Source organism: Ipomoea nil, unplaced genomic scaffold (genome assembly GCF_001879475.1).
Source record: "Ipomoea nil cultivar Tokyo-kokei standard unplaced genomic scaffold, Asagao_1.1 scaffold0302, whole genome shotgun sequence".
Taxonomy (NCBI): domain Eukaryota; kingdom Viridiplantae; phylum Streptophyta; class Magnoliopsida; order Solanales; family Convolvulaceae; genus Ipomoea; species Ipomoea nil.
In genome coordinates, this window is record NW_017616730.1 from 2333855 (window position 1) to 2464309 (window position 130455).

The following is a 130455-nucleotide window of genomic DNA, read 5'->3' on the forward strand; positions in this document are numbered from 1 at the left end:
AAGAACCCTTTTCATCTGCAGGCTCTGATCTTCAGTTTCATTTAGGGCGAACAATTTGAATGTGAATATGAAGTTTAGTTTGTAGTTGGAGACTCTGGCTTTTGTGTTTCACTGGTTCCGACTAATGTGGACTCTTTTTCATCATTGTGTACAGCTTTGGAGAAAGCCGAGGGCAGTTGATGCAGCCATGTAGGAAGTGGCTACTGGCAAGTGCATGTCTCATCATTTTCTGTTAATGTGAGCATTCTCTTATGTTCACAATTGTGAGACGTGTCTATATGCTCGTGATGTACTCGAACAAGTAACAAAATGTATGTATTAATGAATTAAAAGTCTAGTCTACAAGCTTTACTCGCGTAGTTTTGAACTTGTATTTTGCTACTGTTATCCCTGTTTGAAATTCAGGTCGTTTGCAGTCTACATAGTACATATACTATAGTTCTTTTCCATCACCGATAACATTATGTAGCTAGATACCTTGAGCTAAAGTGATTGGACAGTTATAAGGTTTTAAGTTTAATTATTAATTGACCTTTTTAGTTTGAGAGGCAATTTAAGTCAAGTCTTTTTTTAGTTTGAACTAGTTAATTATAGGCAACTTAGGTTGATTATTTCCTTGTGACAAAGCGGGACTCATTCAAAATATAGTTTTGAGTAGTAATTGTGAGCTTTCTCTTAAATTAAAGAGTTATGTACATAGAAAATTAAATTTTGGTGAAATATTGGGACATTATATGATTTTTGAAAATATATGGAGTATTAGATATAGATGCCATGTCATTGTCAAGGCAAAGCTTTAATCACTAAGCAACCGGGTTTTGCTAAGGGTTTTAAGAAGCACAATTAGGCGCATAAATAGCATCTTTTTAAATTTTTTGGGGTTTTAAGAAGCACACTTAGGCTCATAAATAGCATCTTTTTTAATTTTTTATTCTCAGGCTTTTCTTTTTCCCATTTTTTCCTCTCCCCTCCTCTCTCTCCCTTATATGAATATATGACAAAAACCTCATAAAAATCACAACTATTGAACTTGCTTTGAGCTTTAAATAATATTGATTGTGACAATGACATTTGTTGTTTTTAGTGACTGGTTGGTCCTTGGAATCATCAAAACTAAATTCTCTGCCGGCAGAGTATGTGCTATTCCTACCTGTATAAGTTTACATTTTTGAGTCGTATTGAATGCTCAGCCAAAATCTCCGATCCGTCTGTAAAATTTCCGCTTTGCCACTTCCTAAAGAAAAGAAAATGGTGTTGCCAAGATGGTGTACATTGTTAAACCATCTTTTTTTTTAGTGAAAATCAAATCCGCAATAACTATCAGATGGTGTATACTGAGTAGACCATTCTTCTATATAATAGCTTACAAACAAGAGAGGTAAACCACACTAAGGTAGACTACGTATAATTGACTCAATCAAAAGGTTAGGTGTTGCCAAGAATCAAACTCATAATCTTCTAATATAATAATCATGTTCTAATTACTTGGTCACTTCTTTTAGTTAGATATTACTGAGTATATATCTTGACTGAATTGTATTATAGCAATATAAAAGTGATAATAATGATGGAGGGCTTAATGATTCCAAAGCATCATAAGAGTACAGGGACTACTATTGCCAACATCATATTATTTTAAGAAATCATTAAAATAGTATAGTGGTTCATGTTTAAATAATAAATATTGATTGTTACAATGTAACATTCATTGTTTTTAGTGACTGATTGGTACTTAATTGGAATCATTGAAAATATATTCTCGGCGGCAGATGCCGTCTGTATGTGTTATTCCTACCTGTATAAGTTTACATTTTTGAGTCGTATTGAATCCTCAGCCAAAAATCTCCGCCTGTAAAATTTCCGCTTTGCTTCTTCCTTGAAAAAAAATGGTGTTCGGAGCAGTTTCCGACGAGATGGAAGTAAAGGCGCCGGCGGCCGAGGCATGGAAGGTGTATTCTACTCTGCAACTGGCGAAACTTGTGGTCGAGATGCGTCCTGACTTGGTTGAGAAGTTTGAGGTAGTGGAAGGCGACGGTGGCGCCGGAACAATTCTGAAGCTGACTTTTCCGGCGACCACGCCGGTGTTTACATATTCCAAGGAGAAATTCACGGTCATTGACGATGAGAAGCGAGTGAAAGAAACGGAGGTGATTGAAGGCGGATACCTGAATCTAGGGTTCACTCTGTTTCGGGTTCGGTTTGAAATTACAGAGAAAGACGAAAGCACATGCATCACCAAAACTACAATTGAGTATGAAGTGAAGGAGGAATCAGCTGCCAATGCTTCATTTGTGAGTATTCAAACTTTTGTTGGCATCATGAATGCCGTTGCAACCTATCTAACCACTAAGCAAATGTAATGGAATTGGCCTGCTTGAGGCTTTGCAATAAGATTGCCATCTATTTAAACATTATCGCTTGATGATTATTACACAAGAGAGAATTTAGTTAACGCATACTTTTAAATAGTGTTGGCAAATTTCTCTAATCATTTGCTTTTACATACTCAATAAAGTCATTGTATATGTTGATTTTACGATTAATAGGTAATCAACAATAGACCAACACCACTGTTAAAATAATGAAGTATCGAGAGAATAATTGGACAAAATACAAGTACTTTATTATTGATACTGCTAATTCTACGTAAGCAATACAAATAACACAAGACCAATTAAAGCAAGTAAAGTCTTTATTGATCAAGGTAGAGTTCCTAAGTACAATCTACTTGGTTGCTCTGAGTACCGACTAAGTGCGGTCGGGATCCTCTAATAACAACCTATCGATCGTCCAAAAGTCCTCTACACTGCAGCTACTGTGGGCATTTATAGCCGCTGTGCCGGAGACAAGCTTCCGGCCGTTCGGCATGCTCTCCACGTAGCCTCCACGCGTCCTCCTCCCGGGTGCCCTGCCTGTCGTCGTAGAAAGCCGCCACGTGTCTTTAGCCAGCTCTCTCGCCGAAGGACCACCGCTCGGGGTTCATAGCATCGCTCGGGCAACTCCCTGTCGGTCCCCGACCGGGTTCTCCTCAAGGAGCCCGACCTGTTACCTGCAAAGACATAGACAAAAGGACAAAGACCTCTCGGTCGTGGTGAAGCTATGTCGGTCGGGATATTCCCTACCAAGAGCCCCCCAGCCCGGGCCTTTTTGATCAGTCGGGAAAAAACGGGACGGGATGAAGAAGCCCAACCGTCAGGCATTAGACCGACCGGCCAGCTGTCATTCCCCCTACGCCACGTGTCGGCCTCTGCCGGCCTAGGCGATCCCATCCGTCGCCTTGGATTCAGCGCGGGTCGTGTCAGGCAAGTTGGCCCATTTTCCCGCCTAAATGTCCTCCTATAAATAGGCCCTTGAGGCCCTCATTTGAACTTTCCTCACTCTTTCGCATCAGTCGGTACCCTCAGAGAGTCCCGAGCAGAGCAGCTTAGCAAGGCAGTCGAGCAAGCAAACTTCAATCTCTCAAGCTTCAAACTTCAATCTTCCTCCAATCGGTAAGCTCTCAACCCTCCTCTTTACTTTAGGCTCTCATTTATAGGTAGAACTGTTAGGTCAACTAACTGTCCCGGACGTCTCAAGTCCCTACTAACTCCGACCGACCTTTAGGTAGATCGATATGACGGACTCAGACAGTCAAAACGCCTCGATTGCTGATTACGACGAGGTGGTCGAGCACATCAGCGACGAGGAGGTGGACATCATGTCCTACACCCCTGACGCCAGCCCCCGAGCGACGCCAGCCCCCGAGCAAGCCGCCGAGCGAGACAACGCATCAAGCTCCTCTGGATCGTCAAGCTCAAGTTCAAGCGGATCGGGGAGCTCCAGCGAAGAAGAGGAAGAGAGGACCACGTCAAGCGGGCGAGGTTCTCCAACCGAGGGCGTTAGGGAAACGCCCACCCGGGTGGTTGGGGACCACCCGGAAGCTGCTCTTCGAGGGGGTGATCGAGAAAATACCCCCGAACAGACCGAAGAAGACCCGGCCGGGCCGGCCGTACCAGCCGTCGAGCTTGAATTTTTGAACAGCGAAAGCGTCGAGCAAGAGATGAGCTTGCTGTCCAAGGGCGAGGCGGCTCGGATTGCCGAGGTACTCCGGGGTCGGGCAGAATTCGACACGAGCCGGCAGCTGGGAAACGTGATTGATAGGCATCGGGGCAAGTGGATCGGGATGCACTACGACTCCCTGATGGCCCCGATCGCCATTCCCTTCACCCCCCTCCTGAACGCCTTCCTGGCCTACTACCGGGTCGTCCCGGCCCAGATCTGTCCGAACGCACATCGGATCCTGGCCTGCTTCCCACAGATATGCGCTCGGCACGGGGCCGAGTGCACGATGGAGTTGTTTAACTTCATCTATCAGATCAAGGTTCTCCCGGGCCGCTACGGGGGTGGGTTCCTGATGTTGCAATCCCGAACGGACATGTGCTCGATCAGAGGCTTGCCCGGGAACAACAAGGGGTGGAAAAACAGGATTTTCTCCCTCAAGTACGAGCCCTGGATCTTCCCGGTCGATCGCGTCTGGAGCACACATTTCAGAAAGCAAGTGGTGCCGGCCGAGACGCAAGCGCTGAGGGACGCGGTCAGCCGGATCTCGAGCGAGGTGCACGAATATACAATCTACCGGACGGCTGAAAGTCTCGCAGCTGCCATGCTCCCGCCCCCCACGTACGAGCTGCCGGAGAAGTATCTGCCCGTTCCGATGGGCGTGACGGTCGCCAAGCCTTCGAAACGAAAGAAGAAAGGTTTAGCTCGAGCTGTTCTTCCCGACCTAGCTCTATTTTTGAACAAACTAACTCTGCTCTTGTTTTGCAGCTATGGCCGAGTTTGGTGACGAAGACACCGCCCTTCCCCCACCCGTCAAGATCTCGCTCGGCGGGAAGAAGAAGGCCAAGACCAAGGCGGCCGGGGAGAAGGAGATCCCATCTGCCCGACCTCTGAGCGCCTCGACCGTGTCGACGGGCGAGGGCTTCATCGTGGAGCAGCCGGACGTCCTGGTCACTCGGGTGGAGGTCGCCCGGGCAAAGGAAAAGGTCGCCGACCAGGGCGCGACCGAGGCGGGCGGCCTGAAGCGCCGCCGTGAGCAGCACAGCCCGACCCCTTCGGCCGGGCGGGAGAGGGAGCCTACATCCGTGCTGGCACGGATCGGTAATGCCGCGCCAGCCCGAGCGGATTTGGGGAAGATGACCCCGACCCAGGTGGCTGAACGGATTGGCCACGATCTGGCCGAGGTGAGTCCCAACTTTTAATCTTTCTTTGCCCAAATATCGTTGATCGGGCTAACTTTGACTATCTTCTTTGTGTTGCAGATCTCCCGGGCGACCCAACTTCTTCAGGGTCAAGCTTTGCTGGCCGAGGAGGCCGATCACCACAAGAAGACGGCTGCTCGTCGTCTAAAGGAGATCAAGGAACTCCAGGCTGAGCTGGAGAAAACGCAGAAGGCCCTGAAGAAGGGTGACGAGGAGCGGGTGCTGGCCGAGAAGGTCGCCAGCCGGGCGATTGGGGAGGCCCGGGAGCTGAAGGCTCAGCTCGAGAACCCGGGCGAGCTGGCGCGGGCCGCTTTCAAGGACAAGGACCGGGGTTCGGCCTTCCTCACTGAAGCCCGGGGAACGGCGATTGGTGAAGAGCTGATCGTCTCGTTCGGCCGCTGGGGTTTCATGGCCGGGAAGCGGAAGATGCTCGAGCGGGTCCGTACCCGGCTGGAGCAAGCTTTAGAGGGGGAGGACCTTCAGCTGGTCCTCTCGGTCTTGCCCCCCGATCTAGCCGATCCCGGCCCTTCTCCCTTTGACCCAAAAGCCAAGGCTTCCCAGCCCGGGGCATCGTCGGCGGCCCCTTCGAGCGGGAAGGAAGCAGCTGCCGGAGCTCGGGAAGCGAAGAAGTAAGCTAGGCTTGTCTCCCCTTTTTGCAACGCTGACTGATCGGGAGCCCGGTCCCGCATTGTACCGGGCATCTTTTGTTGATTAATAAAATTCATTTTTGCTCCATCTTATGTCGCTCGTTTTTTATTTTCTTGCTTCTCCATTTGCACACATTGATCATAATCACTCGACCACTTGGCCTTTAGGCCCGGTCTCGCGATACTCGATCCACTCAACGCCCAACCTCACGACCTCACGGCCTGGTCGTGCGTTCGATGTTTCGACTTCAAAACTGGCCAAACGATCGGGTTTATTCGATCTCCAGGCCTTCGCCGAAAAAATTTTCAAGCCTCTACGGTCGGAATGTAACCGAGCGACGGGCCTTGTACCATACTTCCTTATCCCAGCCCCCACACTATTGTGCGCTCGAGGCACGAGTGGGTGCGATAGTGGACAGAAGTTGGACGGATCGGGGAACAATGCCGAGAGCTCCTGGCTTCCCCGATCGGTGGCGTGACTTGAGTGTCCGCCTATGTGGAGCGCGTTTTGACCGGTCGACAGACTTCGCCCGATCGATTGAATGTTGAAATGATCTGCTCATGACGAGGGTGAAAGGAAATAACCGATCGTGCCGCCGCATACAAACGGTCGAGCAATCATTGATCGTATATACATTAAACTTTCCCGCTCGCAGGCGGTTGAACTAATTTTACAATCATAAAATTTACATAGAAACGACGACCGGGACTAACTCGCAGGTCCAGCCCCCACTTCGTCTAAAATTACAAAAAATAGGCTAATGCCTAAAAAGAACGAGGTGCTCGGAATTCCAAGTCCCCTTTATTAGCCGACCCGTCGTTGTCTCTAGTCGGTATGTTCCCGGCCGGATGACAGCGTTGATGATGTACGGCCCTTCCCAGTTCTGAGCTAGCTTTCCCCCTTCTAAAGGTTGACTGGCCTCCCTTCGTCGTAAGACATAATCCCCGACTTGAAAATAACGAGGGTTGACCCGAACGTCCTTCGAGCTCTTGACGCGCTTCTGGTACTCGGCCATACGCCGAGCGGCTAGCTCCCTTTTTTCTTCGACCACATCGAGGTCCACAGCCATGGCGTGTTCATTGTCCTCCGCGTTGTAGGTTCTCTCTCGATCGGTCGGGATCCAAGCCTCGATCGGTAGTCGGGCTTCAGCTCCGTAAACCAGGGCGAAAGGGGTCTCCAAAGTAGCTTCCCTCGGGGTCGTCCGATAAGTCCATAAGACATATGGCAACTCATCGGCCCAACTACGACCGGCCGAGTGTAACTTCTTTTTCAGACCTTCCAATATCGTCCGGTTAGCATTTTCCACTTGTCCATTTCCCTGCGGGTAAGCGACAGACGACCGGACATGAGTCGTCCCGATCGTGGCCAGGAAATTCTGAAAATATTGGCTCACAAATTGGCGACCGTTATCGCTGATAAGATGTACGGGCACGCCAAAACGGGAAACGACATTGCGCCAAAGGAACCGAGCACACTGCTGAGATGTGATCGTGGCTAAGGGCTCGGCTTCTATCCACTTAGAGAAGTAATCGACGGCGACGATCACGAACCTTCTCCGACCGGACAGCTGAGGAAAGGGGCCCAAAATATCTACCCCCCACCTAGCGAAAGGAACTGCGGTCGTGACAGGCTGGTAGAACGTTGCCGGTCGTCCAGGCATCCGGGCGTACAGTTGGCACGTCTCACATTCCCGAGCTAACTTCTCACAGTCTAGCTGGAGGGACGGCCAATAGTACCCGATCAGCATGATACGACGGGCCAGGGATCGACCTCCCTGGTGCGAGGAGCAGATTCCCGAGTGAAGCTCCTTCATCACTAAATCCGCCTCAAACGCGGTCAGGCATCGCATGAGAGGGCCTCCATACGATCGTCGATATAGACGATCGTTCACGACTTGGAACCTCGGGGCTCTCAGCTTAGCTTTTCGAGCACGTTGCGGGTCGTCTGGGAGTCGACCGTGCTCGAGATATTCCTTCAGATCGGTGATCCAGCTGTCTTCCACCGGTTGGATTGGATTGACCGGCAGGCGATGGATACTGTGTCTCGGGATCACCAAGATCCGGGCTATCTTTGATATGTGTTCCGGGGCGTCTTGGGCCAATTTGGACAGGATGTCCGCATCGGCATTATCCAATCGGGGTATGTGCCGGACGGTGTACCCCCGGAACTGAGCGAGCTTTTCCATGGCAAGGTCTCGGTACAACTGCAAACGCTCGCCATTGACTTCATAATCTCCGAGAACTTGCCCGACCACGAGCGCAGAATCTGTTTGGGCTCGGATGTATTCAGCCCCCAAGTCCCGAGCGCATTGCAAGCCATTTACGAACGCCTCATACTCGGCTTCATTGTTGGTCGGGTGGAACTGATACATGAGAGCAAAATAGACTTTGAATCCTTCTGGGCTCGTGACCACTACTCCTCCGCCCGCTCCTTTTTTGCTACTTGACCCGTCAGTAGCTAGCGACCACCACTCGGCCTCGGGATCCTCAACGTCGGGGGGTCGGGTATCCCGGGCGGTGCACTCGACCAAGAAATCTGCCAGAGCCTGACCTTTGATTGCTGGTCTCGGTCGGTATTCGATCGCGTACTGGGTCAACATTAACGCCCACTTGACTAGGCGCCCGGACGAAGAAGCGGTGCGGAGAACTGGTCCGATCGGCTGATCGGTCAACACGCGAATTGCTCGACCTTGGAAATAGGGAGCTAACTTTTTCGCGGCTATGTACAGGGCATAGACGACCTTCTCTAACCGGGAGTACCGGAGCTCGGGACCATGTAGCGCGTGGCTTACATAGTACACCGGTCGCTGGACCCCTTCCGGATCGGTTCGGCACAATACTGCGCTTACTGCACGATCGGAGACGGCGAGGTACACGTCTAGCTCTTCCCCGAGCTCGGGCTTTGAGAGCACAATAGGTGACATGAGGTACTCCTTCAACTCGCCAAAAGCTGCTCGGCACTCTTCGTCCCAGACGAACCCATTAACTTTTCGCAATACCTTGAAGAAAGGTAGAGCGCGCTCGGCTAACTTGGAGAGGAACCGGCTAAGGGCTGCCAACCGACCGGTCAATTGCTGGACCTCCCGAACGGTAGAAGGTGGTTGCATGTCCAGAATCGCTTTAACTTTGGCCGGGTTGGGCTCAATTCCTCTCTTGGTCATCATGTAGCCGAGGAACTTGCCGGTCTGAACCGCGAATGTACACTTGGTCGGGTTCAGCCGCAACTGGTACTTCCTCATGATCTGGAAGCACTCCCGGAGGTCCCGAGTATGGTCGGACCGGTCCCGACTCTTGACCAGCATATCATCAATGTAAGCCTCCATTGTTCGGCCCAATAGATCGGCGAAGAGCATATTGACCATTCTCTGATAGGTCGCTCCTGCATTCCGGAGGCCAAACGGCATCACTCGGTAACAATACAGCCCGTCCGGGGTTACGAAGGCTGTCTTGCTCTCGTCTTCATGGTGCATCATTATTTGGTGATATCCCTTGAAGGCATCCATGAAGCTCATCAACTCGGCCCCGGCCGTCTCGTCGACCATTTGATGAATGCTCGGTAGAGGATAAGGGTCGAGCGGACAGGCCTTGTTGAGGTCCGTGAAGTCTATGCACATCCTCCAAGCTGGGGGCTTTGGAACTAGAACAATGTTTGCCACCCACTCGGGGTAAATAACCGGGCGGATGTGCTCGATCGCCGCCATTTTCTTGACCTCCTCTCTAACAAACTCGCGGCGATCGGAGGATAGGTGTCGTGTCTTCTGCACGGCCGGTTTCGCTGCGGGATCGACGGCTAGCTTATGGCAAATGACCGATCGATCGATCCCGGGCATGTCCTCGGGTCCCCACGCAAAAATATCAGCATACTCCCTGAGTATGCTCAGAACCGCTGCTCGGAGCTCGGGGGTGAGGGCCCGGCCAATTTTGATCTTCCTATCCGGGCGGTCCTCGGATAGGGGAACTTCTTCTATCTCTTCGGAAGGTTCGGGTGCTCCTTCCGTTCTTTGGCCTCCTCTTTGGCTATAGTGTTCACCCGGGAAGACGGACCGGAATCGCGTCTGTTGACCGCTCGGGTGTAGCACTTCCGGGCGGACTGGACATCGCCACGGACCACGCCGACCCCATTGGGGGTGGGGAATTTCATGCAGAGATGGGGCATGGAAATTATCCCACCGATCTTCATGATGGCGGGTCGGCCTAGGATGATGTTGTGGACACAATGGAGGTTGACCACAACGAACTCAAGCTCTGTCTTGATCGACTTCGGGGGGGTGCCGATCTCGACCGGGAGAGTGATTTTGCCTTCGGGGTAAATGAGGGCCCCGGTAAATCCCGACAGTGGTACACCGACCGGAGTCAGCTCCTTCCTGTCGAGGCCAAGCTTCTCGAACACGTCCAAGTATAGGACGTTCACACTGCTACCCGTGTCCACCATGACCCTCTGGACGTCCGTTCCCTTGACGTCGATCGTGACCACGAGCGCTTCCATGCCGTGGTCGCCGCTGCTAGGTTGGTCCTCAAGGGTGAAGGTTATGGGCTCCATTTTTTGTCTTTTCCCGGTCTCTCGGGAATCCACGATCGCAACCGGGCAACCGTCCTCGGCTGGGAAGCGTCTTCTAAGCCACCAAATATGACATGGATGGTGGGCTTGCCGACCGGGCGACTGCTGGTCGGGGGATCAGGGTCCCATCGGTCTTCATGACGATCGTCCCTTCGATCGTCTCTTCGGTCCTGACCCGACCGATCGGAGCGGTGATGAACTCGCCTGTGATCCCTCCGATCGGTATTCCTCTTGGTTTCTTCTCTCTTCCCCACGCACTTGTCCAATTTCCCCAAGTTGAGCAAATCTTCCAGCAACTGGCGCAAGTGGGTACACTCCTCGGTGTCATGCCCAGCGCATCGATGGTAAGCACAATGCTTACTCTTATCAGGGCCGTCTCGATCGGGATGGGGGAGTTTGATGAGGTTGCAAGACTGGGCATACTGCATAGCCTCCGCTGCAGATCGGTTTAAGGCCGTAAACTCGCCATGCCTGGTGCGGGATCGGGGATGATCGTCTCCCGATCGATGTTCCGCCCGGCCGGCCGGTTTACGGGACGAAGAGCCGACCTCCTGCAGGCGCTTGACGGCATTCGCCTCACCTGCGTTGGCGTAATCAGTGACCCTTCGGAGGGCCTCCTCATATGTGGTCGGGGGGTGGAGGATAAAATCCTGGTACAGATACCCCGCCCGAAGGGAGATATGGAGCATGTGGGTGGCGGTCGCATCATCCATGGGTTCGACCTCTCCGACCGCCGCTTTCCACTTGATAAGGAAGTCGGTCAAGCTTTCCCCTTCCAACTGCTTGGCCTTCTCGAGGTACATGTAAGACTTCCTCACCACTTTGGAAGTAATGAACTTCCGTACAAACTTGATCGCCAGGGTCTCAAATTTGTCGATCGACCCCGGGGGCAAGGTGCGGAACCACTCTGCTGCCCGACCGGTGAGGGTTGAGTAGAAGGCCCTGCATATCACGGCGTCTGAAACGCCCTTCGGCATCATATTGCTGAAAAAATCATTCACGTGGGCCTCAGGGTCTGTCCGACCGTCGTAACTCTTCTCTCCCGAGACCTTCAAGTCGAGCGGGTAAGGCTGAGCCATTACCGCAGCCGTGAACGGCGTCTGGTGGAGGGTCGACCGGTCGACCGAGGGTGCTATAGGATATGCATTCCTGAGCTGCGCAACTTCGGCCTGGAGATTGTAGAGCAATCCTCGGGTCTCGTTGAGCTCGGCGTTCTGGGCGGCTTGGGCTGTATCCCGAGCGCGTCGACGTCGATGTGATCTCGACCCGCTGTACCCGGATGAAGCCTCGTGGCTAGCTTCCTGCATTTGTACGTCCTCTTGCCTGGGGTTCGGGTCTTGGGGTCCCAGACGCTGGCGCATCTCTGGTCGGAGACGGTCGAAAGCTACCGCTCGGGCAACCTCTTCCGGGTCCTCCGCTTGAACGGCCTGAACTGATGCCTCCATCGCATCAGCACCCCCCGACCCCAACCGCGAATGAGCCGAGCGTCGAGCCCGGGAAGTGGACTGACGCTGCGGCTCTACTTGTGCGGTTGGCTGTACTGGAGGGGCGGCGGCTGGAGCTGTATAGGCAGGCGCATATGGTGGATAGCCAACCGGGGAAGTGTAGCACATCGGTTGGCCTGGCCAAAGCCCGTATGGTGGAGGTGGAACCGGATACGGGTATTGGGGGGGATACATCATCGGCTGCTGCTGGTATGGCAGACCGGGTGGTGGGTATCCCGGTTGTATATAATTCACCGGCTGCTGGGCGGCCGGGTATGTATTTGACGGATGTGGCGGTGAGAGATTGAGGTTGAGGTCCATCGTCTGACCCTGCTGTTGGGTAGCATAGTGGTCGGAGGAGCTCGCCGCATCCGCCTGGTCGTCGGCGAAGTTGTTGTATGCCCACGGATACATGTTGGAAAAGAGACCGGGTGCTCGTCAAGACGTTGGCTTGTTGCACGGGTCCCCACAGACGGCGCCAAAATGATACTGCTAATTCTACGTAAGCAATACAAATAACACAAGACCAATTAAAGCAAGTAAAGTCTTTATTGATCAAGGTAGAGTTCCTAAGTACAATCTACTTGGTTGCTCTGAGTACCGACTGAGTGCGGTCGGGATCCTCTAATAACAACCTATCGATCGTCCAAAAGTCCTCTACACTGCAGCTACTGTGGGCATTTATAGCCGCTGTGCCGGAGACAAGCTTCCGGCCGTTCGGCATGCTCTCCACGTAGCCTCCACGCGTCCTCCTCCCGGGTGCCCTGCCTGTCGTCGTAGAAAGCCGCCACGTGTCTTTAGCCAGCTCTCTCGCCGAAGGACCACCGCTCGGGGTTCATAGCATCGCTCGGGCAACTCCCGGTCGGTCCCCGACCGGGTTCTCCTCAAGGAGCCCGACCTGTTACCTGCAAAGACATAGACAAAAGGACAAAGACCTCTCGGTCGTGGTGAAGCTATGTCGGTCGGGATATTCCCTACCAATTATAAAGAATTATGATTCGTTTTAACTCTCAAGAGGGAACATTTATACAAGAGGACTTGAAGTCTTAAAAAGAAGCTAATTTCTAAGATCCCTCGCATTAGGAGATCTTATTAGAGTGGAATGAATAATTGAAACATATTATGCAACGAATTGGTATAAAGTAATTTACTCTTGCCCAAACATTTTTTTGAAGAGTTAATTCCAGCAATGGTCCCTCGAGTATGGTGATTTTCCATAATTAGTCCTCGACTTTTAATTTGGACAATTTAACCCTCTGACTATTAAAATCTTTCCAATTGTGATCCTTCCGTCAAATCCTAGTTAAGTGAACATTAAATTGAGGGGTAAAAGCGTCATTTCTCCTAATATTTCATCTTCATTCCCATGTCGTTGCTGTATTTCCTCCCCCATTCGTGAGCTTGGCAAGACCATAGTCAAATAGTTTAGGATTAAAGTCTTCATCCAATCTGTCAATAGCATAGCCGATATATGATCGTGATAGCAGTTGTGGGGTGGTCAAATAACTTTGAAGTGTCTGGCAATCAGTATATAGCTTAATATTCTGTTCTCCACGGTCGTGTAACCAAGATAGGGCCTCCTTACATGCATATGCCTCGGCCATTAGTGGGGAAAAACAATGTGGCAAGGGTGCACTGTATGCCGAAATAAACTGACCACCTGGTCCCATTAATACCGCTCCTACAATAGCCGAATTGTCTGCATAATGATAGACCGCGTCGACATAACATTTGGGCGACAATTGTGTTGGAGCATGATGCATCATAGAGTGTTGGGCAGTGTGGCTCGCGTCTAATACTTGGTGCTATCCTTTGGCGCCCTGGGCAGTAGGCAGTAACGGTCCAAGCACATTGGTGCTCACTGGCATGGAACTCGCTACCCTCCTCGACGTGTCTCCATGTACGTGTCGCCATGCACCCAAATTGGCCTAGGCCGTGGCTAACAACTGTTTCGGTCGGGGCAAACACGCTCCTGCCCAAACTTATTTACATAGCTTGCTAGCCTTCTAGAATTTCCTATAACACCCGCAATTATATCATGGATCTGAGTCCAAAATACACAATTACATACTGAATATCCACAATTTGAATTGTGAACAATTAATATGTAAATTGTGTATTTTTAGACCATGTAAATTATGTATTTTTATACCAGGATCTACCTTGTAAGGTGGACTTGAGTCCACAGTATAATTTGTCGGCATAACGCACCCTAGCTGAAGCCCACAGTTCTGACTAATTGCCAACCGATTAGGCCTTAGTAGTTAGTACCTAGAGGCACTGCACATCCACATTACAGCAAATTATTGTGTGGATCATGGTCCACATAGCTTGAATACAATATACATTTTTAATATACTTAAAGTACATTCTTTGTGTACTAAATGTACATTATTTGATAATATATTTAAAATTATATATTTTTCAATAATATACTTTACGTATATAAATAATATACTTTTAATATATTAAAAATATACTTTTTATTTATGGTTCACACAAATGTGTAGACCATGGTCCATAGAATAATGATTGCCACATTTTCATGATTTGTCTAAATTAAAATACATTTATTTAATATAGGGATAAGAACTTGGGTAGTACTTATTCAAACTAATATAGTAATATCTAGAGCCCATAGAAGTTTGGGGGCAGGCGAGGCGTAACCACTAGCTGTAACGGCGTTGCTCGGGGCAGAGTGACTCCGAATCCCTCTTCCATGTCCAGTTCCACATTTCCAGGTGTGCTGAAATTGAAACCTTGAATCAATCGAGCAATGGTGAGATGCGAAATCTGCAACGCATACGCCATTCCTACACAGCTTCGTCTCCCACACCCGAAAGGCACATACTCAAACCGTTTCAGTGGATTATCCGCCCCGCCCGCTTCCCTGTTCAGGAATCTCTTCGGCATGAATTTGTCGGGTTCCGGCCAGAATTTCGGGTCTCGCATGATTTTCCACAGGTTAACGTTGAACTGGGCACCTTTTGGGAGGTCGTAACCTCCGATCTTGCAATCTTTGGATGTCATTCTCGGCATTAAGAGCGGAACTGTGGGATATAGGCGTAGCGATTCTTTCACGACGGCCTGCAGGTATTCTAGCTTTTTAACATCGGAATCTTCCACCCATCTCTCTGTGCCCACTTGCGCTTCTATCTCTTCCCGGCAACGCTTCATTACATCGCCGTACTTCACTAGTAAGGATAGTGCCCATACCATATGAGTCCCGGTTGTATCCGACCCATCTATGATCATACTCTGCAAAATTCAAGCATAGAGTTGAACGGTTACTAAATCAACGGCTTGATTGGGTTGGTCAAAGTTATATTATACTTTTGGTAAATAGTTATTAGTTGATTGAGTTAGTGAGTTTGACTAGTTGATAATTGATTATAAAAATGTTTGGTAAATGTTAATTAATATCTGATTATATATAATGGTATCCAGGTTAGACTTCTATTTGGAAGATTGTGAGTTTGAGCCTCTAAAATAATTTTTTCAAAAAGCTGAACAGTTTTTTGAATTTTAAGGTTTTGGAGCACTGAAATGTTAGGTCCCATTTGGTTCGAGGAAATATTGGAAGAGAAATGAAATTGAAATTCCATGAAAAAGAAATTATCGAGTTCAAATCCTGTCTCCGCAACATCGTTTTTTGCCAAACAATTTGAGGTTTGACTCATTTCACTAGTAATGAAATAACACACCGTTTTGGGGTTGGAAATATTTGAAGGGAAATGAAATTGAAATTCCATGAAAAAGAAATTATCGGGAAGATTAATTACATTGTTTGGTTTGGTGGAAAATAAATTACTTGGAATATTATTCCATTGTTTGATTGAGTTTTGAACTGTAAGGAATAATGAGTATAAAGATAATTATACCCCTACATAACAACAACAACAACAATAATAATAGTAATTAAGAAAAGTTAGTGAGGACATAATTGTCCTACTTGTTTTTCATGAAAAACATTTTTCATGAAAAACAAAATACCAAGAGGGACCATGAAAAATGTTTTCCTCATTTTTGAGGAAAATGTTTTCCAATGAAAAATATTTTCCATGAACCAAACCAAGAAAAATCCATTTTTCTTCAAATTTAAGGAAAATATTTTCCATGAACCAAACATGCTCTTACGGAAAGTTAATTAATCAAACACTTATATTGATTATTTAACAAGTCAACAGTTTGATTTAATAAACAAAAGTTGGTTAATAAGTTAACTATGTTACCAAATAAGGCTTATACATACCTGGGTTGTACCCTTGATAGCCATTTGATGGGTATAGGGAAAACCTTTAACGAATTCCTTGTCGATGGTTGAAAGCATGAGGTGGATCAAGTCCAGATCATTTCCGGCCGCCGGTGCCGGAGCATTCCCCAACTGCCGTCTCTCAATATGTTGGTCAATCCAGGCTTGAAGAATCTTATCAACCTTTTTATTGTTACGCTTCATGGCCCTAACATGACCTTGGAAATCAAACCACTTAAACAGCCGCAATGGAAAAGCATCCTGGAGAACAAACATCCCGCTTAGATATTGGAATTCCCGAAAAACATTAATCATTTCTTGCGCCTCTTTATACTCCGTGCTGTCGTCGTCGCCGATGGCTCCTCCGACCTTAAACTTGTACCTGTAAGAATTTTTCATATGGTATAATATTATTTAAGCGTTTGTGATGCAAGTATGTGACTGAGTCAATAAGTGATTTAATTAACTTGAATATTCAGTTTGGTTTTATGACGCTTAGGCTTCTAAGTAAAAACAATTCTCCCACAACTCTTATAGACAGAATAAACTACACCAGTCCTCACGGGTTTAGCTCATTAGTTCAGTAAGTAGTATTTAAGAGAATAATAAACTACATCATCTAGTATTTAAGAGAAGTGATAGACAAACGGATCTACCATCCCAATGGTGATACCAATTATGGAGAGTGATACTCCGATTATCCTGAAGCTTCCGATACTCCTAGTTAGTTAAGTTTCGCTAAAGTTTATGTTAATATATATTAATGTCAAACACGCCCAGGGGTATAGTTTAGTGGTCGAAAGTCTAAGTGTAAAGGTATAGTGGCCCAAGTTGACTCATGATCGAATCCCTCATTGCGAAACACATTTCACAATTTACCTTTCCTCAGAAAATTTAAGGACATAAATTAAACGTGAGTGGTCCTTAAGTTTGAGATTCGAATTTATATATATTAATATAATATGAGTAAATATCAATTTTGGTCCTATGAGTATTAGCAAAATGACAGTTTTAGTTCACATGTTTAATTCCTACCAATTTTCATTCACGACTATTATTTTAGTATCAATTTTTATCCACGACTATTGTTTTAGTGCTAAAATTCTTCATGCCGGTCACTCTCCGTTTACACGTCGAAATCTAAAAATTTTAAGGGTGTTTTTGTCATTTTCAACTTAAGATCTCAATTTGAGCATGAATAAATAGATTTAAGCCCTAAGATTGATCTCAATTCACAGTTCTTCATCCCATCCTACCTTAATTTGATGAGGAGAACTGTGAATTGAAATTGATCTTAGAACTTAAAATCTCTTTATTCATGCTTCATTTGGAATCTTAATTTGAAAAGGACAAAAATACCATTAATAATTTCATATTTCGACATGTCTTAAATGAAGGGTGATCGGCGTGATGAATTTTGACACTAAAATAATAGCTGTGATGAAAATTGATACTAAAACAATAGTTATGGGTAGGAATTTAACATGTATATCAAAACTGTCATTTTGTTAATACTGTGGTGAGACCAAAATTAGTATTTGTTCTATTAATATCTAACCGTACCTCCTCCCGGCGACGATCCGACAACTGGTGTTCAACGTCAACTGTGCTATCCACTCATCCATGGCGACAACCGCCGCCTTATTCGGTTCAGGAGAAGCAGTGACGAAAAGGTACAACTCTTTGATGCTGGTCTCCAGCTCCGACATGCGGATATGCTTCACCTTGTCGAGTTTAACGTTGGACAGAAGCTCTGACACGACAAACTTGCGCATCACGCGCCAGTACGCATTGTCGGAGCTGAAACTAAACATGGCGTAGTTGTAACCGAGGTGTTCGCCGACGGCGAACTCCGGCTTGGACGCCACGTCTCGCTCGTGTGTGGTGAAGCAATCCTTGGCGGCTTCCAGACCGCAGATCATGGCTATGGGAGTCATCCCTGACCGCACGATGAACAGCGGGCCGTGCTTATCCGCCATCTCTCCCAAAGTCCGGGAGAGAATCTGGTTTTGGCTGTTGAGGATGGGAATGTGGCCGATGATCGGAAGAGCACCGGCGGCCACTGGGGGTAATAACAGGTTTCTGTTCTTATTATTTATTCTGATGTATAGTAAAACGAAGAAGATGAAGCCTGCAAGACATGAGAGGAGATGAAAAAGATCCATGGATGGATGAGTATGTAATTGAGTGTAGCTAATAGCGCTAGGCCGGTAATATAATGGCGCTACAATTCAACTTGCTTTATATAGAGATTATTTATTATTTATATATGGACCGTCATGATCATATATTCCATCAATCGTGTGTAACTCAAGATTAAATTAAAGTTTTAGTACATGTACTTCTAAATCTTATTATAATTTCTTAATTTTACTCTATGATGTGGCGAGTTTTGATAAATTATATTTTTTTATGTGGGTCACAATATAACTGTTTACATCAAGATTTTGTGTGTGAGAGTAAAAGTTATGAGTAAAAAATGGGAGTACACATAACAATTTTCTTTAAATAAAGGAATAAGGGTGATGTGCGGGAGATTATATTCTGAATGATGATATTTTCGAGGGGGGGGGGGGGGGGGGGTGGGGGGTTGGATGGGGCCTTTCCTCCCATTATTACTACTCTTAGTTAGATTTGGGGTCTCCCGCTCCAACTCAAAGAAAATTAAAGAATAAGGGTGCATTTGTAAAGCATGAAAATGACTTATGAAAAATATTTTTTAGAAAATAAGTCATTTTCTAGCAAACATTTTTCTTTCTGCTGTTTGATTGCATTTTGAAGAACTTGGTGTGTTTGGTTTATTTTCTGAAAAATGAGTAGAATTGTATAATTAAACATTTTTGCGGAAAATGATTTACGCCAAATTTTGGCATAAGTCATTTTTCACCGAAATGATTTCATTTTCCCAGTCAATGGAAAATGTTTTCCGTTGACTAGATTTTCATATTGCATCCAAACACTGAAAATTCAAAAAACATTTTCCAAAAGTCATTTTACGAGTTTCCAAACGGACCCTAAAATTTAAATAGGTTTCCGGCCTCCGTCTCTGCAGCACAGACATCTTCGTTGCACCTTTCCAGATGCTATTTCGACCCCAGCTACCAGCCGTCAACCGGGAGAGCCACGTTCGGAGCAATGCTACTATCACCAGACGGAGTATTCACGGCGGCTTGAAACGGAAAACTTCCAGGTTGCTTTTCACCTCTCATATTGGCGGAGTCCCTAGCTTGCAAGGAGGTATTGTCTTGGCTCAAGGACCGTGGAGTATTGTCAGTCAAACTCTACACCGGCTGTTTGGAATTACGTAGGTACTTATCCCCCTCACAGCCGGCGACGCGTTCTTATGTGGGCTTGGTTGTTGATGAGTGCATGTATGGTGTCTTTATTTGCTTTTAATTTACTCAGTTTTATATTAGTTTAGTGCCAAAGTGCGGCTAATTTACTTGCGCATACTCTTGCTTTATCGGCCTCTACTCAGGCTAACACTTTGTATTGGAACGGTGTCCCTTCTGACTCTATTTCTGCTTTATTATAATATGCATACCATATTCCTTTTAAAAAAGTTATCAAACTCTACACGAAAGTGCAATTGGACCACCAAACTAAAAAAATTGCAATTGAGCCCCTAAAGAATACCAAATCATGCAATTAACCTAAAGTGACATGTTTAGCTATTGATTGCTGATTTGACGGTTATCGGATTAAAAAAATTAAATTTTATTTTAATAATTTTAAATAATTTTTTAATTTAAAAATCACCCCTCCCCCGACCTCTGTCTCCAGATTGCCTGGGATAAAGAACCGGTCTTCGTCTCCAACAGCCTAGAAACAAAGAAGGTTTCTTTGTCTCCGATCTGGAGACGAAGGCCTGGGGATGGGTGATTTTTTTTTAATTATTAAAATAAATTTTAAAAATTATTTTAAATCCGGTAATCGTCACGTAACAATTAATGAGTTAACGGGTCAATTTCGATTCAATTATATTATTTTGTGTTGTTCAGGAACCTAAATACAATTTTTTAAAGTTTGGTGGTCTAATTACATTTTCGTGTGTAGTTCATTGCCTTATTTTACCCTTATTCTTTAAATATAAATTATATTTGATATCATTTTTTATGTTGTAACAATGATTAGTTGATATGACTAAGTGGCTTGTAGTCCACTGGTATCCAATTGGCCCCTTATGTGGGATGTCTTAGGTTCAAGCCTTGGTGAAGGCGTAGATAGTATATATGGGTGTCCTCCTTCCTTTGTAATACAAAAAAAATGATTAGTTGATATGCATGCCAGCTTGACATCACCCCATGGATCACGAAAGATGAAAATTCATATTCGGACAACCCAGTCAAGTTGGTTAAACTAGTTTTTATTTATTTTATTTTATTTTTTTGAAAATAACCAAGTCAAGTTTGTTAGACTATTGACTTGACAACAACATTTTCAGTTCCACACCTAGTGATCTTTTGCATGCTGACTAGAGTCACAAGGCGGAATTCTCATGTAAAAAATGCGGGAACTCACTGGCTAAGTGAAACTTTAAGTTTACAATATCTATAAAACTACTCCCTTCTCCCCCCCCCCCCCCAATCCCCCACCCCCCTGCTTTTTTTTTTTTTCTGTTTTTTTTTGGGGTAAGTTTTTCAATATTTAAGTTTTTCCTCTTATTTTCCAGCAACACTCTACCATTGATTTACATGCATGTGTTAATGAATGAGATTAGCGACACTTAATCATTAATTTACATGTACTGATCAATGAGATTAATTCACACTTTTTACTTAGGAACATGTTTCCATTAGAAGAATATAACAGCATCTATTATATATATTATTTTACAGTCAGTTTGATTCGCTGAAAAATATTTGAAGGGAAATGGAATTGAAATTTCATGGAAGAAAATTGATTCAATTGTTTGGTTTGTGGAAATGAAATTACTAGGAATATGTATTCCATTGTTTGTTTAGGTTTAAAAAGATAAGAAATAATGAATATAAAGAGCATTATACCCTTAAAAAAATGAATGAATAAATAGGTGCCTATGTAATTAAGAAACTTTCGCAAGGGTAAAACGGTACACTCATTTTATTTTTCTTTCCCATCCTTGTGGAAAACAAAATCCCACCCTTTTGCAAAGAATTCATTTTTCTCAACTTTGAGGAATTCATTTTTCAATGGAAAATGTTTTCCATCCAACCAAACAACATAAACCAACATTTTCCTTCACTTTTAAGAAAACATTTTCCATGAAAAATATTTTTCATCCAACCAAACACCCCTTACAGAATTATTAGGGTAAGGTTATGAGGGCCATGCATGCGATAGTGGGGACAAACAGAGATAAAAAATTGAGTTAATACTCAAAATCGTCCTCGACTATAGTGATTTTTCTCAATTTCGTCTTAAACGACTTTGGTGACCTAATATCGTCCCAGACTTTTGTGTTTCGCTCAATTTAGTCCCAACTTTTGTGGTTTTGCTCAATTTAGTCCCTCATTTGTTATTCTGTCCATTTGGTGTTAAATAAATAGACAATTCAGTAATTTTAATATTGACATCTCTTTACTCATAGACATGTGAAGTGCGAAATCTCTTTTTTTTTTACGAATTACTCCCAGAATTACTCCTAAAACTGCGAATATAAAATTTGATTTGCAGGTCCGGGAGTAATTCTGGATGTAATTCGTACAAGAAAGAGGAATTTCGCACTTCACAAGTTGAAAGTAAAGAGAGATCAATATTGACATTACTGAATTGTCACTTTATTTAACACCAATTTGACGGAATAACAAATGGAGGACTAAATTGAGCGAAACACAAAAATCTGGGACGATATTAGGTCACCAAAATCGTTTAGGACAAAATTGAGAAAAACCATTATAGTCGAGGACGATTTTAGGTATTAACTCATAAAAAATTGCAATATTATGTTCCATATCTTAGCTACATATACCTGTTCCATATTTAACACAATATCCTTCTCACTATACCAGAGTCATAGACATATATTAGCAAAAGCATGGATTAATATATGACTAAGCGTACAGGGAATCTGTCCACTTTGATATAATCTCCATGCTACCGTCACCAAAGTTCAATTCGAACCTTGATTTATATTCTCTCAAATACTGGCTACTGAACAATTGAGCTAAGCATGTGCGTGCGGTTGAATGACTTACTTGAATGCTCCAAGAGCTGCTGGGCTAGGCCGAATAAGAAGGCAAGGATAGCAGTATAGAGTTTATACACAGATAAATAATGTGAGCATCATATATCCTTAATAAGCAGTAGATCAAAATAAATTTGTGGTATACCAAAATAATAAAAAATAAATTTATATCAGGTTCATATATCTTGGAGTTATACTATATGTACTCTCAAATTATACTCCATTATTTTTAATTTACTCCATCCATGATGTGATAAATAAAGATATACTATTTTCATTATGTGGTCCCAGAAAAAGTGTATACGAAATTGAGAAAATGGAAGTCTACCAAGTATTACTTATATCTTGCTACATGGACATTTTCTTTTGGTGTATTCGGAGTTTTCACCGCCGAACACAGTGACTAATCCCTCGCTGAATTGTAGGCACCTCTTTTAGGTGGGACAGTTGTCCTGAAGATTTAATGATGCTCCATACCCAAAACCAAGTCTTTTTCTATATATGAAAATGCATAAAGTTGGTATAGTTGATTGACAAAACTACATTAATTAAGGGTGTGTTTGGTTCAAAAATATTAGAATCAAATACTTGGTAATGTGAATCAAATAATTTGTAATGTTGATAAATTTGGGTAGAAATAGACTCTTTGTTTGGTAGTAAATAAGAATTCAAATAAAAATTAATTAATTAATAAATAAATATAAAAAATATTATATATATATATATATATATATATATATATATATATATATATATATATATATATATATATATATACACACACACATATATGTGTATATATATTAAAGTTCCATATTTATTTAATGGACAATGACCCTTTTAATTTTAAAATTTTTTTTTCTCCTTATTTATGATTTCATTTTTCAAAACTACGGGAGGAAGATGGTAATGAGTTTCATAATTATTTAAAAATTTGAATCCAATAATAAGATAGCAAAAGTAGAAAAACATGATAATAAACATTAAATCTCATAATAGTGTACAAAAATCGGACCAACAAACACAACCTAAAAATAAAAAATAAAAAATAATTGAGCAACAATCCATCAATTAGACCTCACCAGTGTCCACTATCGACATCCAAGAACCCACGAGCCTCATTGGGTGGATCGAACTCAAGTCGTTGAGCTAATGATGTCCTCATATAAAATCCAAATTAAAGAAAATAAATGAGAGAAAATGGGATTTTCATTTTTCAATTATACTATTATTACTTTTTATTGAGTGGAGATTTGAAAAGTCGAGTACAACATCACAACATTAAAATATGGTGTTGACTACTACATAAGTATAAATAAATAAAGTTATGCATTCGCTACTAGTTATAATTTTAGCGTAATGATAACGTTTGATATAACAATTAGTATCAGAGCTGGTGTTGGGATCGGAAGAGATTGTTGTGTATATTCAAAGTTTGAAACTTATTGAATTGACTAGACAATCGTATAATTAGACCAATTAATTTGGTCCAGAATTGATAAGACATTCTCTAAAAGAGGCTAAAAGAGTTAAGTTTCAAGTATTCAAGTTTCAAATATTACAAATTTAAGTATTTCAAGTCTAAACATTCAAGTTTCAAACGTTCAATTAAGGAGTTTTTAAGTCCAAATTTGTGTTCGTGAGCTACTTAAATTCAAATTAAGCATGAGACATACAATATCCCAATCCTGACAAAAGCTAGAAATGGAAAAAGCTTGCTCATAAATAATTAAGAGATGAAAAATGATAACAAAATAATTGAAATACAAAAATAAGATAGAAACGTAAAAATCTTTTCGCAAACAATTGAAAGATGAAAAATAACGAAAAAATATAATTTTCTTATAATTAAAAAATAATAGTGTCGTTTCCGATTAATGAAATCCCTTTCTAAACATACGCCAAATGGGATAATATATAATAATCTATATTATATATAAAAACAAAATCCTGAAATTTTAACTTCCCGCCCAATTCCTAAAAAATCTCTCCTCCCAATAAAATATATTGATCTTTCCCATTCGTACAATAATTCTGGGTAAAAATTCTATACTAAAATTTTAAAATAGTGTAATACAATTCCTTTTGTACATCTATACTATCTATACTATATATAAAAACAAAATCCTGAAATTTTAACTTCCCGCCCAAATCCTAAAAAATCTCTCTTCCCAATAAAATATATTGATTTCTACTTTCCCATTCGTACAATAATTCTGGGTAAAAATTCTATTCTAAAATTTCAAAATAGTGTAATACAATTCTCTTTGTACATCTATATCTATACTATATATAAAAACAAAATCCTGAAATTTTAACTTCCTGCTCAATCCCTAAAAAATCTCTCTTCCCCATAAAATATATTGATTTCTACTTTCCCATCCGTACAATAATTCTAGGTAAAAATTCTATTCTAAAATTATAAAATAGTGTAATACAATCTATACTATATATAAAAACAAAATCCTGAAATTTAAACTTCCCGCCCAATTCCTAAAAGATCTCTGTTCCTATAAAATATATTGATTTCTACTTTCTCATTCGTACAATAATTGTGCGTTAAAATTCTATTCTCATATTATTATAAAATACTGTAATACAATCTATACTATATATAAAAACAAAATCCTGAAATTTTAACTTCCCGCCCAATTCCTAAAAAATCTCTCTTCCCAATAAAATATACTGATTTCTACTTTCCCATTCGTATAATAATTCTGGGTAAAAATTCTATTCAAAAATTTTAAAATAGTGTAATACAATTCTCTTTTTACATCTATATCTATACTATATATAAAAACAAAATCCTGAAATTTTAACTTCCCGCCCAATTCCTAAAAAAACTCTCTTCCCAATAAAATATATTGATTTCTACTTTTCCATTCGTACAATAATTCTGGGTAAAAATTATATTCTGAAATTTTAAAATAGTGTAATACAATTCTATTTGCACATATAATCTATATCTATACTATATATAAAAACAAAATCCTGAAATTTTAACTTCCCGCCCAATTCCTAAAAAATCTCTCCTCCCAATAAAGTATATTGATCTTTCCCATTCGTACAATAATTTTGGGTAAAAATTCTATTCTGAAATTATAAAATTGTGTAATACAATTCCCTTTGCACATATAATCTATACTATATATAAAAACAAAATCCTGAAATTTTAACTTTCCGCCCAATTCCTAAAAAATCTCTCTTCCCAATAAAATATATTAACTTCTACTTTTACATTCGTACAATAATTCTGGGTAAAAATTCTATTCTAAAATTATAAAATAGTGTAATACAATTCCCTTTGCACATCTAATCTATACTATATATAAAAACAAAATCCTGAAATTTTAACTTCCCGCCCAATTCCTAAAAAATATCTCCTCCCAATAAAATATATTGATCTTTCCCATTCGTACAATAATTCTGGGTAAAAATTCTATTCTGAAATTATAAAATTGTGTAATACAATTCACTTTGCACATATAATCTATATCTATACGATATATAAAAACAAAATCCTGAAATTTTAACTTCCCGCCCAATTCCTAAAAAATCTATCTTCCCAATAAAATATATTAACTTCTACTTTCTCATTCGTACAATATTTCTGGGAAAAAATTCTATTATTAAATTATAAAATAGTGTAATACAATTCCCTTTGCACATCTAATCTATACTATATATAAAAACAAAATCCTGAAATTTGAACTTCCCGCCCAATTCCTAAAAAATCTCTCCTCCCAATAAAATATATTTATCTTTCCCATTCATACAATAATTAAAAATTCTATTCTGAAATTATAAATTTGTGTAATACAATTCACTTTGCACATATAATCTATATCTATACTATATATAAAAACAAAATTCTTAAATTTTAACTTCCCGCCCAAATCCTAAAAAATCTCTCTTCCTAATAAAATATATTGATTTCTACTTTCTCATTCGTACAATAATTATGCGTTAAAATTCTATTCTAATATTATAAAATTGTGTAATACTATTCCTATTCTAATCTATATCTATTTTATATATCAGTGTTGCAAAAATCGTGTCGCTTTCCGCGGCGAGGAAGGTCGGAATCGGCCTCCCCAGCGGCCGCCTCGCCAGCTGAACTGGCCTTTAATTTTTTTATTTTTTTTTTTAAGTTGTTAAGTGTCAAAAGTTCGGTAATGCATAATTTTTGACTCCGTTGTCCGTTTTGGACAAATATTTTTTTGAAATCGCGTATTTTTTCGAGATCTATCCACCGCAAACTGCCGTAGGCGGTTTGGCCCAACAATTTATAAAAAAAGTACTTTATTAAAGAGTTTCTAAGAAAAAACTATGAGAACCTTATGTTTTATTAATGAACTTTTAAAATTTTTAATTAAACAATTGTCCCGTGCATTATTTAATAATCTTTCTTTATAATTGGTCAAATTATTTAATTATGGTAAATTTGGGAATAATTAATGATGGTAATAGAAATCCTAGAAGAATATAGAATTGAACAATATTTAATAATTGTTATATTATTATTGTGACTCACGGAATACAAGAGTTAATGCCATTTTTGGTCCTAGACTTATTGGGACATTGACACTTTTCATCCTCCATAATAAAAATTGCCACTTAGTAGCCACTGTTATTGATCGTTGGGCAGTTTTGATCCTTCGTCAATGACGTCGTTTGTTGACCGTGAATTAGAAGGGTTTTTCTATCTTTTTATGTTCTAATCCTTGTATTTCTCCATCCATTGGTCACTGCTACATCAATTTCTTCAAACTGAGGTTATCCACTTCAGTCCTTTCTAACATTAATTAACCATCTTCCCCCAACTAACAATCACGAATTTTACATTTGACATCAATCTCAAGATAATGGAAACAAGTGCAGTTGGAATAGAAAGGGCGTTAGTCCATGACTGTGGAAATTTTGTCGACCATACAACATAACTAGCAAAGTCAGGAATATCACCCAACCCCTCCCTTAACCTTTCTGCATCAACTATAATAGGTATGCCCCTACTCTTTGCCTCTTGCACTACAATCAAAGCAGTCTCATGCAGCCTTCCATCTAAGTAGACAATATTTACTCCAAGCGCTGAAGACAATTTTGATTTGGGTATGTAGACCCTCAGATATCATGGGTGGATATCCTGGAGCGAAAATGCACGTGCGAGTTTTTTTTTTTTTGGTTGTCAACAATGACATATGTGAATGGTGAGTTTCCTCCTTTGGACACCACCATAAAAGATGTATCAACACCATCCCTTTCAAGCTCATCAAGTATTCTTTCGCCATGCGAGTCATCAGCAATCTTAGATATGATCCTTGGATTAAGACCAAGACGAATTTTATCATCCGGGTTTTATCAAAGCATTGACAGTGTTACCACCTCCTTGAACCTCAAAGCTGGTGCTCCGAATTTTATCATCCGGGTTGGGGAATGAAGCTACAGCACCAGTAAGTCAACACCGGCCATTCCAACACCTCAGACAATGCGATTTTTGGGGAGCGACGGATTCCACATTTTCAGCTTGAAACTTCAATGAATTTCAGGTAGAATAACAGAGTTTTTGAGGTTGTACCAAGTAGTTGTGGTCAGAGAGAGAGAGAGAGAGAGAGAGAGAGAGATGGGAAGGATATTTGTGGTCAATATGGAAGGGAGGACTTACAGGTGCAAATTCTACATCACGCCATCTACAACTACAACTGCTATTTACCATAGGAGGGTTCGCCGACCTGCTGCCCTCTCTGCTTCGCCGAAACCAAAAACCACCGATGAAGGCCCCAACCTCGCCAGAAGGAGTTACTGCCTCGTATGCTCGCCGCCGCACCCACAACTCGCCGGAGAAGAACCTCGCTGCTACTCACTGTGAGCATATATCCATTAATGTGTATCCAACTATCAGCTTAGGCTTTTAGTTGAGATGGAACACATGCTTCAATTTGGTATCAAAGCCAGACCAAAGGTCATGGGTTCGAATCTCAACGCCACTCATAAGCGTCCACCGTACACGTGAGGGGGGGTGTGAGCATATATCCATTAACGTGTTGGTTGGAATCCACCGTACACGTGAGGGGGATTCACAAGATTAGAAGAATAAGACATAAAATGACAGAAAAGCCTTTCTAATTCACGGTCAACAAACGGCTTCATTGACGGAGGATCAAAACTGTCCAACGACCAATAACAGTGTCTACTAAGTGGCAATTTTTATTATGGAGGATGAAAAGTGTCAATGCCTCAATAAGTCTAAGATCAAAAATGGCATTAACTCCGGAATACAATACAAGAATATTTAATTATGGTTATATTATTATTGTGCCTCACGACCATTATATACTAACAGTACTTGAAAAGAAACTAATAATAATAATAATAATAATAATAATAATAATAATAATATAAGTGGTAATAATAATATCTAAAAGTAATTAAGTGTTAATAATAATAGTAAGAATATTAACATAAGAGTTGTAACATAGAATAAATTGTAATAATTAATAACTATAGTCTAGGATTAAATTTGGAATTGTCAGGAAAGATAAACGACCTCTGGTGAAATGAACTCTTAAATAATTATATATCGATTTAAATATTCTTAATATGTTACAACAACCTCTGGTGAAATGAACTCTTAAATAATTATATATCGATTTAAATATTCTTAATATGTTACAACAATTTCATTCCGTGAATCGCACGGGTGAAAATACTAGTAATAATATAACAACACTAATAGTTACATATCTTAGAAAAGTAGAAAACAGATAAACGGGATGATGATGATGATGATGATGATGATGATGATGATGATGATGATGATGATGATGATGATGATGATGATGATGATGATGATGATGATGATGATGATGATGATGATGATGATGATGATGATGATGATGATGATGATGATGATGATGATGATGATGATGATGATGATGATGATGATGATGATGATGAGCACTAATAGTTACATATCTTAGAAAAGTAGAAAACAGATAAACATTATTCTTCCAACACTATCTTGTCTCTGTTAATTCAGAAGGTGACGAGGGAAAATTACATAATTGAGGTTAAGTAATATTATCCAAGCATCATAATTGAAGGTTGTACAGAACATATTTTGTCTGGAAATAAAGAAAATGATTTTATCTTTATTTTTCTAAAAAGTATAATTGAAAGTGATTGATGATAATTTAAGACGTGGAATAGACTGTACTCTAATATAAAATTAATAGTTATGTTCTATTGATAGTAATTTTGAATGAAACTTTTTTTTTAATTATTTAGGTGTATTATAATATATTAAACATATTCTCACTTACAAAATTGTATACTTGAATTTATAAAACTTAAAACATTTAACATTCAACTTATTAATTAGACAGTTAATACATGTAAACTTATATATGGAAATTTAGGGACAATTAAGATTCACTGTTGGAAATTATGAAATTTTCGACTACCCGAAAGTGATCTTAAATCAAGTTGAAAGTAAAAATGTGGTCGGAAATAGCAACAAAGGTTTTTTTTGGATACCAAAAGTGGTCGGAACAAGACTTTCAACTTGATTTAAGATCACTTTCAGGTGGTCGAAAATTCCATAATTCCCAGCAGTGATTGTGTTGGGGTTCAGACTTGGGATGGCAATGGATTTGAGTGGGAGCGGAGAGTATAGTCTTTGTCCTCGTCTCAATTGAGAAATAAAAAATTTTTCTTATAGTGAAAGTCTCCTTATGTGCAGTAAGCAAAAATCTAGTTCCAAATGTTCTGTCGGCCCTTAGGATTGGAGATTCAATTCAACCTTTTGGGAATAACACAATTACAAAGATATAATTGTGTTATCTTTATGCCACAAAGATAACATTCTTTTTTTAATGGTACTGACCCTATTACATTGTAGTATTTGTTCATATACTTTCTCAACCTACTGAAACATAAAGCACCAATAACGCTTCCACTGAGGCTCGAACCCTTCCAAATGAAAGTCCAACCCGGATACCATTAGACCACATAGTCTTGGTCCTAACCCTTTTTAGCGGGCACCCTCAGCTAATAATTTAACACATTATCTTACTAAATTATTGTTATATGCAATGCAGATAATGGAATGACTATTATTATTAATTAATTAATTATTCTATAATCATCTAATATATATTATGTGAAAAGGCCGAAATGATATAAATAATGTACTATTTGAGATGCAATCAAATGGATTTGTTGGGTAACTATTAGGAAACACGTTTTAACGGCTAGAGGACAAGAAAACACAACCTCAGCCCTCACGACAAAACTTGACCACTGTTTCTCCAGTCATTTTTGTTCAACCATAATAATTCGTTTAAACTAATATTAATTTTCATCATTTTTAGAATAAAAAATTAATATTATAAATTGATTAATAAATATCAACATTTATTTATCAACTGATTATTGATGTGGCCGCATTAAAAAAAAAAAAAAAAATTGATAATTGGTTGGTTTATGGGCCGAATATGTAAATCAGGTCATTGTCTATACAGCAGGTGGCATCCACTCCCTCATAGTAAACATGACTTGGATTTTTTACAACTAAATTGATCGAACAGTTAATTTATTAATTGCAAGATTTTAAATTTGACTTTCTGAGGGATACCTATAGATCAAATGATCTTTTAAGTTTGAGCCACTCAGCTATATACGGCAACCTACCTCCTTATAGGTCACAATGCCTTCCTAGAAAATCACAAAGTAAGCTTCACCTACTACAGTACATTTTTCAGGTAACTAATGCAAACTTTTTTTTATAAATCAAAGACATTATTTAGATGTGATAATTTTGACCAGCAAATTTAGATCGATTTTATATGTGTAGTTGTACATGTACATGAGTATGAGATTTGAGTGGCTCATAATAATGACTAATTTAGATTTGATTCGAAAAGTGTTTGTAATGTTTGACTCTTAGCTTATTTGGAGAAGACGTTACCCAAAAATGTTTTCATGGCAATGCAAACTTAAGCATATAAAAGAGCTATAATATAATTTATTATTTACAAAATTGAAAGCCAAGATTCATAACTTCGGCAATTTATATCATGGACCATCCTAAGGTCCGCAAAGTATTATGGATCCTGGATCGAAACGACGAGATACAAGATTCATATTCGTATAATACAAAATTTCATAACACAAGACATAAAAAATCACAATACAAGACACATACACATGTTATATATTTACTTATTTTTAAAATTTGATTGAGGTACATAATTTGTGTACATAGGCACAGAATTTCACAACACAAGACATATGAATTCACAACATAAGACACAATTATTAATTTGTTTCAAGTACAAAATTCATACTCATAACATAATGCACATACACATGCAGTATAGTCCATAGTACATTGTGAACCCTAGTCAATGGATGTATATTCCAAGTTTTAATTTGTTGGTTCTCTTTATCCCAACTATATATCATTACAAAGTTAATTAGTAGTGATGAAATTAGATGTTGTAACTTGTAAATCAAATAGAAAACTAGTTTAAAATTCAAGGATCATTGCAATATATAATGCAAGGAATGAAAAAACTTATTATTCTTATAAGATAAGGTAATATGTGATTTGAGGACAACGTCTTATTTAATTTAAAGAGAAACATAGGCATGTTTTAGTGTTACTTTTACTCTAAAAAAAATTGAAAAAGTTATGATGATTTAACCCGTCTATCCGAACAAGAATATCTATGCTAGCTTACCTCCATAAAAATTTATCGCTCCTAGCCCAACTCACCTATCATCTTGTTGCTTCATCCAATTACATAACATGCTTGATTTAATTAAGTTGATCTAGAAAAATTCAATCCTATTATCGATCTCACAAAAAAAAAAAAAAAAAAAAAAAACATATTTAAGAGAGATAGCTAGGGCCTACGAGGGCAGAAGCTGGCCAATGTCTAGGAGTAACCGGGGAGACGAAGCTAGATTGGCTTGGGCGAAACCGAGGGAGGGGTGGTTGAAGTTAAACGTAGATGGCAGCTGCAAGAGAGACGGCCAAGCGAGTTGTGGAGGTGATCTTCGGGATAACAACGGTGACTGGCGACGAGGCTTCGTGTATAGAATTGGAAGATGCTCAATTGAAGCGGCGGAAGCGTGGGGCGTCTTGCAGGGCCTACATATGGCCAAGGAGTATGGCGCCAGAAGAATTATCCTTGAGTGTGACTCGAAGTTAATGGTGGAGACGTTACGGAGGAGTGAAGGCTGGCAAAATCAATCCAACAACATTGCATGTCTGTGTGTTAGAGAAGCATAGGAGTTCACTGAGGTGCGATATGCGCATATCTATAGAGAAAAAACCGACTAGTCGATAAGTTGGCATCTTTGGCGGCGCTGCATCACAGTGGCCTTCACATCCTAGAGACGCCGCCAGGGGAGCTTGAGGATATGGTTGCCCTCGACAGGATGGGAGCTTCGTCGACTAGACGAATCTCACATCAACGAACTGTAAATGTTATTTAGTTGTGTTGGGTATCCCCCTCCTCTGATCCCAAAAACCAAAAAAAAAAAAAAAAACAAAAAAAACAAACAAATAAAAGAGAAAGTCACATACTCCATGTAATTAACATTTGATAAACTTAGTGCATAAATAAACAGAATACACACAAATGCATTATTACAAGCTAGGGATTAGGGATCAAGTAATTAACCGCTAACCCCACTTTATTTTTCCAACAAACAACATTAAATTAAATTAAACCTCGAACGATTTCGTTATGTCCCAAATTCAAACAATGAAACCTTAAACTCTCAATTGGACGACTCATAGATTGCGGCGGGCAGGCGCGGCGTAAGCAGTGCTTTTATCGGTTTAGCCTTGGGCATAGTAATCCCCGGGCCCTCACTCATGTCCACGGGCATGCCCGAAGGCGTGGCGAAATCGAAGCCTTGAAGCAACCTCGCAAATATGAAGTGCGCCATCTTCAACGCATACCCAGATCCGGGACACGATCTTCTCCCCAACCCGAACGGCATCCACCCGAATTGCCGGGCCAGACCGTCCGGGACCGACTCGGTCAAGAATCTCTCGAGCTTAAATTTTTCGGGCTCGGGCCATATCTTAGGATCGCGGTGTAGCTTCCACACGTTCACGAATAACTGCGTGCCCTTTGGGATGTGGTAACCGCAGACCTCGCAGTCTTGGATTGCTTCGTGCGGTACGATGAAAGGGACGACGGGGTATAGCCTCATGCATTCTTTGACCACTGCTTGGAGGTATACTAGGTTGTCGGTGTCGGAATCCTCCACCCATCTCTCTCTCCCCACTTTGGTGTCTATCTCTTCTTGAATCCTCTTCATTACGTCTTTGTGGTTCAGTAACATCGCCATTATCCATACCATGTTGGACACCGCGGTCTCTGCCGCATCTTGAAGCATCGCCTGTCACAAACAAATGGGATTTCACTTTCATCATTAGCTTTTTTTGGGTGACAGAAACCCACAACCACTGTATGCATTAGATAAATTCAACTCTATGATCCTAGCAGACAAATGATCACAAAGAAATAAACTAACACATAGTCAATAGACTCAAATCAAGAAAGTCAAACTTGAAATTTTATAGTTGCCAAAGCAAACCGTCTGACCAACTTGACTGTGTGCAGGCCGTCACTACTAAGGGTGTGTATCATCTCATAATTGACAGAATCAAAACAAGAAGATCAAACTTGAAACTTAACAAAGCAACAATCTGATTAATTTAGGTGGGTATTGAAACTCTCATTAGATTCCTTATTTCTCATTGGAATTGAACTTGTAACATTATACTTATTAGGCCAATTCTTTTATAGGGTAAACGAATTTGTAGTGTATAATAGTGTACTTACCACTGCAGTTGCTTTTATTATAATGTCACGAGTGTAATTCTGACCGGCGAGGAATTCCTCGTCCACCTCCTTCATCATGATGTCGATGAAGTCAGGATCTTCGCCGGCGGGGAGGTCTCCTCGCCGTACATGTTCGTCGATCCAGCCTTGAAGAATCACGTCCGTTCCGTCGGAAACTTTCTTCATGGTTCGGACAAGCCCTTCGATGTCCAACCAGTGAAATATCCGGAACGGGAACGCGTCCGCCGAGCTGAACTCTCCGGTCAGCGTCATGAAATCCTTAAACGCCTGTCTCAGAACCACCGCATCCTGGTTGTCGAACCCGTGTTCCACGGAGTAGTTGTACCTTTTCTTCGCCACAATTTTCGAGATGAAATTTAAGTTCACGTATCCAATCCATTCCTCCATGTCCACCTCCACCTTGCGGTTCTTCGTCACCGAACCGTAAAGTTGTTTGACCGAGAGGTTCATCTCCGAGATCCAAATGTGTTTCCACTTCTCGAGTTTCGTGGTGGAGAGGAGCTCGACGACGACCATTTTCCGCATCCTGCGCCAAAACGCGCCGTTGGTGAAGGCCAACGCCGCGTTGTCGTAGCCGAGGTATACGCCGGCGCATATGTTTGGGCGGCCGGCGAGGGCCTTGTCGTTGGTGGTGAAGCAGTCCTTGACGGCTTCCCAGCTGCTGACGACGAGGACGCGGGGGAGGCCCAGGCGGATGATGAAAACCGGGCCGATTTTGTCGTCCATGGTTGCCAGCGTCTTCACCAGATGAGTTTCTTTGCTGAATTGGTAAAGGTGGCCGAGGATCGGCAAACCGCCGGGCGGCTCCGGCGGTAGTTTCTTGGTATTGGTTTTGTGTTTAGACTGTTTTCGCAAAGAAAGGTAGAGGAAAGGAAGGATTAGAAGCCCTGAAATGGCTAGAACTCGAATGAGAGCATCCATGGCAGTGTGTATAGAGTTTGCAACTCTGATGTCCATTTAGTTAAGTTGCTCTCTGTATATATACACATACATTTAGCACATTGAAGCTTTCAATTGATTTTATTGATTTAAATCAATCATGGTTTAAAATTGGTAACCCTCAGGTTAGCATACTTTCAGATAAACAAGTCATTTTGATTTAATTATATGAATTTATATTGTTCATGAGCTCAATTATATATTATTTTTAATTTGATAACTTAATTGCAATTGAATGACCTATTTAATATTTATTCCAGTTCATAATAATAATTTTTTTGGGGTGCATAGGTTTCTTAAAACTAATGAGCAAGGCTCACCAACCCGAGCCATACAAAGTAAATTAGGGTTACACTGATGACAACCCAGCCCGTGAAATTTTTTATTCACATTAACAATTCTAAAGACGAGTAGTTATGCTGATGGTGCATACGGATGCAAAAACGACGTCGTTTTATTAAAAATGTGCGTCTCCCCTTAAAAAAAAAAAAAATCAGGTTCGATTCCCAGCAACAGCATTATGTTGTTCATTCATTCTGGAATTTTAGTTTATAGATTATAGAATTTTAGTTCATTGATTCTGAAATTATAGTTCATCGATTCTGGAATTGTAGTTCTATCGATTCTGAAATTTTAGTTCATTCGTTCTGAAATTTTTAGTTCATAGATTAGATTCTGGAATTTTAGTTCATAGATTCTGGAATTATAGTTCATCGATTCTGGAATTTTAGTTCATATGTTGTTACTGAGAATCGAACCTGATTTTTTTTTAAGAGAAGACGCGCGTTTTTAATAAAACGACGTCGTTTTTGCATCCGTATGCACCAGGCATAATTTGCCTCTAAAGACAAGGGTAAATAAAAATAGAAATTTATATGTAGGCTGTTTAATGGGGCATGATAAAATGTTGGCGTGATTGCTATTGTTGGGAAACACGTTATAACTAATAATAAGAAAAAGCCAAGAACAAGAGTTATCAATCGTTATGCGTTGGACCCGTGTCCAGCATGCTTGCTGGACACGGGTAATAGTGTCGTTAGGCATTGTTATTTCTTCTTTTTTTTAAAAAAAAAATTTCAAATCGCTTCGTTATAGGAGTATATGTTCATAATTTTATTACTATATGTTAATAATTGTACATTTATAACTCCATAACTGTACATTCATAACTCCATAACTGTACATTCATAACTCCATAATTGTACATTCATAATTTTCGAAGCTCTATGTTCACAATTTTAGAGCTCTATGTTCATAATTTTATCACTATATGTTCATAATTGTAAGTTCATAATGTTAGAGCTCTTTGTTCATAATTCGATCAATAACTGTACATTCATAATTCCATACTGTAGATTCATAATCTCATAACTATAGATTCATAACTCCATAACTGTAGATTCATAACTCTATAACTGTACATTCATAACTCCATAACTGTACATTCATAATCTTCGAAGCTCTATATTCACAATTTTAAAGCTCCATGGTCATAATTTTATCACTATATATGTTCATAATTGTAAGTTCATAATGTTAGAGCTCTAGGTTCATAATTTCATAATTGTATAACTGTACATTCATAACGGCATAACTGTACATTCATAATCAATATATATATATATATATATATATATATATATATATATATATATATATATAACGCCGTTAACGGCAAAACGCGCGCGATTTTTTTTTTTTTAACTAAATGACGCGTTTTTTTTGAAAAACGACGGCGTTTTGGGCCCGTGTCCACAATTCATTGTGGACACGGGTCCAGGGCATAATTTGCCAAGAGTTATAATGGGAGAGATTTGTAATTATATTAAATTTGCATTTTCATAAGAGAAAAATAATACGCCATTGCATTCAATATATATCGTGCCATAAATTGCATGTAGGTTCCTACGCCACCAGACAATGGTCCTTTTTAGTAAAAATAGTTAGCAATCAATTAATTATAGTTTCTTTGATCACTATTAGCTGTTTAATTTAGTTAAACAAAGTGTTTGATTAATTAGTTTTTTTTTATAACAGTTTATTGCTCCAAACACTGAGGCCCTGTTTGGTAAAATAGTTAGCTTATAGGTCAATTTTAGGTTATTTGATCACTATTAGCTCTTTGACTTTGTTAAAAAAAAAAATCAATATAAGCGTTTGGTTAATTAACTCTAAAATGCTAAAATTCAAAAAGCTACTCAAAACAACTTTTTCAATTAGTTTTTTTTAGAAAAGAAATTATATCAACAACTATCAGCTAATAGTTAATTTACCAAACACATTTCTACAATCAGCTAACATTATCAACTAGTTATACCCTCTAATCAATCCAATCAGCTAACAGCTATTAGCTAACATATATTTACTAAACAGGACCTAAAATTCAAAAAGATACTTAAAATAACTTTTTTCGATAAGCTTTTTGAGAAAGCCATTTTGTATGTAATCAATTATAAACTAACAATTAATTTTCCAAACATCTTCTACAATTAGTTAATAATATCAAATCCATTAACCTGATCAGTTAACAGTTATTTATCAAACACTCTCAATATCCTAAATTAACTTCTATCCAGCCTTTTATTAAATCTAAGGAGTCCAACTTGAACCCCAGTAGACTAGGCCTCCCTCAATCGTTATATCCTACACCACGGCGCACATAGCACTGTGCGCCGCGCGTCTCCCAAAACGACGTCGTTTTGGGGTAGTGTTGGGAGGCGCGGTAGGAAGTTGCTGAGATTATGTGTATTTGTTCACAACGTTATGTGTATTTGTTCACAACGTTATGTGTATTGGTTCATACAGTTATGTGTATTTTTTATACAATTATGTACATTCTTTTTATACAATTATGTACATCCGAATCAGAAAATTTGTGTGTATTATGTTAAGAGTTGATGTGTATTATGTTAAAAGTTTATGTTTATTATGTATTATGTTAGATTATGTGTATTATCTTTTAAAAAGAGTATGTATATTTTGTTATATAATTATGTACATTCATGTATAACATTATGTGTATTCTAGTATAACATTATGTACATTCTTGAACATCGGAGTTTTTTTTTAAGAAAAAACTACTGCCATTCACTGGGGCGGAAAATTTTTTTAAAAAAAATAATTAAAACGACGTCGTTTTGCATCTGGGCGCATAGTGCAACACGCACCGTGGTGTAGGATATAAATTGCCGGCCTCCCTTGAGCAGGCCTTCCTAAGCTTCCATGCCCATGTTCTTGACCCACAATCTTCCTCCTCAATTGGGCCAACCTATGTATTTTGCCCGCCCATCTTTTTGACAGATTGGAGCCCATTATGCAATAAAAGTGTAAAGCTAAGCATAACTTTAATTTTATGCTTTTCCATGCAACCTATACATATTCCTTCAATGTATTATTCTAAATTTATCTCTCATGTTATTTCAAAGTACACTTATAAAGTTTGTAATTTTATAAAACAATACTATCATCCTTCCAATTGTTATTCTGTGTTTTACTTCCTGCTTACATGACGTGTTCTTATTCATCTAACAAAATAAGTGATTCACATTTTTTATTACTCTCTTCCTCATTTCTCTTCTATCAATAAAATCACGACACATGACAAGAGTTTTACTCTATAGAACTCTGTAAACACTATTTACCTCGAGTTTCATATCCTAAGGTATAACAAGATGTTTGAAGTAATTTCAGAATAACAAATGTATTTCAACTATATATTACTACTTACATCATACGACATTAGTACAACCTTCAACCTTGTAATGACTAATGAGGTTCAAACTTGGGTTCTTGGGGACATTAAACACACCACATATCCATTTTATCCATTTCATAATGGCAGATAAAACCAATAATGGCACCAGTTGCAAGTTGGTTTTTCTAGCTTCTTTCCTCTTTGTTTTTGGGAGGGGGGGAAACATTAAAACAGTACAATATCAGCATCATACAACATCAATTGATCATCTCGTTATCTAAGTTTCTTAAGCTACTTACAATCAACTCAATCAGCTAAGGCAAATCAACCATTTATCAAACACTTCAAAACAATTTATTGGTGAGTCAAACAGTTAAACTTGATCAAATCAGCTAAAATAGAATTATTTTCAATCCTATTAACTGCTAAACTCACCTTATTTTTCCAACAAACAACACTGAATTAAACATTGAACGATTTTGTTTTGTCCAAAGTTCAAACAATGAAACCTTAAAACTCTCAATTGTACGATGCGGCGGGCAGGCGCGGCGTAAGCAGTGCTTTTACCGGTTTGGCCTTGGGCATAGTAACCCCCGGGCCCTCACTCATGTCCACGGGCATGCCCGAAGGCGTGGCGAAATCGAAGCCTTGAAGCAACCTCGCTAATATGAAGTGCGCCATCTTCAACGCATATGCAGATGCCGGACACGATCTTCTCCCAAACCCGAACGTTATCCACCCGAACTGCCGAGCCAGACCGTCCGGGACCGACTCGGTCAAGAACCTCTCGGGCTTAAATTTTTCGGGCTCGGGCCATATCTTAGGATCGCGGTGTAGCTTCCAAATGTTGACGTATAATTGTGTGCCCTTTGGGATGTGGTAACCGGCGACCTCGCAGTCTTGGATTGATTCGCGCGGAAAGCCCAAAGGGACGACGGGGTATAGCCTCATGCATTCTTTGACCACGGCTTGGAGGTATACTAGGTTGTCGGTGTCGGAATCATCCACCCATCTCTCTCTGCCCACTTTGGTGTCTATCTCTTCTTGAATCCTCTTCATTACGTCTTTGTGGTTTAGTAACATCGCCATTATCCATACCATGTTGGACACCGTGGTCTCTGCTGCATCTTGAAGCATCGCCTGTCACAAACAAATGGGATTTCACTTTCATCATCATTAGCTTTCTTTTCTTTCACCAAAAAAAAAAAAAAAACCATTAGCTTTCTTTTGGGTGACGAACCCACATTCACTATTGGATTGTATGCATCAGATAAATTGATCCTATTAGACAAAGAATCACAAAAAACTAAGGTAAACCAGTTCATAGTTAATAGACTCAAATCAAGAAAATTAAATTAAAACTTTATAGTTACCGAGTCAATTGTCCGATCAACTTGGTTGAGTGTGTACCCTTAATCACTACTAAGGGTGTGCATCATTTCATAATTGACAGACAAAATCAAACTTAAAATTTTGTTGTTACCAAAGCATGTTGTTACCAAAGCAACAACCCAATCAACCTAAGTTGCTCATCTCCCATTGGAATTGAACTTCTAAACTATTATAGGCCATGTTTAGTAAATGACCGTTAGTTGATAGCTGTTAGCTGATTGTGTTAATTTAAAGGTGTAACTAGTAGATAACTGATTGTAGAAAAGTATTTGGTAAATTAGTTATTATCTGATAAGTGTTTGATATAATTTCTTTTCTCAAAAACTTAATTGAAGAAAGTTACTTTGACCAGCTTTTTAAATTTTAGCATTTTGAGATTACAAAAAATTAATTAACTAAACATTTATATTAATTTTTTAATCAAGTCAAACAATTAATAGTGTTCAAATAAGTTAAAATTAACTTATAGGCTAATAGTGTACTTACCATTGCAGTTGCTTTTATTATAGTGTCACGAGTGTAATTCTGACCGGCGATGAATTCCTGGTCCACCACCTTCATCATGATGTCGAAGAAGTCAGGATCTTCGCCGGCGGGGAGGTCTCCTCGCCTCACATGTTCGTCGATCCAGCCTTGAAGAACCGCGTCCGTTCCGTCGGAAACTTTCTTCATGGCTCGGATAAGCCCTTCCATGTCCAACCAGTGAAATATCCGGAACGGGAACGCGTCCGCCGAGCTGAACTCTCCGGTGAGCGTCATGACATCCTTAAACGCCTGTCTCAGAACCACCGCATCCTGGTTGTCGGCGCCGTGTTCCACGGAGTAGTTGTACCGCTTCTTCGCCATAATTTTCGACATGATATTTAAGTTCACGTATCCAATCCATTCCTCCATGTCCACCTCCACCTCGCGGTTCTTCGTCACCGAGCCGTAAAGTTGTTTGACCGAGAGGTTCATCTCCGAGATCCAAATGTGTTTCCACTTCTCGAGTTTCGTGGTGGAGAGGAGTTCGACGACGACCATTTTCCGCACCTTGCGCCAAAACGCGCCGGTGGTGAAGGCCAACGCCGCGTTGTTGTAGCCGAGGTATACGCCGGCGCATATGTTTGGGCGGCCGGCGAGGGCCTTGTCGTTGGTGGTGAAGACGTCTTTGACGGCTTCCAAGCTGCTGACGACGAGGATGCGGGGGAGGCCCATCCGGATGATGAAAACCGGCCCGATTTTGTCGGCCATGGTCGCCAAAGCCTTCACCAGATGAGTTTCTTTTTTGAATTGGAAAAGGTGGCCGAGGATCGGTAAACCGCCGGGCGGCTCCGGCGGTGGTTTCTTGGTCTTGTTTTTTTGTTTTCGCAAGGAAAGGTAGAGGAAAGGAAGGATAATTAAAACCCCTGAAATGGCTACAACTCGAATCAGAGCATCCATGGCAGTGTGAATAGATCGAGTTTGCAACTCTGATGTCCACTTAGCAAAGAACGTCTGTATATATACACATTTAGCACATTGAAGCTTCTTCGTTATTTGAATCAATCAGTTATAGACAAATTAAATTCTGGTTCTCAGAACTTTTCATATGTTGGTAGTTTGATTAAGCAATGTCAGTCCATTACAAGGGACATTGGTGATGTTGTTGTCCACCATGTCCGAAAGTCAACGAATCAGGTAGCTTATGTCACTGCTGAAAATTATGGAAATTATGAAATTTCTAACTACCTGAAAGTTATCTTAAATCAGGTAGAAAGCCTTGTCCCGACCATTTTTGGTATCCGGAAAAACCTTTGTTGCTATTTGCGGCCACTTTTTGGTTTCAACTTGATTTAAGATCACTTTCAGGTGGTCGAAAATTCCATAATTTCTAATAATGTATGGTAGCACGGGCGTCTGGAATGACGGAGGTAATATGTCATGTTGCATAGCAATAATCTACAAAAGAACATGGCTGACTAAGGTGAGGAATATAATCACTTTAGGCAACATTATATTATGATTGGTGAGTAGAAAGGAAAGTGATGAATGGCCTCCGTGGAACTGTTACACTTCATTATTGACCTTAAAATATATTATCTTATGTCACCTATTGCAAAGAGATTCGATTCCCGCTCCACAAAAGTGGTCAAACTTAGTTCACTGTTTTTTGTGTGTAACCACGAAGTGTGGATCATAATTCGCCGCATAAAAAAGTGTAAAGCTAAGCATAATTTTAATTTTATGTTTTTCAATGCATATATAATTCTAGAATTTATCTCTCATGTTATTTCAAAGTGCAATTATAAAGTTTGCACTATTTCTCTCGAGTTTCATATCCTAAGATATAACAAGATGTTTGAAGTAATTTCACAGCAACAAATGTATATCAACTATGGTATATTACTACTTACATAGTCACATCATACATTAGTACAACCTTGTAATGAGGTTCCAACTACTTGGTTCTTCAGGACATTAAACACACCACACATCCATTTCATACAAATATATATATATATATATATATATATATATATATATATATATATATATATATATATATATATATATATATATATAGTTGAGTTCAAATGAGGACCACTATATTATAGATGACCATGAAGACTGAAATAGTCGTGTGCCATTAGTCAGTATGTCGTGTGTATGGCCGAATGTAGCCCTATGTCATAATTTGTATGTGGTGTGCATAGATTTGTTAATTAATAGAGTCTGAGTTCGAAACCTAATGTTTACATGTATTCTTGTGTGGCATTGTGTATTAAGTTGTGTGCCTGATACTAATTTATCGTGTGCCTAAAATCAGTCCGCACAGTCCTCTATATATTGTGGTCCTCGTGTGAACTCAACCCTATATATATAATTTGTGTTATGGCTCCACAATTATTTTCCCTGAGGCATGTCCATCAATGCTTCTAGTCCAAGCATCTTCTGCCTTGCTTAGAGGGTGTTTTGAGTCTATAACACTTTTAAGCTTCCCCTCTTTCACCAGTTTAACCAGGGAGTCCAGGTTCTCAGCTTTGGCAGATAAAACCAATGGCACCAGCTGCTTCTTCGAGAAGCTGAGCTTCTTGAGGGCAACCGTTAAGTAGGTGGCGGGGGTGGGAGTGAGATCGATTACCTTCCCGTTGTCGCTGAGATTGGGGTCGAAGGTAGACCAGGGAATCCCCGAGGTGCAGTGGATGACTATGTCGTATTTCTGGCCTAATGAGCTTTGAAGAGCTGCCCCCTCGGGGGTCTTGTAGTCGAGGACCTCGTCTGCGCCTAAGCTCTTCACGAACTCGATGTTGCGTGCCCCGCAGGTGGCCGTGACGTGTGTGTTCCCGAGCTTTGCCAGCTGGACAGCGTAGTGGCCCACGCCACCGGAGGCAGCAGTCACGAGGATGCTCTTCCTAGGACCGCTCCCGTCGAGCTTGACCCCCGCCACTCGGGTTAGTGCCTCGTGAGCTGTAAGGCCAGCGATGGGAAGGGCTGCAGCATCGGCTGCTGATACTTCGGGTGGCCTCGTAGCTGTCAAGCTCTCCTTTGTCACAGCATACTCCGCTAATCCACCTCCATCCTGTTATTGTGATAACATTTATCTTCAATATGCAAAATTGTATCATCCATTTTGTGCCCAATGATTTTTGGAAAGCAATTATACTTACACTAATGCTGTTTGTAGCGACAACTTTGTCACCTACTTTGAAATTCTGAACACCAGAACCAACCTCGACTACCTCTCCCGCCACATCACAAACTGCTCCAATGCGAGCAAGAAAGGATGGAAATATTATAGCAAGATTAAAGTTAAGCTAATGCAAGAAAAGAATACAAAAAGATCTATAAACGGAAAACTAATGACAATAAACAAGAGTTATAAGGCCAGAAGACGAGTCACAACTAGTGCATCAAATCAACTTCGAAACAAGGAAAATGTTAAAAGGACAATTGGTTTCATTTCTAGATGCCAAATGCGAGTGTTATTAGGCCATTAGGGGTTTGTGGGAGGTTGCCCGGGGGATGGGAAATGGCGAGTTATAAACAGATACAAAATCACTAATCATATAAAGATCCAAATAGCCATCGGCTCTAATATGATAGATAAAGAGTACAGACAGAAAGACAAGTACGCAGAACATATATATATACCTGGAATATGAGGAAATTTGCGGGGAAAGATGGGTCTTAAGGAACCGGCTTGAACTTTCCAATCAACCGGATTTATGCTTACCGCTTCCAACTTCACCAAGAGCTCACCTTTCTTGGGAGTAGGTACAGGAACTTCAACATGCTGCAACAAACAAACTCCATCAATTGCAAGCTCACAAAACAATATGAATATGTTTGATGTCATCTACCCATAAACACACAACCCTACCTAATTTTGTGGCATATAAATTTGTTGATCACCGCTCTGAATTAAACTTTTCATGGTCTAATGGACACTACAGCCTATAAATTTAGAAGTACAATAAACTTCCCCCAGCCAAGTTGGTAGGCTGTTGACTTGGTAACCACAAGCTTATAAGTTCAACTCTCAGAGGAAGCGGCCTTCTTGGTTTGAGTCGGTCTGCTATGGCAACCTAAGGTGGTTTATTGGCTGACTAGGGTCACAAGTCGAAATTTACCCGTAGTTTCCCTCGTCTCGGAAGAACACTAAACATGTGCAATTTCCAGCTAAATTCTTTAGCCCTGAGAACAAAAATGGCCTATTGGTATGGGCAATTACACAAATTTGCAGGTTGGTATAGTAGCAGTATTAACTATATATTGTGCCCGCAGTAAATTCTTTCATACACAATTTACACAAACCTTAGATCGATCTCTCTCTCTCTAAATCGCTACTGACCTATAGAATCAAGAATAAAAAGAACAACACATCTTCAAGAATCACAGAAAACCAGAAACCCAAAAGGCCGAAAACTAGGAATTTAAGCAACAACAGTGGAAAGGGCAGAACCAAAAGGAAAAATTTAGTGAAAAAGAACCTTCAAAGCGGCGGCTCCTCCGCCGTAGCCGTCGTACTGCACGGCGTGCATAAGTCTCCCGGCGGCAGCCATACCCGAATTAAAAAGCTCTAATCTTTTTACCAAGTTATGAAGAGTAGATGCAGAATGGAAATCAGCAAAGCCGGAAATGAATCAATATTTTTTGAGCGTTGACGAAAAACACGTTTCTCGCTACTTCCTGCTTAGTCCAATAATCTCAGCTCACTTTCTTCACATATTTCTACCCAAAAATATTATAGTTTAAAAAAATGTTTCTTATTCAAACAGCCAACTCATTTGATTTCAGATTAATCTATTCCATATCTTAGGGTTGCGATGTTGCTTCCACACTTTGACGAAGAAGATGTGGTAACCGCACACCTCGCAGTCTTGGATTGCCCCACTCGTGAGGTACCATGATGAAAGGGGTATAGCCTCGGCCATTCAACTATACATGTCATCAGAGTTGAGACCTTGAAGCACCAGGGGAGAGTCGATTTCCATGTGAATAAAGTCCCAATTTTGAAATTTAACCCAACTTAAAGCTTCACAAATGGTCAAAAAGACTCAAAATAAAAACGACAAAAACTTGTATGTGCTCATTTCATTGATCCTTATCCGTGAAATATGTCAAATTATAGACAATAAGTATTAAATTTTAGTTATAAGTATTATAATAATATTTATCATTAGTAACAATCAATTTTAGTCTAAATAATATCACAATTTTCACATATAAGTATTGTAACATTTATTTTAAATTCAAATTCGTATTAAATTGTCTACAATATGTATTTTGTAAGTATTGTAATTTCAATTATAAGTATTACAATATTTATGACAACTAACAATCATTGATTAAGATTATGTGGTCTAATGGTACCCGGGTTGGACTTCTATTTAAAAGGTTGTAAGTTGTGAGTTCGAGCTTTAGTGGAGGCGTTATTGGTTCTTTGTGTTTTAGTAGGACAGATACTACACTCTAATAGAGGCATAGAGCCACCTCTCCTCGAACCCTGATGGTGAGGTATTGAACTCTTTGGGCTGCATCGACTCTCCTGTATTGAACTCTTTGGGCTGCATCAGATAGAGATTTTTGAAGTATTCCGACAAATTATGCTGTGGAACTGTGTCCACCTTGCAAAGCAGACACGGTTCCAAAACTGTTCATAATTATGAATATATAGTATAAAAATTATGAATATATAATTCTATAATTATGAACATATAACTCTGCAATTATGAATATAGAGATTCAATAATTATGAATATGAAGTTCAAAAATTATGAATATATAGCTTTATAATTATAAATATATAGTTCAGTAATTATAAACATAGAGTTCTATAATTGTGAATATAGAGTTAAATAATTATGAATATGATATGAACAACTATAGCATATTCCTAGTTACATCATACATGATACATTAGCACAACCTTGTAATGGTTCCAAATACATGGTTCTTGAGGACATTAACACACCACACATCCATTTTAAAACATACAACATTATACATATTGTTTTATGGCTCCACAATTATCTTCCCCGTGGCATGCCCCTCAATGCTCCTAGTCCAAGCATCTTCTGCCTTGCTCAGAGGGTGTTTTGAGTCTATAACACTTTTAAGCTTCCCCTCTTTCACTAGTTTAACCAGATAGTCCAGGTTCTCAGCTTTGGCAGATAAAATCATTGGCACCAGCTGCTTCTTTGAGAAGGTGAGCTTCTTGAGGGCGAACGTTAAGAGGGCGGCGGGGGTGGGAGTGAAATCGATTACCTTGCCGTTGTCGCTGAGATTGGGCTCGAAGGTAGACCAGGGAATTCCCGAGGTGCAGTGGATGACAGCGTCGTATTTCTGGCCCGATGAGCTGTGAAGAGCTGTGCCCTCGGGGGTCTTGTAGTCGAGGACCTCGTCTGCGCCTAAGCTCTTCACGAACTCGATGTTGCGTGCCCCACACGTGGCTGTGACGTGTGTGTTCCCCAGCTTTGCCAGCTGGACAGCGTAGTGGCCCACGCCACCGGAGGCAGCAGTCACAAGGATGTTCTTCCTAGGACCGCTCCCGTCGAGCTTGACCCCCGCAATTCGGGTTAGTGCCTCGTGAGCTGTAAGACCAGCAATGGGAAGGGCTGCAGCATCAGCTGCTGATACTTCGGGTGGCCTCGCAGCTGTCAAGCTCTCCTTTGTCACAGCATACTCCGCTAATCCACCTCCATCCTGTTATCGTGATAACAATTATCAGGTTAACGAATGCACAAATGATCTTCAAAATGCCAAATCCTATCATCCATTTTTTGCCAACGATTTTTGGTCAAGTCATTCAAACGAAAAATCTTGTTTGGTCAGAAAATTATGATATTCCCAAATGTAATGATACTCACACGAGTGCTGATTGTAGCAACAACTTTGTCACCGACTTTGAAATTTTGAACACCAGAACCAACCTCCACTACTTCTCCCGCTACATCACTAGCTGCTCCCGTGCAAGAAAGAACAGAAAGATTATAGCAAGATTAAAGTATAAATGGAAAAGTAAACAATAGTTAGGCCAGAAGACTAGTCACAACTAGTGCATCGAATCAACTTCAAAACAAGGAAAATAATTCAAGGACAATTGGGGTTTCATTTCTAGATACCTCATGCGAGTGTTATTAGGCCATTAGGGGTTTAATGGGAGGCTGGTGGCAGTTGCCCGGGGGATGGGAAATGGCGAGTTACTAAGGGAGGTTACGGGACTGTGGTAAATTGGCTTCTCGATCTTCTTTCCTCATTTCTTTTGAGGAGGTGGAAACAGGACAATATCAGCATCATACAACATCAATCGATCATCTCGTTATCTAAGTTCCTTAGGTACTTACAATCACATCTACAAAAACCAGCCCTAATATGACAGATAAAGAGTAGAGACAGAAAGATAGATACCTGGAATATGAGGAAATTTGCGGGGAAAGATGGGTCGAATGGCACCTGTTTGAATTTTCCAATCAATTGGATTTATGCTTACTGCTTCCATCTTCACCAAGAGCTCACCTTTCTTGGGAGTAGGTACAGCAACTTCAACATGCTGCAACAAACAAACTCCATCAATTTCAAGCTCACACAACAACATGAACACCATTGATGTCATCTACCCTATAAACACACAACGCTACTGATCATTTTTTGTGCCATATAAATTTGTTGATTCCCACTCTGAATTAAACATTTCATTGTCTACTGAGCACTACAGCTTATAAACATTTCATTCTCTCTCTCTATTTGGTGAAAAATCAATCGCAAAGTAAAACGAATCTGCTACTGCTGAGTATAAAATCGCTACTGAACTATAGAATCAAGGAATAAAATAACAACACATCTTCACGAATCACAGAAACCTAAAAGGCCGAAAACTAGGTATTTAAGCAACAGCAGTGAAAAAGACAACCAAAAAATAATTGCAGGACCTTCAAAGCTGCGGCTCCTCCGCCGTAGCTGTCGTACTGCACCGCGTGCATAAGCCTCCCGGCGGCAGCCATACTCGAACCGAAAAGCTCTCACCTCTTTAACAAGTAGTTGAAGAATGCAAATCTGCAAAGCCGGACAGTATGAAATGAAATGAATCGATGATATTTTTTCCAGAATTGCAATATCGGAGTGTCGGTACGTACGTACCTGAATTGACGAAAAACACCTTTCTCGCTACAATGTACCAATGCCACCCGAACGTCCACGTTCACTTTCTACCCAAATCAGTCAATTCGAGTCATTAAATTTATTTTGAAGTAATTGGACTAAAATTTATTATCCAATTAACACAATAATTTACTTCCTTATGAACATGTTGCATTATACAACTCCAATATCTCCTAGCCAAACCCATATAATTTGGACAAAGAAAATGATCTTTTGGAGACACATATGAGTACATTGACTATTAAGCTATATATATATATATATATATATATATATATATATATATATATATATATATATATATTAATTTGCTTCAAAATATAATATATTATTTATTTTATAATAATCTAAAGACTTATTTTCATTTTTATTTCAAAACTATTTAGTTAGTTTTATCTATTATTTTTGTTGTCAGTTGTCACATATATTAATTAATTTTAACCAAATATTAAGTAAATAAAAATTATAATACGTTGCATTTTTAATTTAGAGTCAAACCAACTTAACATGTTGATGCTTTTCATAAGAACTTTTATATAGTTTAAATTACAAATGTGACACGTATTTTTTTGTTGTTGTAACAAGTGTTTATAGCGAGCCCCAAAAAAGATTTAAAAAATGATTATCATATTTGAAGGTCGCCAATTCAATGAGTTAATACCCAAAATTGTTCTCGACTATAATGGTTTTTCTCAATTTCGTCCTAAACGACTTTGGTGACCTAATATAGTCCCAGACTTTTGTGTTTTGCTCAATTTAGTCCTCCATTTGTTATTCAGTCAAATTGGTGTTAAATAAATGGACAATTCAATAATATCCATATTGACCTCTCTTTACTTTCAACCTGCGAAGTGAGAAATCTCTCTTTCTTGCATGAATTACACCCAGAGTTACTTTCAGACCCACGAATCAAATTTTATATTCGCATGTTTAGAAGTAATTCTGGAATAATACGTAAAAAAAGATGGATTTCGCACTTCACATGCCTATGAGTAAAGAGATGCCAATATTAAAATTACTGAATTTTTCAACAAATGGACAGAATAATAAATGAGGGACTAAATTGAGCAAAAACACAAAAGTCTGAGATGAAATTGAGTAAAAACACAAAACTTTGGGACTACATTAAGTCACAAAAGTCGTTTAGGACAAAATTGAGAAAAATACTATAGTCGAGGACAATTTTGGGTATTAACTCCCAATTCAATGGATTTTAGAGTATTCCATCTACAAATTAAAAAATCTTTCCTGCAAGCACTTGATTTTTAGTAGATTTATGGGAGTCACGTGAAATGCAAGCACTTGCACTTGATTTTTAGTAGACTTATGGAACATTGAGACCCACCAAATGCTCTAATTTTCATACCCTGGTCACGTGAAGGGCAACCCAACGCCCCAATTAAAGGCGTTGTTCACGTTTTTTGTTAAAGTTTTCAACTTTGTTTTTTTTTTTTTTCTTTCTTCCTCTCTTTCCTCTAATCTTTTCTTTCATAATCACACATTCACACCGGCAAAAACTACAACTATTGACGATACTCTTATATTCGTGAACTATTTACTCCGTGTACACCTACACACAAATCAAGATTTACTCTGCACACCCGCGCAGACCTTCCAAGTAGTTAAAAAAAGAAAAAAAAAAAAAAAAAAAAAAAAAAAAAAAAAAAAAAAAACCTCTCAAGATGAGAACATCCAGGAAATCCAAACACATAGCTGTGAGACTAAACAGAACATCAAACCAAAATTATCTGTTCGATCACTCAATTCCTCCGTGAGGACTCTGTACATTAGCTTCTGGGTTGTGGGTGCCTCACTATACAACATAACACAAACGAAAAACACAAAACTCTATACACAAATGGAGGAGACTACTATGGCAGCCATTGCTTAGTTGGCCTCAAGATCATATATGTTGTTCACATATTCTTCTGTCTCCCACAGGAAAGAACCAAAGGCAATGGCCTCGAGCACTATTCGTTTAAGACTCGCCAACGATGTCAAAATCACCTCATTGCTCTCGAGGAGAAGGCCCGACCTTTCGTCCCCAAACAGCGCACTGCTTTGCCTCTCGATCAGGTTCATGGCCGATTTGGATTTCGGTTTTGCACACATTTGCAGCGTTTCTGGATCAAAACCCATCACGTAAGACTTGAGCGTTTCGTGCTTCTCGCCCTGGACGAATGATATCGGGCCGGTTAGCAACGGCTGCATACCACCGCCCCCCTGGCTGAGGGCGACGTTCTTGGACCCTAAAGGACAGACTTGCGTGGACAAGTGGCTGAGACCGCCGTCGAGGCTCTGTTCGAGATGGTGTCTCAGGGAGGCGGACTTGAGGAAATAGCCGTACAAAATGGAGGCGGCGTAGACCCGGCAGAGATGGAGGCGTTGGACTTGAGTGGGCGCCCAGTTGTCGGTGACTTTGGAATTCGCTCGCCATCCAACCACGGTGGTGAGATGCTCCTTCACCATCTCGAGAGCTTCCAAGCTGTGGATGGACTCGAGCTCCCAGTCCCTCGAAGGGCATATCTCGAGCCTCCCGTTGTAAATGCATTTCGAGAGGCGAGGAACCAAACGAACCCTGATCTCCGAGAACTTGTAGAGTATCGACATGTACATCACATCTTCAACCGCAGCTCCACAGTCCAGAGCTCTCAACTCGGCAATCCTCCTGGAAATTCACCACATTCAACGCTTAGTAAAACCACGAGAAAACCACGTTCTTCATCTCAGTAAACTATCAAGCGCCAAGCAATAAAACAAAACATACATCCTACCATGGCGAACCAGACAGAGGAACCAATCGACCTACATTAACATAATTTCTTGCAAAAAATTCTAGCCGCCTAAACACTTCCTATCTATCTATCGTTTCTAGCTTGCCTCTTATAAAACTCGGGTACTGCATACTCCATTAGCGGATCTCCAAGCAACAACCGAACTCCAACAAGGCGGCTTTACTCGAGAAAACAAAATCGGCCCGAGTATCTCATCATCATCCAAAAGCTCCTAGGAAAACGTGACAAGAAGACGAAGAAACACACAAATACAAGCATGGATTCCCAGGCCAAGCTGTTCCTGAGAGATTGATGCATCATTATATCCATTCCATCCATGCAATCCCCAAGTATTTTTGTGCTTTAATTTTCCTGAGGAGTGCAATGTAGTTAAAGAATGGATAAAATGAGCTTTGCTGCCAAGAGATCAGCCTGAATAATAAGGTCATATCACACACACACATATATATATATATTAACACACAAGGAGAAGAACAAGCAACAATGAAGCCATAGTTAAGAGTCATTCATTCTAAAATTTGCAGTATTTTATATTTGCTCAAGGCAAAATCTCCTATACGATATACACAATATTACACTTTTCCTTATAAGTAACTCTTCAGAATCTAAATATTACATTTTCTCGTAAGTATTACACTTTCCCTAAGTAACTCTTTTACACCTAAATATTTTGCTTCGTTAAAAATATTACATTTTTCCTCAAAATAAGTGAACTCTGATTAAGATTACATTTTCCACCAAAAGTATTACATTTCCATCTTAACCAAACTCATATTACATTTAATGATAAGTATTTACACTGTATTACACTTTCATTAAGTAACTCTTCTAACACTTAAATATTAAACTTCTTTTAAAAATATTACATTTTTTCTGGAATAAAATCATCTCTGATTAGTATTACATTTCTATCTTGATCGATAAGGATCTTTGAACCAGACTCATAGGGCTAAACATCAAATTCATTCTTTTAGACCAGACAGTAAAGCAGAATTATACCTTCCTGCAAGCAATTGAAATCCTGTTCTAGACAACCATGGTGAAGAGTTTCAAAATTCATATGTTTTTTACCGATGCAAAAGCCAAAAAACAAAAGAATGTATAATCTTGAGAGGAAAATCCATGGAAATTTAACGAATCTGTGAGAGAAAGCGAGAAGGGAGAAGGAAAACTCGAAACTACCTGTGGAGGCAAGCTTCATCGGAGGCCAAGCTCAACGTCATCCTCGCCGCGGCTTCATCCCGGTCGTAAGCCAGCTGCTCCAGCTGCTTCTCCACGGCGAGCGGGAAATACTCGCGATCGTTCTGGAACACGGTGCTCAAGAACCTTCCCGACGGCGTGGTCGGCTCCAGCGGCGCGTTCAACCCACTGAACTCACACTGGCTCCTACTCGCCCGACCGCCACTCGCCGCCACAACCAACGCTCTCCGCCACCCGATTCCGGACCCTCCGACCCGCGAATTCGGGAACCCGAATCTGAACGCCGGCGTCGTCGGCGCCAACACGCTCTTCCCCGCAAAAGGCGAAGAATTGAGAAGGGAAGGAGAGAGCCCACAGTCCATTCAACAACCAATAACTGAAATCCACGCAAAAAGAGAAAGAAAAAGATAAGCGCAGTACAAGAGAGAGAGAGAGAGAGATTATAAGGAATCTTGTATGGGGATTGGGAGCTGAGAGTGATAAGGTGGTGATAACCAACGATCAATAACGTTATCAGTCGCAGAAAGAAGAGATAAAAATGGAGTAAAAAAGAAGGAATTTCCGTAGGGGAAACGGTGGGCTGTAGCTATTGGGATTTTGAAGAATCTGTGGATGTGGGGCCGGGGTGACCCATTCATTCATTCAGATTAGATATTAAATATTAAAGATAGATATAAAATATCCATTTGTATTTTTGTGTCGTGTCCTATTGCCTCACAACTACTATTCAACCAATTTTCTAAATATCTTAAAATATTTACTCGTATTAAGTTTATTATACATAAATTAGTTGTTTAAAATTGCATAGTATTGTATATTATACACAACAATATATATAAAAGGGATTATCCCCAACCATGCATTAGTCTACACTTAACTGGTATCGGAACCATTACCTTAGGCGAGTCTGATCCAATCAAGACTAATCCGACTGCGTGTCTCCCCGACCTAAATCCTAGACCGAGGGTGGTGTCAGTGACCGACTGGAGATCAGTGTTGATTGCATTACCTCGATCACTTTAGGTCGGGACCGAGGACTCGACCGAAATACTTAAAGCATCAGCTGAATACAACGATGGTGGATCTTATGACGACAGAAATCTGCGAACACGTGGACGGATCAACCTAGACTGCCCGACTTTGCCCTCTGCTTGTGTTTCACGTGTCGTGCATGTCAAGAGATTGGTAGTTGTTCTCTGACCCTCCTTATAAATACTGAATTAAATGTGATATGGGGGACTTTTTGACAATTTCTAAACATTTACTTTAAGCTCGAAAAACTCTGACCCACTGTCACGTAACCCAAGTTTAAGGACTTAAATCAACAAGTATACTAAGAAAAGGGCAAAGGTGATCAACAATTTTAATGCAAAGAAAAAAAGTGTTGACAAAGTGGTAATTATATCAAACTTAAAGTGTATTTCGCAACATTACCAAGTGTATTTTCTACAAATACATCCATCATAAGTGCACTTTACATATTGTCTAATGCACATATACTTTTTTTTTTTTTTTGAAATATGCCTATAGAATTGCAAATTTTGAGTACATGTATACGTGTTAAAAATGCACTGGGTAGTGCTGCAAAGTGTATATTTGCACATAAATGCAAAATTTTAGCTAATATGTCTCATATCTTTCTAATTTAATATTGAATACAGAAAATAACAAATAAAATATCCTTTCCAAAAAAAACAAATAAAATATATGAAAAAGATAGTCATTAAGTACAATTAGCAATAACTAATTGCAAACATGCTAACAAAATTATACGTTTGTCAAATTTAAATGTTGTAATTGGACTTTTTAAATTCAAAAATCATATTATATCGATTATTTAACTTTTTTTTGAATGCTACTAGCTCTATTACATTGTAGTATCTGTTCATATACTTTCTCAACCTACTGAAACACAAAGAGCCAATAATAACGCCTCCACTAAGGCTCAAACTTACAATCTTCCAAATGGAAGTCCAACCCAGATACCATTAGACCATATCGATTATTTAACTTATTTCAATTGTATTCTAATTATATATAATTCACAAGTGACATTGAAGAAGAAGCCCAACATTATGATTTTATAAAAATCAAATCATGGCTCATGTAACACCTTCAAAGACAACATTAAAAAAAGAGAAAAAAGGTAAGCGTCCGGCCTTCAATGTATAAGGACAGGTGCCTCTCATTAAGTCATTATATATAAATAAATAAATATTAGAATAAGGTTGGTAGGAACCAAATCATCTTATCTTAATCTACTTAATTAACGCCACTCATTTTTATATTGAGCACTAAGTAACGCACTAACGCATGCGTGATCGGCAATTTATATCATGAACCAAGGTCTACATAGCATTATAAATTATAGATTGAAATGACGAGGTACATAATTTATATTCGTAATATAAGACAAAAAAAATTAGAACACAAGACACATACATATGTTATATATTTACTTCTTTTTCATATCTAATTTAGATACATAATTTATGTTCATAAGCACAAAATTTCACAACACAAGACACATAAATTCATAATATAAGACATAATTACTAATTTGTTTCAGGTATAATATTTATACTCTTAAAATACATAATTTTATAACGTAATATACAAAAATTACATTATAAGACACATACATATGCACTAAAGTTCACAGTGCATTATAAACCTTGATTTATGGTATAAGGATTGTGTATGATCATAAAATAACTGTGTTATGGGCCACAACATTTCACTTCAATTCCATGCTTATAAACATCTAAATAACATTATAACAATATATATATATATATATATATATATATATATATATATATATATATAGAGAAAATTTCAGTTTTGGTCCACTGACTATTAGGGTTGTGTTAATTGTAACACTTGACTTTCAAAAATGTTAATTGAGTACCTTGACTATGTAATTTCTATCAATTTTGGTCACGCCGGCCAAATTGCCGGCCAAATCTCACCGGAAAATTTTAATTGGTCAAATAATAAGGGTAGTTTAGTCATTTTACTCCATTTTTCTTTCAGCTTGACGATTTCTTCACCGTTGCTTCATTGCACCGTCCATGGCGGCCTGTGTCGCCATCTGAAGCTTGTGCTTCGCAGCTTCCGAAGGAAAGTTCAGGATTTCTTCTTCGCAGGTACATCAATACTCATCGACGACTTTCTCTCTTTACCAAACTAGCTTTAAAATTTGAATCTCGTGCTTCCAAACTCGCTTTAAAATTCGAATATCATGCTTACAGTGAAGTAAGGTCAAAAATCTGGTTGCAATTAGTTGCTTCAAATTTGAAACATTTGGTATCACTGCCAAAACACATTAGACCTCTATCTCTCAACGGAATTAATACTGGGCCGCAGGGGCAGATTCAGGAAATTGAGAGAAGCTCGGAGAAGAAATCGTCATTTTCTTTCTCCTTCTTTGCTTCTTCTTCCAGAAACGCAGGTACAGTCACGACATCTGCACTTTCGATATTGGATCATTGGAGACATTTTGAGGTTAGCAGACGACATTTTGATGTGATTTTAGGGAGAAAATGTAGTAATTTTTAATCTTTAGTTTTTGGAGAGCAGAGGATTCACGATGTCGAAGCGAGGACGCGGAGGTTCCGCCGGGAACAAGTTCAGGATGTCGCTCGGTCTGCCGGTCGCGGGGACTGTGAACTGCGCCGATAACACTGGAGCGAAGAACTTGTATATCATATCCGTGAAGGGGATCAAGGGCCCCTCAACAGGTTGCCTTCTGCTTGCGTAGAAGACATGATCTCCGTCAACGCAAGCCATGGCGCCGAAAGGATGGCGTTTTTATGTATTTCGAACTGGGTTTCTGGCCGAAAGGATTGCCTCAACAGGTTGCCTTCTGCTGGTGTCATTGTGAATCCTAAGGGTGAAATGAAAGGATCTGCCATTACTGGACCTATTGGGAATGAATGTGCTGACCTTTGGCCTAGGATCGCCAGTGCTGCAAATGCTATCGTTTAGAATCGTTATTTGAACTGGGTTTTGTGTTGGTTTTAAGACTCAGAAACCGGCGACAATGAAATTTCTATTTCTGAAAACGGCTCTTCATGAAGGCGCCGACGGCGAGGAGGGGAACGAGGTCGGAGAAGAGAAGGAAGCCAAAGGAAGTTTGAATAATATGAAATGACGATTTTGCCCTTTTTATTTAATGAGTTAAGATTTTCCGGTCAAAATCGGCCGGCAATTTGGCCGGCATGACCAAAATTGATAGAAATTACATAGTCAAGGTACTCAATTAACATTTTTGAAAGTCAAGTGTTGCAATTAACACAACCCTAATAGTCAGTGGACCAAAACTGAAATTTTCTCTATATATATATATAAAAGTAAAATTCTCCTATTTCATTTTCCTGTCCAAATTAATTAAATATTTTATATTTTATTGGTCAAATCATTACTAAAGCTTATTTCATGAGACTTCTCATTTGAGAGCCCACAGCTATGCCACTCGATCACAAAGCCTTTGACAAAATAATTTTAATACTTACACAAGAACAAAGCTTACTCCGTTCATACTTCTAAATAATAATTGCGAGTTTGTCCCGTCATCTAAAATTATATAAACATATACTCCCTCTGTCCCATTTTATCTGTCATACTTACTATTTATTGGTCAACTCAACTCTTATTTATTGGTCAACTCAACTCTTTCTTCTTTGTTTATTTTCTTTAGTATTTTTTACTTATTTTTAATTATGAATTTTTGTATTTAATAGTACTTTTAATGTGGTTTCTAAATATATAAATTTTGTATACTAATATTAAACTTAATATTATGAAAAATTAGATTAAAGATAACTCCAGTCAAGCCTCGTTAACCGAATCAGACACAAAAAATGCGATAGAGGGAGTATTAGATACGAAGTATGGATACTGATATGTTATGAAACAAAAGAAAAAAAAAATTAAAATTATACAACGCCAGGTTGTAAGATGGTCCTACCGTTCTTAAAAATTGCTAAACGTTGTATTAATCAGTTATTACTTAACATTTGATAAACTTTGTTTTTTTGTGTTTATCAAAGTTGTTGATAACTACTACTCATCTAACCAATGGCACAATGCAGTTGTGGACACCTGGAACATCGAGTGCCCCAATCACAATGCTTATCGTTTTAATATTATCCGACAAAAAGTACAAGTCTACGGCTAAAAAGCAAAACACACAAAAGAGTTGTCGTTTCGAGATAGGAGAACAAGCTAGAATATTCGAACCTTTCTGGTATCTTTCTAATTCTAATGGATAAGGGATTAAGGGGTGTCACAGTAAAGCTTTGCCTTGGACTGACTACTAAAACTCATATTTTTCCCCTTCTTTTCCATCGATTTTACCCGTTGATATACTTAAATGAATGGATCATATTAATTTACATTTTTTACTAAAATATTTAATCATTGATGAACTCTGATAGATAGTTAAGATCAATTCCCACTTTTTTAGAGGAGGATCATGTACTCACAGAGACATATATATAAAGGTACGCTCTCATGCGAACGGCCACCCAAGAGAGAAATAAGAACCATTTACAGCTGTCCACGTGTCCATATAAAAAAAATCAGATGTAATTTTAAAAATTCGATGCAGTGACATTTTTGTAAATAACTCGAACTTTTGTGCAAGTAGCTGGTACACCTTTGTAAGTAAAAAGCGCAAGTAAAATCACTTATAAGTGCACTTATTTTCACTTACAAATGCACGTAATTTTACCTTGTTAACATTCGTGCACCTAGGTGCAACTACTTACAACTAATAACGTAACGCTATGTGCATTTAGTAATGATGCTCAATGTAAATTTTACTTGCATCTGTAATATATTTTACCTGCACTTGTAATACATTTTATTTGCACTGAGGTACCCTATATAGAACCGCTACTTGCACTTGTAATACATTTTACTTACACTTCGATGTTCAATTATTTACGAAAATACTACCATTTTTTTTAAATCAGTATTTTTCATCCGTTAGATCTAGACACGTAACCGATTGTCATGCGTTATGAGTTCTCTCCTGGGCGAACAATTCGCACTTGAACACAGCCCTATATATATATATATATATATATATATATATATATATATATATATATATATATATATATATATATTTGCCTTGGTTTGTGTGACACATTACACATATGGTGTGACTCCTCAAGTATACCTAGAGTCAATCTTGATAAATTCACAACTATATGTTATCTTATATACAGTATTATTAAACACCCTTCAAGAAAGGGGTGTTCAGATTATAAATAACATCATTTTCTATCAATTAATTTATATTCGAACTTCATTCTCTCACAACCATTTAATATACCAAAATGTCAAAATTAGCAGATATTTCTAACTACTAAGATGTGAATTAAAAATAATAAATGCCTCCAAAGTTTAAATTTTATCAATTGATTTCTTATGATCATCCAACATTTGGATGGATTAGCCTGGTTAAAACCATATACTAATACTAAATATAATAAAGACCCAAAATGGTGACAAAAAGATGCATGCAATAGTCAAATTTATTTTCAACTTACAAGGCTATAGAATTTCAAACATGAAGACTAAGCCAAGAGAATAAGATAACAAAAGAGGCATCAAATAAGGACAGTCATTCCCACTATATAATATAATATGTACAATCATAGTTGTCTCCAAATATGAAGTCAAGGTTATCATCAACATTGTAAATGGCAGTGAATTTCAGCAAAATTAACAAAAAATAATACTCCGTAATTTTTAAGCACAAAGCCGCTTTCACTAAAGCTCGATCTTATAACCTCCCATATGAAAGAGTCACTACATTTCATCTAAGCACAAAGAGCTTATACTCTGTAATTAAAAATGCATAATTAAACATGTATTCAAGGCCTAGAACCAATTATTCCATTCATGGCATGATCCATGGCTTCACCTTGGCCCAATCTTAGGAATTAGGAAGTTCTGGCCCAGTTTTTACCGGCAGCTCTATTCATTTGCAATAAAAAAACAAATATGAGAAATGATATGTAGAAATGTCAAAATATGCTAAGTTTATCGGGCCAAGTCACTATCAAAGAACTTATGGTCCAATGGTATCCCATTGCTCCTCTAAATGGGAGGTGATAGGTTTAAGCCTTAGCGGAGATGATGATTAGTAGTTGGGTGTTCCCTTTCTCTTTCTCTTGTAATAAAAAAAATCGGGCCAAGTTACTGAGTCAGGCTTTACATGATCTACTTAGTTGTGTGTGTTATAGATCAAATGCGAATGAGTTCTCAAGTAAAAAATTAGAAGAAATTTTAGCCATCCATAATGGAGATTTTTTCTTTAAAAAAATTAGATGGCATTATGATAATTTTGCGTAAGTTCAAAGCTTAAGATTCATAAGTTCAAAGTTTAAAATGCATAAGTTTAAAAATTAAGGTGCGTAAGTTTATAGGGTTATGTGCCTAAGTTTAAAACTTAAGGTAATTAAATTTAAAGCTTAAGGTGTGTAAATTTATAACTTAAGGTGCGTATGTTTAAAACTTATGGTGCATTAGTTTGACACTTAAGGTTCATTAACACTTTTAAGATGCATAAGTTTCCTTTAGATTGAAGTTATCTACATGGACAACTCAATTGGCACTGATGTAGGAATTGTAGACAAAAAATACAAATTTGAGACGACTTAGCAATCTTAGTATAAGAGTTAAACTTAATATGATGAGGTCTCGGTTAATATTAGGCATTGGTCAACCCAACTCAGAAGCCGGCAAGCCGCTAAGTCACCAACATGAGTCATATAAAGAAATTTCACTTCTATGAATAATAGTAAATCAAAACTCCTCCAATAAAATGAGAAGAGATGTGCACCATCGCATCTAAATCAATGTTGAGAAGTGGCGAAAGCACTTAACTTGCCCGTACTCACACGGCGCGCACACACTGACAGCACCAAAATGTCGCACTCTTTACAGCACTACAACCACGCTCCTCTACACGTTCAGCCCCGCCCAGATAGACGCCGACACTTTAAACAGTATATATAGCCGTTGCCAAAAAGCTACCTGTCGCTTTTAATCTCAACTAAACCCCAAGGGCAAAAGTACAATAGCCAGCCAACTAACCATCTTTCCTAACGTTAAACCTTTTCGCTCCTCATTTTCATGGCCCCATTTTCGACCTACCCAATTTAATATTTTCATCCAACGTTTCAGAACTCAGAATGATTGTCTGCCTGAACCAGTTAGTTTGTGGGGTATAGCGGTTTGTTTAGTCACGAAAAACTCAGAATGATTCATTAATCCAAAGAATTATGCAAAACTAATCATTACAACGTATAACTTCAAGAACAGGATTATGATGGTTTAAGGATAAATGGTGTTAAGGAAAACATTTGTTGCTTTTCTATCAGTTTTCCGGTGTCTTCTGGTCTCGCCGGCGGCGACTACTTCTTCGCCATCAAAGTGTAATACTGGGGTACTTGCATGCTCCATAACCTGCCCAGAAACAAGAACGATTAATAAAATTCAGAAATTTTTTTATTTTAAAAATTATGTAGAAATTAAATGAGATGAAATTGAATCGAATCGGATGCTTACTGGGATCATTGATTGTCTTAACGGCGAGTCCGTTGAAGTAACATGTCCCGCCGAGACTGCGAAACTGTGCCCAGTACGAACTGAAAGCATAGCTCGCATGGCGGATCAATGAGTTCGGGTTGTAACACGCGCCGCCCGGTTGGATCGGGTTGCAGGTCCGATTACCCTGCCCGCAAGCGTACGATAAAGCGTCGGCCACCGCGGTTAGATTCGCCGCCGGAGCCACCACGCACCAAACTTTTCCTTTGTACGGTTGGTTGGTCGTCGGCTTCGGCAGCGGCGGGAATTCGGATTCCGGCGTCTTCCCCGACAGGTCAATCGGGTAAATGTTGGTCCCGTTCGGGTACAACACCCCGAAATGCCGCTCCGTACCCGGACCCGGTTTCTGGTTCTCGTTATACAGAGCGAAAATAAGCGTCGGAATTACCACGCCCGGCCTCGCCGGCGTCCCCACCTTCGAGGTAAACTTCTTCACCACGTTCCGGTTATACGTGGCGGAATTATAAATACTCGCGCCGATTTGATCGACGTCGCCGCCGTTGGGCCAACCCGTTTCCGCGATAAATAAGCGGAGGTCCGGGTACCCGAGTTTTTTCATAGCGAAGATAACGGCGTCAATCATTTGGTCCAGTAAATTAGTATACGTCAGACCCGAACCCGGATCTTTAACGGTGATATTCGTCGGCTCTAACAGCGAGTAATCGAGGTTTATAACGGTCGGCTGCGCCGCCCACGCGAAATACGGGTAAACGTCGAAGAAGAAGAAAGAATTGGTCCGGTCCAGGAACTGTAACAGCGGTTTAAAAACCGAACCGGTGAGGTCGGACCGGAAAGCCCCGCTGGACGGCGGATAAGACGCCTCCAACATATCCATGGCTAACGGCGTCCCCACCTTGATCTTCCTCAGCCCGAATTTCTTAACGGATCGCCGGATTTTCCGCATCGCCGGCACGAGCTGAAACCACGTGGTGTTCGGCGGGTTGCTCAGGATTTCGTTCCCGACGAGGAGGTACCGGATCTTCGTCTCGCCGTAAAACGGGACCACATTGGTCTCCACCCACCGGTCGGCTAAAGCTTGGTCGGAGGAAATGTTGGGGATAATCTCGTTGGGAACCATGACCGACACTTGAACATCGGAGTTCCCGAGAGCTCTGAGGATTTTCGGGTTGGCATCGTAGATCTTGACCCGCTTCGCCTTTAAGCCATGGATGAGCTCTGCAGATCGTGATGGTGTGGGAAGGTTGTTGCCCAGTTGACCGTAGCATATTCCGACCGTAGCTGAGATATCTGCGCCTGAAACCAACCGGAAAAAACAAAAACAACAAGAACGTCAGCTTGATCGAAGCAAAATCTGTTATAAACTGTTATTGGTCGGTTCTTGAAACTTACCGGAAAAAGATGGCAGGGCCAATAGAGGAAAGAGAAAAAGGAGAGAAACTAAACCCATAACTTAATTTTTTGGCAAGAAAAGGAATTATAAATTCCCACCGGACATCAAACAATCAAATACTCCGTGATATATAAATGAATGAACATGTAGAAGTGTATTGCTTTCCCAAAAATAAAATGTAGAGTGTACATATAGGAAGTAGGAAGAGGGTGAGTAGTGGCAGTGTGTCAGTATATGTGGCTGAGGTGGAGGGCACCCGGGTAGGGGGCATCCACGCAAGGACCACCATTGACTTCAAGTCCACTCTTAGTAGCCGTTAAATTGATCGTCTTACTTCATTTACTCAATCACTCATTTTGAAACTTCGCTATAAAATATTTATCAACCACATCGTTATAGCCTCTCATTATCATTATTATTGTAAAGGCAAAATTAAACCAGGAAGGGCAATTTAATTAGTCAACGCTCAACGGATTTTCCAACAGATTCAATAAATTTGTTGAGTATCGTTGACCAACAGTCTACTCAATAGGACTATTGAACCCCGTCACCCATTGAGTAATGTCATTGGACCAACTATACAACAGTACCCCCACTCCCTAAAAAAATAAATTGGGGTTGGGGTGGGGGTGGGGGTGGGGGAATAGAGGATAATAACAATTATCAAATCATGCCATAACAACAGTGTAGAATGGTTCACAAGTTCTCGGGTTAACAGAGGTTCTCATTTGAACATACACACACACACATATACATGGGGTGGGGGGAGGGGGGGGGGGGGGGAGATCAAATAAGAACATGGTATCACCCAAAAGAGGTGTCTACAATTCAGCGGAGGGATTAGTCACTGTGTTCGATGGTGGAAACCCGTGATATATAAAAAAAAATGGTATTCTTGTAAACAGTGAGGATTAATCTCAGTCGTCCATCAAATTCATCAATGAATGAGGGTTTTAGTAAAAAAAATATAGGGTCAATTTTATAATTATTGAAAACTTTTAAGAGCGACATTCATTTTATAATTATTAACATCATGCCATTTGATTTTTCAAGATAAAGAGTGTGAATGTGTTTACACTTTTTACATATACTTGTTCTCACTTGAACAACTTATTTGACAGCTTTTCCTTTTATTAAAAAATGAAAAAGGAAATTTTAAAAATTATATACTTTTATCATATAAATATAGTATTACATTCACTTTTAAACGAATCCATGACATATGAGTATATGACTCATTATTGTTTTAGAAAGTATGTAAAGTTGTCTATTTGTTTATTTTTTTCAACTTTTTTTCTTTATTCCCTTCTTTCTTTCTAACGAATTTATACAAATTTCGTGCTAAAGGTACAACCGTTTCACTTAATTTGTCATATTTTCATTTTCAATCCCTCCTAAATAATATTCATCATTAACTTTTTACTTTCCTCAATTTATGACTTATTTCTTTTTAAAATTTATGTATGTGTTTCAATCTACCTCGTTTCATAATGACAAGTTTGAAAAAAAAAAAATCTTTTTTTTAAGACCATGTCAAATACACTTGCTCAGTATAAAATGCGGCAAAAAGTAATATACTTTTGTTTTTTGGGCTCAAAACTAAAAAATTTTATTTTTTTTAGGTGACAAGAGAAACTCATATCCACTATTTGAGAGTGTCCATATATAACACAAAAGCTATAAATTACACTAAGAACACCATGAGTGACGAAGTCAACTAAGAGAGGGTTAGCAATAATAAAACTTTTGACTACAAAAATTATGTTTTATCCACTCGACCACCGCTTTAAGAGCTATGAAATTTCTTTTAAAATATAGGGTTGCTAACTTGTTATGAGTAGTAGTTTCCCAAAAGGTTGAAACATCTCATAGCTTAATATTTTTTTATTTGCCTTTTGGTAAAGAAAAGGTGAAAAGGGAAAAAGAAAAAGGGTTTGTTGTAACCATAGGGGAATCCGATCCTCGAGATGGTGAGGAGTTGAAAACCCTTGCAAAAACATATTTGTAATGTTTTTTTTTTAAACCTTAATTTTAATGAAAAGATGTGTTATGTCCTTTTAGTTAAAGTTAATTTGTTTAATAAAATACATTGGATTGATGAGGGTGTGGTGGGTCTGATGGCTTTTTGGTTTTGAGTGTGATATTTGTAGAAAGTTGCAAAAGTGGAGAGAATTTGTGATCCTAAAGCAACACAAGTCACACAACTTGCAAGGGAAATGTTAAGTTGTCAATTGGGCATTTTGTAATGGAAAATGATATATGAATTTTTATTTTTTATAGAGTAAAAATGTTGTCACGTGTTATGATTTTATTGATAAAAAGAAAGAGAGTAATAAAAATTGTGTCATTTTTTTAATGGATTAATAAGAACATGCAATTTAAGCGAGGTAAAAAAAAAAAAAAATGAGACTATGTATAGTATTACACTTTAAATAATGGGGTTGGAGTGATTAAATGTATTGTTCGTTACATTTACATAGAAATATATTTTTGTGATGATTAAATATATGATTCATAGAAAATATTTTTCATCAACGTGTTTGATAAATTAGTCGACGATTTGAGCATATTGTTTTTTGCTAATTCAATTTTGATAGAGATTCATTTAATGTTGCATTTTATCCAATTAGTTAAATGTTAATGTTGCATTGATAATTTTGCGGCATATAATTTTTTTTTTCTATTTCCCTCGCTTTCTAGAAATATTATGTTTTATTATATGAGACACTTGAAATAATTTATCGTGAATGATTGTTTGTTCACCTAAAAAGTCAATTGATTTGACAAACAACTAAATAAAAATCATTTTACACAAAGAGAACTTTTGAGGTTTTTTCATAAGTAAAAATTGAGATAAGTTTTGGACTATTGGGATTTTTTTTTTTTTTTTTTGCAAATGTAAAATTTTGGTTGGACCTATTAAATGAGAATAAAAGTATAACATATTGTTGTAGGTGCGTGTTGGGCGCATAATGTTATACTGGCACCCACCCCCCCCCCCCCCCCCCTCCCCCTCCTTTCCAAAAACCCGTATACTACATGGCATGTAAGAAAACTCCACAGAAAAAGCTTAATTGATTGCTCTTAGAATTTGTTTGTAAAGCATTCTTGTGTAATAACTCAAATTACACGAGAGAGGTCAAGCTCACTAAAATGACCACATGCAAAAGGTTTGACTAAAAATATGTTAACAATAATCAAACTCGTGATGTTCTGATACAAAAATCATGTTCCTATCAACTCCACCATTATTTTGGGACAATTTGTACAAGTAATCGATGATTAAATCATTAATATGAGTGGTTGTCACTTGAATTGTTCATTTCTTAGCAACCTATTAATCATTAAGTCTTCGCAAAGTCTTCACAAAGATCATTTCGGAACTTTCGTCTTTGCTATTCATCATGTCGTTTACTTTCTTCCTTTAAGAATCCGTTTACCCTTTAATGGTCCACTAGGAAGTCACCCTGCGGCTTTCCTCAAGCTTTTCGCTCAATTTCCATACACTTACCTATCGTACTCCACAAGACTTAAGTCAACTTTTAGAGGTTTGGATTCTATTGTGATAGGAAAGACCAAGTCAACTATATAAAAATAGAGTTTTTTTTTTTTTTTTTTTGGTTGGGTGTGTGAGAGAAACGGATAAAAAGTTAAATAGGTCTTTGAATTTCTATGATAGAACAATTAAACCTTAAAATTTAAAAAAATGTGCAATAAAAAAAATCATCAAACTCATTAAAATTGATCAAATAAGTTCAATTTCAAGTCGACTGCCGGCGGAAAAGTCGACCTGATCGATCTCATTCTTAAAGAGGAACACAACTGGCGTGGTCGCTTTCTTCAGATCAAAGAAAGCGACCACGATGGCTACCTTTTATGGAGAGACAAGGCGACCAAAAAAATATAAATTTGAATAAGTATTGAATAAATATTAACACTACAATAACCAATTCAACAACTATTAGGTTAGCCAAAGGCCTTGTGGTCTAGCGGCATGACTATGGCCCCTCAGATGAGAGGTCATACTACATTGTAATAGAATCAATAGCATTAAAAAAAACAACTATTAAGATTAGTTTAAACTTTTAAAACAATAAGCTGAGTTTTTTCATTTTTAACCTATTGGCACCCATAAACTAAGCCAGAAAGTTATTTATCTAACATTCATATTAGCTGTTTGACCAATCAAACAAACTGAGTTTTAACTATAAATCATTTTTCCAAACACTCTCATAATTAAGTGTTCTGTAACTTTTTGAGGTCTTACCCAACATAAATAATATAATTAGTTTCGATGTTGTGGGCGCTATATATACGTTGTGCATTAATAGAAAATGGGGGTGGCAATTTGGAAAAGGATGTGCAGCAATCGTTAGGAACTAGTGGACAATTTGGAAAATAATAATGTTGTATGGATTAATGTTTTTAATCATTTATCGTTGTTTTCTTATGATTCATTTATGTGATATAAATTAACAAATTCAAAAGTATCGTTGTTTTTTATGATTCTCTTGTGCGATAAATTAACCTTTGTTAGATTGTTGATTCCAATTAATTGAAAATATTTGACAAAATAGTACTTTTAATATATCAGTTGTGACTAAGATGTGAATTTAGTATTTCAATTATTTGGTGTAGATTTAGTTATTTAGTTGTTATTAGAGTTATCAATTTAGTCTCTCAAAGATTGAATCAGACACTTTAATAATAATGAAAAGAGTAAGTCCGTGTTGAAAATAACGGAAGAGTTAAAATTTTTTAATGATTAACGAGTATAATCTCGAAGGGCTAAACATGTCATTTTTAAGAAATATTTTGAGAGTTGAGAATTTACTTAGATTCTTTGTATCTTGATCAACTAGTGATTTTGTTGTTTTTATTGGCAAAAATTTAATTTCGGACTTGTCACAAGCAAAAGACAATGACTAGATATCAACAGATTAAAGGATATACAAAGTCATAGCATAAGTAATTGGTTAGTTGTTCTCATTCATAAACTTGGACAGATAGTAACAAAATCATATCGACTTTAGTGTGACAATTTTGATGCTACGTATGTATGTGCAAATCATGTTTTTCATCACCAAACTAAGGCTATGATCAATAATAAAAATTATCTGTAGAAATTTTTGTTCTCATCGGGATGTGTTCGAGGGCATGACATACAATTCATGGTTATACATTATGTTATTTTAATGATTTTAATTGCATCAAGTATAATCAAGTGTTTTGTCACCCTTTAAAATATTACCTAATATAAACATAATTAGTGTTAGTGTGTGGGTCACTATACATTTTACATTAATACAGTAGACGTGACAATTTGGAAATTAACAAGTTGTTTGGTTCACTGTAATTTCGTTGTAGTTTACTTGCAATTCAATGGATGCTTCAATTACGTTGTTTGGATGGAGGGAATTGCAATTTCCTCCTTTTGTCGAATTGCAATTCATGGGGTACTCCCATGAATTGCAATTCAATGGATTTTAGAAAGGAAAAACAAATGAAATGACACTACTACCCATAGTTGTTATTACTATTATTATTACACAAGTGTATTTTAGTCTTTATATCACTTCTTTTCTTCCCAACTTCAAAATTATATTTCTTCCTACAAAACAACGTAATTTGAATTCTTACTTTATTCTCACCTTATTCTTTTCCCACCGAATTACAATTCCTTTTCCCCTTAATTCCTTCGTTCTGACCAAAAGAATGTGCAACAATCGTTAGGAACTAGTGGACAATTTGGAAAACAATAATGTTGTAATGTTTTTAATCATTAATCGTTGTTTTTTTTTTTTCCTTTTTAAATGATTTACTTGTGGGTAAATTAACAAATTCAAAAGTATCAAATGAATATTAAGATGGAAAGTTGGAAACGTCTATATCTAAATGATGCCAATAAGATAGTCAAAATCGTAGTGATGAAAATTAAAGAAATTTAATTTATTCTTCCCAAACAATTCATTGAGATGTTTGGTAAATAGCTATTAGCTGATTGAGTTAATGAAGTTGACTAGTTGATGATATTAGCTGATTGTAAAAAAATGTTTGGTAAATTAGCTGTTAATTGATTGATAATTATATGCAAAACGACTTTATCAAAAGACTTATCGAAAAGAATTTTAGCATATTGGAGCAATAAGATGTTACACAAAGCTAATTAGTCAAACATTCATATTGATGATTTAACCAAGTCAAACAATTAATAATAATTGAATAAGAAAAAATTAACTGATACGTTAACTATGTTACCAAATATGGCCGTATTATTATTAATACATTTTATCATCCTGCATTCATACTGGGATAGATCATAGATGCCTCCTACCTTAACTTTTCTCAAATGGTAACACTTGGAACCTTGCACGATCCATAACCTATGAAAAAAAAATCAATATAATATTTTAAAAAATATACAACATCATAAGTAAAAATTTAATGTATTTCTAAAAATTAAAAAGAAAAAATCAATCACTTACATAACATTTAAATACTATAAATATACCCCTATTAGTTTTTTATTTTAAAAATGGCATTTTCTACATGCCGTATTAATTTAAAATATACCTTTATTAGCTTGTTGATACTCACATAATTGAAAATATTTGAGAAAATTGTAATTTAAGTATATTAGCTGTGACTAAGATGTAAATTTAGTATATTTCAATTATTTGAAGTGTAGATTTAGTCATTTAGTTATTACTAGAATAATAGATTTACTTTCTCAAAAAATGAATTAGACACTTTACTAATAAAAAAAAAAGAGTAAATTTGTATTGAAAATAACTGAGGAGCTAAAGTTACGTAATGATTGACGTGTATAATCGAAGGGTTATAGATGTCATTTTTTAAAAAATGTTTTGAAAATTGAGAAACTTACTTGGATTCTTTGTAGTTTGGACTGCAAGCCCATTAAAATAGCAATGGGCTCCGGACTTTCGAAATCGAGCCCAATAAGAACTAAAGGCATAGTTTGCATGAAGAATAGTCAAATACGGTTTATAGCACTTTCCACCGGGTCGGATCGCTTTACAGGTCCGACTCCCTTGCTTACAAGCCTCAGCCACTGCAGCCGCCAGTTGAGTCTGGTTAGCCGTTCTAGCCACCACGCACCATATCTTACCCTTATATGGCTCGTTGTTAGTCGGCTCAGGTAACGGCGCGTACGTCGGCTCCGGGGATTGACCCGACAAATCTATCTCGTACACGTTGGTCCCGTTCGGGTACAACAGCCCGAAATGCCGCTCCGTACCCGGACCCGATTTTTGATTCTCGTTATATAGTGCAAAGATCAACGCCGGCATTGCCACTCCCGGCCTTAACGGAGTTCCCGCCGGCGGTTGCGCCGTGAACTTCTTCACCACGTTCCGGTTATACGTGGCGGCATTGCGAACACTCGCGCCAATCTGATCGATATCTCCGCCGTTGGGCCAGCCCGTTTCCGCCAGGAATAACGGTATGTCCGGGAACCCGACCCGCTTCATGGCGTATATAACGGCGTCAATCATCACATCCAGCAAATCGGTGTACTTGAACCCGGACCCGGGATCCGAATAGGTAACATTCCCGGGCTCTAACAGCGCGAAATCGAGGTCGATTTTCTTGAACTGATCCACCCAGGGGAAGTAAGTGTACAAGTCAACGAAAAACACGGATTTTGTCTTCTTATGAAACTGCAACATGTCGACCATGATGTCGGAGATGTTGCGGCGGAACGTGGCGTTTGACGGCGGAAAAACGGCGTCCACCATGTCAATGGCGACCGGCGTTCCGACCTTGATTTTTCCCAGCCCGGATTTCTTGAGAGCCGATCTGATTCTGCGCATGGCGGGGACGAGGTGGGGCCAGATAGAGTCGTCGTTCCAGGGGCTGAGGATTTCGTTGCCGACTAGGACGTAGTGGATCTTGGTCGCCGGGTAAAAGGCGGCCACGTTTGTTCTGACCCAGCCGTCGGCGAGTGCTTGGTTCGAGGAAATGTTGGGGAGGAGGTCATTGGGGACCATGATTAAAACGTGTATTTTGACGCCTTTTAGGGCGTTTAGGATTTGTCGGTCGGCGCCGTAGATCTTGACGTAGGAAGCGTTGAGTTGCCGGAGAAGCTCCGCCGATTTGTTCGGAGTTGGGAGGTTGTTCCCGAGCTGGCCGTAGCAGACTCCTAGGTTTGCAGACGAGGTTTCTGTACATTTTACCAAACGAAAAAACACAGAAGAATCAGGAATGTCCACAAATGATTAGATTACATCAGATCAGTATCTTCAACTAACCTTAGAAAAGCTTACCTGAGAAAGAAGCTATGGCCAATAAGAAGAGAAGAAGATGGAAGAAGAGGCCCATGATTTCTTGGTGTGGATCTCTTTGGTGCCATGCTACACAAAAGCTTGCAAAATATAGGGAATGTGGGAAATATTATATCATCAACTTGATGCATACTTGAATTCAAATTAACTATAGAAAACATTTTAAAGTTCCTATCATATTAATCCCGGTTCGCATCTGATCAGTGGGATAAAGTGTTAGTCATATTGATTTTTTCATACGAGAGTAGTTTTGAACTCCCAACCTCTCTTAAGGGATGAAAATATAGGACTACTCACGTCAATTAAGTTGGTTTATAAGAATTCAAATTTGAAACATTACCAATTGTCTGACCAACTCAGTTGGAATTGTTTATACATATATTTTTTTAGTTAAACTAAATTTATTATTAATGTAATTAAACCTGTAACTTTATAATGCAGAAATCATGTTATGCTTACTTTAGTACAGATTTCTTGGCATTTTCTAACCATTTTAAATCCATACTATGGGGTGTGTGCATGGTCAGGTGTAAGTAGGACAGCACCCTATCCATTTACTTATTTTAAGTGAGCGCACTTGAAATGTTGAAGGGAGCACATGCAACAACTTTGGAATAAATGACTGATTTAATGCACGTTGAATCACGTGTTAACCTTTTCAATTAAAAAAGTTATGTAATGGACTTGAATAATGAAACAATTTGCACGCAATCTAAGTTACACGTTAACTACACATGACCAGGAGACTAGCTACTTGTGATATAGTAATACTACCTTGACTTCACATGCATTGTAATTTCAATTGCTCATTTTAGTTGGATAGTCATTCTTTTGTTATCTGGGTGACGTGAATATTCGAACCAATGACTAGGCATGTGGTTAGTTCTGATATCAAATTGAAACATGTGTTCTATTTCAACTAACAGGGTGTTTGGTTGAAAGGAAATTAACAGGGTGTTTGGTTGAAAGAGAATTTAAATTCCCTTCCCACCTAATTCCAAAGGCCACAAAATTCTCTTGTTTGGTTGAAAGGGATGGAATTACAATTCCCCAATTTTCATGGAATTAAAATCTCATGTTCCCCGGGATTTTAAGAAGAAAAAAAGATAGTGATGTCAAAATTACCCATTCTTTTTTGACCTAAAATTAATGCCTAACAACAAAAATGGACACTTTTGACTTTATACTACTTAATCCCTTTCAATTCCCAGTAATTTTATTCCTGTAAACCAAACACTGAAATTTAAATTCCCACGTTATTCCCAGTAATTCATCTCCCATGGAATTGCAATTCTTTTCCCACGTAATTCCCCCTCTCCAACCAAACGCCCTGTAAAAGTTTAAATTTATAGTTGAATTGCACATTTACGTTTATATATTATATATGCTAAACAAATTTTGTGTTACTTTCAATTTACCACTCAAGAACCAACTGAGTTATCATTGCGGTCATGATAAGTGGATAGTTATGCTGTGCATCCGTATGCACCATGCATGGTGTATACGGATGCCAAAACGACGTCGTTTTGTAAAAAAACGCGCGTCTCCCCTTTAAAAAAAATTTCAGGTTCGATTCTCAACAACAACATTATATTTTTCATTCATTCTGGAATTTTAGTTCATAGATTATGGAATTATAGTTCATTGATTATGGAATTATAGTTCATCGATTATGGAATTGTAGTTCATCGATTCTGAAATTTTAGTTTATAGATTATGGAATTTTAGTTCATTCATTCTAAAAATTTTAGTTTATAGATTAGATTATGGAATTATAGTTCATCGATTATGGAATTATAGTTCAACGATTATTGAATTATAGTTTATCGATTATGGAATGTTAGTTCATATGTTGTTGTTGGGAATCGAACCTGATTTTTTTTCTTTTAAGGGGAGACGCGCGTTTTATTAAAACGACGTCGTTTTTGCATCCGTATGCACCATACAGTATAATTTGCCATGATAAGTCCTTTTGGAAGATTGTGAGACTAAAAGCCCACTAGGTTTGGTTGGACCATAATAGGCCCAATGAAGCCCATATTAAATTAGGAATAGAAAAATTAAGCCCAAATCTTTTGCTACAAACGATCCACTAACGCAAGCCTATAGGGTTTTAAGTTTGAACCTCTCTCGCTGACAGCAGAAGTTGGCAGATTCGACGGCCGCGAGAGAGAGAGAGAGAGATTGAAGGAGGAGACGCCTTAGCTCTCTGCAAAAATGGGTACGGATCTCCTCTCTCACCCCTTTGGATCAATCCTCTTCAGGGAGGCTCATGCACACCATTATTTCCCTTTCTTTCATGCCCGTTTACCCGTTTGAAGTTTGTACATTTGATTTCTTGTGCGTATATACTTGTATTTATTGCCCTCCATGTGTTTGTGAAAAGGTATCTCTCGTGACTCAATGCACAAGAGGCGTGCCACTGGTGGCAAGCAGAAGGCATGGAGGAAGAAGCGAAAGTAGGGTTCTCACTCTGCTCTGTTACAGTTCATGATGGTTGTATATGTGAAAAGTTTGATTGTATATGAGCTTAGAGATTCTGACCTTTTATGTTGAATTGATATTGAAACTGTTTACTTGTGGTTCATCTTCCCTGTTTCCAGAATTAAGTTCATTTCAGCTCATGAATTTTTCTTGATTTCTTGACAGTTGGATTATAGAATATGGATAATAGGTAGTGAACTTGAGCCTGTAGGGAAATAGACAAATAGTACTTCATGAATTGAAAACCTCTACATATAGTACCTTGCAATGTTGCAGAAGGCACTAGGTGCTACTAGTCGAGTGCCTGGGGGCGTCTAGCGCCTACCAAGTAATTCGAGTATATCGTGTACACATTTTCCATTTCCCACTCAGGAGTTGTTAGATTGTTATAATTCTCACATATGTTAGATGGTTAGTTGAGTAGCCCAGTAGGCAAAAAAAAGCACTCGTCCGAGTTGGGTGCTCAACTTGGCCAAGTCGTGCCTAAGCGGCCACCTAGGCCGATTTTTACAACACTGGTACCCTGATGTCTGTGAAATCTTCTCTTGGGGGGCGTCGTTTCTATGTTTATCAGTGTAGGTATATGTGAAGAATGTTACAATGTGGTTTCGGCTCCTAGGGTTTCTTGACATATTTGGTGTCATTACACAATTCTTAACTATTGCCATCTGTTTCCAGTGATGTCTCTTTGTTTTCACTGCTGGGGATACTGTCACTTGTTTTTGTAGATTATACCGTTGTGTGTATAATATTTCTTACTTTGCTTCATTTGTATTGAAAAGGTATGAGCTTGGTCGTCAACCTGCAAATACTAAACTATCAAGCAACAAAACAGTAAGAAGAATTCGTGTGCGAGGAGGCAATGTGAAATGGAGGGCTCTGAGATTGGACACAGGAAATTATTCTTGGGGTAGTGAAGCTGTTACTAGGAAGACACGTGTCCTGGATGTTGTCTACAATGCCTCGAATAATGAGCTTGTTCGGACACAAACTCTGGTGAAGAGTGCAATTGTTCAGGTCGATGCAGCCCCTTTCAAGCAGTGGTACCTCCAGCACTACGGTGTTGACATTGGTAGGAAGAAGAAGGGGCCTGTCAAGAAGGAAGCTGCTGAGGTGTTGAATTTATTCGTCTTTTATTGTCCAATCACATGCGAAAATTTTACTTCATTAACGAGACTTGATGCTTTTGAGAAACATTACAATCACTATATCCAAACCGTTCCTCCATTCTAATACTTCTTTTGACTTAATCATGGCAGGAAGGAGAAACCGCGGCTGCTGAGGAGACTAAGAAGAGTAATCATGTTGTTAGGAAACTAGAGAAACGACAGAAGGATCGTAAACTCGATGCTCACCTTGAAGAGCAATTTGGTGCTGGTAGGCTGATGGCCTGCATCTCTTCCCGACCTGGCCAATGCGGGAGGGCTGATGGGTATGACAAACTATACCACATTTTATTTACATCTCTTTTCCCAGTCACTATGTTGTATTCCTTATAACAGTTTTACTTTCGTGTCCTAAATGAATTAACAGTTACATTTTGGAGGGCAAAGAACTCGAGTTCTACATGAAAAAGATCCAAAGAAAGAAGGGCAAGGGTGGAGCTGGTGCTGCTTAATTCCACCTCACTAAATTTTCACCAACTTTATTTTCTTCTCAAAACTTTTTGTAATTTGCCATGAACTTTTATTAGTTGATAACTCTATGAAGTTTTACTGGGCTTTGCTTTATACCTCTGTCCAATTCTATGAATACATAGTAAAAAGAATTCTCAGAGATATAGCAATATGCATACAAGTGTAGATCAAATTGCATTGCACAATAATTATTAGACAAGGGCATAATAGTGATCTAACAATGTTCCATATCTCTCTCCCAAAAAATTGGACTATATAATTGTACAGACTACAGAACCTGTCAATGCGATACTGGCATGGTGGAACCCAAAAAATGTAAAGAATGAACACTTTTATAAGCTATCAAACGGCCAGAGGTAGTATGCCTATCAGCCTATGATAATAATAATAATGATAATTCTATAATAAATTACAATCAGATGAATTGCCAATCCCACTGGCACTCAACTCTATCATATCTCTTGAACACAACACTGCAAATTTTGAAGAAATCACCTGCCAATATTGAGGTATGATAATGGTTTTGTAATCTGGACTCCTTACCAGCCAAGAAAGAATATTGTCCGACATTTGTGGACTAATATCGAAGGCTGAACTTTCGTCTCAATAGAATACATGCCAAAACAGTGTGCAGAGGAATGAGGAAAGAGTGATTAGTTCACCTGTTCTCCAATTAAATCCAGACCGACTACTAGAAAAGTGATCCCTTGAAAGAGCAGGAAGTAGAAGTGAATGCCCTGTGCAGTCAAAAGGCTTCTCAATGCTGCAGTTAACAAAATAAACGAAAGAGCGAGCTCTTTTCTGTATAACCGGTTTTTCCTCTTCTTTTTTGTTTTTCTGGTCATTTCTAGTTTGCTGAGCTCGGCAAGACCAGAATCCGAGGAGGATCTGTGGACGGAACTATTCTGCAGTAGTGGTTCAGAATCAGTTTCCGACATGCCTACTAAATCGGCTTCTGAAGACCTGCCTAGTTTCTTAGTAACAATCCACTCATAAGAACATCCCAATTGGAAGAGTCCCGATATCATGGCATTAAATTTGGTCACTGACATTGTGTTTTCAAACAGGAGGTAGGGCACGATGAATGGAAATGATTGCGGATCTGGAAGGATATTCAGGACTGACATAATTCCAGGGATATAGCACACTATCCAAGCTGGTAACTCAGCTTCGGGCAGGAACATGGACAGTGGTAGAATTATGCAAAAGAGAGTGAACGAATAAAATGGTAGGATAAGCTTGCGCAACAGGAAGAACAGAAAGATCAGGTTTGCTTTCTTGGCCCAACTTACCTGAAATATGAAAGACATGTATAGATATAATAATTCACTTTCATTTCATATTAACCATTTGAATCAACAAAGCAATAAAGGGATAACAAACATTGTTTTATATAATTTGAAGACTAAACTAGAATTAGTTCTTGTAATTACTATGGCCACATTCCTTAACATAATTGTTCTCTGTTTAATTGAACCCTGTTTAATTGAAAGGTCGAATATTTTGCTTATCCACTAAGTTTTCATGACAGAGCTTGACATTGTCACTAATTACTATACAAAAAAGTAATATCCAATTTTTCTATCACTATTGGGTCCAACCATGTATTTTCAGTCGCAAACAATGCTGATTAACATCCTCACTGATAATTTAGTTAGAAGAAGCTACATCTCCTAACCAACATTCACAGAATGATCCACGCATTAGTCAGCAAGAGAAGCACACTAACCTTTGAACGGAGTATGTCAAAAAAGCACAAGCGGAACAAATGCATTGGACCTGAATGCCAGCGGTACTGCTGCTTCTTGTATGCTTCGTAAGACTCTGGGAGTTCACACAGGCACTACAAAAAGAGGATGAATTTGAGAACCCTCCAATGTGACACCAAAAACCATCATTGAAGATCTTTTAGAGCTTACAAACCTTAACATCATTTAGATAAATAAATTTCCATCCACAAAGGTGAGCACGAACAGCAATATCCATATCTTCAACAGTGGTTCGATCTAACCAGCCTCCACATTCTTCTAGTGCTTTGATCCTCCAAACACCAGCAGTTCCATTGAAACCAAAGAAGTTGACAAACCATCCATTGACTTGTTGCTCAACCTCAAAATGGAAAGTCAGATTTATGTTCTGCAATCTTGTTAGCAGATTCTCATCCTTATTCACAAAAGACCACCTTGCTTGAACCAAACCAAGTTCATCATTTCCCTTCAACAGTAAATTAAAAAAAAATAATAATAATCAGTTCTTCACTGCAAACATCACCTAGTCAATTAAGACTATTACAGTAGTTGATAAACAATCAAAGTTCAACAAGCTTGCTCAAGGCCAAGGACTTTGTGTTCTAGTGATACAAACATAACACTATATAAGGAGTTTTAGGTTCAATCCCGTTCCCCTCAAATTTACTCCCCCACCTACCCCTCCCCCCCCCCCCCCCCCCCCCACCCAAAAAAAAAAAAATGCTCCTAATTTTTCATAATTATTGATTTTTGCTCAGCATGAATATTACATAGATGACAAGCCATTCCATCAGACCCTCATTATCTGGCAGAATGGTGATACCTTTCTCAACAGCAAAAAGCTGGTCCTGCACCTTAAGTTGTTACTCTGTCTACTCAAATTTTGATCTTTTAGCCAGGGGTACAAAAAGAGAGTAACAAGATAATTAGATGCACCCCTTTACCATGACAATCTTGTTACTTAGGATCCAGGGCATTCATTGACGCCTTGACCAATAATGTTCAAGTCAGCTAATGTCACTGCCAATTTATGTACCAGAGAGAGATAGAAAGAGAGCATTTTAAGAGAATTACCTTGAAATGAGGGATAGTTTTTTTCAGAAAATCAGATGCTGGTTGGAAATCTGCATCAAAAATAGCAACAAATTCGTAATCTTTAACATAGTCACAACCCATTGCAGATTTTAGGTTCCCTGCCTTATAGCCTGTGCGTAAAAGACGATGTCTATATATGATGTTTACTCCTTTGTTTTGCCATTTATGTACTTCTGCCTTTATAAGATCTTGAACATCTGAATCATCAGAATCGTCTAAAATTTGTACAAGCATTCTTTCCTTAGGCCAATCCAGAGTACATACTGCCGCAATTGATTGTTGGTAGACCTAATGACACCACAACAAGTGAATTAACACTCATCTTAGAGAGAAACTTAATGCCTATCTTTTATGGAAGGGGAAAAAGTTAATAAAGCTTGCCTAAATTTAAGACAACAAAAATGACAGCAAGAACATTAAAGGCACCCAAATTATGGGATTTTAATCACAGGTGGTTAGCGGCTTATTATTTGTGCACATTCCCAAGGTTGATCATATAGAAGAATCAAATAATTAGTTCACAATGAGAGGATGAATATATTATAATCCAGCAAAAGAAGTGTTAATCAATCATTATATAGAAGAGTTTGTCCCCAATTATTAGGAAAGTTGTGAAATTTGGTCCATTAATCATCACAACTTATTACTATGACATAATTGTCTGTGAAGTTGTAAGGTTTCAATCATCAAGATTATTATAAAATAGTTTTAAAAAAAAAAAAAGATTATTATACAATAAGATGGCTCATTCATAAATGTCTAGCTTGATATAGGGCTTCAAGAAAAGACATTAAACAGAAACAGACAAGTAAAGCTCCAAAATTACTAAAATAAATAAAATCTACTATTTATAGCAAGAATAGCAAGAATAATAAAAATAGCAAAGATTTGAAATCCACATCTTCTTACCTCCCGTTCATTGCACATTGGTATTTGCACCAGCACCATCGGATAATCCTGTGCATTCTCCAAGTCCGACGAGTACTCCATCTGCGCCACCGGTTTCAACCCCCTGAACTTGATCCAGAAGCAGCCCAGCACCAAAACCAGTCGATCTAATGACTGTACCAAGAACAAAACAATGCACATATTGGTCAAGCCCTGTAATGGTGGCGCCAAATAGTTGGCCCTAATCTCCAGCCAGTGAGCGTAGACGTACTCCACCAAGTCCACAACCTCGGCCGACGCGGATTCCACCGTAGGCGGACTAAAATGCCATCCTTTGAAGTAAGCAATTAGCTCGAAGAGTAGCAGAAGCACGGAGACCGTCAAAAACACCTTAATTACCCGATACAACCGGGACTCCGCTCTCGGCGCGGCGGAACTGGAGGCCGCGATACGGCGATTGGCGGTGCGGACGATAGAGATGAAGCTATTGGTGATGAACGCGACTGAGCCGGCGATTTGCTGGATTTTAATGAGGTAAATCCAGGACAGCTGCCGAGCGCTGCGAGTCCGTTCCTTGTCCAATGCGCCATCGCCGCTAGGGCTGCGGATCTCCACATTCAAAAAGCTATGCGATTCCGCGGAGGACGGCGAAGCGCCGGAAGACGAGCCGGAAGAGAAGACGCCATTGTCCTCCTCCACCCTCTGCTTATTCCACCACTCTTGAAACTCATAGTTTGGCTGCCGAGACATATATAGAACACAAACAACAATCCAACAATTATATGATTATGCGCCCCTCGAGATTTCGCCTTTCCAGATCCGGATTCTGGTCTATCGGCGACGGTGAATCATGGCCGCGCGTGCGTGCGTGATCCGGTGACTGGGGACGGATTATTACAAAAAACCGAAAAATTGTTCGATCGGACCAAACCTTATATCTATGCTATGGAGCTCAGAATAGCAAATTCAGTGAAGCAGCCAAGGGAAGCAGGCCATGTGCCCTAATGCGAGCATTTTCTCACGCGCTCTAACGTCCGCATCCGTCCACGCTCCCTCTCCTTCACTCCTAGCTTGCTGTTAGTTTTGAATGACGTCCGAGGAAAGCCATGTCGGTTATTGCATTATGGTGAAACTAAAACCTTCCATAATACGGAGTAATATTTATAAGCATAAATAAGGAAAGTTTTTAAGTAACAATTTGTAAATAAACAAATAATTTATTTTTGTTTTATCTTTTAAGGAAAATGATATATGTATAAACTTCTATCACACGGGCACTAATAAAACAATGGCCCACTTTATTATTTAAGCCAATCAAATAATGACACTTCAGCAGGGAGTATAAAATGGAGTAGAAAGTGGGAGTACATATAGTATTACTCATATTTTAATGACATTTTGTTTGTGACGAGAAAAACTTGCAATCACAAATCATACAAGAGAGATAAATCATATTATGAAGGCCTCGTGAGACAGGATGTTAGTAAAATTTGAATTGATGGTCTTTAGGTACGAGAATTATGTTTTATGCACTGAGTTAACTTTTTTAGTGAATTATAAGACATTGTAAAGTTTTCTCAAAAAATAATTATTGTTTTGTCTTTTGGACTATTTTGTTGTCTGTTTGTTATGAAGGCAGTGTAAAATATAATACTATCATTGATCTAGATACATAATAAAATAATCCTGAATAAATTATTAAGTATGTAAAATATTATTCTGTTACAAAAATTATATTTTACTCATTCGGTAAGGCATGTTGTTGGCTATTTGGGTAGTGGTAGTGGTTGTTTGCAAATGCAACACTTGAGCAAGGACCATCTTAAGATTTTCCAAAAACATAGACAATCTTGGAAATATATATATATATATATATATATATATATATATATATAAAAGTTGATTTATGTGGAAAGTATATGAAAGACTTCCCAAATGTCGAAAGTGTCATTGTTTTTTGGGAAAATCCAAACAGAGCGGAAGAGTGGAGCGCGTGCAAGCAGTAGCGCGAGTGAGGGTAAATATGCATGACGCGCGCGAATAGTATAAAGTAAAGCCATTTGGTCTGTTTCTGCTTGATTGTTTTGATAAATCCATAAAAAATGAATTCAAATAATCTAATTTTAAAATCAAATTAAACTAATCATAAAAAAAATAATCTAATTAAAATCAAACTATTTATCATAATTTTTATAAGAAGGTCTCACGGCATGATTTCAGGCTATTACAGATACCTTTCTATAAGTTTATTTAAATCACAAATTTAAAAGTGGGAAAATGGCACTTTTTCCCCCTAAGTTATATACTTATAGCACTTTTTCTCCCTCAATTATTTATGTAAGCACATTAGCCCCCTCAATTATTTTAAAAGTGGTGGGTTTTCCCCCTGATATATTAAATTGACATTTCTACCCTTAAAGCAAACATTTTATTTATTTTACTTCTCCAACAAATTATTGTGTATATGTAGCAATGACCACAGTTTGGTTCGAACTGAACCGGACACTATAGCAATCGAATTAAAAGTTTCCGGTTATGATTCAGATCTAGAATCCAATATTTAGATTTCAATTTATTAAATTTATGAACAAAAAAAACTGGATCATGAACCGCGAACCGGCGGTTCCGGATCCGGTTCGTGATTTTGAACCGTCTTTATTTTAAATATTTTATTTTTATTTTAAAATAGTCTAAATTCAACAATAAATGTATTTTATTTTTCAGTTCGGAACATGAACCGGCCATTTCGATTTGCGATTTTAATAAACTCTAAATATCGCGTTTTGATTCTAAATTGTAATTGGAATATTTTGGTTTGGTTGCTATAATATCTGTTTGGTTTGAACCAAATTATAGTAATAATTTGTTGGAGAAGAAAAATAAATGAAATATTTATTTTAAATATTTACTTTAAGGGTAAATATGTCTATTTAACATTTTAGGGGGGAAAAGAGCCACTTAAATAATTTAGGGGGGAAAAGTGCTATAAGTATATAACTCAGGGGGAAAAAGTGCCATTTTCCCTTTAAAAGTTTATCAGGGTTATTTTTCTTCCAAAATATTAAATCTTCGACCTCAAAAATTTCTGACAGGACCAAATATCAATGTATACAAAAAATGGACATAATTCACACACTGTCGTTTTCGAAGTTCAAACATTAATCTCTTTTTCTAAATACTACATACTAAACCAGTGAGTTAAGCTCGTGCAAACAGTTTATCACCTCTATTACTTTAAAGAACGGTGAATATATAAATTACAAACTGTGACTCAACTAGCTTATAAGTCTCCAAATGTTTGTATGATAATAATCACAAAATCAATTTTATAACTTTTTTTTTTTTTTTTTTGTAATTGATTGAATTTGAACCCTACACGCCATAACTGCTATAAAAATAAAGCTTATGGGAAAATTATGTCGTGCAACCGTGTGCATCATGCATGGTGCATATGATTGCAAAAACGATGTCGTTTTACTTTTTTAAAAAATCTTTTTCGATTATCGTTAGTTACGTAAATATATGTTCATAATTTTATAATTTCACATTCTGAAAGTATAGTTATGAAGTTATGGATGTGTAGTTATGCATGCAATTCTGAATGTATAGTTATGAAGTTATAATTTCACATTCTGAATGTATAGTTATGATGTTATGGATGTGTAGTTATACATGCAATTCTGAATGTATAGTTATGAAGTTAATGGATGTGTAGTTATGCAATTCTGAATGTATAGTTATGAAGTTAATGGATGTGTAGTTATGCAATTCTGAATGTATAGTTATGAAGTTATGAATGTATAGTTATGCAATTTTAAATATATAGTTATGAAGTTATGGATGTATAGTTCAAATTATGCACAACATAACATTGTTAACGGCAATTGAAACTGAATTTTTTTTATTTTTAAGTTGGACGTCAAAACGACGACGTTTTTGCAACCGTGTACGCACTACACATGGTTGCATAGCATAACGCTCCAAGCTTATGTATCACCTTCTTCCCAAAGCCCAATAAGACTTGGACAACGTATAGGCCCGACACCATGGGCCAACTTTCCCTCAACCCAACACCTTACTTGCCCAGCCCATTATCTAGCAGTTACACCCATAGGCCAACCTTCACGTACACCTAGGCCCACGGTTTAGACTCAAGCTCGTTCAGCCCAGCACATTAATTGGACCAGCCTGTTTGTCAAGCCCATTATCTAGTAGGCTACACGGCCCACACCTTATCACCATTTGCCAACAATTATGAATATCTGTGTCCTGACAAAAGTACCTGTAAATTAGGAGACTCTAATCTGCACGGGATACAAAATGACTCATAGGTCCCTTCTGATAAATGGCGGTTAGATAACTGATTGGGTTAGTTAGAGAATATAATTAGTTAGTTGATAACATTAGTTGATTATAGAAAAGTGTTTTGTAAATTAGTTGTTAGCTGATAGCTGTTTGGTATAATTTTTTTTCTCAAAAAGTTAATTGAAAAATAAATTTTAACATTTTGGAGTTACAAAAAACTAATTAACCAAACATTTGTATTGATTTTTAACGAAGTCAAACAACTAATAGTGGTCAAATAAGTCAAAATTGATCTATAGGCTAACTATTTTACCAAACAGGGTCATAATCTTTCTACTGATAAACAAGATAATAGTAATGTGATGTCGGGCTTACTGTAATGGTTTATCATCTGACTCGAGATAATAGAATATGCGCGCATAAAAACTAAGATCTGACTAATGGACTGATTAGCGATCAACGATTTACTTATACAGTGACTCTAGCCTCTACATATTGAGTCATAGATTATAATGTTAGAATAATAATAATAATAATAATAATAATAATAATAATAATAATAATAATAATAATTATTATTATTATTATTATTATTATTATTATTATTATTATTATTATTATTCCATTGCTCATTATTATATTTTATGGCTCATAAATATTTATTTATATTTAATAATGATATAATTCTATGATTGGTCAGTTAATGGTAAATAGTAGTTTTAACTTCATCAGATAACTTATCAACGTTGATGGAACGTGAGACAGTTTTAAACCATTCTGATTCTTTGGTCCTCTCTCCAACCTTCCAAAACTAAAACAAAAGTCTCTCTCCATCAGAGTTCTTAGACAAGCGGAAGGTCTAGAGGGAGGAACGTAACCAAGTTTCTAATTCAAGCAACTACGGCAAAATTATGGAGCCAGGTATATTCACCCAATATCAATTAAGTACTGAGACAAGTTGTAAAATATATGTTTTTTCATATATTATGATGAAAAAACATTAAGAAATTGTATGAATAAACTGGATTCATCTCACTGTTGATGGCCCCATGAACTGATGAAATTTTTTTAATATGTATGTATTGTTTATATATGGATTCATCTTACTGCTTATGTATGTATTGTTTATATATATATATATATATATATATATATATATATATATTGTAAATAGTACGTACTTTTGATAGCATGAAGGTTAATTTTGTTGCTCCTTTATCACAAATTCGTACTGGTAGTACTTGAAGTACAGTACTTCAATTGGGAAAGAAGTTTGGTACTTTCTCATGCATGACACGAAATCTCATGCATTAGTGTTTCATTAGATTTTGATTAAAGTACTTAAAGATTAAATATTTGTTAGTTAAGTGTATAACTAGAATGGTGATACTACATATTAATTGTATAATTAATTATAGTGATAATTATGTATGTGGATATTTTTATAATTTTATTTATTATAGTATTTTTATTTGGTATCTAATTACGATTAATTTGTTAGTCATTAAAGTTGTCAAATTATAAAGTTTTATTGATACCAAATTTAATAAAATTTAATCTCCCATAATTATGTGATGTTTATAATGAGATAACATGATGTTGGTTTTCTAATGTATTGGGTAAACTGAAGTTTAATAATTATGAAATATTTATGAGTCGCCCAAAGATTGATAAATTATTTTATAATTATAAACTTATATAATAGTGATTAATTATTTATATTTGATTGGGTTGTTTAACCTATCCAAATATAGCAAACAAGTCTAGTCGTCTAAGGGTAATGTTGAATTATTTGATAGTGATAATATTTTATTCTCAATCCATTTTGTGTTATTACTGCATAATCTTTATCTTTATTCTTTGAACTACTTTTTAATTTAAAACATTAAATCATAAAATGTAGTTAATTACATGCATTCCCACCCTCTCATTATATATTTCTTCTTCTTCCACATACCTACACATCTTTGCATTACTAGCATAACATGCATTCCCACCCTCTCATTATATTTTTCCTCTTCTTCCACACACCTATACATTTTTTGCATTACTAGCAGCAACATTGTGTGGTTTAAATCCTATCAATGACAAAAAATAAATAAATAAATAAATAAATAGGGATATGGGTTTTACTTTGTTGAGATACTAATGTACGAGTATTTAGCGACACAAGTTCAATAGAGGTATATCCCAATTTTTGAGTTTCGAGTTTAATTTTATTTATTAAGTCTTTTTGTATTCATAAAAATAAAAGTATTCCATTTATATATATATATATATATATATATATATATATATATATATATATATATATATATATATATATATATATATATATATGGAAGGGTTCAGGTGCGGGTATAGCTTTCCGTGCGGTTGTGCGATTAGATCTGAGCCGTGATCAAATTTAGATCAACGGCTCAAATCAATGAAAATTATAAAATAAAACTAAAAAAAAATGCGCGCGTGTCTGGAAAAAAGAAGCATAAGCTAAAAATGACGCATATTAAGTGATAGAAACACGCACCTTAAGTGTTAGATCTTAAGCACAAACTCACGCACATTAAGTACAAAACACACACACATTAAGCACAACCTCACGCACATTAAGTACAAAACCCACGCACTTTAAATATTAACTCACAAACTTTAAATTTCAACAACTACTGATATTAAGCACAAACTCATGCACATTAAGTACAAAACACATGCACATTAAGCACAACCTCACGCACATTAAGCACAAATCCCACGCACTTTAAGTATTAACTCACAGACCTTAAGTTCCAACAACTACTGACATTAATCACTAACCTCACACACATTAAGCACAAACCCTACGCACATTAAGCACAAACTCCGCTCACATTAAGAACAAATCGCACGCACCTTAAGCACAAAAGTCCACACTTTAAGTTTTAACAACTACTCACGTTAAGCACAATCCCACGCACATTAAGCACAAAACTCACGCACCTTACGCACAAACCTCTAACATCTTATATACAAAACTCACGCACATTAATCACAGATCCGCTCACCTTGATTTTGACATAGATGCAAAAATTACAAAATTGTCATGGCATTTTTTTAAAAAATTTTGGCAATCCTGGACGTTGCTTTAAGCGAGATGAATGGCCCAGATTAAACCGCACAGCCACACCAGAACCTAATTATATATATATATATATATATATATATATATATATATATATATATATATATATATATATATATATATATATATATATATATATATAGAGAGAGAGAGAGAGAGAGAAGAGAGAGAGAGAGAGAGAGAAAACTAAGAGCATCCATAATAGTTGATTCCTTGTGTGATTTTTAGGGGTGTTTGTAAGTGTGATTAGGAAAGAGAAGATGAGATGGGAGAGAACAAAAACCAAAATTGATTTTTTAAAATAAAAAAATAATATAAAAAGCAGTGTCAGGCACGACCGTGGGGGCTACTGCTGTTCGCATATCGCGCACAGCTACTCCAACTTTCTCTGACATGCACTTTTCTATTATGTGGGTCTTTACAGAAGGTTATTTTTTTCTCTCACCTATTTCTTTCACCTCCAAATAGGATGCAATGCCTTAAAATTCGTGAAAGAACCCCTCATTAACCCTGATATAGATGCTCTAAGGATGTGTTTGAAAATCCAGAAAATTATTTATGAAAATCATTTTCCTAGTTTTCAGTGTTTGGAAGAGACTGAAAAATCGGAATCAAGGAAAATCATTGACATTTGACACAATTTGACCGAAATCATTTTCCACATATCACAATTACATCGACGAGCACAACCTTGGTCTAATTTTCTACATTGACAAGCACAGCTTTAATCTGATTTTCGGCAGATTTACGCACACACGTAGTTAAATACATATTTAATTTGTACGTACTCTTCTTTTAGTATTCAATACTCACAAAATCATAGAGAATCAAGATTTGTTAAGATGATGAGCAGATTTAATTTACTTTGTTAAATTAACTGGTATACTATTTGAGGGGTGGAGCTGTAAAGACATAAATATTAAACACAATAATGCACGTGGCTTATCAAGTTTAAGGTAGTTAATAGCCTGATAAGTGATAACATAAACAATATAATGAAATCCGCAACAACGTGGGCGATTTGGTTTCCTCACAAGTCACAACTACCAATAAATTACTAGCAACAATCTAGAGGGCATGCAACGGGCAACGGCCCTTAAATCATCCCTTACATTATTCAAAGAGTTAATTACTCAAATAACTTTTTACTATAGCGAAATTAATAAGTTAGTCCTTAATTATTCTTTCAACTTTAAAAAATTTAACTAATTTAGGCTCTGTTTGGCAACGATAAGCTAGGAGCTTATAGCTTATTTTAAGCTACTAATAAGCTATAAGCTCTGTTTGGTAATGTTCCCCAAATAAGCTCATAGCTTAAAATAAGAGCTTATTTTGGAACGCTACTTTAGGTAGCGTTTCAAAATAAGCTACTAGTTTCCTAACTTTTTTTCCATCTTTACCCTTATTATTTTAAAGTAATGACATATTTTAACCTTATATGAATTAAAACTCTTTCTCTTCCCCTATCCCAACTTTCACGTCAATCCCTTCATCTTTAGCTTATTATTATTATTATTATTATTATTATTATTATTATTATTATTATTATTAAATTAGCAATATGGCTTCACATCAATCCCTTCATCTTTAGCTTATTATTATTATTATTATTATTATTATTATTATTATTATTAATGTTATTTTTAAATAAGCAATATGGCTTCAACCAATGACAATATTGCTACTTCATTATGGGATGCTAGATCATGATCATGCTAATAGTTTTATTTTAAAAAATGTTTACTTTTTTTTGGAAAACGAAATGTTAAATTTTAATATGTAAACAAACTAATTTAAATTTTATGAAGATGTCCTTTTTAGTCTTTTTACATTTATCAGCTTATCAAAAAGCTAATTTTACCAAACACTTTCAATCATAACAGCTAGTTTAACAGCTCTTCAATTTTCAGCCCCGAGCTTATAGCTTTTCAGCTTTCAGCTCCTTTTCAGCTATCAGCTCCTAGCTTATAGCTTTTCAGCTAGGTTTGCCAAACAGAGCCTTAGTCATTTATTTGTTTAGTCGTCAGACATCCGGATCAAATTAGTGTTTGTTATAGTCAATGTATCATTTCGGTCATCACATGCACCATTTTCTCTCTTATTAAACCGAAGAGTTAATTACCAACCGGCCACCTTCCATTAAAAAAGGTGACCATGGTCGCCTTCTCCAGTAGACACGGTAGGCGACGATTCAGCCGTCGAATTGTCAGCAATGGATAAAATTGATCCCGAAACCCTAATGACCTGTAATAGCAAATTATTTATCAATTTTTTGGACTTCATTAACATGCTAAATGGTGTAGTTACACTTTTAAAAAAGTTTAGAGATTAATTAACTTTTCAAGTAAAATGTAGAAACTTATTTGACTCTTTATCCAAAAAAAAAAAAAAGAAGAAAAAGCCTCATTCACTAAAGTTTCAGTCACGTTAATTTTTATTTTCTGTGTTTTCTTATAATTCTCTCCCCAACCTGGCCAGAAAACCTGGCAATATACATTAACTGATGGCGATACTCAAAACCAAGTGAATTCTGACACGTTTAAATAACTTGTGAACCAAGTCACAGCATAACTGTACTTTGTGTTTATTCTGCACAAGATATGCTTCCACCTCACTCACGTTTCCCAATTTCCACATTATCCTCACAAAAATCAAATCCCCTCTCTCCTTTTCTACTTCACCTCTTCCATTTAACGAAGAGCCAAACACCCCCCACCCCCCACCCACACGATGAACCTTCTAGTGGCGTTTTCACCCACGTGCCAACCCCGTGCAGCTCTCCGACAGGTCCACCATCCCACCCACTCACCTCCCTCCACGTAAACCCGGGTACGACAAGAATAATTCTCGGGCGCCGTTGGATATGCCTCCTCATCTGCTCACCACGCGCTGGGATACACCAAGTATATCCTTATTAATTATTATTATCCCACATTTAAATAAATAAATATTTAAATTTTTTCAAGTTCAAATATTATGGCAATTCTCGATTCTCGATAACAATTCGTGATAAAATATTTGTTTGTTAATAATATACGATTTTAGTATGGGTGTTTCATTTCTTTTTTTAGTAGCCGTACAATGTTTCCAGTTTCAGATAGTTGAAATTATGCATTAAATATTTAATTTAACAGAAGTTTTTTTTGGATCAATAATTCATATATTATTTAATATTTAATATATAAAGTATACATTATCGCGTTACATAATCATGGCCAATGATATTAGGCTTTATCGAAATGGGTCCTATATGGACTAGGGCTACATCTCTCCATCTTGTCAAAGTAGTGATTTGATACACGTGGCATATAGTTACTTAATTGAATTTTTTTTTTTTAGAATTATAATATAAATTATTTTCACATTTACTAATTATTAGCATCTTTAAAATTAATAACCTTTTTTTTTTTAATATACAATATAACTTACTAATAGTGGCCTTGTTTGATAAATTGTGAATCCATCATTTTAAATGTTTTGACTTAGTCAAAATATCACCTTATCCGGTAAAACGAGAATTTTGAATAACATTTTAATCCAAATCTTTGAAACTCTAGACACTGCATTTTGCAACATTAGAAAAAATAATATTCTTACCTAAAATGACCCTCTATGTATAGAGAGCCTCAAAACTTCACTTCAAATGTAGGAAAAGTGGGGTGACAAATTAAGGGGAGCTCCCTTATTATTATTTTTAAAATTTGTTAATAATGATAATGATAATAATAATATATGTTGTGAAATATATGTATGTCCGGAGATTATTTTACTTCCTATGTCTCATTTTGTTTGCCTGATTCGATTAACGTGTTTTGATTGAAGTTATTTTTATTTCAATTTTTTATAATATTAAGTTTAGTATTAGTATATAAAATTTATATATTTAAAAAATACATTAAAAGTACTATTAGATAAAAAAAATTGAAAAATAATTAAAAATTATTAACAAAAAAAAAAAAAACAATAAAGAAAGGTTTGATTTGAATAATAAATAACAAACAATTATCTTTTCAACAACTATATAATTATATTATATGAAAATTAATAATTGACAAAATTTCACTTTTGGTCCTATAACTATTGAGGTGTTGTTAATTGCAATCTACGAGTTTTAAAACTGTAAATTTAGTATCGTGACTACTCATTCTTTCTCAATTTCAGTCCATACAACCAAATTGCAGGTGAAAAGTAGTCGAAACAATTTAATAGGTAAAATAATGAGGGCAATTTAGACGTTTTTCTTCCCCATTTATTCTCTCATTGATTTCAATCGTTGCAAATTTACTTATTTGCGAAGTGACTTTTAGTCACGGTTAGTAAGGAGCTCTTTCTTTTGCTACTACTATAGAGAGAGGACTTATTCCACTTCAAGTTCCCTTCGGACAGATCGGTCAGCTCACTCTACCCAGAGTAAGCCTCCCTCGAAGGTCAATAAAGGAGTTTCCTTAGTTTAGTTAGTAAGAATTCTTTTTACTGCCACTACTCCTCTCAGTCACCGAGGGGCTCGCAAGTCCTCTCAGTCGCCGAGGGCTCGCTGCAGGTCCCATCCGTCAGGTCAAGGAACTCAAACAAGAATAAGGGTCGGCAAGCTCACCCCACCCGAGGTTAACTTACCTACATTTAAGTCATTGTGTAAACTATTAATGATTAAAAAAAAGTCGCTTCGTATATATGAATGAATAGTGTTCTTTTGTTATAATACCATTTCCATATTCAACAAACTTGAAATTACAATTTCATTTTTCCATTATCAATTAAAGGTTAAATAAAAGGAGTTTAACCTTTTATGGCAATAGACAATTACTTTTTAATCTTATGGTAATAGGATTAATTGATTGGAACATAACTTTTACACCTAAAGATCATGAATTACTTGTGGCGTAGGAGTTTTCTAGGCAGTTTATCGATTAAAACCAACTACTTCTTAGTTAAATCTGTAACATACTTAATAGTGGTTACGTGTAAATTTTTCTCATTATAAAAAAACAAATGTAAAAAGATGTGTTTATCATTCTAACTTTATTATTCCTAGTTGAAAATATCTCATACTACTTATCTTAATATTTCATGCCAAGATTAGATTAATATTTTACTCCGATTCACTTAATGAGATATCATATTAAAAATTTGAGCACATATAAAAATCATGATTTGTTGTTAAAATATGTACTTAGATTGGTGCGAAACCTATAATTGTGTTTCTTTTTTAATAAAAAATATATAATATATGTGAAATAATGGAATATTCGGAAATAAATGCCAGAGAATTATGTCTTTTAAAGCAGCAGCTGCTCCACAGTTATTCGCTCCTTCTTCTCTTCATCGCCCTTATATATATACAGATTGGCAGCTTATGAACTCAGTAAGCTGCTGCTTATTATCATCATCATCATATAATATATAATAGAAAATAGAAAATAGAAAATTAGAAATCGTTTTGGGAAGGGTACATTCTTTCTTGTAAGAATATATATGTATATATATATAGATTTGCAGAAAGAAATCAAGGAATAATGGTGGGTTCTGGAAGGATGAAGAAAGTGACAGACCCGCTTGATGATAGGGTCAAGGCCCGGATTGTCGGTCGTGATCCGGGTGAACCCGGATATGTTAGCAGTGGGAGCGAGCATAGCGAGCAGGGTGATGGTGAGGAATCCTCGCCGAGTTTTTCGGATCTTCTGTTTTGTTTTGCTGACGGGGATGCCGGCGAGGGGTGGCCGGAGGAGGGGTCGGATGAGGAGGGGGATTTGTCGGCGGCGTGGGAGACGGGTCAGGCGGGTGAGGATCCGGTTGGGTTTGGGGCGGCGATGATGAATAATGAGTCGGATTTTTTCATGCGGGTTCTTGCCGTTAACGTTGCTACGGCGGTTGAAATGTACGCGTGTTTGGATTCGAGCAAGCAGATTCTGCGGCGGAGCGTGATGGGGTTTCTGAGGGGGTTAGGGTACAATGCGGCGGTTTGCAAGACGAAATGGGAGGGTTCCGGCGGGCTCACCGCCGGAAATCACGAGTTCATCGACGTTATCCGCCCCGACGCCGCCGCCGCCGCCGCCCGATACCTCGTCGACCTCGATTTCGCCGCCGAGTTCCAGATCGCGCGGCCCACGAAGCACTACGAGCGGTTCGTGCAGTCAATGCCGAGAATCTTCGTCGGAAAACCCGACCACTTGAAGCAGATTCTCAAGGCCGTGAGCGACGGCGCGCGGCGGTCCTTGAAGAGCCGAGGGCTCCATATTCCTCCTTGGAGAAAACACCGGTTCATGCAAAACAAGTGGCTCGGATCTTACAAACGGACCACAAATCCCCTCCCCTCCGGCAACCCGCCGCCGCTCCTCCCGCCGTCAAACCAGACATTAGGTATCAAGTGCCGATCCATCGGGTTCGACGCCGCCGTTAACGGCCGTCTACTCTACCCATCGGCAACCCGTACAAGATAAGGGTGGTTTCACGGTCAGATGTCTCAATCAGAAATTAAAATTAAAATTTTTTATTACTAACGCCGTCGCTTTGTGCCCTCCGATCGTTAATTTTTTTTTTTTTTCCATGTAAATATATTAAAAGCGTTATCCAGTTTCGATGTACGCGGCAAATGCACGTTGTCCCTCACACAGGCGTAATTTTATAACCGTCGATCATCTAAAATCAACGGCTGTCAGTTACCTACAACACGACCACAAGAAGAACTACATTAAAATTATCGAAAACTCAAAACAATTATTAAATCTAACGAAAAACCTAAACGCCACTTTCAATGGTGAAACGTTGCAGCGGGGAGAAACAGTCCATTTGTGGGGCGAGGAATCGGTTCCACTTTGTGTTTGTCCCCAAGAAGAGGATAAGAGGTGACGCGGCGATCAGTGATGTGACGTTTAATAAAATAAAGGAAAAATGTTAAACGATTCAAAGACAAAAAGTGATTGGACAACTGTGGCGTAAATGTGTCAGTTTTACTGAGAGTTAACTATATTTGTGTCCCAACCAGTTTGGTTGGTCTGGTCTGAGTGATCGTACACTCTTGTCTTTTAAGAAATATTAAGAATTTGAACACCATTTTATATGAAATAATTAATTTAGTAAGCACTTTGTCTCTTAATTGGACCGATTTGATGCAATAGGGATTAATTTGAATATAATACAGATTTAAAAGTTCTTCTTACAATTAGAGTTTGCTCAGAATAATTTGTGGTCTAACTCAAAAAAATTATATTTGTGACCCACAAAAAATTAAATAGTAATGCATAAATTTATCTTTTAACTCAATCGTGTCAGTTTCAATTTCTTCAGCGTCAACACGTGACTCAATCGACATGACTAACCTATGAGTGAATGCCATGTGCCCTTCATCAGGGGCAGATGGATAATGCCAAGTTGTTTTTAATCTTTTTGTTTTTCCTTTTAATAATATATTAATTGATTTGATGAGATAAGGTTTGCATTAAATTTTGTCGCTGAAAAGATTATGGAGGTTAGGATAATTGTGTGTTCCACTGTGGTGGGGCTGTCTTACAATTTAAAGTGCCATTTTCTTAGTGTCATTTGGGTTTCTCCGACGGATATTCTTATCATCTCACTTCTACATACATAGTATTATGTTCAAGTGGACCCTTCCCAACATTTTGTATTGCTCCTTAATTCATTATGTTTCTTGATTTACACTATCACTTTTATATTTAACAATTGTAATTAGCATGAGTGTGGCATTTTGCGGTGGTTGGGGATTTGATGTAGTTTGATTGATGGAGATTTTAGATTGTAATTTATTATAGTTGTTTTGGAACTATAAGATGTATTTTCATGGTTTATAGGTTCCTCGAAATATTTGTAGATGTTCACTAATGAAAATTAAATTCTATACTTTACGGTTGTTAGAGAATCATGTAAGCATTTTGCTATGGTTTTTGGAGATTCAATGTACTTCAATTGATTGAAATTTTAAATTTGTATGGGTAGCGTATGTTAGATCGAAGGTTAGAGTTACATCATTGAAAATGTAAATCATAGGGTATGAGAATTGCACTCCCTAACCACTATTGTATTGGAACCACAAGATATATCTCAACGGTCTATAAATTCTCAAAGTGTGCGTATATCCTTAATAGTTAGAATCAGTGTTGAAAAAAAACGCTAGACACCCAATTTTTAATTTTTTTAGAGGATTATTCGACCAAAAAAAAAAAAAAAAAAAAAAAAACTGGATTCAGTCGCCTAAACCGTCTAGGCGGCTAGCCGCAAAGGAGGCTGATTTCAGCGTTCCTCGACACTGGTTAAAATTAAACCATGCAACATACTGTAAGCAAAATTATGTATTAACTTTTTTTAGTTGGTCAACCACTTGAATCATGTCTAGAACAAATTTGTGCTTTAAAAAAAATGTCTTGATGCGTTCGTAAAGGATCGTTATGCGTTGGACCCGTGTCCAGCATGCTTGCTGGACACGGGTAACAGTACCGTTAGGCACTGTTATCTCCTTTTTTTTTTTTTTCTTTTTTTAAATTTCAGACCGCTTCATTGTAAGAGTATATGTTCATAATTTTATTACTATATGTTAATAACTATACATTCATAACTCCATAACTGTACGTCCATAACTCTATAACTGTGCATTCATAACTCCATAACTGTACATTCATAACTCCATAACTGTACATTCATAACTCCATAATTGTACATTCATAATTTTCGAAGCTCTATGTTCACAATTTTATCACTATATGTTCATAATTGTAAGTTCATAATGTTAGAGCTCTTTGTTCATAATTCGATCAATAACTGTACATTCATAATTCCATACTGTAGATTCATAATCTCATAACTGTAGATTCATAATCTCATAACTGTAGATTCATAACTCCATAACTGTAGATTCATAACTCTATAACTGTACATTCATAACTCCATAACTGTACATTCATAATCTTCGAAGCTCTATATTCACAATTTTAAAGCTCCATGGTCATAATTTTATCACTATATATGTTCATAATTGTAAGTTCATAATGTTAAAGCTCTGTGTTCATAATTTCATAATTGCATAACTGTATATTCATAACGGCATAACTGTACATTCATAACGGCATAACTGTACATTCATAATCAAAAAAAAAAAAAAAATAACACCGTTAATGACAAAACGCGCGCGAATTTTTTCTTTTTTAACTAAATGACGCGTTTTTTTTAAAAAACGACGTCGTTTTGGGCTCGTGTCCACAATTCAATGTGGACACGGGTTCAGGGCATAATTTGCAGTCCATTTAATTGGCATAGGAATTAGATTGGACACGACAGGTTAGTCGATGTGGCCCAAGTTTAGTTTAGTTTAGTTGGAATTGGGCTTCACAACATTAGTTTGCCTTAGACCCATAATGTTTTTTTTTTTTTTTTTTTTACGACAAGACCCATAATGTTGGGTCTAGTAAAGCCAACATTTTTTTTTTTTCAAAAAAAATAAAAATGTAAGCACAACATTTTCTCTATTTGGTGCAGGAACTATACTGAGGTCCATAACAAGTGTTAAATGTATGGTTTAGTGTGTGTGTCAATATTGCCATATGATTAATTGATTATTACACCTAAATATTAGCTTGACCAAGAAGTTAACAAAAATTACTCATAATTTTTAAATACGAGGGTTATATTTGCATGCATTCGGCCACCATTTTTTGACTTGTTTGCCGTATGTTCAATTCACTTGCTATGAGTTTAACTTGAGGGTGTGGTTGAGTGAAAGAGATTCATTCATCTTTAATCAACAAATCAAAGGTTCGATCATTGACTTTGAGTATGAAACAGTCTTAAATCTCCAATCCAACGGTACGTCCAAAAAAAATTCACTTGCTATGGGAGGTGTGCCATTTGAAGTCAACATTTGTTGCAGACTTGCAGTTACGTTAATTAAGGTTTCTGTAAAATTTTACTATTCTGGGCAATCTTAGGTGACCTGCCCAACATTTATTATGGTTGTCTTTTCTGTGGTCAAGTTTAGGTATTAACCTGCCTTAGAAACAACAGTAGTTTAATTAACTTTCAATATTAACATGTTTAGTGCATAGTGTTTTAGTTAACAATGGAAAAAGAAAAAAAGAGCTACATAAAATTAAATAAATATCGATTGAGCAACACTAATTCCATCTACAAAAATAACGGTATGAATCCATGCCATCTGGTGGAGCATTGAAAGTAACGATCGATTTAATTCCATATGGTGTTTACTTTTCTAGGGATATGTCTGATTGAAAACACTTACTCGTGCCAAGCAAGACCTATTATCAGATCAATAAGGTGGAATTATGTTTACCATATGACTAACATGTCCTTCCTTTTTTACTTTCGGTATAGTCATTGATGGCAATTGGTCAAGGATAGGCCGGGATAACTATGGCCTTGTTTGGTAAAATAGTTAACTTATCAGTCAATTTTGACTTATTTGATCACTATTAGTTGTTTGACTTTGTTAAACAATTAATATGAGTGTTTGATTAATTAGCTTTTGTAACAACTTATTGTTCCAAAATGCTAAAATTCAAAAAGTTACTCAAAGTAGCTTTTTCATAAAATCATTTTGTATGTGATCAGCTAACAGTTAATTTACCAAATACTTTTTCTACAACCAGCTAATGCTATCAACTAGTTAAACTCACTAACCCAATCAGCTAGCAGTCATTTACCAAACACCCTCTATATCCCCCACCTGACTCATCTTTATACTTTCTTCATCACACCCAAACTTACCTTCTTCTTTTTTTTATGTGTAACTTAGGATATCCACCGTCGAACACAATGACTAATCCTCCCGTTGAATTATAGACATCTCTAAGAGTGAGATAACTATCCTAAAGATTTAAACCTGTTCCATACGCAAAGTCAATGATCAATTTCCTGATGTTTGATTAAGAATGGATGAGTCTCAGCTCTTTCACTCAATCTGACAACCTCACACCAAGTTACCCAAATTTACCTAATGAAATGCCTAAATAAACCCAGAATAAACTACCAATTGATCACACTTAATTAGGTACTTAAGCATAGTAGCTGGTAGTATAGAGTTGATATTTTCAACCAAAATTATTGGTGGTCCAGTGAAAGAGAGAACATTACAACAATAGAATAGAATGGAGTGTGGACAATCTAGCTGGCAAGGGGGTGTTCACTTATGTGGCACACAATCGAAAACGACAAGTCAGAAGTTGGGACAGTTACATGCACAGCTTCCACAAAGGCTGAGAGAATTACACGTAGCCCACAAACATAACTGTACACAATATTGCGTCTTCGGACTCTGTCGTCCTACCTGGCACAGTGTTTCTGCCCACGTGGCTCATCCAACTCCTCCATCTCTCCGACACCTCACAAATTCATGCCGCGTGGCCCCATATGCTTGAATCACACACACTTATCCACTTATCCACACACAAATAGGTATTAGTTATATCGAATGTATAGATTCAATCCCTTCCATTGCAACCATTTACAAGACCTATAGTGTTGAAGTTATTCAACTGGTCAACTGACTCAAAATAAGTTTATAAATTTTATTTTGTTAATAGTTACATAGTATACGGTGCAGGATAAGAATCAAAAAGACCTTATTTTGGGCATTAATGTACAATCATTTGTAGACTTCTAAACTAGTTGAAACATATCCAATGATTTACCACATACATTTTCCTTCGGGGAGCAATGAAGGGCACTAAAGTTTAGAGTTCAAACTTATATAGGATCACTATTAGATGTTTGACTTGGTTAATTAAACAGGAAATATAAGTGTTTGGTTAATCAGCTTTTTGTAATAACTTATTGTTCCAAAATGGCTAAAATTTAAAAAGCTAATCAAAGTAGTTTTTTCAATTAGTTTTTGAGAAAATAAATTATATCCTTAATGGTCATTTTGCATATAATAAGTTATCAGCTAACATCTAATTTACGAACATCTTTCTACAATCAGCTAATGCTATCAGCTAGTCAAACTCGCTAATAGCTATCAACTAACAACTATTTTCCAAACACCCTATTGTGTTGAGGTCCATTATTGGAGGTTAGCAAATGTCTTGTACTTATATAAATTAAGTACAATGTAAAAGTTCAATTTTATGAACAATTGTTGTAAATACAAAGTCATAAGTTTAATTCTTTTAGAGTGAATTTCACTTTTGGTCCTACTGTTATAGGGGCGTTTCCAATTTCAGTCCACTTTAATTTTTTTTGCCATTTTACAACCACTGTTATTGAACGTGTTCCACTTTTAGTCCACCGTTAATATTTTCGTCAAGAGGCCGTATAATCAAAGGGTATTTTAGTCTTTTTATGTTTGTCTCTTCTCTTTTAATCCAGGCGCTTCGTTCTCCTCCTCCGATATTCGAAGATGGCTCTTCGAACAACGAGAATGGGAAGACAAAGCTACATCGTTTCGTTCGTTCCAACATGGGCCGGCGAGGTTTCTTAGGTTTTAGGTTTAATGTTCTCATTTCTTTAGTCAAACATAGTCGTGGATGAGAAGAAAGGTCAAAATACCCCTAGATTACACGGCCTCTTGATGGAAATACTAACGGTGGGACTAAAAGTGGAACACATTCAATAATAGTGGTTATAAAGTGGCAAAAAAATTAATGTGGATTAAAATTGGAAACGTCCCTATAACAGTAGGACCAAAAATGGAATTCACTCATTCTTTTATTAAGCTTGTTATGTTAAAGAGTTTTGTATTAGCCATCCCCCTAATAAGAGTTCAACTCTATGAGTGTGGCTCGAGCTTCAAATTAGTATTGCACTAATATAATATTGGATATTATATGCATTAAAAGAAACAAAAAAAAAAATTATGTATAAATAATTATTATACATTTTAACTTTAGCAAAAATTAAGATTGAGAAGCATAAAACTTTAACTAAACATTTTCTTTTTAAGGATTATGGCATGTAGGAAATCCATGACTTTGTGAATGTGACCTGCAATAGCTACTATATATATTCCCAAGAATGATGTATGGGTCCCACAAATTGAATAGATCTCTTTCTCAAATTACACCAAAATTATTGTAATTTTCTCAAAATTTTAATTTTAATTATATTAACACAATTGAATGGATCTCATTATTCCACCATGATTCTTCATGGTGGGAGCTAGCTAGTAGGCAATGGACATATAATTTGAAAGTCCTAATTTTCTTGAAATGGGCATTCCCCCCAAAAAATTCATTAATTCCCAAAAGGGACATAGTGGGTGTATCATAATTATAATCAATACTATATAAAGTGAAAATGATCACCATTTCTTGTTTCAATCTTTTGTAGCTTGTAAATTCTTTGTTTCTATTTTGAGTTTTGCCATCGTGGGATGACATGTATTTTAGATCAAGCAATTGTAGAGTAGAGTGCTCTATTTTTGGCCTTCCAACAATTAAATATTTTGTTTTTTAAAAAATAAAAATAAAAAGAGTGTCTGAGTGTCTAAGTAAAGTTAGTTATTCTGACCAACTTTTAAAGCATTGGACTAGTGGACATATGAGTATATGACGAAGTTCTACTGACAAGGAGTATGTGGCGTTCATCTACGCGTTAGTCAAGTTGGTCACACCATGTACCTGTGCTGAGACAACTCGGGTTGATGAGATGGCTAAAAGAACGATCCACGTGCTATCCACTCGTTTGGACATGGTCAACTTCCTGGTGTGACCAATCAAGAAAGATTGAGAATAGACATGTACGATTTGTATATCAATCTCATTAATTAAACTAGATATAAAATAAGATAAACAGAGTATTATTTAAGTAAAATAAATTGTCAATTTACATAAGAGATATCACCATCATTAATGATAAATTTGATCGAAATATTAAATGTATGAGAGTTGTTGTGGAAAGTAAAGATGAAATTTTGGGAAAAGTAAAAGTAGGACGTAATTAAGGAGGTAGCCTAATCTTCCATGCAAACTTATCCCATAAGTCGCCTTAAAATTTGGCTTTACCATTAATATGTTTTCTTCTTTTCAACCTCATAAGTCAAGTCTCTTTCATTTTTCACTTTATTTATTTATTTATCACCAACAAAAATAAAATAAAATTATATCCTACTTGATGACACTATATGCACTTTGAATCTCTCCTCTCTTTTTTTTTTTTTTTTTTTTTTTTTTTTTTCTTTTTTTTCTTTTTTCTTTTTATCCAATAAAACTCGTTGTTTGTGTATGTATGAGTAAATACAAGTTACTTCTGTGTATTTGTAGGATTGTATATTGCGTTGAAAATATTATATTATTAATTTTCATATAAAATAGCTTTTACTCCATTAAAGTTGTATTAATATATTAAATATCAAATTATCTATCCTAGACACTTTAATTTACTTACTAAATTAACTTGTTTAATTAAATACCAAGATAAACCAAACACATTTTTTAGGCTTAAAGGATTGCTCATGCCTAAAGAGGAAAGAAGCTCGGATTGTATTGAGTGAGAGCTATTGATTTCCGGTCGATCAGCACACGGAGTTAGTTGTAACCACCTTATATTCCTACTAAAATAAACTATTTGAGTTACACATGTAGTCATATGATTGATTTTTTTTTTTTTTTTTTTTTTTTGTAATGTCTAAATGCTTAAACTGCATATAAATACAACATATGTGTACACTTAGTATATAAAAATGGCCGAAAAAAAATCTAACCAAATAGATATAAAGTATTATATCTAAATTATTACCCACAACTGAGTTAATTCATAATTGGCATTGAATGTACTTAATACTTGTATGGGTAAATACTATACATACTCCAATTTGTATTCACTTTTTCTCTTACCCTTGTCTAATACCCCAAGTCACGAGTCTCCCAATCAACTATGCAATTTTTATCACATCTAATTACCCTGTTTCTGAAGTAATATTTTTAGAGTGATCCTTGAACTATATATTGTGTTAGCCCGATAACAGTTTGTACTTAACTTTTAATACCACATTTCTTTTCTATCAATAAAATCACCTAATTACGACACATGATGAGCGCTTTACTCGATATGAGCCCATATATGATATATCATTTTCGGCAAATTATTATGTGGACCATGGTCCACACAACGTTGTGCGAACCATAACAAAAAAGTACATTTTTAATATACTAAATATACATTATTTTTGTACTGAATGTACATTATACAATATAATATACACTCAGAACAAAAATAATGTGCATTCCCTGAATACAATGTACATTATTTTTGTACTAAATATATATTATTTTACCGTAGACAAAATATGGTCCACACAATAATGATTGATGATTTTCCTATTTGTATAGTGTTAATTCTGAATGCTCCCATTATTATTTTATGATTTGTTAAATTAATTAGAATATCGATTAATTATTGCTTTCGGCCGTAATTTCCGTTGTCTAGTGATCTTGTATCCTTAACCTATTTAAAATTTGTACAATATTTTATGTGATATATATATATATATATATATATATATATATATATATATTACTATGTACTTTTCATTTGATTAATAAAAAATGTAAAGTCTTCCCCATAAAAAGTGACCAAATTAGTGAAACATGATCATCGTTTTAGAAGGTCATCAGTTTAATTTTAAAAAAAATAAATACTATCTCAACTGAGAAGGATTGCATACCTTATAATAGTCGTTACGAGTTTCTCTCGTTACTAAGAAATCGTATATTAAAATATGTATTCAATTTTAATTAAAATGCTAATATGATAATTAAATTATGAAATTTGGTGGTAAATTATTAAAATTTATAGATAATTATTTTACCAATAGAATTTCGTTAGTAGAACATTATACTCTATAAGTATTTATGTTGTAATTATTTAATTTGTTTTTAAATCTCTCGATATGTGCTATACATCGTATAATCCTCTGAAAGACAAATATACTCACGACACATTTATTTTATAATTTTTTAACATAACACTTATAGATACATTTAAACGTAATATTAAACATTTTTTTAAAAAAAATCTAGATAAGGAATTGTAATTGAATTTAATGATCTGACAAGTGTCACTATTACTAATTAATACTTTCAATAAAATACTATTAATACTCAAATAAAATAAAAAATCACTATAACTTTTATTAAGAAAAATGTTTTGATGGTAAACAAATATTCTTTACATAAAACTTTTTATTTTTTATAAATTCGAATTTGGTTCTGAGTATATTGGTGTGTTAATAAGAAATAACAACATTTTAGAAAAATAAAGGAACACAATAATTTTAAGTGAAAATTTAAGTGTGAAAACTACAAGCCTTTTTGGATTTTACCAAGTCGAAATTCACTATATTTTGGTAGTTTGGTACATATATAATAGAGTGCCCTCTGGAGAGAGATGAGATGTCTAGAGAGGATTTCGATGATTGATTGAGTCTCCCTTTTATTGTATTTTACTAAGGTCTTTTATAGTAGAAAAATAACACTACATTTGGTAATGTGATTGACTTATGGTAATCGGGTATTTATAGTAGGGGAATATTTTATGGAACGTAGAGAGGGGTTTAGGAAATATATAAATGAATTTAGGGAATATAAAGATATTTATGTAATGGAAATGATATAATGTAGAAAATAATAGGGAAAAAGGTCAAATAGGCCCCTGAACATTACTCAAGGAGTCAATTAGGCCCTTGAACTTTCAAAATGTGCAATTAAACCCTTAAACATATTATTTTAGAGCAATGAGACCCAAAAACCGGTTGATGACCTACAATTACAGGTCAACAAGATTCCAGCAAACTTCCGACAACATTCAGACAAAAAACCGGCGAAACCTTCGCCGGCGTCATTTGGCTGCCATCTCCGGCGAAGGAGAAGGCAGACGAACTGCTTTTTTGGTCAGCCTTCTCCTTCGCCGGAGAAGGCAACCAAGCTGGTTGCCTTCCTTCTCTGGCAACTGCAGAAGGCAACCAGTTGGTTGCCTTCTCTGGCAACTGGAGAAGGCGACCAGATGGGTCGCCTTCTCCAGTCGCCGGAGAAGGCAGCCCAACCCTTCTCCTTCACGGGAGAAGGCGTCGCCTTCTCCAGTCGCCGGAGAAGGCAAACAGTTGGTTGCCTTCTCTAATTGCCGGAGATGGAAGGCAACCTTGGTTGCCTTCTCCGGCGAAGGAGAAGGCTGACCAAAAAAGCAGTTGGTCTGCCTTCTCCTTCGCCGGAGATGGCAGCCAAATGACGCCGGTGAAGGTTTCGCCGGTTTTTGGTTGTAATGTTGTCGGATGTTCACCAGAAGTTCGCCGGAATCTTTTTGACCTGTAATTGTAGGTCACCAACCGGTTTTTGGGCCTCATTGCTCTAAAATAATATGTTTGATGGCTTAATTGCACCTTCTGAAAGTTCAAGGGCCTAATTGACTCTTTGAGTAAAGTTCAAGGGTCTATTTGACCTTTTTCCCAAAATAATATTTAGGAAGGTAGTTTATATAGTTAGGTTGACTTTCCTAATCTCGTGAGTCCTAATTGTCACTTTAATTCATTCTTCCACCGTACTGCTAAAGCTGACGGCTGCCAAGACTAGCTGGTCATATCTCGAGCCGAGTGCTGGTCTGGCTACCTTCCCATGCCAGACTAATTGATTGGTTGACTACTCCTAGTCCATATTTCATCAATGGTAATAACCTATTATTCTTCTCCTATATATTGCTTATTCCCATATACAATATTATGATAATAACATATTCTTCTTCTTCTCTGAAATACTGCTGAACCAGTGAGTTAAGCTTGTACAAATATATAACCTATTCTTACCACTATAAGATGTGGATTTGTATATTATGAGGATTCACATCGGTGACAATAATATTCGATATATTAATAATATTTGATACAATCAAATATACTCAATTGTAACTATAGAAAAATGAAATTTCCCTTACTAAAATCACTATATAATATTTAGTTATTTACTACATCATATGAGAGAAGGATAGTTCCCCCGCGTAGGTGCCAGCTGTCCGGCGTGATGGCGTACCCGGAAACCACCCGCCCACGGTGGACCCCACCCTCTCCTACGCCTATCTAACACTATTACTCTTTTCATTCTTATTCCACACTGCACTTCACACACTAGAGAGAGAGAGAGAGAGAGAGAGAGAGAGAGAGAAGGGGAGGGAGATAATGAATACGAAAAGTAATCGAAAGCTCAGCTTGAGAATCAAAAAAGAAGAGAATCCATTGTGAGAATTCTTAGCTTTGGAGTTGGGGGGTTGGGAGGGGAGATTCGATTTGTGGATGCGTTTCATGGCCAAGAGTGAGGTAATGGTGGAGGGCGTGGATGCGTCGGCGGCGAGGGCGGCGGAGCTGAGGAAGGAGTTGCAGAGGGCGGTGAAGGCGATAGTCAGCGAGGAGGATTCCAATGTGGACGCCATTGATAGAGCTCTTCAAGCGCTTAGCGCCTTGAAGGACCTGAAAACGAAACGATCATCTTTCAGAGAGCCGGCGGGCATGCCCGCCCCGCCGGACGAATTCCGGTGCCCGCTTTCCAAGGAACTCATGAGAGACCCCGTTATTGTCTCCACCGGTCAGGTTAGTTCCCTTCCCCGTTACGGTTACCTTTTCCCCTTCTTTCGCCCTCGCCGCCCAAAATTCGTTATGATTCCATTCCACGGCGCCTCTTCTCCGGTGAAATTTAAACAAATATAACTGATAATGTATTTCTGATTGCGACGCAAGATCTTCTGAATTTCTTTAACTGAACTAGAAATCAACCAACAGTGCCATAGCTTCCTGTAATTGTGACATTTGAAACATTTTGTTAACACTGCAAATTGTTGAATCCAAATGAATATCTACAAATACTGTCTTTCCCATCAGAAACCACTTATTATTATGATCCTTGTGCTTCTTTGGTGCATTCATATGTGTTCATCATTCTCTTACTGTTTCCAATCTGTATGGAAGAAAATTGAAAAGAGTCATTTATAGAGACAGATTACTCCATTGCCTATCTCTGCATTATTAAAAGAATGTGCACTGTAATTCCCTCCATTTTGTTACAGATTTGTTGTTAATAATGTTCAGTTGTTGACTGTATTGGATTCTTATGAAACTGGCATGAGTTTGCAGACCTATGATAGACCATTCATTCAGAAATGGCTAAAAGCTGGGAACAGGACATGTCCAAGAACCCAGCAAGTGCTTTCACATACTCTGCTCACGCCTAATCACTTGATTCGGGATATGATATCGCAGTGGTGTGAGAGTAATGGGATTCAGTTGCCAGATCCTATTATGTATTTGAGTGACGAGGGGCTTACTGAGGCTGATCGGGATCATTTTCTTTCTTTGCTTGAGAAGATGTCTTCGACGGTGTCTGAGCAGAAAGGTGCTGCAAGAGAGTTGCGTTTGTTAACGAAACGAATGCCTTCGTTCAGGGCGTTATTTGGGGAATCTGTGGAGGCGGTGCCTCAGCTGTTGTGCCCCCTCTCTCAAACCAAGTCTCAGAATGATATACACCCTGATCTTCAAGAAGACATAATCACTACGCTTTTGAACCTCTCCATTCATGATAATAATAAGAAGCTCGTTGCAGAAACCCCGATGGTTATTCCTCTTCTCATGAGCGCTCTAAGGTCAGGAACAATCGAAACGAGGAGCAATGCAGCTGCTACACTTTTCACACTATCAGCTGTCGACTCGAATAAAGCACTCATTGGGAAATCTGGTGCCATGAAACCGCTCATTGACCTCTTGGAAGAAGGGCATCCTTTGGCAATGAAAGATGCTGCTTCAGCGATTTTTAACCTATGTATTCTCCATGAAAATAAGGCAAGAGCTGTTAGAGATGGTGCAGTGGGTGTTCTCCTGAAAAAGATCATCGATAAAGTCCATGTGGATGAACTCTTGGCCATCCTTGCAATGCTTTCTACCAATCAGAGGGCAGTTGAGGAAATGGGGGAGCTCGGGGCAGTTCCATGTTTGCTTAATTTAATAAGGGAGACCTCTTGTGCTCGCAACAAGGAGAATTGCATCGCTGTCCTGTACACAATCTGTTTCAGTGACCGGACCAAGTGGAAGGAAATCAGGGAAGATGAGAACATGCATCGCACTATCTCTCAACTCGCTCGAAATGGCACTTCAAGAGCCAAGAGGAAGGCAAGCGGCATTCTTGACAGACTCAACAGGGGTATCAACCTTACCCACACCGCATGACAAAGCCATCAGGAGCAGAATCTCTGTAAATTCTACACCTTTTTAAACTCCACGTAATATCTATATATCGAGGCATATTGTGTGGTCGCTTGCGACCTTCATTCTGTACATTCTATCTCGAGTTTACCATGCTACATTGTCCCTATGTCTAGTTAATCAAGAAGTTTTTATAAATAATAGCATCCTATCTTCTTCGATATTCTACATCAACACTCCATTACCTGATTTGTGTTACAGTGGGCTCTTTCATTTACTCACACACAATCTGATAGGTTTGTTAGTCTATTCTTCCTTCCTGTGAAATTATTGCTCCACATGGCCTCCTACATTTGGTGGGTTTTGCTTGAATTTCAACTAAAGGAGCAAAGGGGATTCCTTTACTTGTCTCCAAGCAAGAGTTTATTATTGTGTGTTGTGAGTAAACTTACAAGGACAGATATCTTCTTTTTGTTTTACATCCTAAACAATATTCAGGTCCACATATATATATACATGTATATATGTGTGTATATATATACATATATAACTGGTGGTAGGTCATTCTGACTGTGTGGCAGAAGGGTGGTTAATGTTCATTGTCACAGGAGGGTGATTTGTTTTGGCCTGAGAAAAGACCCAAAACCTCACACTCATTCAATCTATGTCAAGTGTTTGGAGTGCTTGAATGAATGAATGGATTAAAATCACACATGTGAAGAATAGGGTGTTGTTCCCATATTGAATGGTGTTTGTTATATCTGTTCTTGTGGTCCTTCCATTCCATTTTGCATCCAAACCACCCTTTTTTGGGGGGTTAGAAAGTCTTCATCACAACAGTAAAACCATCAAAAACCCTATCCCATCCTCCCACTATGATCCATGTTCTTATGCCTCCCGAACCTGCACGTGGATTTACTAATAGGAGAATTTTTTATAGACAGATAAAAATAGATAATATGTTGTACGGAGTAAATTTTATTACGATACGTTTACGTTTACTTGTAAATTTTACTATTTCTTTTGGTGTGTTGGCCCCGCACAAGGCGGGTATCATCTAATTCTTCTGAACCTGGCTCCTCCCGCATCTGCTTAAAGGAGCTCCAACAACTCATCCCGAGGATCTTCTAAAATCGTGGTGTCACTACCCTTCGTCTGACCGAACCTGTGCTTGCAGAGGCTAGGTTTACTAATAGGAGAAATTCTCAATTCTTTTGAATATGGAGAAGGTAAATCCTAAAAAAATCTAAACTGATTAACCATCATCAACAGAAAACATGTTTACTTGTAAATTACTCCGTAAAATTTTCTAAGCTTCAAGAATTTGGAATGAAGAATTCCATGCATGTGATTTATCCTTAAACAGTTGTCATTTGATATGTTTGTTTATTCTAAAGGATATAGTAGTATATATGTATATTGCAGAAGCATATGATTTGCGATATGCGTATCTAATTAATTAATTATTCATCAGAATCATGATCAGTTATTCAATACTTTGCCATTTATTTAGGATCTGCCTATGTCCCAACTCTTTCACAATAATCATGTTTTCTTGAACACACCAAAGACTTGCCCATCTCCAAGACATGTGAGATTCCACCTGCACCCTAAAATTTGAACTTTTTTTTAGGTAATGTTACATTTTCATAAATTTCACATAAGGAATATGATTCTCATGGATATTACTAAAAATAAACTTAATACAAAGGTTGAGAATCTCTTTTTGGTATAGCGACTTCAAATTCCCTAGAAAGATAAAGGAACATGATATAACCTAGTAGTTTGGGCAGTTGGCAAACAAACTATTAATGTAACTATAAGGTCATAGGTTTGCTATGTTAAAGAGCTTTGGGTTGTGCTTTCTCTGGAGTAAAAATCAAACTTAAATTTTTAAAGTTGTGTGAGATAATATGAATCAAATGCCCCTGTCTTATACTCTTATTCATATCCATACTCCATAGATAAGAATCTTGCATAGGTGGAGGTAACACGGGAGCTAGAGTTAACCTATTTTGGTTTAAGAAGATGCAGTTTAGCGTCATCGACTTGTGATTTTAAATGTCACGGATTCCATTCTTATGGTAAGAAAGTGATTGGCTTCATTATAATTAGGGAAGAAGTTGTGGGAGAAATTGAGAAACTATCTGACGGTAAATATGTTACCGGAGATATAATATTAGAATAACGGATTTGTTGTATTGCTAAGTGTTTTAGTATAGAAAATACAGTGTGTCTTTGTCCCGAGTATTGAACGTCCCCTTTGCTAGCTGAGGAGAGCCCCATTTATACTAGAGTCCTAACGGTAACAACATGGGACATAAATGGAGAGCCTAAGCCTTTAATTCTCTCTCATCAATGGTGACTTCAATGCTGACTTCAATGACAGTAAATGTGACACCTGTTAAAATTTCTAACCGTTGGAGTTTTGTCCGTTGGGTTCCCATGTGATGCCGGGTCAAATACCCACTTATGATCCGAGTTGGGTGCTGGCCCTATTATCCTGTCATTATCAATCTGTTATGGATCATGAATAGGTGGTGAAATGGACATGGAATTCTGTACCAAAGAAGACAAAAATGATACCATAAGGGATAAGAATATAGTAGAACGACGTAACCCATTTTGAGTTGGACGGACAATAGTTTATTGGTCGTTTAGGTCTGAACAAATCAACTATAAGCAATCTAAACTAGTTTATTTTCTTGTGACCCTTTACCGATTAAGGTCATAGAAACACACTTTCAAGTAGCAATTAATGACTTTCTCATAAATCAAAGAGTATAGCAACGTTAATGACCATTAAGTAAAGTGAGGCATGAAAGCAGAAAGGGATGGCTAATTGTCGGCAGAAGCCGAAAGCATTTAGAAAGATAAATTTTATGCTATAATTTCGTATTCATTGGGCCCACTTTATTAATTTAGTTTAATTAAACATGATTTAAATAGATAATTAAGTATTGTTATTAAGAGTGGGGTTTTGGTTTTATGTACTGGACCCATTTTTGTTCCATACTTGTGTTGGGTGAAGATGTATAAAACTGTAAAGAAGAAACAAGATTCCCTTCCATCTTCATTATTGTCATGTTGTGTCATCTTCCCCTTTTTCTTCTTGTGGATGATGTGATGGCAATATTGAAGTTAGATTGAATTTATAGACCCTGCCAAAAACCAATACATCACTTTGGATTACAACCTTTGCTACTTGAATTATTAGGTTTAATCTAAACTATCTTCATTGGGTTCCTATTTATGAGGATACTCAAGTTGTGGGTTGGTGACTTGGTGTGTACAGTCATCTTAAGGTAGTGGGTGTAGGCTGTGTAGCCATTCTGACTCAATTATTCGTATGTAAGGGTTTTCAACCCTTCATGTAGTAGCTTCTATTCATTGTGTCAAAAAATTGACTAACCCCACTATTAGTTAAAAAAGAATTTCGTCGTCTAATTAGGTAATGTTGCGTTAGGAAAGGAAGATTGGAGAGGAAATATAGTAGGTGGTTCATTACGGTGAGAGATTAATCTAAATTCAGTTTAGGTCATGTTCACTGAGTTGAACTCTTACTCTAGGTAGAGGCTAGCTAGTCTAGAGTTCTTTAGCATGACGTCGATCCTCCAAACAATTGACTCAATTGACTCTTACTCTGGGTAAAGTCTAGTCTAGAGTCTTTTTAACATGACATTGATCCTATAAAGTCTAGTCTAGAGTTGTTTCATTATTGTGAGATTAATTTGAATTCAGCTCAGTCCATCCACAAAGTTTGACTCTTACTCAGAGTGAAGTCTATTATAGAATTCTTCAACATGATGTCAATCCCCCAAATGATTGATGATGAGGGCAACAAAGTGAGGGTCTACCATGTGTAGTAGTAGAAGAAGTGAGAAGGGTTCAAAGCACAAGACTTCAATGTCCCACGCTGCTGGGAATCAACTATATATAATTCAAAAAAATCACAGAAAATAGACAAACTTACTAATTACTATGGCTTGATGACAAAAAGTGCAGCTAAGCGGACAGGCCAGCCATTGTCGTGTTTTAGAATGAATCATCATCTCTACTCAAACTGCAACTATTATTATAGTGGATGATTTATCCATTCTCAATCCATATATTAGCTGGCTGTGGTGTGAAGCAAATAATAGAAAAACGTGATGGCTAATCAGTATACAACTAGTGTTTGAAGCAAAGGTGTGTGGCAAACCTTTCCGAATACCTGACAAACACATGGTTAGTTCCGCTTTGGCTCTGCATGCCGCGTGCCTATTCCTGCAACCCAACATATAATCCGATCACATGAAAATGTAAACAATGGTATTCGAGAATCAAAAGATGTCGCTTTCCAGATACCTAACATGCTATGCAGCTCCGTATGGGCACATCGCTAACAGCTTCGACATGGGAAGTAGGAGCTATAAGGTCCAGCTTGAATGTGATGGCTAGCCCCCCTTAATAGTCAATGCACACAGACAAAAATAGACAGGAGTTAGCTGTGGTTAAAAGTTTTTAGCTGAACCTCGATAACTTCCAAACTTGGTCGATTGGTAGCTAGAAGAAAAGGGCCGTTGCTGCCTTGCACAATCTTTCATACAACTGTACACAGTTTGATCACAATCATAGCGCAAAAAAATAATAGCGCTGTACAAATCTCTGACTAACATTACAAGCGATACTAGCACCCGATAGGAAGTTCTATTGAAGTAGTGTGAAGAGACCCAGTGAGTTTACATGCCTCTACATCATGCAAGAAACTGAGGTCAAGTCATACATAGAACTTTTAATCCGTCCTGTAAGCCCATCCATGCTTAGCCAAATATGATTGTACTGCTTCTTTTATGGCCAAATTGGGTATCAACTGACATGTGTTGAGTGGTTCTCGAGTAATTGGATCAAAGTTGCCCACCTAACTTGTCACAAAAGTGGACGATCAATGCATAAAAAATAAATTATTAGACTTATTACAGAGAAAAATATATTCGGAAAATCTAGGGTGGCGCTGATTAAAGATTACCTTCTGCAAATGGTTAAGGATCACTGCCCTCTCATAGGTAACGCCACTAGGAGTAATGACAGGATCACGGAAGATATCTAGTGTAATCTTGCAACACAAGTAATCAGGAACCTGGAAATCCTCTGCCAAGTGTCAAAACATATACACAACATACTTCCTTATGAAAGGAAAAAACCAAAAAGAACAGTAAACTAAAATAATCACCTCAGTTGGTGTATCATCTTCTGCAGCTTTCTTAAACACTAAATTTAAAGCTTCAAGTTGTTCTGCAAGGTGATTAATCTTTTCATCTGAAGATCCTTCTGCCTCTGAGCTATCAAGTAAATATTTCTTCTTAAAAGCTGTCTCACAAGATTCTCTGTGGCACACAGAGGAAGATAATCAAGAATTAACCAATGTAACCATCAAAACAAACAATAGGTGGATCAAAAACATAAAAAGTTGAAATCAGAAAAATATTAAAAATTACTTCAAATTCTGCTGTTTCCAGGAACGCGAGGTAGATTCATGTTCCCACTCCAAGTATTTTGCATTTCCCAGCTCTTGCCAGATCTCCTCTATCATGTAACTCTTAGGATCAGCACCTCTACCAAGATCCAATGCCTATATCAATCAATGGCCTAAGTCAAATGCATACATGAGATGCTGCATCTGGACATTGTTTAGCAAGAAGCAAACTTCAGCTAACATTACTTTTTTCCTATAATTAGCTACGTTACTAATTAAGTACTTGTCCACATGTTTTGTCTGCTAAAAAGTTTATAAGTACATGCCAAAGCCAAAGATACATAGACCAATTATGCAGCTTAACCCCAAGTAACCTTCCCAAACTAACACCATTTTCTCTACTATAATAATTAGCCTTGTTACTAAGTAGCTTCCATGTCTTTCATTCCTTTCATTTTCTCAAGTCAGTTTTTTTAATGCCCAAAATCAAAGTTATGTTAAACTCAGTTCCATACAATAAAGAGGAAAATGCGGACCATCATAGCAGAACACTTCCAACTGCAAAATAATGATAGAGGCATGTGGCATCCAAATCCAGGTAATAAAATTTTCCTACTTCTATAAAATATATTATACATCCTTCTCACAAGGGAAAACTGGATCACCAAAAGTAGTGTTCTTATTGCTCTCATATATCTAAGCAATCACAAGAACTGCCAATTCACACAATAGTTATATTATAGCATTAAGACCGAGAAATGAAGATAAATCTACTAGAATGGTGGACATAACTTGAGAATTAACATAAAAAACATAGATTTCAAATTGAACTCAACTACATCTTCCAGAGAAGAAACAGTACACATTGTGTATGGTATTTCAGCAAATGCGAAACGTACAATTGCTGCAATTGTAAAAATTGGTTATCTAATTCTATCTTTCACTAGTTAACCATCATTTTCTAAGAGGGATAATTCTAGGATAATCTTCACAAATCATTACATTAATATATATCAAATATATATAAAGATGAATTTCAAAAAAGAAACGTTGAAGACATGCCATGTAATGTTTTAATAAAACAAATAGAGTGAGTAGCTCATTGTATATGCTTAGCTTAAACCCAAGTACCAAGAAAAGTAGCACGTAGAAACTATTTGATTCAGTAGTCAGTATTCAGTATATTATCTCTGGATGATTTCTGATGACTGCTTAGTTGGAATTCTAATTCCAATGTGAATGAACACCATCTTAGAGTCAGCAACTCCACATGCATTTGAAATGTGTGTGTGTGTGTTTACATCTATGTTTGAGAACATGACAAGCATTAACATCAAAACTCAAATATATTTATTATCTTGTGAAAGAAGGGAGCACATCCAATACTTTTTCCAATTCTCTGACTCCTTCAGAATAGTCTTTTTTCTGTAGCAAAGCAAGACCTAGCATATAATGTGCCTGTTGTTCAAAAAAAGCAGCATTCGTCGCATCAGAAGAAAGACCATTTTTCATCCAGAAGGGGGGTGGGGGGAAGATTCCATAACAAGTAAAGATGTAGAACACTAAGGCCCAGTTAGAATAAACAGCTAAAATAAGTGCTTTCAATAAACACAAAATAGCATATATGAGTTTGTCATTTCAACTGGCTTATAAAAAGCTATTTTCTAGAGTTTTGTGAAAAGCTCCAAAAAAAAAAAAAAAAACTTATGTAAATAAACTCAAAATAGATTTTCAAGACCCATAAGCTCTTTTTCTGCAACTTGCACCTCTGTGGTATAATCCTTGATTGCATTCCAATATTCCAAATAAAAGGTTTATAAAAACTTCTGTTCTCCCCAATTCATCTACTCATTTCAAGAAGTGGAAAAAATCAATTGCCCTTTGGATTGATCATCTCTTTCCTCTATTGCATGCTAATTCCAACAGACATCCTTAAAGTTGACTTACAAATTATTCAACAGGCTAAATAATGAAATGAACTCCCTCTTATCATATATTTTAACCCATTCCTAATTATTACTCCGGCATTTAACAATTGCAAAAAGTCACTTGGTCATTTTCATCATTGTGTTTATGAAAATGGTGAGAACAGCAGCAAGGAATTTCAAGCCAGTGCTCTGTCACTTCATTTTTTTAAATCCCTGCCTCTTTCAATTTAAGATATGTTAACTACCAGTAGTTTTGGGGTTGCAAGGAAGGCATGATTTTGTAGAAATCTTCCATCTTAGTAACTTAATGGTTTTTTTTTTTTTTTTTTTTCTGTTAGAATACAGTGTAATGGTTACTCCAGGAAATAATTTATGGTATAAAATGGCAGGCATTCTAGCCATTTCTAATGGGCTAAAGCAGTGTAATTCCAAGCTACAGTTTGTGCCACAACCAGAGAATATACTGCTCCACACACCTTAACAGAATTATGATCAAGCTGAATTGCTCTTCTACAGTCCTCCTCCAGTCTTAACCAGTCACTGTCACAGAGGCAAAAACACATGACCTAAGAAAAAAAAAATATACACAAAACACAAAGCAGTAGAGCCCGTAACTTCACAGTTCATACATACTTCCGCCGGCGATGGCACAAAGCACGATTTGTCCAGTACACCGGAACATTAGGGCACAGCGTAATGGCCTGGAATAATAAAAAAAAAAAAAATCATATAAAATATCGTGCAATATTATTTCAGACAAAAACAAAGCGAGAGTGAAAAATCAGTGAGATGAATACCTCGGTATAGAAATCGATAGCGGCGCTGAATTTGTTTCTCTGGAAGCAGTGGTTTCCGTTCTCCTTCAGCTGTTCCGCCTGTTCTGCGGCGGCGGCGATGGTCGGCGACATCTCCTCTCTCCCTTTCCCTCTGCAAACCCTGCACGTTTGACGTATCTCTTCCTCGCAAGACCTCTGAAAATGCAATCAAACCTAGGAAAGTATAATCCAAGTCTGAAATCCTGAAAACTATTCCATCGCGTTTTCTATTGGTCGATTAAGTGGTTGATTCCATAATTTCGTGGAAAATCAACCAAGTTTTTCCCACTTTCCTTGTGCGAGTCTTCCACTGCAGTTCTTTCCGCAAAATGACAAAACACTATCGAAAAGCTAGTTCCGATAACACTTTCACAATTTCCACCATTTTTATTTGATCATGTTACATTATTAATTTTAATTTTCTTGTCAGAATCAAATCTCCTTGAACCAAATTTAGAAAACGAAAAAATGAACTATTATTATTATTGAGTCTTTGAGCATATAACAAAACTAAAGTGAAAGATGGATTATCATCAAACTAAACATATATAATTAAATGTTGTTTGAGTGATTATTATGAGTATTATTTTAAGTTATTTGATATATAGAATGAGTCGGACTCAAAATGAAGTGGAACAAATTGAATTGGGTTGAATAAGACACTTAAACTCTACCTATTCATTGTCGTACAAATTTCAGATTTTTTGAGACAGGCATTAACTAGTCCTGTCGAACTTAGCCCGCCGACATCGACATAAAAGAATCTTAACATGTCCTCAAGTGGATCCTCTAAGACCATTGCACCCCCAGTATTTAATTTGATCAAGATTTGCAAAAAAAAAAAATCGACGCATCTATGACCTTCCCTTAGTACATGCGTGAAAGTCACATCTTCAAACTTTGAAGTTAGATATTTGCAATTAGTAATGAGAGTAATGAATTATTATATACTTTTTACCTGCAATTAGCACCTTAATAACTTATAGATTCTCAATTTATTTATAAACACAACATTGACACAATGACACTATGATACTACTATACTTTACTTTTGGCTCATCCCAAATGACTACAAGATAGTTCATTCCTTTGTTGTTTGATCTATTCATATTTGATCACTCACCTTAAGATCAACCCTAATAATTTATGTTTACATTGTTGAATTAATTAAAATTATCAAACATAAAAATTACATTATAATTGCATAATATACCTATGAGGTTGTACAATATATTTTGTCAAAAGATAAAAAAAAAAAAATTACCAAACATAAAATATATTTATGATATTGTCACAAAAATATATGATAAATTTAAAATTATTATTGTTATAGTAATATTACGTTTTAAATAAATGCATAAAAATTAATAATAATTAAATATAAATATCATTTTCTTTTTGCAATCAAATATTTGACTAAGGTCATTTGGGAGAGCAATGATTTTGAAATAATAGCATTTTAGAGTGACAAAAGCGATGAGATTAATGTATATGAGGCTTTTTATATAGATTATAGGTATCATTCCATCTTATTGGTAATCGAATTTTTTAAGTTTGTATTAGTACTTTTAGACTTTTTGTTTGGTTCATATTGATGCTTTGGATGCTATTATATTAGGATCAATTACCTTATTATTTTTTTTCCCTTTTAAGTTTTATGTTTTTAAAACCTTTATTTCCATTATAGGATCATACACAACGAAATTTTTATTTCCATTATAGGAGTCCGTTAACATGGTATGCCGCCGTGTATGTTAACGGCATTGTCGGAGTAAATCTGTGCAAGAGCATTCTTCTGTTGTATTAATTTTGACTTTTAAGGAATTTAAAAGTCAAGAAGATTGACATTGTCCACGGATTGAAACGGCGAAACCCATGCCGTCAAATAGGCGTGAGGTACACGTTTTGTAGTCTCTCGTCCATCCATCATATCCTTCTAGATGACTTAACCCGACTTCCGTTCTCAAGTCAAGCATCAACTCTTCGTTTGCCCATCCTTTCTAGAAACAATAATTTTATTCAATTTATAATTATTTTGGGAGCACCGCTTGGAAGAATAATTTTATTCAATTTTAAATTATGGTTCATAAGATTTTGGTAGATAATATAATAGCACAGTCAAGCAATTTAACTAAAGGAAATAAATTATTCTATTATTGATTTCGTGCTTATATTGACCTTTTTATAGTGATTGACTTTGAATTTTTAAATTTGATTTTTTTTTTTAATTTTACTCTTAGTTTAAAGTATTGATTAATATTTATTATCTTAATAGAAAATTAAATTCATTTTTTAACTAAAACTAACAATGAAATTCCACATCCATTACCTTCTTCCCCTAAATAGCCATTCATCTCACAATGTAGTGGTCAAAACACAAATATATAAACTATTGAACCTTACCTTCAAAAGGCAAAGTCTATGTTTCACATTGATAATAAATTTAAAAATTAGTAAAATAAAAATCAATAATCATTACTTATAGCTACTACTAAAACATGGCGTTGGAGAATAATTTAAGAGAGAAAAAAAAAACAATAAATAAATACTCGGTTATAGACAAGTAAAGAGACTCATACTAGAGTCACTTAAGACATGTTTTAAATGACTTGGTGGAAGTTTGATTCTTACCATGAACATTGAAATTTGAGTGTGTTAAATTTATTGTGTGCAAAAGTATACGATTTGATATTAAATTGGTTCGATTTATCTATTTATAAGCATAGAGGCAGGTATATAAAAACTAGGATATAATTTTTTTTTTTTTTTAAAATGAGTTATTAAAAAAAAATAAAAATAAAGAGACTAGAGTCACTACGCGTCATACTTGTTCCGCAAGTAACGGGGAACTTGCGAGAAAATTTCCACTTTCCAGCCCGTAACCAAATCGCATAGCGCTATAAATTATGGAAAGCGATCATATTTTTTGCCACTATACCATATTCCAAACTTCAATTACTCTCTTCCCAACAAAGCTCTCTATTCCAGAGGCGGAACCTTTTCGCTTTCCCACCGGAATCTGTGCTGGCAACGCAACCACAAGCCGTCTATTCGGTCCAGCTGGTTGCCAGCGCATCTATCATTGCTCTCGGCCATGAAAGACGACGTAGAGCTCCGCGAACAACCGCCGCTGCCTTCTCTCCATCTGCGGGATCTCAAGGTAATCTCCGCCCTCGGACGCGGCGCCAAGGGCGTCGTGTTCTTAGTTCAGACACAAGGCGGGGAATTGCTAGCTCTCAAAGCCATTTCGCGAGCTTCCGTCGAGAAGAAGAAGGCTGGCAACGATGGAAGTGAGTACAAGAGAATTTGGTTCGAACGAGACGTTTTGAGGTCGTTTCAGCATCCGCTTTTGCCTAAACTCCGCGGAGTCGTTTCCACGGAGAAGATTGTTGGTTATATCATTGATTACTGCGCCGGAGGCGATCTCAATGCGCTCAGAAAGAAACAAACGGAGAAAATGTTCTCTGATGACATTATCCGGTAAGTTTTTTCCACAACACAATTTATCTTCACTCATGATCTGCATGCATTGGAATAATTTGAATTGATGTAACTTTTCAGATTTTACGCTGCGGAATTGGTGCTTGCATTAGAGTATCTTCACGGACTAGGGATAGTTTATAGAGATTTGAAGCCAGAAAATGTGATGATTCAAGAGAACGGACACCTAATGCTGATCGATTTTGATCTCTCCACAAAACTTTCCCCAAAATCTCCAGAAATTCATCATCAACGTCCAGAATCACGCAATCAATCACGTCCGAAGCCTAAGAACACGAAGAAGTTTCCTTCATTCTACATGTTCTGTAACTCTGGAATTTCGCCGGAGGACTTGGTCCATCCAGCCGTTCAGCGTACTATTTCCAGATCTGACTCAGTAGAGAAGACAAACTCATTCGTCGGAACCGAAGAATACGTGGCGCCGGAGGTCATAATCGGCGAAGGCCACGATTTCTCGGTAGACTGGTGGTGCTTAGGCGTTATGTTATACGAGATGCTGTACGGAACAACGCCGTTCAAAGGCTCGAATCGTAAGGAAACATTTTACCGGATAATATCTAAGCCGCCGGACCTCGTCGGAGAGCCGACGGCGTTGAGAGACCTAATCGGGAAGCTGCTCGAAAAGGACCCGCGCCAGAGGATCTCCGCGGAGGAAATCAAGGGCCACAAATTTTTCAGAGGCGTTGATTGGGACTCGATCACGCAAATGCCGAGACCACCATATATTCCTGTAGCAATAGCGGATACGGAAGGGAATAAGGAAATTGAGGTGGAGTCATTCGTAGAGGGAGTATTCAAGGTAGAGCAAACGAATCCTGCAGAAACCGACACCGTTTCAAAAGTTAAAGGTATTGAGGAGAAGAAGAACACGAACAAAGGGGTGTGGCTTGATGGCTTGAATCATCCCACCCAACATGAGCATTTTTTGGTATTTTAACAAATTTTGTAGATATATTTTTTATTATTCATTATTAAAATCATTATATGAGTTTTAGGTACAATCTACATAGCTTAATTCTTTGTATGTAATAGCAAGCAATAATGTGGTTAGATGCCACAAGTTTTGGAAAAAAGTTGTGATTTAGATCAATTGCCTCTCCAATCAATCTCAATACTTATGAGCTCCTCAACAGCCAACTAACAATACCAACAAAAAGACATGTTTTAGATGTAAACATTAAAACATGCATGTGACATCATTAATTACAACACCGAATTAAACAGACCACCAGATTGCTCTTTTCAATTCATCTCTTGTTAAACAGTATGCATCCAACCTGTGTTCATATTAGGCGAGATTCGTGCCATATACAGTACATCTCTAAATGCAAATATCATTTTCCATAACAAAACTCCAGTACGCAAAAGCTTGGCAGAAAGATACAGAGTACATAATAAAGCAAAAATGTAAAATGAACAGTGAACAGTAAGGCCAAAGTGTTCTGAAATACAAACTAAAACAAATATAACTTGGTTGGGTAAATAAATCACCAGAATGCCTGAAACTATAACAAAAGATAGCTCACTCGTCTTCCTGGCTACGTAACCTAGCCAATTTGTTGGTCACAACAACATCCAACTGGGAAGCACGCTCAACGATTTCCTTCCTTTTCCTGGTGGATACATTGTGCGCAATCTCTGCACAGTAAGTCCTGAAAACAGAAAACATTAGACAAAGACTCAACGCACGTGAAATACATAGCAACATTAAACAAAGACACTAACAACATCCAAACCTGTTGTGCATCATCAAAAGTTCCAACTCCTGGACATTATGAACAACGAATTTCTTGAAACCATTGGGAAGATAATGGCGGGTCTTCTTGTCTGAGCCATAACCAATATTGGGCATAAGAGTGCATCCTTTGAACTTTCTCCTCACACGAGAGTCAATACCCTTAGGCCTCCGCCAGCTTTCCTGCCCAAACAAAAAAATCAACCAAACATGAAATCAGATACACTTAAGAATTACCAAGGAATGAGGCCAGACTGTTGTTAACCACTCATGCAATTCCTACATTGACACATTTCAGTGACTGCATTCTAGCTATAGTTTTTTTCTTTCCAAATTGTAAATGAGTTGTCCTTTGCAGAAGTGTGAATGCATTTTTTAGCTAGTTTGAGGGCTCTTCTCACATAAATAGGAATAAATTATCAATTAGAATATTGAAGTGGAAAAAATTAGATCCATAAAATGTAATCGTGGAAATGTTAATTGAACAAAGTTCAATAATCACTAAACCAATGGATCACACAACCCCTTGCAATAATTTTCTTCCCACTCACATTTATACATATCATCACTTTACATATCAAATATATACATACACAAGTGCAGTAAAATAAGTATGACAACTCACAACAAAGCAAATGCCAGTGATTTGGTCCACTCTATAAAACAATGGAGGTCAAATAACAAATAAACAAGCAAGCAAATGCCAGTGATTGTCAAATAACACATACCTTTACAGAAATATATCGGTCACTCTGTGGCCTCTTGAACTTCTTGACACGCTTCTTCACAATCTTTTTGTCAAGCAAAGGGACAGCCATAGTTTCTACTGTAAAATATGAAGACTACATATCAAATGCTTATCCAGCAAAATCACATCTGAATCTAACCAAATCCAGAATAGGAATAAGCAGAGTATGAAGCACCAAAAATTATATAAATTCATTTTTCTTAAGCTCAATTTCAGAGCATTTCCAGGCATACACGAAGAATCTTCCGTCACAGTTCAAACAAGCATAAATTCCTAACAAAACGAGCACTATTTGAACAGTAATTGTAATCTTATAAGCCATCGTTATCAGAGTATAATGAGCTCTTAAGCTCAATTTCAGAGCATTTCCAAGTATACACGAAGAATCTTCCGTCACAATTCAAACACGCATAAATTCCTTACAAAACGAGCAGTATTTGAATAGTAATTGTAATCTTATACGCCATCGTTATCAGAATCAGAATCAGAATATAATGAGCATAAACTGCCTCGCAATAGAAGTAAACGTATGATAATATGCATCTACGACTATGGCGACTAAAGATGAGAGGTATAATACCTGCCTGAGCTGAAGCGGTGAGAGCTCCCTGTAAGCGCGAAGAGGCTGCACGACGAGCTAGGGTTCTGCACTACACTTTATATGGGAGAAAGTCTAAAAACTACACTTAGTTGCAGAAGAAATGACGGGCCGGATTGATATATAAGCCCGTGTAGTCAGCCCATGATTTCCGGATTAGGCCTAGCTATGGATTTGATTTTTTTTTATTTATTAATGATTTCCCATTTACTATTTTTTTCCAACGGCCCATAATTCCTCCATCAAGGGGATACGGGCCGAATTTGGGCCACCTGACCCACTCCAGGACCGACCCAAAGTAGTCGGGCATTGACCCAAGCCACAATGGCCGCAATCGTTATACCCTGCCCTACGGCGCACATTGCACTGTGCGCCTCGCACCTCCCAAAACGACGTCGTTTTGAGTGGCACGGTAAGAAGTTAACATGATTATGTATATTTGTTTATATAATTATGTATATTTTTTATTATGTACATTTTTTATACAATTATGTACATTCTTTTTATACAATTATGTACATCCGAATCAAGAAATTTTTGTGTATTATGTTAAGAGTTGATGTGTATTATGTTAAAAGTTTATGTTTATTAAGTTAGATTATGTGTATTATCTTTTAAAAAAGAGTATGTGTATTTTGTTATATAATTATGTACATTCATGTATACAATTATGTGTATTCTAGTATAACATTATGTACATTTTTGAACATGAGATTTTTTTTTAAAAAAAAAAAAATTAACTGCCAAATACTGGGTAGTGAAATTTCAAAAATAAAAATAAAAAATTGAAACGACGTCGTTTTGCATCTGGGCGCACAATGCAACGCACGCCGTGGTGCAGGATATAAATTGCCCAATTGCCGGCAAATTATTGTGTATACTAGGGTCTAAAATTAGGTCATTTTGATTTTAGGTAAGACATATGTTGATTTTATATATAAAATTGGTAAAATTAATTATAATTGATATATAAATGAGCATACAAACTATATTAAAAATACAACTTCATTAAGAGTTAAATAAAAAATAATTATAAATTATAAATTACTTAAAATTTCTTTGTAAATAACATTAGTAGCTGAAATACAAATTCTATCCGAGTCACTACAAATTAATCCCAACGGTTTCAAAATATTGATTTGTAGCGATTTGAATAGTATATGTACTTCAACTACTAATGTTGTTACGAAGAAGTTTTTTATAATTTAATAATTCATTTTATTCAAATCTTAATAAAGTTTTATACTCCGAATTTAATATAATTTGTGTATTCATTTAAACCTCAATTATAATTGGACTCCACATATATAAAAAATGAGAAATTAGATATAAAATCAATTATATTACAATGTAGTATTGGTTCTAAACTTTCTCTATTTGTTACAGTCCAAAAAGTCAATACCTCACCATCGGAGTTTGATTGACCTTCTCTCAATGGGAGGTCACAGAGACATCTGAGTACAAGATGCTTGACATAAATAATTTTTTTTAAATGAATAAGTTTTACATAATATATTGATACTTGAAATTTAATAAGACTAACACTTCTTATTATTATTATAACATAACAACAATACTTATAATCTTTAGGCTCATATGTAATAATACATAATTGATTTGGTCATCCCAACGTCATGGTGACCACATCCATGATACTAACAAGATCTTAGAAGGCCCCTCTTTAGCATCATGAATAGAGGTTAGATGCAGACCCTTTAATTTAATTATTAAGGTAGACATAGTTTGACACTTGGACAATTAACTAAGGTCATCTGATATTACGGATCTGTGTAGCAGGATGCATATTATAAGTGGACAGCCGATAAGTTAGGTTTTTTTAAGCCTCCAAAAAGTCTCACAATCCACAGGGACAAATGTACGACACATTAACTATGATACAATGGGATTAAAGACATGTGGAAGATGATGGTGATAACCACTTTCCCTTTCTATGAAGATTTATTAACTCTTGACTAAATATGTGTGAAAGAATAAGGCAAGGCAAGTCATCAACCGCCTGAAAATCATTTGGATGAACTGCGATTGGAGTGATCAGAGCGATTTACTACTTTAGAAGTAAAAATTTCAAACTTAAAAAGCAAGAAAAGACAAGGTGGGGATGAAGGGGCCAGGGAAATCAAAGGACCCTGTTAACAAAGCCAAGAAATGGGAATAATAAAACTATAGTGTAGAATGATGAAAGTGGGAAATAAAGCAAAAGGTAAAATGGACCACATCCTACCCATTCCTTAATGATGTAATTTGTTCCATAATGGAGCTAGCTTTGATAATAATATGTGTTATTATCACTCTTAAATGCTTCATGATTACATTCCATGCATGCCAGCATGCTTCAATAAATGAATTGAATATTGAATGGGCTCCATTGCTTGCAATCAAAGATTCTTACTACAATTCATGTAACATGAGTGATCATAAATAAATTAGACTAGCCAAGTAACTGATGCCCTGATGGCATCATTATTATCAAACAGAGCTTATAGCTTATTAGTAGCTTAAAATAAGCTTATAAGTTCCTAAATAAGTTCTGCCAAACATAGTCAAGGAAGGTTTCAAGTTCGACGCAAAAGTGATAAATTTCTTTGGTTAATAAACACATATTATCACAGATGAGGCAATCGGTTTACAACTGACCACAGCTATGGTTAAATTAAATGCAGAATGACTAGCAGAGTGGCAGTGCACATAAACAAAGAGAGAATCATGAAAAGGATCATGGGTTGCACAAGCAAAGGGCATGATTTAACTGCAACGATAAACTATTATAACATAGAATTGTGAGTTTTAATTTGGTGAGTATAAAGTGAGGCATACAACATACAAAGGAGAAGCTGGCAAACCTTAAACAAGAGAAATCCCCCATGGCATTCACACTAATGAAGCTTCATGGTCGGAGATGATATACAGACAGAACCTCTCAAGCTAATAGAGTCTGATAAATCACGAGGGCAATGGTGGTTAACTGCCTTGTCCATTGTCAAACCCGTCATAGGGTTTGGTGGATTTGCTTGATCTCCGCCTCAACACCACAGTCCAGGTGACCACTTCCAGTAGTAGCGCGACCACTCCTAGCACTACAAGCACGACTATGTATGCAGATTTCCACTTCTTTGCTGGGCTTAGTATGTCAAGACCTTTGAACACGTTGATGATGCCTAGAACAAGTATTGAGTAGCCAATTGCATAATGGTAGACATTCCAGTAAAATCGGTACTTGTGATCCTTCTTGGGTCTCAATAGTAATGCAAACATCTGTGTCAAAAGCGTGGACAAAAGAAAAAGTATTCCCATTCAGCCAGTAAAGATGAAGGATCAATGTACTCATAACGGACCACAAAAAAAAAGGCTCAAAGTTGCTGAAATCAGTGTTCATTGGCTCTGACACTCCAAAAGAGTGCTGTTGTATGCTTACCGGAATAGATTCATAGAATTCAGCAGTGAAGTCTTTTACTCTTTTAAAGGTTAACATATAAATTTCAAATTAGTTCACATTTAAGAGCCATCTAGGATTGGAAAAGGGAGGAGGAAGAACAAAAAAAGACAATCTTTAGCTCTAGCTAAGCAAGATATCGACAATCCACAAGATAATTCAGGGGAAATACCTGCACTGTTGCAAGACTGAAGAGTGCAATCCCAATATTGCGATGATCACTGTACATAACACCCTTTGACTGACTTCCTAGCTTAAGGCCAGTTCCCCAGCCAGCAACTCCAATCACATAGGCAGCTAACTGGCAAGCAACATGAAGATAAAACCACGCTGGATCTGCAGATTGGAATGTTCTCAAGTACCTCGCGATTATGACTCCAAATGGAAACAGAACTCCCCAGCTGACTGCATTAAGTATTCCATGAATCTGTATCAAACGTTGCCCGTTATTATTGATTCCAAATTTTAATTACAGAAACACTCCTCTCCATCAGTGAATCAGTGATGAGCTTATGATACATTGATACTATTTCCAGAACAAAGGCATAGTACTATAGTAGATCCCAGATTCCCAGTTTAGCTGCAACTTTCTATACTTCCCAGTGATCAAATTCTTGTGATGAAGCTCTTAAACTCTGTACTGAACAAACTATATTGATGGATTCATGGATACCACCATGGCATCAAATAAGGAAGATAACACAACCAGAAATAGGAAAGCATCCCAGCCTTTCAAGAAGAAAACATCCTAAATCTTCCTATTCAAAACAAACAATGAAGTAATCCTAATATTTCATGAATTTAAAACCCAAAATTTAATTTGTATATCCCTAGAAATACTTATAAATAATCATTAGAACACAAAAATTACTGGTATAAGTAAGAAATATTTATACTAGATAGTCAACTATATAGAGGAAAACATTTCTAAATTTCTAAAATAGTAAAACCAAATACAGTGCTATGAAGAAAAAGGAAAAGAGGCTGTGGAAACTCACATTCTTCTTCGTGAGCCTGGAATCACCAGATGAACCAGTGTTGCTCACTCCTTTCAACAAATCTATAGTTCCCTTGGAGTTCAAATTGACGGGCTGGAGAGCATGCCTGTCAGGCACGCCGGCGGTGACGGAGGAGCCGACCTGCCAGACGTGGTTGATCGTGGTTTTGTTCTTCTCAGGCAACACAACCGTCGCGAAAAGCCGCATCACGCCGCCGGAGGACTCCGCCGTGGCCTCTTCCACCCGGAACCACACCTCGGACTCCTTGATGGAAGCGTAGGAGCTGACGTTGTAGGCCTTGACCGCCATTCCGCCCCCGGAACCCTTGAACGCAATGAGCGACTGCGCGCCAATCATGCCGGTCCCCGTCGGATTGAGCGCCCACGAGATCCAGCCGTCGGATTTGGGCGGCGCGGCGACGAAGGCGACGGAGAGAGTGGCGTTGGTAGGGTTGTAGGTCCAGTGGAGGTAGGAGCTGAGGGTGGGGAGGTCATTACAGTGAGCAAAGAGCTTGTTGTTAGCAAAGGTTTGCGACGAACATGTCTGCGACTGCGACGGTGAGATTACGGAAACGAGAACCGAAAAGGCCAGCGTTAGGGTAGGTAAACAGGGCGTCGACGGCGCCATTGCTGGGCGAGCTATGCAACAATGGAGGTTGGTGATACCTGAGATACACAGAGAGAAGAGAGAGTGGAAACGAGTCAAAGCCGTATACTGGACCGTTAAAATAAAATTATTTCCTTTGCCTAAGTTTATCAAGAGAGGATACTGTGACAATCTTTAGTACTCCGTAGATTGTACCCATATTAGGCTGCTAAGAGGGTTTGGCTACCTACCCACAAAGTGAAAGCCCCCACATCCCAATCCGAGAATGAATTTGAAAGGATGTAAATCACGGTAACTCAAAAGTTCAGAACTAATATCGATGCACACAAAGAAATCTCACATGGCCACTATCGAGGTTCGAACTTTGATCTCTTCTCCCAAATATTTCATACTAAACCAGTGAGATAAGTTCGTACGAGCTCAACTTTTGTATCTCAACCTCTTAGTTGGATGGTGCCTTTAATTAGCGCGACACCGACTCGATTGAATTAATAAATAAATAAACAGCTAAAAAAATTTGGCGTGATGAGGGTGAAACTGAAAATGGAATTGGAATTAGGTGACGTTTAATTTCAATCATCGTATCAGTGTGTTTAATTATTTACTCCGTATTTATTTATGTCATTAGTTTGTGAGATGGAAAAGACAATATTACCCATGTTAAAATGGAGTAAAAAATTTCGGCAAATATTGAACAAAAAATGTACCGGAAGGACCAAATTTGCTAAGAAAGTCATAATCGTTGACCAATTCTACAAGTTTTAAAAGTCGTAGATTAAAGTTGTTAGTGACACCATAGTCGTTGGATCAAAAGTGCAAAAAGCTCTATATTTCTATGTAAAATAACATTTCTGAAAATCTAACATAATTTAAGGCCTATTTGGTTTGTGAAAAATATTCGAGGGGAAATATAATTGAAATTCCATGAAAACAAAATTACTAATGAAGATTGATTCCATTGTTTTGTTTGTAAAAAATAAATTACTAGGGATATTGATTCCGTTGTTTGGTTGCGGTTAGAATGGTAATGAATAATGAGTACATAGACTAAAATGTTCCTACCCAATGATAATGATAATTATAATAAAAGTAATAATGGAAAAATTATCCAACCATGTGATAATTTCTTCCCAACTTTCATGGAAAACAAAATACCACCACATCTCTCAGTAAAATACAAATTAAAAATTTTCCATGAATCAAACGTAAAAAAATTTTATTTTCCTCAAATTTAGTAATTTTTTTTTATTGAAAAACTTGTTCCATCCGACCAAAGATGCTCTATGTGAGAGTAATGTAATTCATATGAATGTTAAAAAAACTCACATTTTTTAGGGTTAAAAAACTCACATTTCTTTCAACTAATTAAAAAATTGTCAAGCACATTGTACTCATTTGACATGTAGTGACATCTCTCTTACGAGAGGTCAAGAGACAATAGTTATGCTGTGCAACCGAATGTACCATGCGCATGGTGCATACGGTTCAAAACGACGTCGTTTTGATTAAAAACACGCGTTCCACTTAAAAAAAAAAATCAGGTTCGACTCTCAGCAATAGCATTATTGTGGATATATAGTTATGAAATTGTGGATATATAGTTATGAAATTGTGGATATATAGTTATGAATTTATGGATATTTAGTTCATTCATTGTGGATATTTAGTTCAATCATATATTGTGGATATTTAGTTCATTCATTGTGGATTTTTACTTCATTCATTCATTCATTGTGGATTTTTACTTCATTCATTCATTCATTCATTGTGGATTTTTACTTCATTCATTCACTGTGGATATATAGTTATGAAATTGTGGATATATAGTTATGAAATTGTGGTTATATAGTTATGAATTTCTGGATATATAAAAATGCTATTGCCGGGAATCGAACCTGATTTCTTCTTTAAGTGGAACACGCGTTTTTTTAACCAAAACGGTACCGTTTTGCAACCGAATGCACCTTGCAAGGTGCATTCGGTTGGACAGCATAATTTGCGGTCAAGAGATTATACGAATTAAGAAAATGCGATATTACAATATTCGCGGTAGAAAGATTGTTTGTTTTGGTTATTAAGCTTCAAATTTCAGTTTTCAAACCCAAAAAAAAAAAAAAAAAAAAAAAAAAAAAAAAGGCTTCAAATTTCTTGATGAAAATTGGAAGGTAAAAGCCTGAAAAGGTGAAAGTGAGTATCTTGGCCCAGACAGAGACAGAAGTCAAGAACTACTTCTACTCTAGAAGATCCAGCCCATTTTAAAGGTAAACTAGCCCAAAGCAACTCTTTTAAAAATTTAAAGAGTTAATACCATCCGCGGTTCTCTGAATATAGGGGTTTTGCCACATTTAGTCCTAAACTTTCAAATTAATTATATGTGGTCCTTCGACTTTCAAATTTAACCATTTGTGGTCCAAGTTAACCACCCATGGTCCTTCAACTATTAAATTTAACCAACCATGGTCCTTTCAAGAGAATCACAACTGGTTATGTTTTGAAACTTGAAGGACCATGGGTGGTTAACTTGGACCACAAATGGTTAAATTTGAAAGTCGAAGGACCACAGATGGTCAATTTGAAAGTTTAGGACTAAACGTGGCAAAACTACTATACTCGGAGGACCTCAAACGGTATTAACTCAAATTTAAATGTATTTAGTAAAATAGTTAGTCTATCAATCACTTCTTATTTAACCACTATTAATTGTTTGGCAAATTATATTGTGCACCGCGCATTAAAATGACGTCGTTTTGTTAAATGAAAAGAAACAATATTTGTTTTCCGCCGTTCCGCACCCTTCCGCAAAAAGTAACTATGTTATTCAGTTTCATTTTGTATACACTGCAGTTTCAGTTCAACACAACTACAGTTTCATTTCGATATAAATACAGTTTCATTCGATATTTATAGACTCAAATATGTGAAAATGTTCTTTGATTTTATTTTATATACACTATAATTTTATTAAAACACAACTACATGATCATTTTGATATAATTACAGCTTCATTGCACAAAATACACTCAAATATGTGAAATGTTATTCAGTTTCATTTTATATACATTGCAGTTTCATTTCACCACAACTACAGTATCATTTTGATATAATTACAGTTTCATTTGATAATATAAAAATAATACATGAGGCAATGTCAATTTAGATGTACTGTAGTGTCAGTTGGTGTTTAATAAAACACCAAACATGTGGAATCTGTTAACGGTAACGACGTTGTTTTTTACCGCGGTGCATGTGCACCGCGGTCTACGATATAATGACTATAGTTGTTTGATTTGGTTAAACAATCAATGTGAGTGTTGTATTCATTAATTTTTTGTAACAACTTATTATTTTAAAATACTAAAATTCAAAAAACTGCTCAAAGTAATTTTTTCGATAATCATTTTGTATGTAATCAGTTAATAGCTAACAGTTAATTACAAAACATTTTTTATACAATCAGCTAATGTTATAAACTAGTAAACTAACTAACCCAGTCAGTTAACAATTATCAGATAATAGTCATTTACCAAACACCCCTTAATCGAAGTCACATTTTGTTTTGGTTACTTGTTACCCATTTAAGATTTAAGTTACTAATCATTTCAGATTTAATTTAGTTACACATTTTAAATTTGTACTTGTATAGATTCAAGACCTCTATTATTAGCCGCTGGCCCCAGCTACTTGCCGAGCATATCATGCGGTTAGATCACGTCTTATCAAACTATCATCATCGTTAAAGACACTTGACATGATCATCGTGCCCATTGAACCCATACATACACATGGAGACACATGTCGAAAGCTCGATATGTGCCACCATATTTTGCCTATATAAGGCACATTAATTCCTATTGCGATGGGGGAGATTTTGGAGACACTCAACTATCATTATATTATAACTAGACACCACAAATCAGATCATATTAGCATACTGATCAAAAAGACAAATCGAACTGGATACTCATTATGAGTGCCATATGAATACTTATACAAACTTTAGGCATATATTTGACTTATCAAGTAACATTTCAAATTATCTAGAAATTATCAAGTAAATA

General features: G+C 37.3%; 18 protein-coding genes and 1 long non-coding RNA gene across 22 annotated transcripts; 7 read left to right on the forward strand and 12 right to left on the reverse strand.

The window, feature by feature from the left end:
- The first annotated feature begins 1754 nt into the window (after positions 1-1754).
- Positions 1755-2414, forward strand: LOC109158411 (S-norcoclaurine synthase 1-like). The gene has a single exon (XM_019306324.1). It carries the CDS (start codon positions 1887-1889, stop codon positions 2358-2360), a length of 474 nt encoding a protein of 157 aa, XP_019161869.1. The 5' UTR covers positions 1755-1886; the 3' UTR covers positions 2361-2414.
- A 12095-nt stretch (positions 2415-14509) lies between these two features.
- LOC109157930 (cytochrome P450 82C4-like) lies at positions 14510-18386 on the reverse strand. Its single transcript, XM_019305750.1, has 3 exons — positions 17745-18386; positions 16182-16563; positions 14510-15187 (listed from the first exon to the last, which is right to left on the reverse strand). Exons 1-3 carry the CDS (start codon positions 18344-18346, stop codon positions 14558-14560), a joined length of 1614 nt encoding a protein of 537 aa, XP_019161295.1. The 5' UTR covers positions 18347-18386; the 3' UTR covers positions 14510-14557.
- A 14533-nt stretch (positions 18387-32919) lies between these two features.
- On the reverse strand, positions 32920-35199 carry LOC109162261 (cytochrome P450 82C4-like). The gene is made up of 2 exons (XM_019310984.1): positions 34212-35199; positions 32920-33765 (listed from the first exon to the last, which is right to left on the reverse strand). Exons 1-2 carry the CDS (start codon positions 35187-35189, stop codon positions 33136-33138), a joined length of 1608 nt encoding a protein of 535 aa, XP_019166529.1. The 5' UTR covers positions 35190-35199; the 3' UTR covers positions 32920-33135.
- A 4059-nt stretch (positions 35200-39258) lies between these two features.
- On the reverse strand, positions 39259-41714 carry LOC109162269 (cytochrome P450 82C4-like). Its single transcript, XM_019310991.1, has 2 exons — positions 40744-41714; positions 39259-40005 (listed from the first exon to the last, which is right to left on the reverse strand). The coding sequence occupies exons 1-2, from the start codon at positions 41677-41679 to the stop codon at positions 39385-39387; spliced, it is 1557 nt and encodes a 518-aa protein (XP_019166536.1). The 5' UTR covers positions 41680-41714; the 3' UTR covers positions 39259-39384.
- A 1132-nt stretch (positions 41715-42846) lies between these two features.
- On the reverse strand, positions 42847-45399 carry LOC109162309 (putative quinone-oxidoreductase homolog, chloroplastic). Its single transcript, XM_019311041.1, has 4 exons — positions 45210-45399; positions 44371-44512; positions 43887-43978; positions 42847-43798 (listed from the first exon to the last, which is right to left on the reverse strand). The coding sequence occupies exons 1-4, from the start codon at positions 45279-45281 to the stop codon at positions 43109-43111; spliced, it is 996 nt and encodes a 331-aa protein (XP_019166586.1). The 5' UTR covers positions 45282-45399; the 3' UTR covers positions 42847-43108.
- Positions 45400-46590: 1191 nt separating this feature from the next.
- Positions 46591-48803, reverse strand: LOC109162304 (putative quinone-oxidoreductase homolog, chloroplastic). The gene is made up of 4 exons (XM_019311027.1): positions 48651-48803; positions 48130-48271; positions 47589-47680; positions 46591-47424 (listed from the first exon to the last, which is right to left on the reverse strand). Exons 1-4 carry the CDS (start codon positions 48720-48722, stop codon positions 46735-46737), a joined length of 996 nt encoding a protein of 331 aa, XP_019166572.1. The 5' UTR covers positions 48723-48803; the 3' UTR covers positions 46591-46734.
- A 1773-nt stretch (positions 48804-50576) lies between these two features.
- On the reverse strand, positions 50577-53430 carry LOC109162297 (UV-B-induced protein At3g17800, chloroplastic-like). Its single transcript, XM_019311013.1, has 2 exons — positions 52857-53430; positions 50577-51547 (listed from the first exon to the last, which is right to left on the reverse strand). Exons 1-2 carry the CDS (start codon positions 53234-53236, stop codon positions 50767-50769), a joined length of 1161 nt encoding a protein of 386 aa, XP_019166558.1. The 5' UTR covers positions 53237-53430; the 3' UTR covers positions 50577-50766.
- A 3036-nt stretch (positions 53431-56466) lies between these two features.
- LOC109158860 (60S ribosomal protein L23-like) lies at positions 56467-56864 on the forward strand. Its single transcript, XM_019306754.1, has 2 exons — positions 56467-56576; positions 56618-56864. Exons 1-2 carry the CDS (start codon positions 56467-56469, stop codon positions 56862-56864), a joined length of 357 nt encoding a protein of 118 aa, XP_019162299.1.
- Positions 56865-61146: 4282 nt separating this feature from the next.
- LOC109162275 (probable glucan endo-1,3-beta-glucosidase A6) lies at positions 61147-63048 on the reverse strand. 2 transcript variants are annotated; one of them, XM_019311000.1, is made up of 4 exons: positions 62853-63048; positions 61464-62756; positions 61322-61361; positions 61147-61287 (listed from the first exon to the last, which is right to left on the reverse strand). In XM_019311000.1, exons 1-3 carry the CDS (start codon positions 62908-62910, stop codon positions 61324-61326), a joined length of 1389 nt encoding a protein of 462 aa, XP_019166545.1. In that variant the 5' UTR covers positions 62911-63048; the 3' UTR covers positions 61147-61287; positions 61322-61323. The 2 variants fall into 2 exon arrangements, with proteins under 2 accessions (XP_019166545.1, XP_019166541.1); XM_019310996.1 differs by having other exon boundaries at positions 61147-61361; positions 62853-63046.
- A 6083-nt stretch (positions 63049-69131) lies between these two features.
- Positions 69132-71214, reverse strand: LOC109162286 (probable glucan endo-1,3-beta-glucosidase A6). The gene is made up of 3 exons (XM_019311006.1): positions 71139-71214; positions 69740-71035; positions 69132-69236 (listed from the first exon to the last, which is right to left on the reverse strand). The coding sequence occupies exons 1-3, from the start codon at positions 71191-71193 to the stop codon at positions 69199-69201; spliced, it is 1389 nt and encodes a 462-aa protein (XP_019166551.1). The 5' UTR covers positions 71194-71214; the 3' UTR covers positions 69132-69198.
- Positions 71215-73255: 2041 nt separating this feature from the next.
- LOC109162318 (40S ribosomal protein S8-like) lies at positions 73256-75372 on the forward strand. Its single transcript, XM_019311046.1, has 5 exons — positions 73256-73377; positions 73543-73615; positions 74423-74753; positions 74900-75072; positions 75174-75372. Exons 1-5 carry the CDS (start codon positions 73374-73376, stop codon positions 75256-75258), a joined length of 666 nt encoding a protein of 221 aa, XP_019166591.1. The 5' UTR covers positions 73256-73373; the 3' UTR covers positions 75259-75372.
- A 112-nt stretch (positions 75373-75484) lies between these two features.
- LOC109162255 (probable xyloglucan glycosyltransferase 6) lies at positions 75485-80124 on the reverse strand. Its single transcript, XM_019310978.1, has 5 exons — positions 79030-80124; positions 78100-78408; positions 77201-77491; positions 77007-77120; positions 75485-76569 (listed from the first exon to the last, which is right to left on the reverse strand). The coding sequence occupies exons 1-5, from the start codon at positions 79756-79758 to the stop codon at positions 75931-75933; spliced, it is 2082 nt and encodes a 693-aa protein (XP_019166523.1). The 5' UTR covers positions 79759-80124; the 3' UTR covers positions 75485-75930.
- An 11608-nt stretch (positions 80125-91732) lies between these two features.
- On the forward strand, positions 91733-93001 carry LOC109158140. The gene has a single exon (XM_019305976.1). The coding sequence runs from the start codon at positions 91945-91947 to the stop codon at positions 92866-92868; it is 924 nt and encodes a 307-aa protein (XP_019161521.1). The 5' UTR covers positions 91733-91944; the 3' UTR covers positions 92869-93001.
- Positions 93002-94529: 1528 nt separating this feature from the next.
- LOC109162372 lies at positions 94530-114415 on the forward strand. Its single transcript, XR_002051079.1, has 3 exons — positions 94530-94539; positions 102739-102742; positions 114291-114415. It is a non-coding gene; the product is annotated as an uncharacterized LOC109162372 (long non-coding RNA).
- Positions 104491-106790, forward strand: LOC109162329 (U-box domain-containing protein 9-like). The gene is made up of 2 exons (XM_019311053.1): positions 104491-104960; positions 105501-106790. Exons 1-2 carry the CDS (start codon positions 104667-104669, stop codon positions 106584-106586), a joined length of 1380 nt encoding a protein of 459 aa, XP_019166598.1. The 5' UTR covers positions 104491-104666; the 3' UTR covers positions 106587-106790.
- On the reverse strand, positions 111073-115147 carry LOC109162345 (E3 ubiquitin-protein ligase CHIP-like). 2 transcript variants are annotated; one of them, XM_019311068.1, is made up of 8 exons: positions 114743-115142; positions 114579-114646; positions 114422-114485; positions 113404-113475; positions 112040-112173; positions 111775-111928; positions 111571-111681; positions 111073-111462 (listed from the first exon to the last, which is right to left on the reverse strand). In XM_019311068.1, exons 1-8 carry the CDS (start codon positions 114851-114853, stop codon positions 111337-111339), a joined length of 840 nt encoding a protein of 279 aa, XP_019166613.1. In that variant the 5' UTR covers positions 114854-115142; the 3' UTR covers positions 111073-111336. The 2 variants fall into 2 exon arrangements, with proteins under 2 accessions (XP_019166613.1, XP_019166617.1); XM_019311072.1 differs by lacking the exon at positions 113404-113475 and having other exon boundaries at positions 114743-115147.
- A 2538-nt stretch (positions 115148-117685) lies between these two features.
- On the forward strand, positions 117686-119351 carry LOC109162337 (serine/threonine-protein kinase OXI1-like). The gene is made up of 2 exons (XM_019311061.1): positions 117686-118240; positions 118322-119351. The coding sequence occupies exons 1-2, from the start codon at positions 117855-117857 to the stop codon at positions 119196-119198; spliced, it is 1263 nt and encodes a 420-aa protein (XP_019166606.1). The 5' UTR covers positions 117686-117854; the 3' UTR covers positions 119199-119351.
- A 230-nt stretch (positions 119352-119581) lies between these two features.
- LOC109162356 (60S ribosomal protein L32-1) lies at positions 119582-121440 on the reverse strand. 2 transcript variants are annotated; one of them, XM_019311079.1, is made up of 4 exons: positions 121325-121440; positions 120725-120822; positions 119998-120179; positions 119582-119913 (listed from the first exon to the last, which is right to left on the reverse strand). In XM_019311079.1, exons 2-4 carry the CDS (start codon positions 120812-120814, stop codon positions 119784-119786), a joined length of 402 nt encoding a protein of 133 aa, XP_019166624.1. In that variant the 5' UTR covers positions 120815-120822; positions 121325-121440; the 3' UTR covers positions 119582-119783. The 2 variants fall into 2 exon arrangements, with proteins under 2 accessions (XP_019166624.1, XP_019166632.1); XM_019311087.1 differs by having other exon boundaries at positions 121329-121425.
- A 2639-nt stretch (positions 121441-124079) lies between these two features.
- LOC109158192 (cytochrome b561 and DOMON domain-containing protein At3g25290-like) lies at positions 124080-126561 on the reverse strand. The gene is made up of 3 exons (XM_019306066.1): positions 125792-126561; positions 124966-125220; positions 124080-124615 (listed from the first exon to the last, which is right to left on the reverse strand). Exons 1-3 carry the CDS (start codon positions 126416-126418, stop codon positions 124322-124324), a joined length of 1176 nt encoding a protein of 391 aa, XP_019161611.1. The 5' UTR covers positions 126419-126561; the 3' UTR covers positions 124080-124321.
- Positions 126562-130455: the final 3894 nt, after the last annotated feature.

Coding starts and splice junctions, on each gene's coding strand:
- LOC109158411 (XM_019306324.1), top strand. CDS start 1,887: ATGGTGTTCGGAGCAGTTTCCGACGAGATGGAAGTAAAGGCGCCGGCG.
- LOC109157930 (XM_019305750.1), bottom strand. CDS start 18,346: ATGGATCTTTTTCATCTCCTCTCATGTCTTGCAGGCTTCATCTTCTTC. Junction 16,564..17,744: donor CGGATCGTCGCCGGGAGGAG/GTACGGTTAGAT, acceptor AAATTCTTACAG/GTACAAGTTTAAGGTCGGAG. Junction 15,188..16,181: donor CTATCAAGGGTACAACCCAG/GTATGTATAAGC, acceptor TGAATTTTGCAG/AGTATGATCATAGATGGGTC.
- LOC109162261 (XM_019310984.1), bottom strand. CDS start 35,189: ATGGACATCAGAGTTGCAAACTCTATACACACTGCCATGGATGCTCTC. Junction 33,766..34,211: donor TAATAAAAGCAACTGCAGTG/GTAAGTACACTA, acceptor TGTTTGTGACAG/GCGATGCTTCAAGATGCGGC.
- LOC109162269 (XM_019310991.1), bottom strand. CDS start 41,679: ATGGATGCTCTGATTCGAGTTGTAGCCATTTCAGGGGTTTTAATTATC. Junction 40,006..40,743: donor TAATAAAAGCAACTGCAATG/GTAAGTACACTA, acceptor TGTTTGTGACAG/GCGATGCTTCAAGATGCAGC.
- LOC109162309 (XM_019311041.1), bottom strand. CDS start 45,281: ATGGCTGCCGCCGGGAGACTTATGCACGCCGTGCAGTACGACGGCTAC. Junction 44,513..45,209: donor GAGGAGCCGCCGCTTTGAAG/GTTCTTTTTCAC, acceptor TGTTTGTTGCAG/CATGTTGAAGTTCCTGTACC. Junction 43,799..43,886: donor TCGCTACAAACAGCATTAGT/GTAAGTATAATT, acceptor TCACAATAACAG/GATGGAGGTGGATTAGCGGA.
- LOC109162304 (XM_019311027.1), bottom strand. CDS start 48,722: ATGGCTGCCGCCGGGAGGCTTATGCACGCGGTGCAGTACGACAGCTAC. Junction 48,272..48,650: donor GAGGAGCCGCAGCTTTGAAG/GTCCTGCAATTA, acceptor TGTTTGTTGCAG/CATGTTGAAGTTGCTGTACC. Junction 47,425..47,588: donor TTGCTACAATCAGCACTCGT/GTGAGTATCATT, acceptor TCACGATAACAG/GATGGAGGTGGATTAGCGGA.
- LOC109162297 (XM_019311013.1), bottom strand. CDS start 53,236: ATGGACTGTGGGCTCTCTCCTTCCCTTCTCAATTCTTCGCCTTTTGCG. Junction 51,548..52,856: donor GATGAAGCTTGCCTCCACAG/GTAGTTTCGAGT, acceptor GTGAATTTCCAG/GAGGATTGCCGAGTTGAGAG.
- LOC109158860 (XM_019306754.1), top strand. CDS start 56,467: ATGTCGAAGCGAGGACGCGGAGGTTCCGCCGGGAACAAGTTCAGGATG. Junction 56,577..56,617: donor AACACTGGAGCGAAGAACTT/GTATATCATATC, acceptor GCCCCTCAACAG/GTTGCCTTCTGCTTGCGTAG.
- LOC109162275 (XM_019311000.1), bottom strand. CDS start 62,910: ATGGGTTTAGTTTCTCTCCTTTTTCTCTTTCCTCTATTGGCCCTGCCA. Junction 62,757..62,852: donor GGCCCTGCCATCTTTTTCCG/GTAAGTTTCAAG, acceptor GGTTGGTTTCAG/GCGCAGATATCTCAGCTACG. Junction 61,362..61,463: donor TAAGACAATCAATGATCCCA/GTAAGCATCCGA, acceptor GTTTCTGGGCAG/GTTATGGAGCATGCAAGTAC.
- LOC109162286 (XM_019311006.1), bottom strand. CDS start 71,193: ATGGGCCTCTTCTTCCATCTTCTTCTCTTCTTATTGGCCATAGCTTCT. Junction 71,036..71,138: donor GGCCATAGCTTCTTTCTCAG/GTAAGCTTTTCT, acceptor TAAAATGTACAG/AAACCTCGTCTGCAAACCTA. Junction 69,237..69,739: donor CCAAACTACAAAGAATCCAA/GTAAGTTTCTCA, acceptor TTTTTTTCATAG/GTTATGGATCGTGCAAGGTT.
- LOC109162318 (XM_019311046.1), top strand. Junction 73,616..74,422: donor GCATGGAGGAAGAAGCGAAA/GTAGGGTTCTCA, acceptor TGTATTGAAAAG/GTATGAGCTTGGTCGTCAAC. Junction 75,073..75,173: donor CAATGCGGGAGGGCTGATGG/GTATGACAAACT, acceptor ATGAATTAACAG/TTACATTTTGGAGGGCAAAG.
- LOC109162255 (XM_019310978.1), bottom strand. CDS start 79,758: ATGTCTCGGCAGCCAAACTATGAGTTTCAAGAGTGGTGGAATAAGCAG. Junction 77,492..78,099: donor AAACTATCCCTCATTTCAAG/GTAATTCTCTTA, acceptor TTACTGTTGAAG/GGAAATGATGAACTTGGTTT. Junction 76,570..77,006: donor TTGACATACTCCGTTCAAAG/GTTAGTGTGCTT, acceptor TTCATATTTCAG/GTAAGTTGGGCCAAGAAAGC.
- LOC109158140 (XM_019305976.1), top strand. CDS start 91,945: ATGGTGGGTTCTGGAAGGATGAAGAAAGTGACAGACCCGCTTGATGAT.
- LOC109162329 (XM_019311053.1), top strand. CDS start 104,667: ATGCGTTTCATGGCCAAGAGTGAGGTAATGGTGGAGGGCGTGGATGCG. Junction 104,961..105,500: donor TTATTGTCTCCACCGGTCAG/GTTAGTTCCCTT, acceptor ATGAGTTTGCAG/ACCTATGATAGACCATTCAT.
- LOC109162345 (XM_019311068.1), bottom strand. CDS start 114,853: ATGTCGCCGACCATCGCCGCCGCCGCAGAACAGGCGGAACAGCTGAAG. Junction 112,174..113,403: donor GAGTCAGAGAATTGGAAAAA/GTATTGGATGTG, acceptor TGATTGATATAG/GCATTGGATCTTGGTAGAGG. Junction 111,929..112,039: donor TGGAAACAGCAGAATTTGAA/GTAATTTTTAAT, acceptor TGTGTGCCACAG/AGAATCTTGTGAGACAGCTT.
- LOC109162337 (XM_019311061.1), top strand. CDS start 117,855: ATGAAAGACGACGTAGAGCTCCGCGAACAACCGCCGCTGCCTTCTCTC. Junction 118,241..118,321: donor TTCTCTGATGACATTATCCG/GTAAGTTTTTTC, acceptor GTAACTTTTCAG/ATTTTACGCTGCGGAATTGG.
- LOC109162356 (XM_019311079.1), bottom strand. CDS start 120,814: ATGGCTGTCCCTTTGCTTGACAAAAAGATTGTGAAGAAGCGTGTCAAG. Junction 120,180..120,724: donor ACCGATATATTTCTGTAAAG/GTATGTGTTATT, acceptor TTGTTTGGGCAG/GAAAGCTGGCGGAGGCCTAA. Junction 119,914..119,997: donor CTTTTGATGATGCACAACAG/GTTTGGATGTTG, acceptor TTCTGTTTTCAG/GACTTACTGTGCAGAGATTG.
- LOC109158192 (XM_019306066.1), bottom strand. CDS start 126,418: ATGGCGCCGTCGACGCCCTGTTTACCTACCCTAACGCTGGCCTTTTCG. Junction 125,221..125,791: donor CCAGGCTCACGAAGAAGAAT/GTGAGTTTCCAC, acceptor CGTTTGATACAG/ATTCATGGAATACTTAATGC. Junction 124,616..124,965: donor TCAGTCTTGCAACAGTGCAG/GTATTTCCCCTG, acceptor CTTTTGACACAG/ATGTTTGCATTACTATTGAG.